We start from the raw sequence: 139,674 nt of genomic DNA, 5'->3' as shown, positions 1-139,674 counted from the left end.
TAGAAAGGTATAGGGAGCAGCTTGCTCCCATGGTAGAGACGGGTCATGACAGCTGTCACAGCCTTCACAGCTGTCTAGCAGCCATTCCTTTTGACCCTTGCAGGTGACAACTCAGAGGTGAGAGCCCGAGGATCAGAGTCAGCAGGTGACCCAGTCTGGCTTAGAAACTTCTTATCCCCAGGGGCCAGTGTACCTTCTAGCGGCCCCGCAAGTGTGCATGTTCTTAGTTGCAGGTCACTATAGAGTTTGCTGACAGTTTCTCCTGGTGCCCTTGCAGTTCTCACACAGGCCGCTGTTGCCAAGGCAGCTGGGCTGCTGTAGTACCTCATTCAGGTTGTCACCACAAGGAGGTCCCCTCCCTCCCTGTCTGCATGGCTGTAGCACAAGCTAATTGGAGACAGACACATTCTAAGAACCACGAGGGACTAGAACTCGGCTTCTGTTCACTCAGATGCTAGTGAAGCCTGGGCAGGAGGGGCAGACTTTAAGAGTGTTATTTGGAATACTTTGTATGTACAGGGGAGAGCGGCAGGGTTTAGGGACACAGAGGTGTAGAGGCAGCTTCCATAAGGAACAGGGAGAGGGGAACTGGTAGACTGAAGAGTGACCCAGTTGTATCCTCCCAGACCTCCCTGCGTTTCCGGCAGTCACATGCTGCTACCCACTGCTGGGAACACTGGGGAACAGACCAAACCAAAAGTGACCTAAGGGGAGGAAGTTGCTCACTCTGGTGCCCCTCCTCAGCCCTTGGCAGATGTGGGCAGAGATAGCTGGTGGAAGCAGGACTCGGCCGCCATTCTAACTGCTGGGCGCCGAGGATCCTGTATGTTGGTATGCGGCGTACTCTATCTGCCCGTGAAAGCAGATCCTACTCTACAGAAGAGGAGACCCAGAGCTGGGGAGGTTAGGCATTTAGCCCAGAACACATAGCAGTGACGATACCAAGGTGGGGTTCAAACCTGTGTCCTGGATGACAGAGCTCTTCAGGAGACTTTCGTCACCAGAATAGGACTATTGGAAAACTATGATGGGGTTGGGGAGAACTGGGTCCCTGGAGCAGGCCCCGGGAGACTGACATCAGATGTGAATAAAAGCGGAGGGTGAAGAGAGCTTGCAGGCCTGAGGTCACCATTTCTCAAAGTGGGCTAAGAAAGAGGAGGAGACCTTGTCCCAGAGATCACAGTCTGGGCCTTCGAGATCGGTTTCTGAGGCACTGGTCTGGGGCTTTAGGGCTGACCCTGGTGTCTGTTTGAATCTCATGCTGTCTGCCAGCAAACACCCTGTATCCTCCATGGTACATGTCAAGACTTACCTCCCCCTTGCTCCATTCAGGCCTTTTCTCTGTGTTGGTGTGGAGGTTCCATGGGTACACACCTAGAAGATAAAGCACCAGGGCTGGGCGGCCAGCACATATGGGCCCAAGAGGTGTCTGGGTTGGGAAGATGCTTGCCTAGTGAGCAGGGCCTCAGTGGGTCAGAACCCTGGCTGGTGCCTGCTGACACCCAGCTCTGGTTCTGTTTTCAGCCTTCTCTCTAAGGAGGAGTCATTGCTGCCATCCGTGTCACCCCGGTTCCAACCAGAGCCTGCAGAGATTCTGTCCACCATCCTGCCTGCCTTTCCCCAGGAGCCCCTGCAGCCTTCCTCTCCTCCTCCCTGTCTTCCCGTGGTCCCTCCGAAGCCTCCTCGCCCGCTCCCTGAGTTTGGTGAGTGTCATTGGGCAATTGGGCTCTGGGTGGTCTCCTGAGATCACCCCTGGAGAGCAGGTAGTGGGTATATTCCCCCTCTCCTGGTGGCCAGCAGTTCCATGGGGTGTCCTAGGCCTTCTCCAAGAACATGGTCTTTCTCTCTTCTCTGTCTCCTGCTTGCGAAGTGTGAACATGGCTGATCCTTGAGGTAGCGAAGTTCCCGGGTCTGAGCAACCCTCGGAGCCAGCACTCCTGGGTCGTCTGGATTCTCGTTACCTTGTGTGCCTTGTTTGGACAGTCCCCACGCCAACTCCCAAGCCTGCTGCTTGGTCAGCCTCCTTGTGGTGGCCCTTCCTTTCCTTCAGTATAAATAGCACTTCCTGTCTCCTGTGCCTTTCTTTGAAAACTCCAGCCTGGGTGTGTGTGGTAGCGGTGTGAGTTTATTCTAACCCGAAAGTGGCCTTTGTGAAACCAAGCCCTAGTGTTCCTTAGAAGAGGTCAAGCTCAAGCCACCCCCATCCCTTCTTTTACCAGACGACTCTGACTATGATGATGTTCCAGAGGAGGGGCCGGGGGCCCCAGCCAGCGTGATGACCAAGGTAGGCAGGGCAAGGGCTTGGGCTTGCATTGGCTCCCTGTATTGTGGAGGGAGAGCTGCTCACTGGCCTTAGAGACCCCAGGATCTCCTCCCCAGCAGAGTGGATTGTCACCCACTTTACTGTCTGCCTTATAGGAGTCACCCTGGGGGTCTGTAGCTCTCTGGTCTGTGGCTTCTATTCCAGGCTTGAGTGCTCTGGCTGAGTGTATGTAGTCTGTTGCTGTGTGTGTCTTGGAGTGGCTTCCCTTTCTCTGTCCTCATGTCACCTTCTCATGAATGTATATTGTGTCTCTCTAGCTCTGGGTCTTTCTCTGTTTTCCTGTCTTTCTGTCTTTCTCCCCGCCCTAGATCCATGTTTGCCAACAGTTTCTCCTGACCCCATCACCCTGGTCCCTGTGTGGTCTCAGCTGCTGGGGGAAGGGTACACAAACAGAAGTTAAAGTGCTGAGTTGTGGGTGTGGAGTACAGTGGTAGGCATGGCAGCTGGGGGTGTGGCCTGGGACTTGAGGGGAAAACATGAGACCGGGTGATCCTTGGGGGGCCAGGAGGAGCCCCTGCCAAGCCGAGTTCCACGGGCGGTGCGTGTGGCTAGTCTGCTGAGTGAGGGGGAGGAGCTGTCTGGGGAAGATGCTGAAGATGAGGATGACCATGAATATGAAGGCATCTCCAAGTGAGTATTCCCCATTCAGCTTTCTTCCTCCCCAAAGCTCAACCTAGCCTACCCTTCTATCCCAGTCCTAGCCTGAGCAAACCCTCAGCCTCCCTCCCTGCCTTTTTCCTTCTCTTGGCCTAGTGGCGGGTGGCCAACCAGTGGCCTGAATCCACCCCTACACAGCCTGATCCCCGATCTCCCACTACACCCCATGGATGAGTTGCCTGGGGGTTCCACCCCCATCACACCTGTCATTAAGGCTGGCTGGCTGGACAAGAACCCACCACAGGGGTGAGTGAGGCCGCAGCTCCTATCTGCATGAGGACAAGCCATACTCCAGAATACTGGTGTCATGGATCCAAAAATCAGAGGGTCCAAGTGTGCTTGAGTAGTTTTCCCTTCCCACACACTGTAACCATTGGTAACCACTGGACAGTCTTTAACTGTGCTAGGAAAGGGGGAGTGGGTGTAATGGTGGGACCTCCTTCCTCCGTATTCCCAGTCTTTACTGAGCCCTGCCTCTGCCCAGGTCTTACATCTATCAGAAGCGATGGGTGAAACTGGATGCTGATCACCTGCGATACTTTGACAGTAACAAGGTGAGGGCTCCAACAGTCCCTCACTTGACCCTTGCTCCTGCCCAGGCCTACACTGAACCCCAACACTGCTTTAGGCAGAGTCCTTAGCTGACCTTCAGTGGGGATCCTGGTCTATGGGCTGGCTGAAGGTAGTAATCAGAGCCAACACAAGGTGATTCCTGGCCACCTGCGGAAGATAGGCTTGCAACCATCACCGCAGTGGAGCTGGGCAAGGGCAGGGTTCCCACTCTGAAGTGCAGCTCTTCTCTCCCCCAGGATGCCTACTCTAAGCGCTTTGTTCCTGTAGCCAGCATCTGCCGAGTAGCTGCTATTGGAGATCAGAAGTTTGAAGTGATCACGAACAATCGGACCTTTGCCTTCCGGGCAGAGAGTGATGGTGGGGGAGTTTAGAAGTGTGTGTGTGTGTGTGTGTGTGTGTGTGTGTATGTAAGTGTATGTATGTGTGTGTGTGTAAGTGTATGTTGTGTAAGTTTGTGTATGGGTGTGTAAATGTATGCATGTGTGAGTGTGTAAGTATAAATGTATGTGTGTGTATGAATGTAAGTGTATGTGTGAATGTGTGTGAATGTGTGGGGTGTGTGTATGTATGTGTGTGTATGTAAGTGTATGTATGTGTGTGAGTGTGTGTAAGTGTATGTTGTGTAAGTGTGTGTATGGATGTGTAAATGTATGTATGTGTGAGTGTGTAAGTATAAATGTATGTGTGAGAGAAGGTGTCTGGAAGTTGGGCCACATTGGGAAGAGTGGGAAGGGAACTGTGTGTGTCTGCTCCCCTAACACGTCATACCCAGGGAGGCATTGCCCCTGTGTGGTGTCAGGGAGGAGAAGTGCTCTTTTCCAGATATTCCCCAGTTTCACAGAGGCACACATCAGTGTGCACAAGGGGTACAGTCTCCAACAGTTGGGGTGGCTTCTCCAGTGTAAGCTGCTCTACGTGGCGTTGTGGCCTAGGTTGTTCAAGTCAGAGAAGTCTACGATGGGACAGGCCACACCAGTAGGGTTCCTAGCAGAGAGACTTCTGAGCAGCCTAGATCCAGGAGGCCCAGGGCCTGGATTCAGGTGTCACCTTCACCCTTTGCAGTGGAGCGGAATGAGTGGATGCAGGCCCTGCAGCAGGCCGTGGTTGGGCACCGAGCCCATATTCGGCTCTCTAGTGCTTCCATGTCGGGAGTTCGAGGCACCGAGCAGCCTGACCATGCTGGCAGCCTGGAGCTACGAGGCTTCAAGAATAAACTTTATGTGGCTGTGGCTGGGGACAAAGTACAGCTCTACAAGAATCTGGAGGTATGAAGGGGCTCTACCAGACCACTGAGCTCTCCCTGTCCCATACTCGTCCCTATCCAGCTCCAGTCTACCTGGTCTCTCCCTAGTCCTGCCTAGGACCTAAGCCCAGTGCTTTCCCCTCCAGCCTTTCCTGTACTGGCCAGCATTTCCCCTCTTCCCTCCTGTCTGCCTGTGCCTCATCTCCATCCTATCCCTGAACAGCATCCTCCTGTCCTGTCCCACTTAGCTGCGTCCTTCCTCCTTCCTAGGCTCTTTCTACTCCCTAGGGACCACCTTCCCCATTCCTTCTCCTGCACCTTAAGCCCTGCTGTCAGCCTTGCCTTCCTCCCTTTCCACCCACCCATCAGGAGTTCCATCTGGGCATTGGGATCACCTTCATCGACATGAGCGTGGGCAACGTCAAGGAAGTGGACCGGCGCAGCTTTGACCTCACTACCCCCTACCGCATCTTCAGGTGAGCCCCTGCTGCACCTTGGGCTCACGGGCTTCCTCTTGGTATTTTTTTTTTCTCCCTTCCAGCCCTACCCGCCTGCCTCAGTCTGTCAGATGTCTTCCTCCCTTTTCCTCCGGCCAGCTCTGTTCTCTTTGTCCACCATGCGGTTTATGAGGTGTCCCACCATCACCTGCAACCCTCAGTGGCCTGGACCCAGGGAACTTCTGTAGTACCGCCCTGCCATCCCCAACCCTGAGCCTGTGGGTTCTCCAGCAGAACCTGCTTATGCTCAAAGCTGTGTGCCTTTTGTCTCTCATCCACAGCCCTTCTCTGCCTCATGTAGCCTGTCACTGTCTACCTCCTTTGCAGTCTACCTTGGCTGTCTCCTCTCTGTGTCTGTCACCATCCAGACCCTCTGGTCTCTGTCTCAGTACTCCGTTATTGTCAGTCTAAGGGACTTCGCTGTGTCCATACAACAGCGTAGTGACCTTCGACCTCAAGAACTAAGTGAATGTTTGCCCATTCCCACATTTGAAATATCCTATGATATTGGCCCTATAAAATTCTTTGCCATAATCCTCAGTGACCACAAAAGCTGCACCAGCCACTTTGGGGTTTGTTTCCCTTTCTGTCAGCTGCAAAAGTCACTGTGCTTCCTGGTTACTGTCATTGTCACCAACTTTAAGGAGGCGGATAGATGTTTGGCAGAAAGGACCGCCTGGGCCTACATGGCTTACCGCAGTGGGGTGTGCATGCTTGCTGCTTGTCTGAGGCCCTGGCAGCTTTCGAGTTCCTCAACTGGCTGTCCTGGCAGAGGCCTAGTCAGGCTTGGATACTCCTATGTGACTTGCAAGTGGTGGTGACAGCAGCGGGGGAGTTTTTTAGGAAGGAAGACAATAGATAGAGCTTCCCACCTTGAAGAGCAGGGGGCTGTGGCTTTTTTTTTTTTTTTTCCTGCCTTTGCTGCCTGAGTTCTGCTAAAGGCATGTGTCACTACACCGGGTGTCTAATGGACTTTCTTCTGGGATGGAGTAGGAGCTGGGACCGGGGCGGGAAGGATTTTGAGGGTGGAGATGGCACACACCTTATAGTCTCTCTTCCATCCATATAAACACTTAACTGGTGCTCTGAGGTCCTAAGGGTGCCCTGTGGCTGCCCTGCCTCTCAGGACAGCTGTACTGCTGTCCCTACCTATCTCTCATCTCTCCTCTGCCGGTCCGTCCTCCTGTCCTCTCTGCTGCCTGCTCTGTCCTAAACACTGCCCCACTTCATCACCTGCTTCAGCTGTCCTTTCTGTGGCCGTTTTCTAACTCCCCGCTTTTCTACTTACAATGCCTCCTTCGTTCATAGCTTCCCAACAGTCAGTCCTCAGATGACACCTCCTCCTGACCCTCCAGTCCCTCCAAACCCTTTCCCACCATTTCTCCCACTTATGTGTCCCCAGCTTCTCAGCTGAGTCAGAGTCAGAGAAGGAACAATGGCTGGAGGCCATGCAAGGAGCCATTGCAGAGGCCCTGTCTACCTCAGAGGTGGCTGAGCGCATCTGGGCTGCAGCCCCCAACAGGTTCTGTGCCGACTGTGGGGCCGCCCAGCCTGACTGGGCCTCCATCAATCTCTGCGTTGTTATCTGCAAACGCTGTGCAGGTAGGCATGTGTGTGCAGCAGGCTGGCCATCGGACAGCAGGTGGTCTGCTGGGCAGATCCTGCCGCCCTTATACCTAATGATATTCCAGCATTGCTGGCTGTTCTCCTGGGAGTGACCTTTAGTCCTCAGTTCATGGTTATACTCTCTCCACAGGGATGGGGACACACAAAGAGGGGGAAAGAATTTTTTTAGATCAGAGCCCTGGCTGTTGGACTCTGATGTCCCTATCACATCAGAACCACGAAGGAGGCCACGCCCACCAGGGCTCTTCCTGCTGAGAGAGGAGCCAGTGTTTTGCCCAGAGGGGATGTAAGACAAAGAACCCAGGGGGACACGGTCATCTCTGTGGGTCAGACTCTGGCTTATGGGCAGAAACTGAGATTGGATACCCCCATCTAGGAGTGGGAGAGGAAGCACTGAGCCTTCTAGGGTAGTCTGAAAGTTACATATGAAAGCCTCCTTGATAACATGGCTGAGGAGGGTGGGAATGGGAAAAACATGGGGCCCCAGGTATATTCATCTGTCGACTCAAGCAGTAAGGGCCCAGCACGTGCCATCTGCTTACTGCGTGCTAGGCATTGGCTTATCCGAGAGCTGACAGTGCTCAGGTGGTGGTTTTGCTGCTGGGAAGAGGTGGAATTTGATGTGGGAATCCAGGAGAAAGGACAGATCTGAGCGAGTCACTGAGCGTCAGGCCGTGAGGTCTGTATGCAGACAAATGGCGGCCTTGCTAGTGAGAGCTGACTTAGGGTGACCGTGCTTCTCTGTGGAAGATGGATACAGAGATGCAGGACCAGGGCTTGAGCCAGGCAATGGCAGGCCTTCCTTGTGTCCCTAGCTCCCTTCTCTTTCCCCGGGATCCCTCCTGGAACCTGTGGCTGAGCAAGCTTCATCCTCTTACCTTAGCCTTTCCTTTCATCCCACTGACCTTTGTTAAATGCCTGTAAGTGTATTATTTGTTCTGGGCCCTGAGGACGAAACCTAAAGCCAGGTGGTCAGGATCCTATTCGTAGGCTTTCATTGCAACGGGTACAGCGGGAAAACCACAGGAGCCAATCAAAAAGGAATGACTGGAGGTGGGAGGAGAAGGTTCTATTTGTTCTGGACTACTCTCTGAGGAGGTGACACATCAGCCTGAATGACAAGAAGGCGTGGCCATGGAGGGGGGAGGTCTGGAAGAGTTGAGGCAGGAAGTTGAAGATGACAGGGGAGGAGAGATAAGGAATTTCTATCTACACTGGAGCAGCTGACGCTGTGGAGCAGGGACTGGCACGTCAACGCAGTCTCTTGGTAGGGAAGGTGGCCGAGAGGGTCTATCTCCTGCGGCTGGTGAATAGTGAGCGGTGTGACCCGATTCCGGAGCTATGCCAAAATGGAGCTGCAGGCTAGCTCCAACCCTGCCTGAGGAGCACTGGGGGTGAGCACGTGCTCACAAGGAGGGTCGTACCTGAGTAACTGTATCTGCCTCGTCTCAGGGGAGCACCGTGGCCTGGGTGCAGGAGTGTCCAAGGTGCGGAGTCTGAAGATGGACAGGAAGGTGTGGACAGAAACACTCATCCAGGTGGGCACGCCCTGTTGATCATCCATACTTGGGGTTTCCTCTCTCAACGGCCCGTCCCTGCCCCCATCTCACTGGCCTCAGAACCCTGGGGCTGGGGGGAACTCTGATAATCTAGTGTGTGGGGATTTGGGGAAAGCCTGTTTCTAGCACCATCAGCAGACTAGCCAGTGTACTGAGAACATTTTTACAGTTTTAAAGGGTTGTTAAAAAAAAAATGGAAAAGGTTTGACAGATTGTATGTGTTCCATAAAACCTAAAGTACTTTTTATTTGGCCTCTTAGAGAATTGCTGGCCCCTGATGTAGTTCAGCTGTTGTCCTGATGTGGGAACTGAAGGCCTGGATTGGGCTGTAATGTGCCTGAGGTTACCCAGCCTGTTCCTTTCCACCTCATGTCCTGGCTGGGCTGGGGGTTCTCCACCGTGCACACCACTCAGAGCCCCTGAGCTTTCACCGCGCCTGAACTCATGTGCATAGTGTGTGTGTGTAATGCATGACTTGAGGCACACATACGTACACAGATTTATACCTGTGCTTTAAACTTCTCTGGTGCCCAGTGTGATTGTTGTGGTGGGGAATCTGCAGCAGGAGGCTAGGCCAAGGGCCCTGCCACCCAGGGCCCTGCTGCTGAGTCGGAAACTTCATAGCATGTCCATTTCATATGCCCACACTGTGTTCAGTATACCACTGCCCAGAACATTGCTTTTGTGAATGAACTGTGGTTTAGAATAATCCTGAGTTAGGATTAGAGTACCCAGGATATGGTTGAGAACTCTGGGCTGAGGCTCAGGAAGGAAACAAAGCAAAACAAAACCAACTCTGATTGGGTCCACAGCGGCTGGGAATGTTTCTGCTTTGTCCTCTGTTGAGCGTCCAGCGAGCTCTAAATGAGTGGGTGGGGAGCCCAGGAAATGCCTGAGGTATCATGAGTGTGTGAAAAGTGAGCGTGCCCTTAATTCTGCCCCACCCCCACCCCATCTCATAGAAACTGCTACCCCTCTCTCATCCAAAGAGGAATGTTAGGAACAGATACACCCAAAAAATCCCTGTCTCGCCTATTGGCTGACAGGTTAAACCCCACCCCTTACTGGGGCAGCCTCAGGAATGCAGAGTTCCAGATGTGGGGCTGGGTGAAGGCCCCAGAGACCAGGCCTCAAACGTTCACCTATTAGACTGTCAGAGACAATCTGGGCCCGGAGCCCAGGCCTTAAGCAAGAGTACCTTGGCCACCAGCAGACCCAGCTGCTTCTGCTCTCTCTTTGGGGGAAAGGGGTGTGTGGCCTGTCTGTCTCAGGACGTCTTATTGTCAGCTGCCCTCTCACCTCTTGCCCATACCCACAGCTTTTCTTACAGCTGGGCAATGGCCCCGGGAACCACTTCTGGGCTGCCAACGTGCCCCCTAGTGAGGCCCTGGAGCCCAGCAGCAGTCCCAGTGCCAGGCGTTATCACCTGGAGGCCAAGTACAGAGAGGGCAAGTACCGCCGCTACCACCCACTCTTTGGCAACCAAGAGGAGTTGGACAAGGTCGGTCAGCACACGAAGCCCTCCGGGATTCTTGAGCCTTCTTGTCCCTTTGTTGTCCCTTGAACCACCCTTCCTTCCTGTGGCCCCATTCCTTTCTCTCAACCCATCTCTTCCATCAGCTTAGAGGGCTGTGAACATGTGGGGAGACTGAGACCCAAAGGGCAGCAGGACCTGCCTAAAAAGAGCTAGAACAATGTAGGGAGGAGCCAGGCTTGGTTCTTGGTCCAGTGCCATGTCTTCAGCATCTGGCCGCCGCCTCCTCCTGATTCCTCTGTCTCCCGCACCCTGTCCTGTTCTTTCAGAACCCTGCCAAAGGAGTGAACTTGGTGGGGATGCTATTTCCTGTCAGGCTCATGAAAAACAGCTGGACTGCTCCGACCCACCCCATCCACACCATTCTAGATGAGGCCCCATATGGGCCCCAGGCCTCAGAAGATTGGGAACCAAGTCTTAGACCCTGACCTGGCTCAAATAGCTTGCTTAGAGGCAGCAGGGTAGCGTTTGTAACCTGTGGGCGGCCCTCAGCTCTTCCTCCAAGCAGCCCTATTCAGGCAGGCCGAGTCTAGCCCCAGAGTTCTGTAGAAACCCAGCGGCTTCCACCTCCCAGGACCCAGGCGTCCAGCCCCCAATTCAGCCAAGCCCAGTCTGGCCTAAAAGCCAGAAGGGTGGTGGCTCCCATTGGTCGGGAAGGCTGGGCCAGCAGTGAGGAATTCAAATGTGGGAGGAATTAGTTACAACCCCTCAGCCCCTCCCTCTGCCCTTGCTACAGGCAGAGGGAGGCTGAGATCTTCCAGGGGCTCCTGTGCCCTGACCAGCAGCCCTGCCTCAGGACCCACAGGGTGAGGGCTTATGGCTAGGACCCCAACCTCAGCTGGGTAGCCTCTGTCCAGCCTCTCTGGCTTGCCTTCCCCTCTTCTTTTTTTCTGACTGGCATGCCTTTCTTTTCTTCTCTTCTGGCTTCTCTAAGCCCTGGTCTCTTTCAGTCTGAGGATGGTCCACCCAGATTTGGGTGACTCCTTCCCCTTCCCTTCTCCCATCCCTAGTCTCCCCTCCTCCCACTCTTGCTTGGATTGATCCCCCACTCCTCTCCTCTAGGCCCTGTGTGCTGCAGTTACTACCACTGACCTGGCTGAGACCCAGGCACTCCTGGGCTGTGGGGCTGGGGTCAGCTGCTTCTCAGGGGACCCAGCAGCTCCCACACCCCTGGCTCTTGCTGAGCAAGCCGGACAGACTTTGCAGATGGAGTTTCTACGGAATAACCAGAGCATAGGTAAGCGACCGGTGGCTCTGTCCTCCTTTGCAGCTGGAGGTCTCTGCTGCCAGGGTCTGGTCTTTTGGAGAGTTTTAAGAGGGTGTCAACAGGAACCATGAATCAGCTGAGAACCTGTATTTATAGGTCACTCCCAAGCTGTGATTGAAGTTCCTTGGTGGTCCCTGGGGTAGCAGCATGGTACTTTAGCTTGTGGGTTGGGGCTTTGTGTGAGTGGCCTTTTGGTCTGTATCACTGTGACTGTTGTGTGCTCTCTCCTGACTTACAAAGTGGGTTCCTAGTGGAGCTATTTGTTCCAGGAAGAACCTCGGAGCTGCCCAAGTTCTCTTTCCTCATATTGGCGATGTTAAGGCTTTGGGGTTTCTGTATGTACAGCAGGTCTGTGTTGCTGTGGAGGAGGGTGTTGCCATGTGTCTGTGTGTGAACTACACAGCAGCCTTGTCGTCTGTTTGCTCAGTCTGGGTGGAGTTTCATCATAGCCCTGGGTTGGGTCCCATTTGAATCCTATTCTTGGGGGGAGTGAGGAGGGGGTTGCTAGGGTGAATACATTGGTTATGGCTCAGGCCAGGTCTCCTGAGGCCACATCCTAAGACTGAGGGTGGGGCTCAGCGGCTGGGGCTCTGGGCTCTGGGCCATGGGTGGGTGGGGTGTGCTGGGCTGGAGAGAACCCAGGTATCTAGGGAGATGCAGAAGACCACCCAGCTGGCTTGGACTATGGGGCAGGACCCCTGAGTGCTGAGTACTAAATCCAGCCTACTTCACTGGGCTCATGCTGTCTGGGACAAACCTCTCTCTAGGGACTGTTATTGGCCCAGAGCTTCCCTCATTCTAGCATGCTTGGCTCTATGCCTCCAACAAGGAGTGTAGGGTGGGCTTAGGAGTCAAGGAGCCTTCCTGAGATGGGTAGGGCTGGATGGACCCTTAGAATGGAGAGGCCGAGTTGTGGCTTTTCAAAACTCCGAAGGCAGCAGTAGGAGCCTGAGGGTGCTATTAGGGAGCCAAGGAAACAGGGCTGTGACCATGAACTTTACCTCAGAGGGCACCTCCTGGGCACCCAGCATCACTACTACCATTCTTTCTTCCACTCCAAAGAGGTCCCTCGGTTGGACTCAGTGAAGCCCTTGGAAAAGCACTACTCCGTTACCCTGCCAACTGTGAGCCACAGCGGCTTCCTGTACAAAACTGCTTCTGCCAGCAAACCTCTGCAGGACCGCCGTGCCCGGGAAGGTGGGTGCAGCATCCTACCGGTCCAGGCCTATGACGTGTGTCAGCCTGGCTTCAGGGCCAGCAGACTAGGGCTGGTCCTGCTAGGGGACCCGAGTGTGCCAAGTGGACTCTGGCAGAGCCACCTGAAAAGTCTTGGATATGGCATCTCGTATAGACTGAGTGCTCAAGGTATGGGCTGGTTGGGGTGGAGGGTGGGTACGGCACCACAGGGAAAGCCCGCAGTCTGTATTGGGTGTGGTCTTGTGCAGGGCATCTGGCATATTCCAGATGTGGATGGAAGGCAATTTGACGACTTGAACTTGAGTGCCATCTCTCTTGGATCTCAGCTACCTTCCATTTATTCCCTGACTCCAAGTTCAACCCACAGTCCTTACACATCACCCAAGAACTACCTACCTACCCTCCGATGGCACAGACACCCCTCCCCAGATTCACCCCCACCAGGAATATGCGTTTGCCACTCTCTGCCCAAATATCCCTTAAAAACGTCAGGTCTTCAGGGATACCATGTCTTTCCCAGCCACTGAGACTGTGCACCATGTCAACCCCAGTACTGTTTTTTCTCTTACTGTTCCATCTGATTTCTTTAGTCTTATTTTTTTTTCCTCCAAGACAAAGCCCTTTTGCTACCCAGAGCCTGGCACTGAACTCTTGGCTCAAGTTTCCATCTTGTCTCAGCCTTCCAAGTAGCTGAAATGACAGGTAGTGCCACCATACCTGGCCCAGTCCTTCACTGTGTATGTCTGCATACGTGGTACCTGTTGTAGCCCTAGAACCTGGGGAACACTGGTACCCACTGGTAACTTAACCTCAGCAGGCTGGTGTGCTTCTGAGCGCACATTCTTGAGGACAGGCTGGGAGTCACGTTGTTCTCAGAAGGCAGGTGTCGGGCTACACAGACAGGATGAGGAACAGCGTGCTGGGGGGAGCATAGTGCCTGTTGCTTATAGCCTCTCTCAGAACCCAGATAAAGACCTCTGGCTCCCAGACAGTGTAACCCTCTGCTGCTCCTGGTCCAGTTCCCTCTGCCTGGTGATGTCGTTTATGTAACCCCCCTGAGTCATCCATTTTACTCTGAGTGCCAGGAAGCTCAGAGCCACTGAGGCTGAAGGTACAGAAGCCTGTCTGGTGCTCTGCTCTCTTACCTTTCATGGTCCGGATTCCCATTTTCTACCTTGTGCATCTTCAGAGTCATTGTAGGAGGAGGCAGACTATAGAATGAGGAATGTATCTGGCGAAGAAGACAGGACACAGGGTGGGTCCATGTCTTAGGGTTTTACTGCTGTGAACAGACACCATGATCAAGGCATCTCTTATAAGGACAACATTTAATTGGAGGATGGCTTATAGGTTCAGAGGTTCAGTCTGTTATCATCAAGGTGGAAACATGGCAGCGTCCAGGCAGGCATGGGACAGAAAGGAGCTGAGAGTTCTACATCTTCATCTGAAGGCTGCTAGCAGAATACTGACTACTAGGCAGCTAGGATGAGGGTCTCAAAGCCCACACCCACAGTGACACACCTACTCCAAGGTTACACCTCCTAATAGTGCCACTCCCTGGGCCGAGCTTATACAAACCATCACAGCCCCCAAGGCTTCCTATGCAGCTGGAACTGTAGGTAGAAGGATCGGCAAGGGCAGAAGCTAGGAGTAGCTGAAGAAAGAGAGGCTGAGAGACACAGATTGCCCTGAGGATCGGGGACAGCATGGGATCTGACATCTGAAGAGAAGTGGGATCAAGACTCCATCACTCTTAGCCTCCAAGTTCATAGAGGCTATAGGGGGGAGTTGGGGGACTAGGTACAGAGGGCTACCGCTGGGTGAATACTCAGGCAAGTGGTGGGTTAAAATGAAGAGCTTATAGGTTGGGTAGGAACAGAAACCCAGGGAAAAGGCAGGAGAGCTTTTCAGCCAGCCTGGGGCTTTCTCCATGGTTCCTCTGTCTAACTTGTCCACAGAGTTCAGCCGGCGCTGGTGTGTCCTGAGTGATGGGGTCCTGAGCTACTATGAGAACGAACGGGCCGTGACCCCCAATGGGGAGATCCGGGCCAGTGAGATAGTATGCCTAGCAGTTTCTCCTCTGGACACCCATGGGTGAGTACCCCAGCCATAGCTACAAACTACCAGTGCTAGCAAGTTTAACGTCTGATTAGGGAGACAGGGACATAGGCCCAGAGAAGGACTGGACCCTCCCAGGTCCACACAACAAAAAGACTATAAACATTGACCTTCTCTGGTGAGGCTGTAGCCCAAGGCTGTTTGTCCACCTTTTAGGGGGTCAGGGGAAGGATTGTTCTGGAAGAGTGAACCCTGGTTTGTGTGTTTGCAGCTTCGAGCACACCTTTGAGGTGTACACAGAGGGAGAACGGCTGTACCTGTTTGGGCTGGAGAATGCAGAACTGGCTCATGAGTGGGTCAAGTGTATTGCCAAGGTGAGCCTGGGTTAGCAGGGCAGATGTGTGATAGAGGTAGGGTGGGGCCCTCTGGCCCCATGAACCCCACCTCTTCCATCTCTGATGGAGTGGGAGCTGGGTGTGGGTATGACAGACTCAGGATAGACCCCCCCCAGGTCAAGGGCCACATAGATTGCAGCCCTCTGGTACCTAATGGATAATTGCTAGGAGGAGCATGTTTTGGGGTTATCATTTGCTGATGTGCAATTGGATTAGAGAGAAAGGCAAGGAGGCTACAGAGGAGAAGTCTGCCTTAGAGATGAGAGCCAAGTGCCCTCTCGTGCCTTGAGAGCCCGGGTGCTTCATTCCTCATGAGCTCAGTTGATGAGCTCTCTATGCCTTCTGAGGATCGGTGCCCGGGCCTGGAAGACCGGGTGTACCAGTTCTTTGTTGTTCCTGTGGGAGTGGGGCAGACAGATTGAGCCTGGCGCTATGGTACATCCGATGTGGTAGCAGATGGTTAAGTATGTGGACGCTGGGAAAACAGAGAAGGGATATCCAAAAAGAAGGGGGACGTCCAAAGAGAAGGACATATCCAAATGGGTACAGAGGACATGATCCCAAAGTTCTGTAACTGTGCTATGTTCTGCCTTGGGGAGGAGGCAAGAAGCTTGTGTGTCTCTTGCAGGCTATTTCGTGTTTACATTCTCTCTCCACTATTTCCCCAACTAGGCGTTTGTGCCTCCCCTGGCTGAGGACCTGCTAGCCCGGGACTTTGAGCGTCTTGGGCGTCTACCCTGTAAAGCTGGCCTGAGCCTTCAGCAGGCCCAGGAAGGCTGGTTTGCCTTAACTGGCTCTGAGCTCCGGGCTGTCTTCCCAGAGGGGCCCTGGGAAGAGCCGCTGCAGCTCCGGAGACTGCAAGAGCTTTGTATGTGGACCCTTGCTTGGCTCCCCAATCTCAGATCCCTTGTCCCAGCTTCCCCAGCCCCTAGCCCTGGTCTGGAAGTCTGAATTCTATTATGGCCTGACCAGACGATCCAGCCTTCCCTCCATATCCTCTCCTGTCCTTGGAGTAACATCTCAGCAGCCCGTTAGGTTGGTGGGTGGAATCCAAGGGTGAGACCCAGAGGGCCTCAGGAGGGAGCAGTTTATGGGTCATGAGTAAAGCCTGGACCTCACCTTGACTGGCCCCTCCATAGCTATCCAAGGAGACAGCGAGAACCAAGTGCTGGTGCTGGTAGAACGGAGAAGGTGAGCCTTGGCTTCCCGGAGGATCCTGGAGAAGCCTGAGGGCAGGTGGGATACAGGGACAGACAGGTGGGATAGTGACTGTCTCTGGTCCAGGACACTGTACATCCAGGGTGAACGGCGGCTGGACTTCATGGCTTGGCTAGGGGCCATCCAGAAAGCAGCAGCCAGCTTGGGAGACACACTATCAGAACAACAGCTTGGGGACTCGGACATCCCAGTGATTGTGTACCGCTGCGTGGACTACATCACGCAGTGTGGTGAGCACAGCCTCCAAGGCCCAGCCTCTTCCCTTCCCTCATGGTACCCAGCCCCCAGCGCCCAGGGTCCCTCTAAGAAGTGATATCACTCCGTCCCCAGGCTTGACCTCAGAGGGTATCTATCGAAAGTGTGGTCAGACCTCTAAGACTCAGAGACTGCTAGACAGCCTGCGGCAGGACGCGCGCTCTGTGCACCTAAAAGAGGGCGAACAGCACGTGGACGATGTCTCCTCTGCTCTCAAACGCTTCCTCAGGGATCTGCCTGATGGGCTTTTCACTCGTGCGCAGCGCCTGGCTTGGCTGGAGGCCTCTGGTGGGTCCTGCTGCCTGCATCCAGCCTTGTCCACCCTACCTACCTCAGGATGTCCCCATCATACTGTGGACAAGGCTTGCCTCAGTTTCCCCGCCTACTCTGCTTTTGGGTCCTCTGGTCACTCTACGGAGATGAACTTGCTTAGAGGTGGAGAATGGCGCCTCCCTCTTCCTGTCTCCATCGTGAGGGGCAATGCTGCTGGAAGGGGGGCTTGGTGGCCAGTTTCTAACCCAGTCCATCTCCCCCCACCCAGAGATCGAGGATGAGGAGGGAAAAATCTCCAGGTACCGAGAGCTCTTGGTGCATCTGCCCCCTGTCAACCGGGCCACTGTGAAGGCCCTTATCAGCCATCTGTACTGGTGAGGGCCATGTCAGTCTGAGGCTCTGGGGAGATGGGTGGGAAAGGTTCTTCTCCTTCCAACCTGGCTCACTGCCCTCTCCTAGGAAGCAGGTGGGCCTGGGGACCACCCAATGACTGTCCTGATTGTGGGCATTGTATCTTAGCTTACGTCCTCCAGGATAAGGGGGAGAGGATGCGGTATTTGTCAGTTTTGGGCCAGGTTTTTGAGGCCAAATCTTACTCCCCAGCCTTATACCTTGCTGGGACATGAAATGTGTTCCTTACACTCCTTAAGTGCGGTCTGCCTTGTCCTCTTTGACTTCAGTCCCTTGGCCAGTCTTGCATCTGATGGGAATTAGGAAGGTGACTGGGAAGATCGGGGTCAGGCTATTTAATTCTCAGTTACTCGTCTTTCCAGTGTACAGTGTTTCTCAGACACAAACCAAATGAACACACACAACCTGGCTATTGTGTTTGGGCCTACACTCTTCCAGACGGATGGGCAGGACTACAAGGCGGGCAAGGTGGTGGAAGACCTCATCAATCACTACGTGGTGGTGTTCAGTGTGCGTCCCAGCTGGGATAGGGGGCTATGGAAGGGACAGTGAGGGGAGGGGTGGGCAAGGCTAAGCCTCTCAGATGGCAGTGACCATCTGACTCTCCCCAGGTGGATGAAGAGGAGCTGAGGAAGCAGAGGGAGGAAGTCACAGCCATTGTAAAGATGCGAGTGGCCGGCACCGCCAGTGGAACTCAGGTACAGGGAGGGGTTTGGGGAGGCTTGGGCTGGTTGCCAGCTCCGCTCCCCAGACCTCTGGCTGAGCCCCGTCTCTCCTGCAGCATGCTGGTGACTTCATCTGCACTGTGTACCTGGAGGAGAAGAAGGTGGAAACTGAACAGCATGTTAAGGTGGGGGCCATTGAGCCAGGCTGGGCCAGTCACTTAGAGATATTTGAGGACCCCCAAAGACACCCCTCTTTGCATCTCGGGGCTCAGAGGACCCAATGAGGAATGGGTTTGGGGACCAAATTATAGGAGATTGTGGCTAAACAGAAGCTGGCGATATGTTTGGGACTGGCTGATCTTTTGGGTCTGTGCAGATCCCAGCATCCATGACAGCAGAGGAACTTACTCTGGAGATCCTAGACCGTCGCAATGTGAGCATCAGGGAGAAGGACTACTGGACTTGCTTTGAGGTCAACGAGAAAGAGGAGGCAGGTGAGTGGCCATGACTGCCTTCAGCCCAACCTTCATTTCTCCCGCTCCCTGCAGTTTGGGGATCAGAGGCTTTTTAGATGATACTTTTTGGTGGCACACGGATGAGAATTGTGGTCTCCATGCTGGTGATGCCCGGGTGACAGTGCCAGCCATGATGATGCTTTCCCAGGTGTCAGAATGGTGTTGTTTGCAGAAGGGGCAACTCAAAGACAGGGCTGTAGGGTGACACTGTTGGGGTGAAGAGGATGGTGGGTAGTGATCATACAAGCAGGTGACTGAGATGGGAGAGCCTGACTGTGGTGGAGAGTGGCCAATCGGAGCCTTTTATGGAGAAGGGAGCGATGTTGAGATGAGAGGTGGGGGTGTTGTTGATGCAATTGTGTTTGTTGATTGGCAGTTGCTAGGCTGAGGACTCAGGCAGTGGTTAGTTTAGTAAAGGACAGAAATGTTAATACCATGATTACTCCCAGAAATAGACAACTGCCACGGTGTTAGCTAACTGCTTTCAAGGGAAGGCCCAGGCTATGATGTGGTCCTGGGTTCTGCCTCTTCTCTCGGAATGTCCAGATACCAACCGTACACCAGCTTGGAGAAGACAGGGTGAAGCCCAGAATGGTTGGGGTCTGCAGTCCACCTCTTCCCTTTGGGCTACCAGACTCAGAGTATGGGAAGAATGGGATCTTGGCCTGGTTGGGAGCGAGTAGGGCGGGGAGCTGCTTCGAAGATCTTAGTGTTAAGGCCCTTGTAGAAGAAGGCCTTCTTCAGCCATCTTTAACAAAGCAGCTCTCAGATGATTTTAGCTTGTTCGTTTTTCTTTAATGGGAGCGGATTTGAACTTAATTTGGGGTAATCCAAGGGTTATACAGTTTTGGGGGTAAGAATATTAAGGCTGAGAAGAAGTCACTGGCTGAAAGCTAAAGTACTGAGATGCCTCGTTAACATGGGGAGGTGGTCCAGGGTTAGCCTGGGTCTGACCGACTGACTGTCTGTGACCACCTGATTGAGGGTGGCTTGGTTACATGCTCTAAGGCAGGCATGGAAACAGGGAAGGAGTTAGCCGGTCTCAGGGTGAGAGTCTAATTTTAGTTTTGGAGATTTCTGGGGTTTGGACATGCTCAGGCTCATCCAGTCCACACCAGTTCCTCTGGTGGCATCATCCATGTGCCCTACACTGTGACAGGGCTGATGGCTTTGGAGAGCCTTAGCCTTCTGTGAGGAACAGGAAGGGCTACTGGGACAAGTGCTCCCAGAAACAAGACCAGATCCAGCACCAGGCTGGGCCGTCCAAGACATGAAAAAGCCCAGGATGGGATTGGAGGTGGAGTCAGTACCCCGGGCCTGGTGGGGCTGCAGGGCAAAGGGAGGGCTAGTGACAGGGACAAAGAGTGGAGCAGAGATTGAAGGAAAGGCCATCCAGAGACCACCACACCTGGAGATCCATCCCATATGTAAACACCAAATCCAGACTCTATTGTGGATGCCAAGAAGTACTTGGTTACAGGAGCCTGGTATAGCTGTCTCCCGAGAGGCTCTGCTAAAGCCTGACAAATACTGATGAGGATGCTTGCAATTATAGGACTGAGCACGGGGACCCCAATGGAGGAGTTAGGGGAAGGACTAATGGGGCTGAAGTTTGCAACCCCATAGGAAGAACAACAGTATCAACCAACCAGACCCCCCAGAGCTCCCAGGGACTAAACCACCAACCAAAGAGCACACATGGAAGGACCCATGGCTCTAGCTGCTTATGTAGCAGAGGATGGCCTTATCTGGCATCAGTGGGAGGGGAGGCCTTGGCCCTGTGATGGCTCAATGCCCCAGGGTAGGAGAATGCTAGGGCAGGGAGGCAAGAGTGGGTGGGTGGGTGGGGGAGCATCCTCATAGAAGTAGGGAGGAGGGGGATGGGGTAGGGTGTTTGTGGAGGAGAAACCAGGAATGGGAATAACATGTGAAATATAAGTAAATAACCAATTATAAAAGAAGATGGTGTTTGCTACTAGATTGGAAGAGCTTGACAGGAAGTTAGAGAACATGCTAGAGGCCATCTGAAGGTCAGACCATGCGGGGCAAGTACGGAGGGACATATTAGATTTGACCCACAAGGGCGGAAGGAGCTGGGCTATTTTTGATCTGAGCAAGGGCCCTGCTTATTGGGAACACACGAGTGACACTGTAGACCTGATTTTGGCTATAAGTAGGGGTGACAAGTCAGAAGCTAGCTTATAGGGAGGGCGATCACGATGGTGGTGTGTCACGATGTTAGTGGATGCTGAGCTGCTTGCTTGCCCTTGGTGGTACCAAGGAGTGTGGACCCAGTGACAGTGGTGTGGCCTCTCTACAGAGCGCCCGCTGCACTTCGCGGAGAAGGTGCTGCCCATCGTACACGGGCTGGGCATAGACAGCCATCTGGTGGTGAAGAAGTACCAGTCCATGGAGGCCATGCTGCTCTACTTGGGTAAGTGGTGTCGGGTAGGGCGTGTGGGGTGGACGGGTACCTCCATCTCGAAGCAGAGTGTGGGACCAGGGCAGATGGAGGAGACTGGCGGGCTCCCATGGGGAGGCTGGGGCGTGAGGTGGAACACTGCGGTCGGTAGGCGGGCGGTGTATCCTGTGCCCACTCTAGTCCTCCCCTAGCCAGCCGTGTGGGCGACACAAAGCATGGCATGATGAAGTTCCGCGAAGACCGCAGCCTCCTGGGTCTGGGGCTGCCTTCGGGTGGCTTCCATGATCGGTACTTCATCCTCAACAGCAGCTGCCTCCGGCTCTACAAGGAGGTTCGGGTAAGCCCTGTGATGGACCTTTGGGTCCCCACGTGATTAGACACTCATACACAAGCATCACCCCTGGTCTGCAGGGCAAGGTCCCTGTCTGAGTATCTGGGCAGCACAGTGGCTGGTGATAACTGTATATTCTCCCGCTGTGGCCCTTGAGTAGCTACTCAAAGCCTCTATCCACGTGAGGCCTTACTGTGAATATGATGGCCGGGGCATCATACACATGGTCTCATGTTTCCCTGTGCCTGTGGCTTGTCACACTCTCACAAGAATGTGTCTTTTCCATGGCAGCAGCAATGCCCATACCTGCTCTGCCCCTTCTTAGGACACAGCCTTCCTGACCTACTGTGACACATGATGAGCGGTCTCCTAGACCAGACCCCATGGCACCCCATTCTGTGCACACACATGCCCTGCCATTCCACCTCCCTTGCCCCTCACACCACTGCACAATCTGTCCTGGCTCTAGACTGGGACGGTGCCCTCCATAACCCTGCTCCTCTATCAAACAGAGCCAGAGGCCGTGGAGCGGGGCCCCTGAGACCGTGAGTAGCTGTGGGCGAGCTGCCAGCTGCCTTGCCTTACACTACCTGGGGCCAGGCGAGCAGGGTAGGGCTTGAGGGGTCCCAGTCAGGGCTCCCAGTCTTCTCCAGGCATGGTTCCCTGTCTTCTTACCAAGTCACTGGCCCCTACCCTAACCCCAAACCAAGATCTTTTCCTCAAGAGAGGGCCCTCGTTGGTGTGACGCTAGAATTGTTCGTAGTACCCAGGGAAGTCTTGGAGCCAGTATTGGAGACCCAAGTGTGGGTTAGGACTGTTTCATCTCCCCTCGATAGCAGAACTCCCCACCTTCCAAACATAAATAGTGCTGTGGCTGTCCTTGACCTTGTTGGCCCTGAGGCTGTGAGACATTCTCTATCAGGAATGGCTGTGCTTTCCCAGCCTCCCTAGCTGGTGGCCCAGCTTTCCTTTGCCACCCAGGAGAGCCCCTCCATGTTCCTCTTAGGTCTGTCTCTTCTGCCTGGAGGTTGTCTCTGGCTCAGGTTCTGCTGAGAATCACCCTCTGTGGTACCCTGTGGGCACCACCTTTGCTATGGGACACACAGAGTGTAGGTGGTTCTGCAGAGGAGCGGTAGAGGTGTGATGCCAAGCACTGCATTCTAGCCTGAGGCCCTTCAGTAATCCCATCATGGTCCCCAGCCCTTTCTTGCCCCATGCATCTCCTGAGCGCATCCGAACAGATCTGGCTGCCATGGAAGATCAGATGACGCAGCATCCTCATCTCCATTTCTTTGTACATTGTGCCTCTGTTAGTGCTGCCTGGACTCCTGGCTAGCACCCCCATTTATCTTCCCTCCTGTGGATCTCTCATTTCTGAGCCTGGTTCTAGAATGTCATCCCCCCTGGTCCTCCTCCTGGAGGTGCTCCCTCAGACTCGTGGAGCAGAGTGAGATCATCTGTGTGGGCAGAAGGGAAGGAGGGCACCTGAGGCACCCCGAAAGGCAGGTGCCGACCTCCAGGCATGGAGAGAAGTTCTGATGGTTACGGAGCAGGGATTAGCAATTCCTACTCTCCTCAGAGCAGGAAGTTACCCTTTTCCAAGGTGAGAAAGGGCCAATGGACTTTCCCAAGGCTACTTTGCTCATGGCAGACTAGGAAGAAGGCCAGTGTGTTAGGGTTTGCACGCTGGCTAGTGTCACTGGCCGTTAAGAGCCCCAAGGTACTGCAGGGAAGCTGTCAGATGTTAACAGGCAAAGCTGTCATATCCAGGCCACTGAAGTGTTGATGATTCTGACAGCAGTCGGCTTATGGGACCATAGGAAAAATCATTTGAAATTAGAATAGTCTCATACCAAGGATGCGCTGTGGCCTCTCAGTACCCATCCCAAGACCTTTTGCTGTTTAAGACTCTGGAGCATGTGAGAAAGGCATATTGTAGAAAAATGGAACCAGCATGAGGTACCATGAGCACTGAACATAGACTGTGTTCCTTGCCCATGACCTTGGACTTCATAGTGCCAGAGCCCTAAGCTGCTTGAAAGTATAGTTCCTATAAGAGTCAGTCTCTGAAGGGAGAATCTTCTCTGTGTTTCTGCCTCCATTCCCTCCCACTGTCCACCGGTCTCCTGCCCTGACAGGAAGTGCCAGTGCCTTCTGCCCCTTTCCCCATCCCATTGTCCTTGCAGGGGCCTCTGTTCTCCCAGCCTGCATCCTGTCTTCACCTCCCATCCCTTCTCCTGTGTCCTAGAGTGTAGGCTGACTTTTTCAGTGTTTCAGTTTTGCCTCTGCCTGGGGTATGTGTATGTGTGTGTGTGTGTGTGTGTGTGTGTGTGTGTGTGTGTGTGTGGTGTGGTGTGTGTGTGGTATGTGTATGTGGTGTGTGTGTGTGGCATATGTGTGGTGTGTGTGTGTGGTATATGTGTGGTGTGTATGTGGTGTGTGTGTGGTGTGTGTATGTGTGTGTGTGGTGTGTGTGTGTGTGTCTGTGTGTGTGTGGTGTGTGTGTGTGGTATATGTGTGGTGTGTATGTGGTGTGTGTGTGGTATGTGTATGTGTGTGTGTGGTGTGTGTATATGTGTGTGTGGTATGTGTATGTGTGTGTGTGGTGTGTGTGTGTCTGTCTGTCTGTGTGTGTGTGGTGTATGTGTATGTATGTGAGGGGTCTTCCTCCATTCCCATGTTGCAGGCTGTGTGGAACCTGTTGTGACTGTTGGGTGAGGTGCTCTCTATAGAGGAGCAGGGGCCCCTTCATCCATCGGACCTTAGATCTTTACACGTTCTCTGCCCTACATCCCTGAGGTGACACAGAAGGATCCTCTGGTTCTGAAACAGGGTGTCCTTTCTTCTCCTGCTCAGGAGCCATGCCTGGGTGGCTGGGAGCAATGGTGGGGATGGCTCAGTTTTAGAGCCTCAGTTATAGTTGTGAGTACATCTTCCCTCCTGCCACCTTTTCTGGTACCTCTGATGGGTCCAGGGTTGCCTGGTAAGGGGAGGAAGTTCATTAACCTTCCAGTATCTCTTCCTTGAGGGTCATTGCTCTGCCTTTGAGCCAGCCTGCTCCCTCCAAGCCCAGACCCATATATGCAGAGGTGAGGCCAGGCAAACAAGGCAATAATCTGGCTCCCCATCCTGGTATATGGGTCTCTTGCTTCATGTCTTAGACCACTGGGAATCTCTCCCTCTGGCCTATCATGCAGAACATCCGTGTAAGCTTTAGCTTTAGTCTTTGGGGCCATCATACTAGTGATTGCTGGTCCCCAAGCTTCTGTTCACACAGTCAACCCTGGAGCCTCCATGGGCAGGGGAACGGAGAGCAAGGGGTGACTGAGACAAACACAGACCCCAGTGGACAACCTCCAAGGCTCTCTCACAGCCTGGGCCTGCTCCCATGGCATCCAGAGGCTTCCCGTCAGCTCCAGTCAGACCTATGCCGCAAGCTGAGCCTCCATTTTGACAAGCAGCAGGGGCTGGGAATCATTGCCCTGGACCTCCCAGCCTAAGCATTATCTTTGGGGACTGAGGGTTGACTGTCTGATGCTACGGCAGAGAGCATCTTCGGCTGGACAATGAACAGGGAGGGCTTTGGGAAGCAGGCTTCCTGGAGGAGGAGCCCTGTTCCAGAATGCCTAGGTGTCGGGGACGGGGGAGGGCAGTATGCCAACGGAAGAGCTACTTCCAACTGCACCCACCTGACTGATGAAAGTGTCCCCCTCAGAGTCACCGGCCCGAGAAGGAGTGGCCTGTCAAGAGCCTCAAAGTCTACCTGGGTGTAAAAAAGAAACTGCGGCCACCTACTTGGTAAGTTGGGACTAAGGTAGCTAGGCCTATGGCCAGGACCTGTGGCATCAAGAACGGATAGGAAGGCACAGCCGGGTATAGGGAATTGTGTAGTGGTTTGTAGTAGGGTCAGTTTGCCCAGTAGCATCACCGAGACATAACATAGAAGTACAGTTGACCCTTGAGCCTCCTGAGTTTGGGGTTCTGTAGTAGGGTTCAGGGCTCAGTGTCTCCTCAGGCTCCAGGAAACAGTGAGCATGAGTTTGAGATTGGGGGTAGGGGAGGGTGTGCTTTATTGTGTGTGTGGCGCATGCCAGTGAGCGTCTGGGCGCATATACCTGTGTATGCTCATGTGGAAGCCAGAGCAGGAGTCGGGATATCTCCCTCTATCACTTCCTGCCTTATTCTCTTGACACACGGTGTCACTGAAGCTCACTGTTCCGGCTAAGATGTCTGGTCAGTGTGCTTTTGGGGGTCCACCTGCCTGTCTCTGCTCCCCAAGGCTGGGCTCACAGGCACCCACAGTCATGCCCTGCTTTTTATGTGGTAGCTAGGGACTTGAACTCAGATCCGAGTGCTTGCTCCACACTGCTTATCAAGCAGTGCCTTCAACCCTGAGTATCTGTTTTAGCAAGTCGAAAAGCAAGGCATGCCACTGTGGCTGTTAGGCACCGCAGTCACGTGACTTAATCTTCCAACTCTCATCTGCTGGCCGTGCCAGGCATCAACACATTTGGATGGCTTTTCAGTGGTGAGGACAGAACTCAATATCTCAGGCATGCTAGACACACATACCTCCCCCAACTCAGGCCCAGCATTGGGGGCGGGGAGAGGAACACTGGCCTTAGTGTGTTGCACTGGGGGAAGCTTTGGCTCTGCTCTGCCCAGGCTTCTGGGCTCTGTGACACAAGTCTTGGCAAGTACCGAGTGACACCTTCTCTGGCTCTTCCTGCAGCTGGGGCTTCACGGTGGTGCATGAGACAGAAAAGCATGAGAAGCAGCAATGGTAAGCCAGGGACCCATTCTAAGGCCCAGGCTGAGGGAGACGGGCAGGAGCAGGGATCCCCTCTCTGCCTAGTTCTATGGCCTGGGAGGAGACAGGGAGGCAGAACACTCACTCCTCAAGGTCCTCAGCAGCAACCCACCCCGTGCCTTCTGCAGGTACCTCTGCTGTGACACTCAGATGGAACTTCGAGAGTGGTTTGCCACCTTCCTCTCTGTTCAGGTACCAGCTTCAGGGGGGCTTCTCCAGAGGTTTCACCATGGAGAGTGACACAGCAGCAGAGAAATGGTGTCATAGGGATTAATTAGGTCTCTGGGCACAGGGATGTTCACCTGGAGAGGAGTGGCTTCCAGGCAGAGGAAATAGCATATCCAGAGACCTCTGTGAAAAAGAAAAGGAAGGCTGCTTATGAAAGAAGGCATTTAGTTTGGGGTTCATGGTTCCCACAAGGTTAGAGTCCATGATTGTTGTAATGGGGACCATGGCAGCAGTCAGACAGCCATGGTGCTGGAGGAGTAGCTGAGACCTTATATAAGTGGGAAAGAGGGAGGGGGAAGAAGGGAGGGAGGGAGAGAGAGAGAGAGAGAGAGAGAGAGAGAAACAGAGAATGTTAACTGGAAATGACAAAGGCTTTTGAAACTTAAAAGCCTCATCCCCTAGTGGCATGCCTTCTTCAACAAGGTCGTACCTCCTAGTCCTTCCTAATCCTTCCCAAAAAGTTCCACCAGGTAGGGACCAAGTATTCAAATATATGAGCCTATATGTGTCATTCAAACCACCACATTCACCACTTGCAAGGGAAGAAACCAGCAGTGCCGGAGGTTGGCCCTACAATGGGTCAGGAGCAGGACTGTAAGAACCTTGAGACCACGGTCAAAAAGCTGAACTAGACTTTGAGTTTCAAGTGAGTTTGTGCTGTGTGTCGGATTGAGCCAAAAGGAGACCTCTCAGCTCCCTAAGCACCTGTGTACAGGGAATAGAGCCTGAAGGGCCACACCCATGGAGCAGTCGCACTGTGGTGGCTGGGTGACTGCCCTGGAGCCAGAGCAAGGCCAGAGGCTGGTTAGACATGAAACCGATGAGTTAGAACAGATGTTCAACAGTTCGGAACTGTGTGGGGAGAAGGGAGTCAGAACTGCCAGGGCTCTGGGCTGAGTTCCTGCTGTTATATTCTTTGTACTCTGAGCTTCCTAGTGGTCAAGGCCTAGATGGAAACAGGGTGGATTCTGTAGTTCTTGGTTGCCGGGAAAAGGAGGCACCGTCTCTCTAATTTTATTGATGCTGAATTCTTAGGGAGGTTTGCGGATCTTGAGTAATCTAGTTGGCTGGGTTGTGCTGGGATATGGTCATCTGCAAGCAGCTGCTTCTCACATCAGCCGGGATCAAAGCTGAAGGCGTCAGCTCAGATCCTAGCTGGAGGCTTTCCCCGAGAAGGGGTGGGTGGGACTTGAGCCTGCAAGCCGAGGTGCGGCCCAGACCCTTGCACTCCTCTCATGGTTGTTCCCTAGCACGATGGCCTGCTGTGGCCGTCAGAGCCCTCTCGAGTATCCCGGGCAGTGCCTGAGGTCCGGATGGGCAGTGTATCGCTGATCCCTCTACGCGGCAGTGAAAACGAAATGCGCCGGAGCGTGGCAGCCTTCACTGCTGATCCCCTTTCCGTAAGTGGCTCTGGTCCCTATGGGCAAGGCCGGGTGGGACCTGGCTGTATGCCTGCCTGCACTTAACTCATTTCTCTCAGAGCTTGTCTAGTCCCTTCCCTCCGTTTCTGGGGACCCCTCTGTCTGGCCCTGAGAACCCCAGCTGCTGATATTTCTGCATCGACTCCATTGCTGGCTGTCCCCTTTCCTTATCACAAAACACATATAGGACCTGGGCTTTTGTGCTCCCCGCAGCTCCTCCGTCATGTCTGAGCATAGGAGTCGTTCTGACTCTGGGACACCATCCCTGCCGCCAGGAAGCTTTCCTGTTCAGACACCCTCGTGCTCTGCGTGTTTGGCGTGAGCCAGTCGAACACACGGGGAAGCGTACCCCACATGTCACATCCTGACTGCAGCACAGGCGCCTTGGCTGGGCAGGAATGGGCTGGCAGTGAGGATCTCCCAGGAGGGGCCCTTCCTTGTTCTCCAGGCACTCCATGCTCTTGACCCGGGCTTTCTCACCCAGGGTCCTTAAATCTGTGGGATTGGAAAGATGGATAGAAATCAGGAGCTGTGCAGGAGAGGCTCAAGGGTTTGGGGCCCCAGTAGGAGGAAGCCCACCCCCTTCCCACAGACTCCCAGAACAGGAAAAGGTGATGCTCTGGAAGAACTCCTCGGGTCTACAAGGGAGCTCATGGGGAGCTTCTACAAGATGAAATCTGGACTTGGGGATGTCAGCCCTCTTCTGGTGTGAGCTGGCAGGGAGGCCCAGACTGTGGCTGTCGGCTATCCCTTCCCCATTTTGGATACTTTTTGATAATATAAATATATCTGTATATTTTACCCAATGGTACTGAGGCCTGCGTTTGTTTGGGGGGAATTAGTGTCCTAGGCTAAGGATACAGTTGACTGTGAAGCTCAGAGGTGAGTGCTGGTGCTATAGAAGCCTGAGTCCTACCCTCTGCATGTTTACTGAGCTATTTGCCCTCCACTGTCCTGGCAGAGGCCTGACCTGGCCCTGTACCTATTGTGCCACTGTACCGTGGGATTCCTGACTCAGGACAAGGCAGACCCCGGCTAGTCTGAGTCCTGGTCCCTGCAACCATCTGAGCCAGGGCCTATATCTGTGTTAGTGACATGACACAGCTACTCACAGCCACTGCTGCAGACACAAAGCCACAAACCACACCACAAGCTTTGGTGGACTGTGAAGGGGGCCTTTACCCTGGGCACCATGCACCTGGTTCCGGAGTGGAGCCTGCCTCTCACGTCATAGCTTTCAGAGGGGAGGGCTGACCTGCAGAGGTCGCCAGCTATTCAAAGACAGACTTCTGGGACAGTGCCAGGTATTCTGCCTTCCCCAGAGTCTCATCACCACCCTATCTCAAAGGCCTGTTGAACAGACTTGCTGGTGTTCTGTCCCTAGCTTCGGAAAGGACTGAGCAGAGTTGGACAAGGCTGGGCCACCTGTGCTTCTGTGATCCCCTCAATAGGAACCTGGATGATGGGGGGCCCTGTACACCGGGATGTGTGTCCCTTGCCTCATTTCTCAGGAAGGGGTGGGGTGTTTGCCAGGAGGCAGCACACGATCCTTGATCTCTGCTAACCTGTTGGCACAGGCTGGCCTAAGGTCCCCATCACTTCGTCCTATCTTCAGGAGCCGCTCCAAACCAAATTATCATGTCCTCCAGGCGGGACATGGCTAGAGGGCTTTTGTGCCCAAGATCTGCTTGGAACTCCTCCCTGAGGAAGAGGGTGCAACTAGAGGTGCCCTCTGCTGGGCTGGCACTGTCATTACCCTGGTTTAGGGACTAGCTAGCGAAGGCTGCATTTGGCCACTAGGGGGCAGTCATGGACCACTCATAGTTGCTAATTTTGAGCAGGGTCTGTGTAACACCCCTTAACCCTCCCTCTCCTCCCACCTATCCTCCACCCCCCACCCCCGCCCCTGGCCCAGTGATGTTCCTGGCTCTGGCTTTGTTTTATTGCCAGCTGGACCACTCAGCCCTGTCTCTGGCCAGCGACTGTGTTGTAAGATAGCACAGCAGAAGTACTTTGCTTTGGTCTCCTGGGCTGTAGGACATGAGAGGAGCCCTTCACCAAATACCTACTGAATGCACACCTAAGCCTCCTCTGCTCTCTGCTTTCACTGCCTGACATTAGAGTCCCCTCAGCTTTCCTTATGATCTCAGCACTGTTCTCTCCTCCCCGAGAAGAGGACAGTAGCCAGCACTGTCTGCGACACTGTAGAATGCTTTCCGTTAGGGTAAGGTCACATACCTGCAGGATTAAGATTCAAGCTTCATGAAAAATACCTGTGACTGGTGTTGGGAGACCCAGGCAGAAAGCTCTGTTGTCTCAAGGATTCCTAAAACTGGAGCCAGTACCAGAAGGGAAGGATACACTTGGTGGTACTTTAGGTTGCTCGGGGCAGGGAGCCTGGAGGAGGAAGGACTTCCTGGAGGAGTGTGGTTGGGGGTAGGATTGGATGTTGGGGAGGAGAACCGGGAGGGAACTCTGAGAGAGAAGGCTGTAGTAGAACACAGCCTGGGCGCTGAGGGCTTTGCAGGTGGATTGGGGAAAACGCAGGCAAGAAAGAATATGGGGCAGAAGAGGGCTGGGGTATCTGCCTTTCCCTCTTCCGGCCCCTTCAGTTCAACCCTCCTGCTCTGCATGTTATCCAGCAATGAGAACCAAGGAACCCTTGGCTCCAGAGAGCCCCTGGGCGCACAGGAAGTAGTGAGGCAGGTCAGGGAAAAGCTGGGCCCTGCCACCATTGCGCTAACCCCGGGGCTGGAGGGGACAGGGAACTTCTCTGCCCCCTTGCTCTCCTTGCTGCCTGCACACAGTTCTGTTTTGGAAAGCATGGGTGTGTAGGCAGCTATCCTTTACAGTCTGCGAGGCTTTGACAGTTGTCTCTGATCTTCTGTGTTCTCCTTGGAGCTGAGCCGCCTTCTGATAGACCCCTGGGGACACTGAATGAGCAGGTAAGTGTGAAGTGCAAGCAGTGTCCCTTGCTAGTCTGCAGAGACATCTTTGTGACATCCAGGAGACTTGAGAGGTTCAGCCAGCACTTATTGAGCACTTACTGTGTTCAGTTCTCGCTCACCGAGCACTTGTTGAATACCTGCTGTGTGCAGAGCTTTGCTGAACACGTGGGGCAGATGAACAAGTGGTGTGGGGGAGGAGGAAACCCGGGAGGGGAGAGGATGCTGATCAAAGAGGGTTGACCATGAAGAGCTCAAGTCCAGAAGACAGGAGGATAGAGGCTGCTGAGGAGAGGCCTACTCAAGAGACGGAATGGCCTTGAGCCCAGACAAACGCATGTGGCCTGCAGTAAGGACCTGTTGTAGCTGGAGCCCAGCACCCATGCAACCCCAGGGCCTCACATTCCTCACACACCCTAGGCCCTCCCTTCCACACCCTGGCTGGCAGGTCTTAGCTTTCCTGGCTGCCCAGGAGACATGACCACATCCCTGTCTAATGGGCCCTTTAGGATCTCGTCCCTACCAGAAAACAGCATCTTTTCTACCACTTAGCTACTTACATGACCTGAATGACCCATATCCTACCTAATCTGGGACTGTGTGACTGTTTCTGTCTTACTGACACACATGCACATATACTCATACATGTACACACACACACACACACACACACACACAGAGAGAGAGAGAGAGAGAGCTGGTCAGAATCTCCCTCTCTGTCAGGAAATGTCTTTGTATTTTTGTACCCAGCGAGCCAGCCAGGGGCTGGGCCCATGAAGAGCTCACTGGCCCTGACATTCTTCTCTTCCATGCTACTTTCAGCCTATGGAAATTTCCACACTTTCTCTGCCCTGGTTACAGCTCCTACTGCTGTATTTATCACCCTGGAGACACAGTGACACAGGCGCACATAGGCTACATGCACACACTCATGCTCCACACACACGTGCCTGCACACCTCAGCTTGCACAGTGCGGAACACACACACACACACACACACACACACACACACACACACACACACACAGCACGTGGAGGAGGAACACCCACACACAAAGAGCTCTCTAGGAAAATTGTTCTCTCTCCTGCTGCTACTCCTCCCCCACCTCCTCCTCTGTTCTGTCCGCCCACCACCACCCACAGACCAAAGAGCTGGGCTAAGGACTGAACCTCCCACCCCTTATCAGCTGGGAGGCTCTCTGCCTGGTGACTTGAGTGTGCCCTCCCTCTTGCCACCCTGCCCTCCCTTCCCCCTCTGCCACTCCCGAGCAATCTTGTCTGTCTTCTCTGCATAAGTCCCCTCTTTGTCACTCTTTTGACTCCGAAGTGGAAACTGTCATTCTTCTCTGCTTTGTCTCCCGGAGGTTCAAGTTGAGGAACTCCAAGGATCCAGGCAGAGGGATAGACTAGGAGGGGGTGCCAGGAACCCGCATCTCCTCAGCTCCTGTCACCTTCAGCCCTCCTCTTGATGAGGGGAGGGCTGTGTGCCTGGCACCATGGAGACCAGCAAGCGTCATGGCAACACAGTCTGGGTGGGCACAGCCTTCCTCCTCCGGGGTTTGTGGGGGGTGCATAGGAGGAGCCCCATAGGCCTGGTGGGCGGGTGCCCAGTGCTGGTCACACGTCTGCCTGCAACCTGTTCTAGTCCTGCCCCTTCTTGGCTCCCCGCACTGCAGGCTGCAGGGCTAGAGGCTCGGATGTTCCCTGGATACTGCAGGAAGCAGACTGCAAATGCCAACACTGTTCAGGGGCTGGCCCAGGGTCCCTCAGCACCTCCTATCGTCACTCTTAACTTTGTGGTCGGCCACTCATGACAGTTTACTCGGGGCAGAGAAGTTAGTCTAATGTGAGTTTGGGCTCCCTGAGAAACCCCCAACCAGCCCTTTGCCTTGGCAGCAAGAATACGGAACACCTGCTCTGCCAGGCTTCCTGCTCTCTCACCTCACCCTTGGGAAACCCACAGGGCCCAGGAAGCAGACTAGCAAGAATAGACTTGGGACAAGGTACCTGTCCCGGCAGGTGCACCTTTCTCATTTGGGTCTTTCTTGTCAAGAGGGGCCTCTGACAAGCTCTGCAACCTCATCAGGATCTGGTCTTGGGGTGTCTAGTTTTGGGGGATAGGATGGGGTAGACCCATAGGGAAGACTGTACAGCCCCACAATGATTGGTTTCTGGTCCTGTAAAGAGTTGTCTCCGGCACAGGTTAGAGCACGCAGAGTCCAGGGGGAGACCCCGGCCTCCCAACCTGACCTGACTTGTCTCCTGGCCTCTGTGCAATCACGTTGCAGCTGCCTTCCTCCTGGGTTATGTAATCATTCAAATATAACAGCTGCCTTTATTCCACCGAGTCACACCCCCTCCCTCCCTCCTCAGGTGTGGGGGGGGTTGCACAGAAGAGGTAGAGCAGGGCTGAGTAGGAGGCTGGGGGACTCCAGGAAAGGAGGGTCCTGGTGTGCTGGGCTGAAGGGAGAAGAGGAACTCATAGGGGTGTCCTCTGCTCTGACCCATTCCAGCAAATTGCTACATTCTTGTCGGGGCAGGGGTCCAAGTGTTAGGTAGGCTCTGTCCACAACCTCCTTTGCTGAGCCTCTGTCCTTACTAGAGGAGAGGCAGAGAGTGTGAAGAAGAGAAAGTAATTTGGGACACAATGGCCAGGAGCCTCTGATCACAGAGGTCCAGCTCCACATCCTTTGGTCCTGGACATATCCCTGGCCTGTTCGCTCATCTGTGAAATGAGGGGTTGAACTTGCTGGCCTTGACCTCTTATGCTCCATGATATCAGCCTCTAGTAGAGGCACCCAGAGGTCAGGTGTACTTCAGGTCGGCCTCTCTCATCTGCTTTTTTCCCTGCTCAGCCTCAGTCTTTCCCTGAGCCACATCTGCCTAGCTCTACCCATGGCACTGGGTAGGAAGCAGGGCCGCTGGATTCTGGGTTGAAGGACACAGTAGCTTTTGGATCTCCTCTGACTCAATGCCTGTCCCATTGCTTCCTTCCCAATGGCAACTGGAGATTACTACCCCCACCTGAGGTCACCGGCCTCACCCCTCATAGGAAGCTGACTGTTCTTCAAACTTGAAACTGACCCACGTCCCGTCCTCATATGTGGATTCTGGACCGACAAAGCCACCTTCCTGAGATGCTGAAGGAATTACCCCACCCTAAAGTTGTTCTAGAAACCATGGTGGCTTTCCATGTTCTTGTCAAAGCAAAGGCTTTGTCCCTAGTGGTGCAATGAGGTCCCTCTCAGTATGACCTATGTCTGGCACCCACGGTACATGCCGGGCCTTTCGCAGTGGCATAGTTCTGGGCATCAGACCTACAAGAGGCAGCCTCCTGGCCACAAGGAGAAAGGCACTGCATGTTGACTCTTTGAGCTGCCAATTCATCTCTTCGCTGTCCTCATGGGTGCTTGTTACCAAGACGCAGGGTGGACCCCCACTCTATATCCCTCGCCCTAGACAGAGTCATCCAGGGTATCCTATTCCCCCATGAAGTCCATGGCCTGATAATGACTCTCCATCCCCAGTGGAAGACATTGTACTTTGCAGCATCAGCTTGACCCAGGGACTAGGGGACAGCACCCTGCCCAGCTCCCCTAGACACTGCAACATGATCCTGGACTGAACTTGGCTCTGATTAGCACTATCTTTTCCCATCTTCTCTCTCTCTCTCTCTCTCTCTCTCTCTCTCTCTCTCTCTCTCTCTCTCTCTCTCTCCCTCCCTCCCTGCCTCCCTCCCCCCCTTCTCCCTTGTACCCTTGGGCTGGGCTAGGAGTCCAGGCCTATCCCCCAGGAAAGCAGGGTTCAGCAGATGAAATGAGAAGAACCCAGACAGGCAGAAGGAGGAAGTGGGGCAAATGCAAGTTGTGGAGAAAAAAAAAAAAAAAAAACAAAAAAAACAAAATCAGATTAGCTCCATGCCCAGAATCCCAAGGGTGCTTGTTGGGTGTGCTGAGACAGCACAGGAAGGGTGGGCCAGGATTTGGGATGGTCACTAAAAAAAAAAAAAAGAAGAAGGGAAGGGAAATCAGTATCCTGGGGGATAAGCGCTGTATGTACAAAGGAGCAGAAGGGGGCTGGAAAGTGATAGAGATTCCCCCGGCCCCCACCCAACACACACCTACCTGTATCAGAAGAGGATAAAGAGAGATCGGTCAGGACCAGACTGAGGACCATGCTTTTGACACTGAGCCAGGGGTGGAGGATGGTTCTGAGTGGGCCACAACCTGACCATGCAAGTCAGGAATCTGCCACTAGGTGCAGCATGAATGTGGAATATGGGGGGTGGGGGTAGGAGTGGACTGGGATTGGGGACTGGGGAGAGGCCAGAATAAAAGGGAGGAATCAGAGGCTTATGAATGAGTATTGATGGATGTGAGGATCCACTGACTTCTGGGGAGCAGAGGGGAGGAGAGACCAAGCTATGAAGCTCGGTCTAGGGATTGGAAATTGCACTGGTACCTCACACACACGAAACAGTCAAGTTGGTTCTTCACTATTTGGGTTTCGGGCCAATGGGGTGTTCCTGGAGGAGATGCTCAGAGACATTATACTGGCCTTTGACACCCCAGAAGAGGGCCGGATGAGTTTGGGGGAAGGATCTCTGCCCGTGGGATAGAGAATGGGGAATTTTGTTAGAGGCATCCACATTGTGGAGGCAAAGATGGGATGTACCCTGGAGGGAGACAGAGGAGGGTCCATCTGGAAGGTAGGAGGGAAACAGCAGCACAGGAGGAGGCGCAGGCTGGCGCTGAGAAGTTGTGGTCTTGGGAGAAGAGAAGAAAGCTGGAACCCGGCATCCTGCATTCCTCCGGAGGCAAGGGGTGGCAGTGTGGAGGCCGATCCCAGAAAGACACATCACTTTCGGCAGCCACCCTCATTTCCATGAGCATCCTTCCTCCTCCCACTTGCTTCTGCCGCGACCCAGTTAGGAAAAAACAAAAAACAAAAACAAACGATGACTGCTGACCCTCCTGTGGAGGGTAGGGGCCTTAGAACTCGGCCGGCTTGGCTAAGTACCCTGGAGAGCATCCTTGGGCGGGGTCTTGGTTTGGGCGGAGTCTACAGCCCGGAGGAAGATCTAAGCAACTGAGGGGCAGTGGGTAATGAGGAGAGTCTTGGAGTATTGCAATCCCTAACCTCTTTCTGCACCTCCCTCATCCAGATACTGTCATGGGGGAGCCCCCGCCCCACACATGGGACTATAACATCTTGGGTTCCATCCATTCAACTGCTTCTTCCATGAGATAGGCAACTGTTTACTGGGAAATTTAGAGTTGTTCCCCCCAGTTTTGCAACTCTTTGTGTTTTGAGTTTATGACCTTGTCTTTCATGTGAGAACGTGGAATTGTAGTTCAAAGAGGTGAAATGACTTCCTTAGGCGTGAGGCAGAGCCAGAATTCAAATCCACTTCATCTTCATTGTTCTGGACCTTGACCTTGTTCCTGCAGATCTTGCTTCGGGGAAACTGTAAGGTGTGGGCTGGCGTTTGGATAACTCAGTTCCTACCTCGTTCCCAGGAGATTTCTGAGCATGAAGCCACCACTACCATTTCCAAATGGGAGAGCAGAAAGGGGGCCAGTCAAGGCTTTGAGCACCCACACTCAGGAGGCACCCTCATTTGAACTCTTCTGGCCCAGGTCCACCGACCAGCTTCTCAGGTCTGTGAGCAGACTCTGGGTCCAAGGAGGAGCTGTGAGAGACAGCCATGGTCCAGGACTTTGGAGAACATCTCAGCTCATGGGCCTGAAGCAGGGAGGTCCCAGACAGAGGTGCCAGGCTAAGTAAAAGGACACCAGTTCCTGAACTGACTCAGTTGGCTTTGAACAAGCCCAGCCCTTGTTCCCTCTGAGTGAGAAGCATTTTCCCGAGAGATTTATGTGGTTTTTCAGGTCTATCTTTGAGAGTTCCAAAGGGGAAGCTAAAGCTTCTACAAAACCTGACACGTCTACTCTATAGTACTCTGCTTGGATAGGCTGCCTGAACACACTGGTTCATTCCTGTTCATCATGCCCTTCAGCTTGTGTCGGGTTTCCATTATGTCTCAGGGGCTTCTCTGCCTGGAGCCGTGTGTGTGTGTGTGTGTGTGTGTGTGTGTGTGTGTGTGTGTGTGTGTGTGTGTAGGGGGTGGGAATGATGGCATCTTTCCATGACTTGGAGAGATGAGGTCACCTGTGAGACTCACCGTAGCATCTCCTTGGATTAGTTCTCCCTTACTGCCTTTAAAGACACTGTTTAGAACCTCCTCTAGAAATATTGCCAACTTCCTACTTGGGTCAGGGTGGGCACAGGGGTCAAGAGACAGTTTGAGTCATAGCTGACAGGGCTGGCCAATGGTAGGTGTTTGCAAACGTAATGGATAAATCAATGTTGGAGTCAGAACTCTATTTCCTTACCCTAACTGTCTCCCACCCACTACCACGCCTGTTTCACGGTGTGGCACTTTCTCTCCCACACACAATAATTGTCTACTGAGACAACTGCCTACCTGTTCCTTTGCTAAGCACTCCCGTTCTGTTAGGTTAAAGTGTTGTCCTGAAGAGGCCTCCTCGAGGACAGGATATCAATGTATTAGGACTCCCTCATCCTAGAACCTGCGGCCACTGAAGGCGGGGAAGGGACAGGCTGTAGCCTGGGTACCTGAAACTCATAGTAGTTCAGGCATCAGCTCCCACAGTGGCCCTAGGAAACAGTCACCAAAGGTAGGCTCTGTGACAAGGCTGAATCTGCTATGTGACAGACAGTTCACACTGGTATGCGCCCTAGGACATGACACAAAGACAGCCAGAGAGCCTAGAAGGGATGACAGCTAGTTCTGCATGAGGCTTTGCCGTCCCAGATTCAGAGGACTATGTTGTGTTCCCACCCAGAGGGACTCTGTGGTGGGGCCTCAGAGAGTCTGGGTTATGTTCTCCTGTCCCTGGGGGCCCCGGCTTCATTCCTGTTCCCATAGCTGTGTTTCTGCAGTCCTTTCTGGTCTCTGTATTTTCATCTTTATCTCTCTGAGGTGCAGCTCTCTCTCTTCCTGTGGGTCTTTCTCTCTATGTCTGTGTATCTCTCAGTCTCTCCCTCTGTGTGTCTTTTCCCTCCTCCCTCTTCTCCCTCTCTGTCTGGGCCTCTCTCTGTTCCTCCTCCTCCACGCTCCCTCCCCCTTCTGCATTATCAGACTTGCTTGAGCCTCCTCCCAGAGCCAGCCTAGCAGCACAGGCAGTAGCAGCCGGAGAGGCAGGCGGAGCAGCCCAGGCAGCAGAGCTGGATCGGGTGTTGAGTACAGGCAGAGTCAAGAACCAGCCATTGCTCTTGGTTCCTATGCCTGCTGGGAGTGCCCCAGCCAGAAGTCCGGGCAGTGGGGGCAGGGGGGACAGGGCGAGGTGCCACCTTAGTTTGGCTGGGGAGGCAGATGAGGAGCGATGGGGCAGGCATGCGGCCACTCCATCCTCTGCAGGAGCCAGCAGTACCCGGCAGCGCGACCGGCTGAGCCGTGAGTACTAGCAAGGGGGTCTGGGGGCTGGATAAGCAGCAGTGAGATCAGGGGCGTCCCTCTAGGGGTTGGGGTTGACACGGATCTCAGCCACACGGCAGGTTCAATCCTGCTGGAAATGGCTGCAGGACGGCAACCCAGTTAGGGGTCTCTGTGTAGGGGAGGGATGCCTGACATCCATCCAGGAGGTGATGAAGTCGGCGTCCTGAAGAGGGGCTCCTGGCTGGGGGATGGGTGGTGAGAAGCCTGAACTATCCATAGGGTGGGGTGAGGAGTTTGGCCAAGGAGTTTCTAGGAGGTCTGGTGGCTGGGGGGTGGTTCAGCACCCTGGAGAAGGGCAATCTTTGCCAGGAGTGTGTGTACAAGGGTATAGGGTGTATGTATAAGAGAGAATATGGATACATGTAAGTAAGAGTGATCCTGGAACAAGAGAGTATCAGGGGCAATACATTCCACAGAATCAGGAACTAAGGGTTCCGGACATTACTTTATGCAACTTTTACTTCAAAGCACCCGTCCCAGGATAGTGTAGTGAGAGCCGAGGAGCTCCGGGAGCTGCAAGTGTGGGTGAAGGAGCCACTGTGAGAAGTTCCAAGGTAGCAAGCAGGTGGTGATGGTGGTGGTGGTGGTGGTGGTGGTGGTGTGTGTGTGTGTGTGTGTGCATTCGAGCAGACACACGCATGCACACACCTGTAGAATATAAGGTTCGTCATGGGTGAGTTCTAGGGTACCTGGGGTTGGGTGTGAAGCAGCCTGTGTGGATTTGTGAAAATCAGTGTGTGGTTGTGGGAGGGTGTTGCCCGTGTCTGAGTGAGTTCAGGCTGCCCTGTATAGAGGAGGTATGCATGTCAGGTCATTTGCACATCACCCTGAATGCTAATGTGTGTGCTCTGTCACAGACACTCAGTATGCATGTTGTTTGCTTGCTTGGGTGTGCATTCAGTTGTGTGCTATTAGTGCTTGAATAACCGCTTTTATGTATGTGTAGGTGGATCTGTGTGTTCGCCTAAGTGTTCTGGTGTGGGTGTGTGATCACAGGGCTGGTGTGAGAATATGTGTACATCTTGGTCTTTGTGTAACTGATGTACATGTGTGTGCCTATTGGTACCCATTTGTGTGTGAGGGTTTCTTTTCTTTCATGGTTGAATACACAGTTGGGACACTTTGCTCTGCCCAGGGAGGGAGGAGGTGGCTGAATGTGTGACCACCTCTGTGAGCCCAGGACAATTCATTCTATACCCTGTGGAGAGATGCAGAAAAGAAATAGGCAATAATGGCCCTGCCCTCTGGGCCCCCTAAGCTGCACAGACACAAAATAGCCCGAGAATAACGAAGCAATAAAGAGCATCATAAGCTAACAGGTGGTGCATCCTGGGAATGGTTTAAGCAAAAGCTGCGAGGTGGGATTAGGTGGAAGAACTGGGGGGGTGGGGTGGGGCTGCAGAGACGTGTGGTGGGAAGTAGCTGCAGGCTGGGCAGGAGCCACATCTTGCAGAACTCTGGACTCCAGATCCCTTGGGCTTTGTACAGAGGTCCCAAGAGAACCTTGAGGGGTTCTCTTGGGCAGAGAAAGGATGGGATTATTTTTGTGTTAGAAACCTGCTTCAGTGACACTGTCAAGGTTGTTCAGAGAGCTGGGCCTGGAAAAGCAGAGCAGGGGCCAGGATAGTTCAAAGAGTAATGAGGTCTGGGGCCAAGCTGGACAAGCCAGCTTAGGGGCAGATAGAGTAGAACTTTCTGCAGTGTATCTTGAGGCATAGAGAGGGAGGGAGGGAGGGAGGGAGGGAGGGAGGGAGGGAGAGAGAGAGAGAGAGAGAGAGAGAGAGAGAGAGAGAGAGAGAGAGAGAGAGATTCTAGCTGAGGTGCACAGGGGCAGAGTTACCTTTTGCTAGCCTCCCCTGACTGCCAGAGCAGAGCTGGGTCTTATCCTCAGCCTGGTCCTCAGCAGCAGAGCAGTCTTCTCCTTTGGGCTCCTGGGCTGCTCTGGGTCCACTCACTGGGCGTTAACTGCCCATGTTCTCTGCAGCTTTAATCCCAGCTCCCCCTACCCACCGAGCAGCTCCTGCCACTTTTCCTGCTTCCCACTCCAGCTCTTGTCCCCAGAGAGTACTGATGGCTTGTCTGGGATCTAGCCAAATGGTGATGGTGGCGGGAGGGGGGGGTGTGCTCCCACCAGGGCCTCTCTCCATCTTAATGGACTGGAGTCTCGTTCTCAGCTACACTTCTGCCAGCCCTGCATTTCCCTGCCTTCTGCTGTCTGGGCCTTTAAAATACAACCCCTCAGCCTGGCTCCTTTACTCGCTCATTCATTACTTCATTCATTTGTTCATCAACAGGGCCTCCCTGGAGCCTGCTTGGTACCCACAACTTGGTCACTAGCGACACTAACCTAGTCTTTACACTCAGAGCATGCTCAGTATGGAAGAGACAGGGATGGAAGCTGATACTACACAGCGTCACAGGGCTGAGTGGAAACGATTCTGAAGAAGGGATGTTTGGCTGGGCTCTGAAGGATGCTCCCAGGCAAGGAGCAGAAGAAACATGTAAAGACAGGAGGGTATGGACATTTCAGTGTAGTCTAGGTAAAGAAAGAACCCAGGCTAGGAGCCAGAAAGGAAGTGAAAAGAGGCAGACAGGGCCGAAGGGGTCAGCATTTGTAGGGTCTCCAGTGTCACCCCTCGGAGTGTGGTCCTTTTGTCAGGAAGTAGAGACAAGGTTTTTGGATAGATTGTCTCTACTAGGAAGCTCTCATGGACTGTCTCTTCCCTCTAACCCCATAACCCACCCTGCAGTTTTGATGCCTCATGGGAAGGGTTGATAATGTGGCTCAAATGCGGCCCTGTGATGTCTCCTGTATTTGAGTTGATTTCTTTACCTACACAGCCAAGGAGTTCCTCAATGGCTGCTTTATCTTCCCAATCTACTCTACAAGGTTTCTTCTCCAAATCTTGGATGTCAGAGCCATTCCGTGGCCGTTGCTTCCTTTCTCTAAGGTATGCTGGCTGCTCTGTCCTGCTTCTGACTTGCACACTCCAAAGACACTCACTCCGTTCTGCTTGGGTAGCCCATTCCTTAAAGCAACCCAGGGCTGCTTACTCCAAGTACCTGGCTTGGCTTTATGTCCTTGCTCCGTGATAGGTCATTGTCCTTATCCTAAGCTGTTGCATTCAAAGGTATAAATAGTGTAAGAAGGGACAGCATCCCAGGCAGCGTGAGGGAAATAACAGCTCCTAGTGAAAATACATAGAGAGGTGAGTGGAGGTGGAGCTGACTCTTCTTTAGAAACCATGATACGGAAGCAAGCATTGCCTGAAGGGGAAATGAAGATACATGATAAGAACTTTAATCCACCACAGAAGGGTTGTGGATTCTGATGGCGGGGTGACTGGGCTGATAGAGGAGAGAGTGTCCCGGGATGGCAAAGAGTTGGAGGTAAGTCTTTATTCGTCCTTGATCCTCCTACAGGTGGCCAGCATCGGCCAGGAATAGGGAGATGGGATTTAGTGATGGAGGGTCATTCATTCATTCAGCAGCCTTTCCCAGTGCTGCTGCCCGGCCCAGTATTGCATTCCTAAAGGACATGGATGGAGCCAGTGACAGTGGTGGAGGAAGGAGCCACCTTCCTTTCTTGTGCCTGGGCCACTGGTGCAACCTTCGAAGGAAGAGTCGCTTCTAGCCAAATTGAGAGCACACAGTGTACAAAGGCCAGGCAAGGTTACCATGGCATTGCTTATGCCAGGACTAGCAGAATTCAGAGTGACTTAAGTGTGAAGTGTATGCTGAGAGGGAAGCACTGGAAAAGGAGCAAGGAATTAAGGCTGGACTATAGGTAGTGCTTCCAGCTGAGAAGGTGTTCCCGACAGCTCGGACATGTAAACAGCCTTGTAAATGTGCGACATTTTTCGTTGCTTCTAGCGCCCCTCTTCAGGTCCTGCCAAAGGATGCCATACTGGCTGAGAATGGTTCAGTGAAATAAGCAGAGACCCTGGAAATGAGGGCAAGGAAGTATCTGAAGAGCCGGAGCCCTTCCAGAAAGTAGAATGTAAATGAATGCAAAACAGTATTCAAATCAGTGTTGAGCTTGGCAGGTTAGGCGCCTAGGACCAGACATCCCCTACTTCTGTGCTGGCCTCCTGCTCCTCCTGACCCAGGCCCAGGCAGCCAGGAGGGACTTGTCGGACCCACAGACTATGGCCTCCAGGGTGGGAACCACGAACTCCCTGTCAGTACCTCAATCCTCTTGGGATATATTTAGTAACAGGGATCTTTTTGCACGTTTATCTCTCATTGTTCAGCTGCCCGCTCCCTGGGAAAGGCCAGTTCCCTAGTGATGTGACCCACTTCTTGAAGTCCCTGAAGTGATGCATAGTCTCACTGCCCTCTCTGAGGCAGCTGGAGCTTGGTGCAACGGAAGGAGTCGGTGTCCGACATCTGGGAGGACCTCCCACTAGTGTTGTTGAGATGAATGAACCTTGAAACTTATGGGGTGTTCCTCCTGGTTCAGAGAAAGCTTTGAAGATGGGGAGTGTGTGGCAAACAGACATAGGTTCTCCCCAGAACCACGTGGTCCTGGGAAAGTTGTTCCACTTCTGAACCTTGAACAAGAAGTGTGCAGTGGCGAGAAGCCTTCTGTCCTCACAGAAAGGTTGTGAAGAATCTGGAAGCACAGAACGCAGCGCTAGGAATTCAGTGTTGCTCATATAGAGGCTAGCTGCTGTCATGTAGAACACCCACACTCACCTACACTTTTAGACCACGGCTAGAAGCCCAGAGAGCGTCAGTGTGTGGCAAAGACAGGAGGCGGTGGGTGGAGAGAAGCACAGATGCTCTGTGGGCAAAAGGAGGTGTCTGATGGACACATGACCACCTTTCTAGGTTGCACCTGCCTGGCCTGAGACTAGCCCCCAGAGGGTGCGATGGAAGAAAAAGCTCATTGAGGAAGGGGTTAAAGTCGTGGCCACACCCACGTCTGCTTGAGTCATTCTGGGAATTGTAGTTTGGTGTGAGTTTGCAGTAAGTACACTTGGTCTAGCCTCTTTCTAACCAAATCTACACCCTGATGCTGAGGCTGGTAATGGGCGGGCCTTAGTAGGGTAGGGACTGGGGCCTGGGGGCTGGGGGCTGGGGGCTGGGGGCTGGGGCGCTCATAGATGAAGCAGCCTTGACTCTTTCTCTGCTCCCTGCCAGCTTGCTGTGTGCTTGAGTTTGGAGGTAGGAACAGGGATCAAAGGATTAAGTCATAATGAGAACCCTTGCACATGCACGGGGAAGTTTACAGCCGCCTGAGCCCAATCTCCAGAGCTATGATCTTCTTTAATCTCCTGCACAACCCCAAGAGGCTGCTGTTTTCTGGTTGAGGGAGCAGAGGATTGAAGGAAGGTGTAATTTGCCCACTGGGATGAGTGGGGCCAGGCTTGGAGCACAGGGTGCTCTGGCCTCCAGAGCTCCTGCTCTTTTCATGAATTATTGGCCCAGATGGCCAAGCACTAGCCTTGAAGAACAGGAAAGATATGGATGATTCAAGTTGGGGATAAGGCATCTCATTAGAGGAGCAAGAGCTGCATTCTGTGGGATATAAGGCCAAGGGGAGGGGGAGAGCTAGCCCAGGTCTAAAGGCCTGATCTCAAGCTGAGTTGGGACGTGTGGCTGTGATCTACCAGAACTCCCATCCCAAGGAATGGAGTGAGGGTCAGACATGCTCACCATGGGACTTTGGGAAGGTTAACTTTGAAGTCTGGGGAACACTGACTGACTTGGGAAGACCAAAGGCTGTCTAAAGCTCAACTCCATCTTTGGAGCACCCAGCACCCAGCACTTGGCTTCTCTTCCTCTTCTTCCCTTTTGCTGCCCAGGCTGGAGATTGGTACTGTACAATGGAGCTGTGCTGCAAGGTCACATAAACCCAGCAGGGGTCGCTACGTACTCCATTCCAGCCCCAGTCTTGGATGTTGGAAGGACCAGGAGGGAAGAGTGAGCAAGGAGCTTAGATGAAGCTAACACAGTGCTCTGCACTTCCTTTGAGCCCCATTGCAAAGACATACATAGTGGGGAGTGAGGATGGAGAACTGCCGGGAACCTCAAATAGCAGGGACAGACGTACTGGGGCAGCTCGGAGATAAGAGATTTCCACAGTTTCCTCACAGTCCAGGAACTGACTAACTGGAAAATAGACTTAGGATCACTTGCACTTAGGTTTAGTTTTTTATTTTATTTTATTTTATCTTATTTATGTTGTTTGAAAGTTGTCTGATGCTGAAATGCAGAATGCTATTAGGTTGGTGTGGGGTGTGTGTGTGTGTGTGTGTGTGTGTGTGTGTGTGTTTGTGTTTGCACCTGAGTGTGATCTTCCAGTCTGGTCAGAGAGGGGGAGAAAGTGTGGACTTGTGTTCATGAAAAAGTGTACATATATTCTCGTGTGTGTGCTTGTGTGTTCATTTTTATAGCCCAATCTTGGTAGGTAGTTGTGTGTGCAAGTGTGGTTTTGTGTTCATATGTAGAGTGTTATTTGCATGTGCTCTAGTGGTACTGTGGGTATCTGTGTTTGCAAGTGCATGCGTGTGCAGGGACTCCGGCCTGTAGGAGTGACTCAGTAAGGCCTCACTGAGGTCTGGCCCCTATCACCCTCCCTCTTGGGTCCTGCCTGCCTGAGAGTAGAGAGGGCCATGAGAAGTTTCAGTGGTGATGGGTCTGCTCAGGCACATGGGGTCTGCTGCCCCTAGGGGACTCTAGCATCCTCTGCAGTCCATGAAGACCCTAACCAACAGCCTCATTGCCATCCTGTTTAGGTAGGGTGGCTGGAGTCTTTAGCCTTTGCTTGAGAGGCTAGATGTGGCTGGGGAGGGGAAGTTGCATTCCCCCCAGGATGACCACACCTTCACTATGCTCACAGGGCTGTAGGGCTCTGAGCCCAGTCCTCTTATACAGAAGCAACTTTCAAAGCCCAGGGAGGAACAGTGAAAGCACGCAATGAGATCAGGGAGAGAGATAGGGCTTGGAGTGGAGAGAAGGGTGTGTCTGGCTTGGAAGGCTTCTCCCTCAGCCCCTGAGGCAGTTGGGGCACCCTGAGGAGATCTAAGGCTGTGCTTGTGCCCCACCCCACCTGGGTGTCTCCAGTCCTCTTGGCCTCTGGCTTTGAAGTTTCTACCAGAGCTTCTGCATACAGCCGAGATGCCTTCCTTCCTGGGGCTTGTGAAGTCTGTCACCCCACAGAACACCAGGACTCCATGAGAGTTGAGTGATTGTGTGTGGGGGGTGGGGTTGGGGAGAGGGATGCTCCATTTAGAGCCTCAATTGTGTCATTTTAAGCAGAGACTTTATTTTAGGCTTCTCCTGTTCTGACATTGAAGGGTTCCCTACAATCTCTCCATGAGCTCTAGGTGCTAAGATAGTGCTGGGCTGTGTATGAGGAGATCCAGAAAGTCAGCCCGGTGCCAGGGCAGGATGCAGGGCAGAGTGGGGCTACATAAGGGGCTCCCCGCCTAGAGTTTTGTTGCAAACTAAAGCGAACTTCCAGCAGTAGTTGTATGGAGGGGCCACAGGAGGCTGTGTGGGAGGTGGGGCCCTACTGGGCTCCGTGGCAGTTGTGTTAGTTAGTGTAAGGATGGGTGGTTACTTGGTCTGACTAAAGGCTGAAACAGAGAAAACCATCCCTGGCACTAGAGAGAACTCTGTCCTCCTGAGCTTTGGAACCAGAAGCCCCAGTGTCTGCTCGCCACCTGTGCTCATTCGACCCCCATAATTCAAGGGGGAGTCTTGGAACTGAGATGCTGGGGGTGACATAGGTTCTGGTTCGAAAGAACTGGGTTAGGAGAGGTGAGGAGCAGGCAGAAGTAGCAATGCCCTTATCGTGTCTGAGAATTCAGAATTGCTTCAAAGTTCTCAGTGGCGGCCCAAGTCAAGAGAAGAAATGCTTTTGAACTCTTTTTCTCTGTGTACTTTAAACACTTCGTTTATATGTATTTTATTTTAATTTCGCCTTTTGAGACGGGGTCTCTCTGTAGCTCAGGGCATCCTGGAACTTACTGTATCGTCAGAATAGCCTTGAGCTCTGGGTCCCTTTGCCCCTCCCCCCGGAGTGCTGGGACTTTCAGCGTCCAACACCACAGCCTGAAGAAGGAAAGGATGTCTCCAGAGTGTCCTTTATAAAAATCTTAGAAATTGCTTGTTTAATCACCTCAACAAGTCTTCCAGGAGCCCGTACCATTGTGTAGAGAACAGCCCAACTGTGTCTCTAACAGTTTCTCAGGAGGCCATGCTGAGGCGGGGCTTCCTGTTGAAGTGCCTAGACAGGCGGACTAAGGCCTAGGGGCAATAGGACACTGGACAGGAGAGACAGAGTCTAGGCCTGGAGAAGGGGCTGCCAGTGACAGTGTGACCACCACCGCTTGACAATAGAGGGGGGTGCTGAGGGGCAAACACCCAAGCTTTCTACTCTCTGCTCTTCTGCAGCACAGCACCTGTATTAGCATCTGGCATGTGTGTGTGGTGTGCATATGTGTGTGGTGTGTGTGTATGTGTGTGTGTGTGGTGTGCATGTGTGTATGGTGTGTGTGTGTGGTGTGCATGTGTGTATATGGTGTGTGTGTGGTAAGTATGTGTGTGGTGTGCATATGTGTGTGGTGTGCATGTGTGTATGGTGTGTGTGTGGTGTGCATGTGTGTATGGTGTATGTGTGGTGTGCATGTGTGTATTGTGTGTGTGTTTGTGTGGTAAGTATGTGTGTGGTGTGCATATGTGTGTGGTGTGTGTGTATGGTGTGTGTGTGGTGTGCATGTGTGTATGGTATGTGTATATGTGTGTGTGTGGTGTGCATATGTGTGTGGTGTATGTGTGTGTGTGGTGTGCATGTGTGTATGGTGTGTGTATATGTGTGTGTGTGGTGTGCATATGTGTGTGGTATATGTGTGTGTGATGTGCATATATGTATGGTGTGTGTGTGGTGTGCATGTGTGTATGGTATGTGTGGTGTGTGCGTGTGTGTGTGTGTGTTGTGGTAAGTGTGTGGTGTATGTGTCTGTGTTGTATGCATGTATGTGTGTGGTGCTGTGGTATGTGTGTGTGTGTGGTATGTGATGTGTGTGTGTAGTGTGTACTTGTGTTGTGTGGTGTGATGTGTGTGTGGTGTGTGATGTGCATGTGTGTGTGTGATGTGCATATGGTGTGTGTGGCATGGTCTGTGGTGTATGTGTGTGTGTGTGTGTGTGTGTGTGTGTGTGTGTGTGTGATAAGCTGAGATGAAGCAACCGGTAGAGGCCAGCCTCCCAGCAGGAAATCTTGAATCTGAAAGGACAAATAGATGATGGGAAGAAGTCTAGAGAGGGAAGAGGCTAGCCCACAGTCACACACCTGGTTGATCCTCAGAGCTAATACTAAGCCAGGTCTAGCCTTTAAACACCGGCTCACACACTGACTTTGGTCTGGTGGGTGCTTCCTGAGGGCACCCATATGCTTATATGTGGTTGCTGTCAGTAGGGGAGTGTCTTCCAGGTCTGCCCGTGGCTCCTCCTATCTGTGCATCATCGGGTAGGGGGTGCTCCGCCATTGGACCACTCACAGGCTCTGTACTCTAGTATGGCCCTTCCTTGGGCATTTCAGCTGTCTTCGATGATGCCCAGTGTGTTCTACCTGCGCTCACCACCCAGTCGATGGAGATAAGGGCTTTAGTGGGGTCAGGTTACAGTTACTCTGGGCTTAGGGAGATTATGCAGTCCGAGAGGATGCTGTGTTGACCTAGATGAGAAGTCAGAAATCCCCCTGAGGGGTGGCTGGAGACTAAGCTACCCTGATAGGTCAGAGGGGTCACGGCAGCTCTGTCCTGGCTCACTGACCTGAGTTGTGGTCATTTTTCTTTGATGCTCCTATACCTCTTCAGGGACAGCCCTCCCTTACCCAGGCTGTCTGTCTGCAGGGACAGTCCCTCTCTGCCTCCTGCTGCCTGTGCTTCCCACTCTTGGAGCACACACCAATTTTACCCATAGGCCACCCGCCAACTCTTTCTCCCGGAGAGCAAAGTTGGGCCACTGTTCCTCATCTCCTGGTTATGTTTGTGACCTCAGCAATACCAAATCCACACCAAGTTCTCTCTTGAAGAGCTTCCTCCTGGCTGAGGCATTCATCCTTATTGCTGTCCTGAGCCCTGGCTCCAGGCCTTCTTGGGAGATGAGTCAGTGAAGGTGGCTCCCCCGTGATGCTGAAGGGTTAGGGACTCTCTGGCTCAGCTACCTCATCACTGCCACACACCAGCAGGGACTTTTTCAGCTTCCAGTGGGCCTTGAGCCTTGATTCATTGTCAGGGATAATTAGCTACCTTCAGCCCCACTCAGTGTGCGGTGATCATTAGGTGCTACTGTGGGCAGCTTCTGCTCAGCCTGTTTCTCTGGCTCCAGCTGCCTGACCTGATGAGTTAGGTGTCATGACCACCACTATTCAAGGCACCAAGAATCAAGACTTAGGGACACAAACACCAACACAGGTTCTCAGAGAGAAAAAGACTCAAAAGATTCATATATCCTATATGAAGAGACTCACAGCACATGAAGAGGCTCACATGCATTGAACATCAGACACAGGCTCATCTAAGACTGACTACAAACAGGAGGAAGAACGACTAGGCACATCCAACTTGTGCCTGCTGCACCCAGGAAATCACTTGTGATTGGCCTGGACACAGCACTACCAAAGTCAGACCCAAGCTCTGTTTGGGTCTGTTTCCATTTTAGGGGAAAATCCTTCCTTCATGATCCCCGCCTTATACTCTGATCTCAGTATCTCCTCTTCCAGGAAATTTCCCAGATCCCAACACACTATATGTATATAGACGATATATACATATGTATTGATATCAATATACATTGATATAAATTTAGGGCTGATCGATTATAACACTTATTTTTGGTACTCTGACTACTTATGTGTCCGAATTAACAGCTTCCCACTGCAAAAGAATCTTCTCTGACTAAGGTTGAGAGCAGCATAAATCTACAGGTATAGATTATTTAGAAGTCACTTAGACGATATCCCCATTCAACAAAACAACCCTAGTGGGTTGTCCCCTATGGCCTACGGCCTCCACAACCATGGGGTTCTGGATAAGTTTATATATGGTGCTAGGCATGAATGCATTACTGTAGGGCAGGTCTCAAATCCAATCAGAAAACAGTTGGTTACCCCGTAATACTCATGTGGTTATGCACCAGAGGCACATCTTGCCTGGTAGGTTAGTGTTGTAGCATGTGGGGTCCAGGGTGTAGTTAAGGATAGATGTCTTCTCTCCCTCACTAGAATGACACACTGACCTGTCTAATGATATAGTAGTCTGTCTGGTGGAGACATTCTGGTGCTTTAAGAGCTAGCCAGCAGGGAGAAAGTTTCCCAGCCTGTTCGAGGTTAATGTCTCCATGTCCTGCAACTAAAATGTGTGGTGTCCTTGACACCTAGTTAGTATAGGCAAACAAGAGCAATGGCAATAGACTGTGATGTTCTGGGGGCTGATGGGGACTTCCTGACCAATAAACAAAGCTGAGTACCCTATGCCTAGTACTGCGATTTTAGCTTAATTATTACTGTCTCCAGGGGACAGCACTGTTTGCTGATTCGGGTACCTTCTTTCAAAGGCCCCCTCCTTCTGAGACAGGCTCCTACTATAATAGCCATGACCAGTCTGGAACTAGCTATGTAGGTTAGGCTGACCTTGTACTCACAGAGATCTGCCTGCTTCTGCCTCCTGGGTGCTGGGATTAAAGGCAGGCACCATCATGATTGATTTCAAATTTCAGGAGATCTGTGACTCTCTTTTGGCCTCTGTGGGCATCAGGTAGGCACATAGTACAAATTCATACATGCAAGCAAACAGGCACATGCACATAAAATAAAAAATGTTGCAAAATTATATATTTTAATTAACTTAGACAGTACTGGGTTTCTGTAATGCCTTTTCAAAATATGTTTTTAGGTTTAGTTACCCCAACCCCACCTCCTCCTCCCCCCCATTACCCCACTACATGGCCATTTAAACCCAGTCCCCAGTATTCCCCTCTTCAGTGTGAAGTGTGTTCTTTTAATACCCACTCCATAAAGGCCTATTTCCTACTCATGGTCCCTGACCTGATAGGACCCTTTCTGTGCCCCCAGCAACCTTGAAGGTATCATTAACTATTTCTCACACGGCTTTTGTCAGATCTGGGGTGAGGATTTTGTTTTCTGTTCTCCTATATCCAGTGAGACTGTGACAGTGGGTGTGAAAGGGCCATTAAACCAAGAAACTGGACAGAGGCTAATGTGATAAGGATGAGTCACCAGCAGTATGGAGGGACCCCTGCTGCTCAGGGCCCAGAAGGCACTGAACTCACTGCTGCCTCTTTCTCTCAGACACTGTGGTTTCTTTCATGTTTTTCCAAGGCTCGCCAGCTAACCCAGTTCCCTCCTTCCCCAAGCTGGCTTTGCCTCTCACCAACTCTTTTATACAGGATTATTAATGTGGAGTGTGTCTGGGCTCTCCTCCCCACACTCTCCTCTCCTTCCCTTCCCTCTCCTCTCCTCTCCCCTCCCCTTTCTCCTCCTCCTCTCCTCTCCTTTCCTCTCCTTTCCTCTTTTCCTCTCCTCCCCTTCCCTCTCCTCTCCTCTCCTCTCCTCTTCCCTCCCCTCCTTCTCCTCTCCTATCCTCTCCTCTCCCCTCCCCTCCTCTCCCCTCCTCTCTTCTCCTCTCTGTCCTCCTCCTCTCCTCTCCCCTCCCCTCCTTTTCCCTCCCCTCTCCTCTCCTCTCCCCTCCCCTCCCCCCTCCTCCCCTCCTCTCCTCTCCTTTCCTCTCCTCCTCTCCCCTTCCTTCCCCTCCCCTCCTCTTCCCTCCTCTCCTCCCCTTCCCTCTCCTCTCCTCTCCCCTCCCCCCTCTCCTCCTCCTTTCCTCTTCTTTCCTCTCCTCACCTCCCCTTCCCTCTCCTCTCCTCTTCCCTCCCCTCCCCTCCTCTTCCCTCCTCTCCTCCCCCCTCCTCCTCTCTTCCTCTCCTCCCCTTCCCTCTCCTCTCCCCTCCCCTCCCCCCTCCTCTCCTCTCCTCTCCCCTCCCCTTCCTTCCCCTTCCCTCCCCTCCTCTCTCCTTCTCTCCTTCCCTTCCCTTTCCTCTCCTCTCCTCTCCCCTCCCCTCCCCTTCTCCCTCCTCCCCTCCTCTCCTCTCCTTTCCTCTCCTTTTCTCCTCCCCTTCCCTCTCCTCTCCTCTCCTCTCCTCTTCCCTCCCCCCCTCTCCTCTCCCCTCCCCTCCTTTTCTCCTCCCCTTCCCTCTCCTCTCCCCTCCCCTCCTCTTCCCTCCCCCCCTCTCCTCTCCCCTCCCCTCCTCTTCTCTCCCCTCCCCTCCTCTTCCCTCCTCTCCTCCCCTTCCCTCTCCTCTCCTCTCCCCTCCCCTCCCCTTCCCTCTCCTCTCCTCTCCCCTCCCCTCCCCTTCCCCCTCCTCCCCTCCTCTCCTCTCCTTTCCTCTCCTCTCCCCTCCCCTTCCCTTCCCTTCCCTCCCCTCCTCTCTCCTCTTCTCCTCCCCTTCCCTCTCCTCTCCTCTCCCCTCCCCTCCTCTCCTCTCTTCTCCTCTCCTCCCTGTCCTCCTCCTCTTCTCTCCTCTCCTTTTCTCCCTGCCCCTCACTATTTACGCACGCTTTTCCTTCTTTTGTTTTATTTGTGTTTTGGATCAGAATCTTTCATTAGAGCCCATGCTGGCCTTGAACTCTCAACCCTTTCTCTGCCTCCTTCAGTTCTGGGGTTACAGGTAGTTGCCACCACATTCAGTGTCTGCTTCTACATCTAAACACTCTTCAGTCAAGCCATGGGCTCAGACGGCATGGCCTCCACATACAGCTTCCTAAGCAGTGTAATTTAGAGCCATCAGGGGAAGCAGTGGGAGGTGCTTATGAACGAAAGCCTGCCACATCCCAGTGGCAGGACCTGCGAGCCCTGCCACCTGTGTTCTTGCATCTGTGGGTGGGCTTGATCTTGGCTCCCACCTCATTAGGGCTGCTGAGCGGATGCACTGAGACCACGGTGCCGTGCTCCTGGCGTGCGCTGGGGCTCTCTCATGGGCAGCAGAGAGTGGGAAACGAGCTAATGAGACTAAGGGTGTGCAGGTGCACACCGGAGCTGCCTATTGACACCTTGCTAATTGGCCCTGAGCAAACCAAACATCTGCACCGAGAGCACCTACTAAGTACACACTGTTGCTGCTCGACTCCTCCTGAGTCTCAGCACAGCTGTTCCTGCTGTGAGGGCCTGGAGGGTGGGCATGAGACGACTCTTCTTAAATGTTTAAAGGGATGTTTTATAGAGGTATAACTTACATATAGTAAAACCTCTAATTAAAGAGTATAATTAATCTTAATAAATCTGTAGTCATGCAATCACCATTGAAATTAAGAAAGGCATTTTTTAAAAATTATTTTTATTTTACGTGTATTTATAAGTGCACCACATATGTGTCTGGTGCCTGCAGAGGTCAAAAGACAGTTGTGCGTCCCCTGGAACTGGAGTTATAGGTGGTTGTGAGCTACTATGTAGGAAAAGGGAACCAAACTCAGGTCCTTTGCAAGGGCAGTAAACACTTTTACTTACAGAGCCATCTTCTCATCCTATCATCCTCTCCAGAATGCTCTCTGTGCCCTTTGTAGCAAATCGAGTGTGTGTGTGTGTGTGTGTGTGTGTGTGTATGCATACCTCTCTGTGAGTATCTCTCTTTGTGTGTCTGTCTGTGTGTATGTGCATGTGAATATATGTCTGTGTGTATGCCTACATATGTATTGTGTTGCTGTATCTCTCTCTCTCTGTGTGTGTGTGTGTGTGTGTGTGTGTGTCTGTGTGTGTGTCTGTGTGTGTGTCTGTGTGTCTGTGTAGACTGGGGTAGGACTGTGAGAGCTACTGTGTTTTCCTTGCACTAACAACTTGGTCACATATAGTAAGACCGCCTTGTATGTGCTGGACGGTGCTAGGGAACTAGTCACCTTTCTGGGCCTTCTGCTGCCGCCAAGGTGACAAGGACAGCCGGTATGAAGGATACTTAAGATGTGGCTTATGATGACAAACGCTGGACATGAAACTGAAGTTGTGTCCTCAGAAAGACATAGATTGGGGGACAGGGAGTAGAGGGTCTGTACTTCCACAAATCTGCTTCTCCAGGTGTTCCCCAGGGGCCCTGATGGCCATATATGGACCCTGATTAGAACAGAGACCTGACCAAGATGAGTCCGCTCTCCTGCCACCAGGGGCCACCAACCCCATTCTTTGGATTACCAATTCCCTGAAAAGAAAGGGGGCCACTCTTGTTCCCCAGTTCTAGAACCAAATATTAAAGCAATTATGTAACTAGCAATAAATTACTTAAAGTAGTGACTCACTCAGCTTAATTAGAACGAGAGCAGGGAGGGATTAAGGTATTTTTAGAGTGCACACCTCACTCCCTCATGCTGGGTAGGGGGAGGCCTCTGTGAAAGGTGGGGGTAGATTAAGAGCTAGGAAGCATGGAAGCACCCCAGCTGGTGAAAGCTGATCTTCCATCCTGCTGAGTCCCTAACAAAGTCAGAGCATCAGCAGGAGCCATTCTGGTCAAATTGGAGCATCCTTTGCTATGGGCTTGTTGACTACAGGGCAGGGACAGTAGATTATAAACTTTGATGGACCGGGACTATGTCTGTGGTCCCCTCTCTACTTAAGAGGCAAATATATTTTGAGTTTAAGACCTTCCCTTAATGGTCAGTAGCTCTGTGACCTTGGGCTAGCTCCATCATCATCCCTCTGTTTTCCATTTCCCACTGTAAAAATGGACATTCATTTGCTACTTGGTTTTAGTGCACATCGTAAGGCCAGTATTGTCAGTGAGGGTGTGTGTGTGTGTGTGTGTGTGTGTGTGTGTGTGTGTGTGTGTATGGTGAGAGAGAGAGAGAGAGAAGCAGACCCCGGTGCTGACTCCATCAGATCCAAGATCCCAAGGGTGGAATCAGATCTGTTTTGTTACTACTGTATACTGAGTTTCATTATAGGATTGCACATCCTAGGTGCTCAATAAAAGTCTTGTGTGACTGCATTTGTACCCATTCTTCTGTTCCAAATAGATTCTTTCTTCTGAGGCTTATTTTATTGATTTACGTTATTATTGCATGCATGTTGGGGTGGGGAAAGCAGGTGTACCGTTTAAAGACACATGTAGAGGTTAGATGGTAAATTTGTAACATTGGTTCTGTCTTCACCTTTTAAGGAGGTCCCAAGGATCAAACTCAGGTCATCAGGCTTGAGCAGCAAATACCTTTACCTACTAAGCCATCTCTCTGGCCCCTGGTAGAAGTTTTGTGAATGCAAGAAATGGAGGGCATTTGAGGTACCTGATGTGTGAGGCGAGTCTGGCCTTTCCTCTCTGTGCTGAGGAGCTGATGGGCTCCTAAGAAAAAGGTGGGCTTTCTGTGAGGACATGCTAGGAGTGTTCAGAACCACGGACAGCTCCCGTCCCAGGGCCGACCTTGTTCTTCTGGTGGGAGTGTCTGTGATGGCTGATCTTCCTACTGTGATTGCCATCATTCAGGGTAGAAGAAAGAACCTCCAGTCCAGTACCCCGCAATAGGGTATTACACTTTCTCAAACTTAGAGATGTGAGAGTAGAGTAGGTAGGCCATATACCATAGGCCTGGGAGTTGGGTGGGGTATGGATAAGAATTGGCCAGGAGGATTCAGGCAGAGGGGATATTCAGGCTTCTGTAATGGGTAAAAATTCTGCCCTTGCATGTTCTCTGAACTAAGTGAATAATCTTTAGAGGTCATTCATTGGTAGCTAGGCATGACATATGGCCTTCTGTCTCTTCCCTTCCTCAGCCTCAGTGGCATACTGAGAATATCTCCTTGGCCTTATTATTGTCTAGGTTTGCAATCACAGAGGCTGGGGCAGCAATATTTTCCACCACCAGTTCTGCTGAATTAAGTTAGACTGAGTTGGAAACACAGTGGATGCTGCAGTAGGCTGGAGCATCTCACTCGGATTTCGGAGGGTGAGACTAGATTGGGTGGAGTTTAGTTCACGCCCTCCCCAAAGCCCAGTATTTCTGATCAGTTCTGACTAGGACTCCTCACACCTTTCTGGCCTTGCAGAGCTTAGGTGATGAATTTGGAATGACAGCAACCAGCTTCACTATGACAACTGTATAATGATCTAAGTCTCCACTGGTGTAGGGGCAGGTGTCAAAGACCCCGTTGCCTCCCCCAGGCCTTTGTACTTTTGTGCTTGACAGGGGTTAGAGCCCAAGGTATAGCAGAGGAGGGATATAGAGTCAGCCAGGGCATGGGGCTTTACGGGAGTAGATGAAGGCCATGAGAACCAGAGGGACCTTTGCCACAGTTACGTCTCTCAGCTCTTTTTTTCATTTCTTCCTCGCCTACCTTTTTTCTCTTCCTTCTACTTTCTTTGAGCCCCTGCAGTACATGCCATGATATTTTCTGCATCCTGGGGAGCAGAGTAAGATAGAGGGACAGGCACATCCTGTCTGAGAGCTCTGGTGTGCAGCAGGCCAGAGGAGGGTCTAGTTTAACTGTGCTAGCAGCCTTGCTGGGGAAGGGGCACTTCTGGTCCCCCTTGAGTGAGAATGAATTCCAGGAGTGGGGGGACCAAGATCCAGAGGTGAAACATGGAGGGATGTAGAGCAGCCTGAAGGCAGGGTGTATAGTAGAGAGCATGGGGGAGCTGACGTCTGCAGGTGGGAGGTAATGGGGATATCCAGTTTATAACACAGAGAGGGGGTGTGGAGGATTTCATTGTAGCTTGCTTGACTTTTAAATAGGAGGGCTTGTTTTAGAGATGGAAAAACAACTCCTAGAGGCAGAAATCAACTTGTCCAAACTTGCTCAGATTACTAGCGGTAGACAGAAAACCTTTAGACTCTGTTAGGTTCCAGCTAGAAGCTCTTCCCTGGTCTTGCTGGCCAGCATCTTCCCAGGTAACTGTTGCTTCCTCATGCATAGCAGGGGCCATAGGTCATTTTGCTCTTGGCTTGAATGAAACTTGCATGGGCTATGTCTGTGCTGAGGACTTTCCTGCCTGTGTCAGCCCACTGGCTAGTTGTAGGGTGTCCAGGGCAAGGTCTGGGAATCAGAGCATCTGACAATGGTCAGGAAGGGATGAGGGCCAGAAATGGATTCAAATTGGGTATTTGGAGCCTAGTGTGGTGGTACATGTTTTGTCCCAGCATTTGAGAGGCAGAATAAGAAGGATCTCCATGAATTTGAGGCTAGCCTGGTCCATACAGGGGGTTCTAAAATAGCCAGGGCTACACAGAGAAACCTCATCTTAAAACAAGAACACCCCAAACTGTTTGGATCTTTGGGTTCCTTGCTCGGACCTATGCACTCTCTTCTTTCTCCCCTACCCCCAGGAACCTTTGACTAAACTAGGAGATAAAGGTGTCTCTGTACCCCTTACAATCTCCTTAGGGCTCTTTCTGGACCCTAGCCTGGTTGTGCCTGAGAAATTAAAGATTCCTTTAGCCCCATTGTCCTGATGAAAAAAACTGAGGTCTCAAGGCAACAGTGACTCTTTAGGGTCACAGCATGGCAGGGTCGAGGCTGGGCTTGGTTGCCTTTACCTAGCTTATCCACACCCCCCCCCATCTTAAAGATCTTCTTCCTCCTTCCCATCCCGCTGTGCGGCATTACTGGGCCTGCCAGATTTGATGGATGGCCACACAACTCAGTCTCCCTCCCATGCCTCTCCGGATGCTGGGCTGTGAGCCTCCTAATCACCAGTCCTGCCCTGGAAGCTGCCAAGCCATTCATCTCCTATAGCCTTGCTTAGCACAGGTATTTTCTTTTGCAGGGGAGGCACAGCAAGTTCTTATTTGTAGCTGAGCCCCAGTTGAGGGGGCCTGGTAGTTAAGGAGCATTTCCTACACCTTTGCTAGTGTGTTAGAAGTCTTTCCTGGGCCTCTCAAAGACACCTACACATGTATACCAGCCCACAGATACAGTTACACTAATAACAGCTTTTTGTGTATCAAAAGTGTTCTATGGAAAACATTGTGGCTGAACTTCCCATGTGCCCTCTTATTCATCCAACTGTTTGATATTATTAATCTTTCCATATAGATAAGGAAACCGAGGCTCAGACAAGGGTAGATGGTACGGATGGCACACATATGTAGGGAATGGAGGAGGTGGGATTTGAACCTAGACCTGCGCTGCTCATATCTTGTGTTCACAATTCCTTCTCTATCAACTTGCGTGTGTACGCATGTACGTGTGCGTATGTGAACTTGATGCACCACATTGGCTCTCGCGGCATCCGTCCACCTAGTCCAGATGCAGGGGCAATGGCAGTGTTAGGCTGTAGAGGAGAATGAAGGTCATTGCTCATTATTCCCAGGCTGACCCTAGGCTCTCACCCTCCCTGTGACACTGTCTGGAGGGGAGGGCGGGGCCTTCATGGAAGAGGCCATCTTCAAGGCAGCAGAAGAGGAGGCTGGGAGACAGATCAATCATCCCTTCAGCATCGCCTTCCAGGAACTGGGGCCCAGGGGAGGATGGCGCCATGGGTCGATTTTCTGGATTGTGGCCCAGACCCAGTGTATAGTGTGTTGGGTAAAGCTAGTGTGTAACTGTCCACCTCCCACTACTAGCCCACACCTCCTCCTGCTCCCTCATGCGCCCTCACTACAGAAGGGAGAAATAACCTCTCGGTTCCCAGGTACCCTTGGCACCTGCTGCTCCACAGCTCACCCTACCTCAAAGGCAGTTTTGGGGACCGTAGTTAGGCGGGATGCCAGGAAGCCTGCCTGAATGTGCTAACTATGGGAGTGGGAGCCGTAGGGAGATGGGCCAGCGCAGACGGTGGCCTCCAGAAACCTCTGTGGGTAACTTAATGAAATGATAAATGTCAAGTGTTCCACACCACAGGGCACATAGTAGGCACTTAATTAGTCTTTATCTTGGTCCTCCTCCAAGAGCCTGCAAAGAGAGAGGCAGATGAGGCATATGGGCACCTCTGAGGGCACTGTGCTCCCAGAACTGGCCATCAGTGCTCCACTGTGCTAATTAGAGAAACAATTACCACTGGTCCCGGGAAAGGCAAGCAGCTGATAGGGTCTAGCTAATTACTGTCACATCCTGACATGGGGAGATGGGACACTCTCCATGGAGGAGCAGTGGCCCCAAGCAGGGCTTGAGTTCCCAGGCTACTCCACATCTTTCCTGGGAGGCACCGTGTGCAGATATGGGTCACCCCCTCCCTAGATTTGTCCCCACCTCCCATGACTTTGCCCAGTCTTCCACTCGCACTGTCTTTAGAAGACTAGGGTGTAAGACCTGGCTCAGTGCCTGCTGGCTACTGAGAAGGTTAAGGCAAATGGCTTCCCCCCCAGGGGGTCAGTCTCCTGTACCTATACTCCAGGCACAAGGAGGATTAAATGAGATGCTGCCTGCCAGGCACCTGCCATTTCCCTGATCCCTGGAGGCCAAGCCTGAGATGAGCAGCTGGGTTTGTTTCCCTACTTGCCGCCTGCCTTGTCCTCAAACTCCAGCGAGTCCCTAGTTCCCTGAAGAAGTCTGTTGTAGAGGGAGACGGCAGAGAATCTCCTGGGCAGTAGGTCTGCCTCCATCTTAGGCTATGTCATCTTGTTCCGTCTGTAGGGAGACAAATATGGTTTGTATGAAAAGCCTCCAGAGCTTTCATGGGCAGCCAGAGTGGGCTGACAGGGTGAGGAGTTTTGCTTTCCGTTCCAAACAGCCTGCTTATCCGCTGTTTCTAACACTGCTTTGCTTTGTCCCAACAGGAATAGGATGAACAAAGGCCCCTGACCAGTCTCTTTACTGAGGGTTTGTGTCAAAATGATTCTGTTTAGGGAGAGGTGATAGTGAAGGGGCAGAGAGAGGCTGTTGATGTCTGTGTGGTCTACAGGCAGATGGAGGAGAAAAAAGCCAGGACTGGGGCCAGCTCAGGACACAGGTGGCCTCAGTGCCCTTGTCTTCATATTTCTGCCATCTTGTCCTCAACTGCCGTCTGCTCTGCCTCCCAGTCTGATCCTCACTGGCTGGCTTACCCCCTCTGTCCCCTGTTCTCTCTTCCTTTCTTACTGTCACTATATTGCCTTCTGCCTCTGGCTTATCTTCTGTCACGAATCCATCCATCTCTGTCACTCCTCAGAGACTCTCCCTCACTCTCGGGCACCCGGGCCCAGAGCTAGGCGTAGGGTCTCTGTGAGAGCTAGTGCCTCTTCAGCACTGGCTTCTGGCTCTGCCTCTGTGTTGGCCGGCTCATCTGCCCCCACCCCCTCACACCTGTTTCCTTGATTGTACCTCTGCCTTTTAGTCCCCGGATTCCCTTTTGTCTAGCTCCACATGTTTCTCAGCTCTAATCTTTGGGTCTCGTCTCCTGGGTCCTGTGTGGACTTAACCTCTCTGCCTCCTTCCTCTTTGCACAAGCCCTGCACAATAGCAGGTCTGAGCCTCCAGCCTGAGAGTAGATGTAGTCTGCTCCCTTGCTGACTGCCTCCAAAGCCCTGACAATGCCCTCTGCCCCACATCGTGCCTTGTTGCTAGGCCTTGGGCTGGCAGCACCTGGCTTCCATAGCGACGGGTGCTTAGAAACAGAATATCACATCTCCTGATCCCAGTACGGGAGTCTGCTGATCAAGTGACTTTGGATCAATCAGGGAATGTGGTTGCTTTCAGTACAGAAAGCAAAAGAAGAGAGGATCTTTGCCTCCTAGAGCCTGGGGACCACTTGGCTAGGAAAAGGAGGCTACCAAGAGGGAGATCCCTATCTCTCCTCCTGGAATCCAGTCTGCTGTAAGGAACAAGAGCTTGGGGAACTGGAGGAAACTGGTTTATTTCACCATTCTTAGCTGTGTGGATTTAGACAGTGATCTCAATCTCACCAATTGTGAAATGGCACCAAATATCACAAGACGAATCGAGGGTGGGAATGGTGCCTGCTATTTCTTTTCTTCCCATTTAACTGGCAGAGAAGAGCAAAAGTTCCCAGGCATGGGAGATGGTGCAAAGAGGGGACTGGAGAGCCTCACATATGCAAGGTGATCAAATGGACCAAAAGCCATATCTGGAGATGGTTCTGCCTTAGGAGTACCACGAATAGGGACTTGATCTCCTGGTGGTGGGGGTGGAGGGAACTTGAACAAAATCAAAAGGGTTGCTTGAACAAAACCTCTTTTCAGCCTTCAAGGCTCCCGGAGTAGAAACCAAGTGGGGTCCTTTAGTCTGTTCTTAGCTCCTCTTTGTCACTGAACCTTGTGAATATGACAGTGGCTGGTTCTTCCTGCTAAGGTCTCTTATACAGCTCACCATGGACCACAATCCTGGCCTGTAAAATTTGAGCATGAGGCTGAGAGAGACTCCATGGGTCCTGGCCTCACTTTCTAAGGGACCACAGCACTTAGAGGGAGGAGTCAGGATGGTCCTTAGGGAACCCAAGGCCAGCAGTAACATGTCACTTGGGTGTTAGGATAAACATCTGTGCCTAAATCATGGACACTCATCCTGACAGTGACCACAAGGCTTACTGGGGGCGGAGAACAGCAAATGTCTTCTCCTGAGCTCCCGTGCATGCCTGGCTCTGTGCTGTTGCTCACGGGTTCTCTCATTTATCCACCATGACCCAAGGAAGATCCCTCAGCTAAGAAACGAGAATGAACTGTATTGTTGTTTATTAAAATGGTAACATTGGACTGAGTAACTTACACTGGCCCAGTTCCTTCCCTGTCTTCGCAGTCTGGGGCTCCCCATGAGTATTGGCACTGCTTGGGAGAGGGGTGTTAGTTCTAAAGGCCAGTTAGTTCTAGTTGCCCCCTTCCTTGGTGTTCAGAGACTCATAGACCAGCAAGTTCCAAAGACCATAGAAACCCAGATGTGAGAGTCTTGCCCATGTCAAGATGTTAGTGTAAAAGAATATTAAAAGTCATGGGCTCTTGCACTCTGAGAACTCCAGGGCTTTGAATACACAGAATGTGAGCAATACAAATTTTGAAACTTTCTTAGAACACGAAGCTGTACAAGTTCTTGGAGCCTTGAAGGCACAGACTGAGGACTCTCTGAAAGGTTTGTGAGTTGGCTGAGTATGGAGCTTTGGATCCCTGAGTCATATATTGTATTACCTCAGTTTCCCAAACAGGCCCTGCTCTGAAAATCCCAGGAAGGACAAGTTAAAGACTGGTTGTAGTCTGAGACACCCAGGAGCCTATCCAGCTCAGGACCAGCAGCTGCTTAGGTATGGTTGTGCAGGACTGTGGGCAGCCACCCCAGCTTAGGACCAGCTTTTCCATCTAGCATTTTTGCAGCTTAGACTCAGGAGGGGTGCATCTTACATGGTCCTTTCCCAGTGAAGGAGTCAGAATAGTTTCCTTCCCTGTTCTTGCAGGAGATGTCAAGAGGGGAGAAACGGCATCGGGAGGGAGGCAGGACATTATCTAAATGAATAGGGCTATGGGGGATGAGCGTGGTAGGGCTCGGTGATGTGAAGATGTGATAAAAGGGAACTCGTTGATGACTAGGTTAAGGGAGGAGGCAATGAAGTCCAGGAGAGACTGCCCAAGGACTTTTCCAGGACACCTCTATACTTGATCAGGTTCCTGAGATAATGGGTGGTGTTGGGTATCTGAACACCTTGAACTTGCTGACCTGAGACAGAGCAGAGGTGAAAGCCTCTCCTTCCCATGACTGCCCAAGGCTGTACAGAAGGTAGCCAGTACTGCTCTGAAGGGACTTGCCTCTTCTCCTGCCTGGCTACTTCCTGCTTTCTTTGGGAAGCCAGACCTCAGGAAAGCCAGGCTGACAGGATGATGCTCTAAGAGAAGAACTGTCTCTCACACAGGAGAAGGTACCAGCTGCGAAGAGGTGCACTCCTGTTCCTGGGGCTGTGCAAACAGGAATGGGGTGGCTAGGAAGAATGATGTTAGGGTTCTGATGGGAGGAGAAGGCAGCATAGAGGGCTGTTTCCTGGGCACTTGGACTTTGAGTAGTTTATTCAGGCAGTCCTGTCTTGCAGATGTGCCTGAACATCAGAGTGGTTGATACCCTGGGATTCACTGTACCCTAGGCTTTGTGCCTAGTGTGCGCTTGGGCATGAGTCTTTGTAGCTTGCTGCAGACCCAGTCTCTGCTTTAAGGGACCGTATCTGATGGGGGAAGCACATGGGGAAAATGCATCATTAAGCAAGTCCCATTAAGGAAGGCTGAACATGCTGGGGGGAAATCCTTCCCAATTCCTGGAGTGATAGTAGGTCAAGCCTTGTTCTGGAAGCTGAGGTCATTATAGTGAGCAAAGCAAAAATGTCCCATAACAGGGGCTGACAGCATAGTGGGGGTTGGGGCAGTGCCTCCAGATAGTTAAAGAAGTGTTAGAAGGCTGTGGGTACCATAGGGCAGAACTTCACTTGGGCTTAAGGGCTTGACAGGGATTCCACTCGAAAGCAGGGCATCCTGTGAGTCCTATGGGCAGCAGGATTCATGTAGGCACAAGTGAGACCAAGGGTAAGTTGTGTAGGAGAGATGATCATGGTAGTAGTGAGAATTGGGGCAAGAGTAGAGTGCAGGTGCACCCAAGTGCATTCACGAGCGTGTGTATACACATGTGCGAGTCTGCATGCATGTGTGTGTGAGCATGTGTGTGTGTGTGTGTGTGTGTGTGTGTGTGTGAAGGAGCACCAAGAATGAATATATCCCTGTGTCTGTGGAAAAGCTGTTAGTGTTTGGGGGTATAGGGTGTGAGTGTGTGGGGCTCGGGGCAACTTTGTGTACAGAAAGGATCATGTGGTCTGCGGATGATGGAGAGATGTTAAGGTTTCAGGGGTCTCCTCAGCAGCGTTGATATAAGCCAGAAGATTCTGTTGACCTCATGGGTTCCCTTCCTCCAGGAGGTTCATGGCATTGACCGCCTGCTGCATAGAAAACAAATTCGGATGCAAATGACATGGAAATGGCTGACCCACCCCCAAGCATCAAATATATGTTCCTAGCACTTGTCTGTGGTCAGATCCCTCTTTCTGCAAGGGCTGCCCCACATCTACAGCCACAACCAGTGGACACAGACTACACACAGAATAGTTGTCATGGGGAGCCATGAATTTACATATATACATGAACTTATACACATGTCTTCATTGTCCACACATATATACACAAGTGCATACATGTGGGTATATATACATACATACATACATGCATGCACACAGATATATTTTTATACACATGCACTCCTGTAGACAACACGTGCATATGTAGCTGCCTTCTGCCTGACTAGATCTGCCTGGGTCCCATCTTCACCCACCTCAACCTCTCGAACTCTCAAGAGATCTAGGCCAACTTTGTTGTTCCTAAGAAGTCTAAGACCAGAGAGGGTTAGAGCCTTGACTAGGGTTACCCAGGGAAGGCTCACATTCGAACCTGGGTCTCCATAGTCTGACCACAGTCCACTATAGGATAAATCATGCTTGGCAAACACATGGTCATGAAACAAGCCATGGTCTTGGGGGAGAGGAGCAGCTATGAAGGTCTCTAAGGATCAGTTATGGGAGATGAAGAGATGTTGGCATGAAGGCCATCTTCTGCCTTAGCTAGACTCCTCAAAGGACTCCTCAGTCCTCTCCACTGGCCTATGGAGACGTGGAGCAGGACCCAAGTTTTTGCCCTCTTGTGTGGGAGGATTGAAGAGGCTTAAGAAAAGAAGTGGGTGGTAACTACTTGGGTCATCTTGGTGGGGGCTGTTTCTCAGTGGATGGGAGTTTTTTGCCCGTGGTTTGGAAAAAACTGCCTTGTTTTGTTTTGTTCTGTTTTGTTTATCAAGGCTGGTTTTCTCTGTATAAAAGCCCTGGCTGTTCTGGAATTCATTCTACTGACCAGGCTGGCTTCAAACTCACAGAGATCTGCTTGTCTCTGCCTCCCAAGTGTTGAGAACTGCCTTTTATAAACATCGTTATCCGCAGGACCTGGCATGGAGTAAGTCCTCAACCAAAGTTTGACCATAAATAAGCAAACAGATGTCATCCTGAGAGGCAACTTGACCTTGGAAGGGTCTTGGGCACATATGGGAAGAGGTTGGGCGAAGACCAAAAGTTTGAGGAGAAGCCACAAGCTCTGAATGGGGCGAGAAGGTGTTCATGGCAGAGGAAGAACCTCAGATGCCACTTTGGATTCTGGAAGCCTCAGGAAGATGTATGTATAGAGATGGTTAGAGCAGCTACACTTGGGACCTTCTTCCACAGGGACAGATGTTCATTCAAAATGACAAAAACACAATATGGAACCCAGATAACTGCTTGGGCAACTGTTTGAACCCAGGCAAGGACTATGCATCTGGAAACTCCATTTATTTTAAACTGTATAACATGGAGCATAATCAAGAGCTTACATGTAATTCCTGGGCACACGCAGGTCCCAGGCCCCATCACTACTGCACAGGGCAGTGCAGATCCTATGCGAGACCAGAGTGACAAGGTCTCAGTGGAATCACCTTTCCTTAAATATCTTGTCTAGGACAGGGGTTTGGAAGAACACCTAGTATAGGCCAAGTGGGCCCTAAGTAGGGAGACGGGCAGAGGGCTAGAGGGGCATCAGAGGACATCTGGGGAGGGGCTTCCTGGAGTCAGAGATGAGCAGAGTGTGGAAGGACTGGGCGAATAGACCTCCAGTCAATGGATTGTTGGGGATAAAGGAGTATACAAGGTCCACCTTCTTTCCCTGCCTTTTCTTAAGCATCAGGCATGAACTTAAGCTTCAGATGATAGGTGGCCAGGGTTTGAATTCTGGGCCTATTGTTTACCATCTGTGTGAGCACGGACAATTTACTTAGTTCCTCAGCCCCTTCCTTATCTGTAAACTGGGTTGATAGAACTGGGGAGATAGCCCAGTATGTGAAATGTTAGCCTCACCACACCCGGACCCGGGCTGGTCCCAGAACATATGTGAAAATGCTAGTTGTGTGGTGTTCTTGTGATCCCAGCACCGGTGAGGCAAGCGACTGCAGGATTCTGGGGGCTTTGCTGGTCAATGAGGAATCTAGCTTAATTGAAGAGCTCTACACTAATGAGAGAGACCAATCTCCAAGGGTGGACAGCATCCTCAAGGATGGCCCTTGAGACTGCCTTCCTGTGTCTACAGGCAAGCACTCACCTGTGCACACTTGTACACACACAAACATGCTCACATGCATACACATATACATGCACACACATCAGTCCTACTTTATGATGAAGAGAGGGGGGTAGCTTGCTAGGTGTCCAGGCCTAGACGTTTGCAGCTTGAATCTCAGTGGTCAGGATCCACTCTTGCCTTCACGGAACAGGGATCAGCTAAAATCGAATTCTGGCCTTTCAGACCAGGAAGTACTTGTAAATCACTAGGGACAGCCAGACAGTGGATCACGGACTGTAGAGGTAAGGAGCCCTGGGATCTATAGGGAACTCAGGAGAACCAACTTAACCTTGGGGAGGCAACACTTTGAGAGTTTGGCAATGTCCTTCCCTGCGCAGTTTGGCAGAGCCTTGGTTGCCCCAACTGTGAGAGGACTGGTCTAGGAAATTCAAGGACTTCAGGTGAAGACAAATGCCGTAAGGGATTAGGATGTTTATTTATTGATCTAGACTTGTTAACATTTCACAGATGTGGCAGTGGAGGCTCAGATAGGTCCATTGGCTACACTCATGCAACAGTCCTATAATCAAGTGGGGACTCACACAGTCCCCTCTGATGAATAATTGACTCAGAACAAATAATGCACAAAGACCTCAAGGAGACAGAATGTGCATCTGGGACTATAGTCACCAAAGCAGGAGAGACTCAAGTAGGATTTTAAAATGTCTTCTCAGGAGGCAAATTCTGTGGAGGTCCTACCTAAGGATGAGATCTGTGTCAGGTCGGGGCTGGGTCTCGACTGCAGAGCTAAGATGAGGTCCGGTGAAGATCCAGTATCTAGGGCCGGTAACCATGCCAACGCCTCCTGGTACCTGCATCCTACCTAGTGTATCTGAAAGCCCAGGACCAAGCCAATGACAGGTGACCAGGATGACCTAGAGGTCTGTGTACTGGACCTGGGAACAGTCATCATTTATTGGCCACCCTCACTTTTTTTTTTTTTTTTACACAGAAGGAAACTGAAGCCAGAAAAGAGAACAGAGTCCCATTAAAGGTGTAGGTGTAGCCTTTACACATCTTAGCCCATGTTCTACAGTGTTAACATCGAGGACAAACGGCTTTATTATGAGAATGCAATAAAAACCCATTGACTTGGCCTAGATCCTGTCCTCAGCTTCTCAGACCTGACTCCCAGGAAAGATACAAAAGGGTCCCCCAGAACCACTGGGGTGGCATCCCGAGAGGGGCTCCTGGAGCAGATGACCCCTGAGTTGCTCCTGGATGGTTAGCAGGGAACAGGCTGGCACCAGGACAGACCAGGAGGCAAGAATGAGGCAGTTGCAGAAAAGGGCTGTATAAAAACAAGGGATGGGGGTTGTCAGAGCCGGTTGACAAGTCAGGGTTGAACTGTAGAAGGTCTGTAATGCCAAGTGAGAGATTTCAGTTTTTTGACACCCATGGTAGGGACCCACCAAGGGTGTTTGAGCCCAGGAAGCTGTAGGCTCAGCTAGGAGGGGAAAAAATGTCCTTGTATGGAAGATCACCCCTTGAGCTATTGGGACAGCCAGGACACTTTCAAGCTTGTGCCAGGTGCTGGGATCATGTCCAGCACTGGGCTCAGTGAGTCAACACTGGGGAAATTGCTCCTCAGGGAGAAAGGACCCAAATGAATCACATCTATGAGGTGGGGAGCTGGGGGCTTACTGAGTCACCTCCCAAGGGCTGGGGGAGAAGGAAGTAAAGAAAGAGGGGCAGTAACACAAAAAGAGAACCAGGGAAGGTCACAGTGAGGGCTGTCAGAAGTCTGTCTGTCTCGCCATCATTTCCAAGTTGGAGTCTTCTGGAAGTCCTGTGGGACAACTGAAGCCCAGTGGGAAGGGGATCTGGCTAAAGTCACACTGGCCAGGAAGACCCAACTTCACCCTTCGATATAGACATGTCCTGTGTCTTAGCCCATCTTATAGCAAGCAGAGGCTAGAAAACAGGTTGGCCCAAGCAAAGAATTTGACCCAAGCTGCACAAAGGTACCCTCATCCTTCCAGCCAACAGCAACTGGGGTCGGGGTACACCTCTGCGATAGAACACCAGGGGGCGTAGAAGCGTCACGGCTGCTGCAAGCGCCTGAGCACAGAGGCCGCTCTGCGGAGCATTGCGCTCCCAGCTCTCGGGGTCCCACCGCGGAACTGCGGACTTCGTGGCCCTGGGGCTTGCACCTTCCTCAGCCTCCTGGAACGCCGGTGCAGACCTTCCTGGTAGCCTTAGGGACCTGGTGCTCTCACCCCACACTTGGGAACAGTGCGCTTGTATGTGTCAGGGCGCACGTGTCTCCTTCACAGATCTGCTACCGCTTCAGGGCTCGTCCCATTTTGGAGCGACCTCTAAATTTCTCCCTCACTTTCCTCTGCCCTCTTCACTGGAAGGAGAGAGGGAACCTCGGGGCTCCCGGACTGTGGTCGCGGCCCCTCTCCCCACACTGTACCGGACTCGGCCTCGGGGCTCTGGCCCGGCTACTGAAGTCCAAGTGATGGGGAGAGAATGTGGTGCGACAGCGCGCGGGACTCTGGGAGGGGCCCTACCAAATAGGAGGAGTGACGACGGGATAAGCGGAGGGCAGTGAAGGCTGAGAGGCGACCGAGGAGAGGGAACCCTTATAGCCGACCCGCTGAAGGAGACTTGGGAGGGTGAAGGCCTGGCAAGGGGCGAGCGGGCCGGGATCGGGTGGGGTCCGATCTTTGGAAGGTGTTGAAGTGCTGTCCCCCGTAGCAGAGACGTAGGCGGGGCCTGGAGGCCTGGGGCGGGGCGGGGGCGGGGGTGGGGCGGGACCAGGGCGGACCCTCGCGCGGACCGGCGAAGCGGTTGCGGACGCGCTGACCGATCGCAGCGGGCCGGGCTGGAGGGGCGGGCGGGCGGCTGCGAGCATGGTCCTGGTGTTGCACCACATCCTCATCGCTGTTGTCCAATTCCTCAGGCGGGGCCAGCAGGTCTTCCTCAAGCCGGACGAGCCGCCGCCGCAGCCATGCGCCGACAGCCTGCAGGTAGGAGCCCCCCCTCCTTTTTGGGTAACACGGAGAAGCGGGTGTCCGGGGAGAGCCCTGCTAGGGCCCGGTCCTCTGAAGAGCTTGTAGTCGTCTGCTCCATGGTCCACTCTCTCCTGAACCTCCCTTTAGGAGGGGACCCTTCCCTTAGTTCCGGAGCCCGTCTTGTACTGAACTAGACTGCAGCCGTACACAGGGGATCCCTGATTCTTCAGCTCACAGCTCAAACGCCACTTCAGATTCCGACTCCTGATTCACATCTGGAACTCCTCCATCCCAAGCCCTGAACTCTTAATCCTCGTTGGCCCCCTCAGCCGCATTGACAGCTCTGTATAAGCCTGGGGTTCCCTCCTCCCAGGTTAACCCAGCTCCCTTCCCGAACCTCTGGCTCTCCGCTGTCTGTATCAGATTGCAGGCACACCCATAACCCCTAAGCCCCTGGCAGCAGGGAACTTTGCCTCCTAAGTAGAACCTCACCTCCAAACCTCTAGCTTCTAGTCTATACAGTCTTGCTCCCCATTCTTACTAACCACCTAGATTCTAGTCCCTATCTTCCACCCAACCCAAGGGTCCAACCCCCCTTTAAAAATCAGCGTCTCTCTTCTCCTCCGCCAGACTGCCCCCCACCCCCAGTCCTCACGCAGCCTCCTCCTGTTGCCTCCCAGACTCTAGTTTCTCTTGAGGTGTGATGGTCCCACATAATTCTTCCATTTCCTCAAATTCCTGAGCACGTTGTCCTTTGGCCCCTCTTGTTTAGTGTATTGTCCCAGGCTGCCTATCTCTCTTGGTCTGTTCAGCCCTTCAGTTTCCGCAGGTCTCTATCTTTGGCTAGGGTCTTTCTGTGACCATGCCTTCCCTATATGTCTGCCTCTGCTTTGGGCTGTGGGGGAACAGGGCTGGAGTATCTAGAATCTCCACCTCTGCCTGTGTTCTCAGGCATGGCAAGGGATAAACTCAGGTCCAAGGGCTTAAATATGTAAAATGTTGCCCTCAGGGGTGCCCAAAATATGTGGTGGGTAGGGATCATAAGGTGGGAACTGGTATTTATAACTTATAAATTATATCCTCTTATCCCAGCTGTCCTGGTGGTGACTGGGGCAGTTGGGTTTGGGGATGGGAAGAGGGGGTAAATTGCAAGCTAATGTTCTTCACCTGTGGTGAGGGATGGGTGAGTCTGGGGTGTATGTGCTTGTCTGAGAGTTCCTGAGTGCATAGCATGTGTTCAGTGTGTCTCGTGTGTAATCATATATGTTATGCTGTGTTGAATGAGATTCTTCATAGGGAAATGACAGTATGGAGATGAGTCTGTGGTGTCACATGCTGTGTGTGACTACAGAGCAGGATTGTGGGTAGGAATTGTAGCACAACAAGTGACTCTGGTGTGTGCATGTGGTTGTGTCTGTCACGGCATTGTGATGTTGTAGGAACAGCTTGCATATTGAAGACCGAACAAGTGGCTATGCGTGCTATTTGGCTGCAGTGTGTAGGCAGGAAGAGCCCTGGTACAGTCCTGTTGGTTTTGAATGGATGTCTTGTGAGAGAGGGGTGGAGGTTTGTGTCCGGATGTGCTTTCAGCCTCCTTGGTAGCTTAGGGTCACTATGGTACGTTTGCTTAGGGGAAATATTCAGACCCCTGTGTGCTAGTGTTTATGTGTCTGTGATGACTGTTCATGCAACTATGGGGGAGAAAGAGTGCAGCCAAGACCCGGGGTCTGGTTCACTCAGCAGCTGTTTGACCAGGTTGGAGGGTGGGCAGGAGAAAGCAGTTTCCAGACTGAAGGACTTCGTGTGTCTACAAACGGATGATATTTTAGTCTGACATTTAGCATGCAAATTATGCAGAATATGTCTGCACACGTGTTTCTATGTCTGAGTGGTGTGTGTGTGTGTGTGTGTGTGTGTGTGTGTGTGTGTGTGATTTAATTGGATACATGCATCCATGGGTAGGAAGGTGAGTGTGAGGTGTATGAGGTGCATGGTGGGAGATGGAGTCTGAGCGTGGTGAGAAGTTGTGGGTGTGGGTGTGAGCTGTGTGACTTTTCAGTGTGAGGTGTGGGTTCTGTGATCTTTTCTCCGGGGGAGCCGTTTGCGTGTGATGAGGAGAGTGTGGGACATGTACAGTGAGTGAGGATGCATTAGGGATGCCTTGGGGCAAGACTGAAGTCTGGGTAATGGATGTGTGCCTAAGGTGTGTGGTGTGAGGAAAGAGGTATATTATGTTTGGCCATGTGTGAATACAGCAGGTGCCCCATAAATGTTTGTGGAATGACGTATGTGTGCAAGGCAGGCGTGGCTGCCTTCCTGTCCTTGCTTTCCTTCTAATCAAGTCCCTGGAGATGCCCCCGTCTGCCCCACCAAGCCAGGCTGCCCCTGGCCTTTGCCCTTCATCCTCCTCACTTTGACCAAAGCCTTTGTCTTGAGTTTCCTGCTGAACAGGCGCTGGACAGGCGGGCGGCGGGTGATGTTGTGGTCAGAGAACCTTTGTTCTTTTCCTCTTAGCTTGTCCCGTGTTTGGGGCCAGGTTTTAGAGGGTGGGGAGAGGATACACGTGTCAGCAAGTCTACTGTGTTTACTACAACCTCAGCAGAAGGGAGGGTCTAGCGCTGACCAAGAGGCTGGTTGGGTAGTGTCGCTGGAGGTGACCCTCTATGCCAGGGCAGACTGTGCCTGGAGTTGACCAGCCTGACAATGTCATGCTATTCAAATTAGGATGGTTCAGTTGTCTTTCTGGATCATTATTACCTCAGTGATACTATACTGAAGCCCCCCCTTCTCTATGCTTCCCTCCCCTCACTTCTCTGTGTCACCGGGCTGGGAGATAACCAGAAAGGCTTTAGTCAGTGTCTGCCTTTGTTGACCCCACTTCAAATGGAGAAACAGACACTGTTCTCACAGAAGCCATTACCAGAAAGGGTCAATCTTCGGGGGATCCTCTAGTGTGATGGCAGAGGTCCCAGGCAATAGGGATTCGCATCATACACTCCAGAGAGTGCCCTTCTGGGAACTCCCTTCTGGGCACTCTCAACCAGCGGCAGAATTGTTAACATTCAGGATCTCTAAGATCAGAGGCACAGAACCATCTCAGTTAACTAGAAAGGGGCTAGAGCTTATTCAGCATTACCTTCTAGAAGATTCTTCAAGTGAGTTGTGTGTAAGCTGGGCCTTGAAGCAATGCGAGGCGGGCATGGAATCGTGGTGGGAAAGCATACTGCTTCTGCCCAGCTACACTAGCAGCGCTTGCCTGGCTTCCGGTCGCCATCCCGGGTTTCCAGCTTTTTTCTCCCTTTCTCTATCCATTGTCTTTGGCTGAGTCACTGTCATGATTGTGGTTGTCGTCCATTAGCTAGTTCTTTCTAACTTTCCTTTGATGACATCTTGCCTAACCACGCTAATACGTACAAGCAGTGACTCTGCCACACAGGGTCAGTTTGCAGGATACTCACCTTCTGTGTGCAGCAGCCCCTTCCTCATGCCCGGGGCAGCTGGCCCCTCTCTCATCAGCTCCCCAGCCTAAACTGCACTTGGTTCTATGGAGCCTTCCATGTCCACCCCATTGGGGTCTGGCTTCCTGTGTCCCAAGTTAGGTTTGTCTCCTACTTGCCATTGGATGACCATAATTGCCCTGGAGGGTTGGCAGCCCAAGCTGCCAGCTAGAAAAACTAGAGCCCTAAGTAGGGAGTTCCTCCCCAGAACCTCATCCCTCTAACATTCCCAGAGAGAAATAGAGATGAGAAGGCTGGACCAGGGCTCACAGCATGTGGCAGGCTGACAGCACTGTCCAGCTCTCCTGGCCACCGGGCTGGGCTCTGGCCCCAGCACCATGCTGTTCCTTGGCTGGCCTCTGTGCTGCCTGTGGCGGGTAAATGATTATTAATGACCCCCCTGGCAAAGAGACAGGAAATGCTTCCCAGCCACAGCTGGGGCATTCTTGCCTGCCAGCCTACCAGCCATGCTCTCCCTGGCCATGGGGTGAGCATCATGCTATGTCCGTTCTTCCCTACATCCTTATACCTCCAACCCCTCTCACTTCTCTGACTTTGACCTCTCGGGAGTACAGAACAAGGAGAGACCGGGCTTTCTTTTCCATTCCTTGCTCATTTCTACCATCTTCCTTGTCTCAGTAACCCCCTCTTTCAGGAAGCCTTCCCTGAAGGCTTAGCCAGTTCCTCTGGTACCTGCTCTCATGGGCTTGAGTCTGTGTCTCTGCCATGGACATTCAGTCCTTACTCTCATGCTGCCGTGGTGGCTCCAGGGCTGCTGGGATGAATGCTTTCTGTAGCCTGTCTTCTCCTCCTAGAAGTCTTTAGCCCATCCTCCTAGGGTTCTCACACCCCTTGCTCTGCCGGTCCTACCTAGTCTCTGTAGACTGCCAGGCCTTCCAGGTGGATGCTGTGTCAGTAGGAAGGTGGTGAGATGAACATCCCCAAGTCTGCACAGTACTACATCACCTAGCCTGTTGCAGGTAGCTCAGACTGAGGTGCCAGGGGTGAGGTGGGAGGGAACCCAGACAGAGGCTGATGTGTGTGTGACTAAGGCAGAGCCAACTGGGGCTCTCATCCAGCCCAGAGTCAGAGGAAGAGTGAGCTGGGAAGCTTTCAGAAAGAAACAAATCTGAGAGCTGAGGAGAACACTGGAGAAAGGAAGATGGTAATTGCTGGTGGCAGACAGAGGGAAGGAGACTGGCTCTCTCAAGTCCTATGCTTCTGCTTAAGGGCCTGGACCCTGGACTGCCAAGGTGGGTAAGCTGAATGGTCACAAGGCACGGGGAGGGACATTAAGAGGAAGGAGACATGTCTGGTGAGGCTGGCAGGATCCAAAGTCTTCAGGGCTTACAAACCATGTTGAAGATTCTGGATGTTTTCCAGGGAATCAGCATGACGGGGAGGAGTTGAAAGGAGGGATAGGGATGTCAGGCCTGTGTATTGTGTGCAGCTTCCCTGGAGTGGAAACTGAGACTTAGGCTGCTGTGATCCGTGCTGGGGATGATGGGCCTGGTCAGGGAAACGGAAGGGAAAGGACTCCATGCCGGGAGAGGGAGCCCAGCAGCAGAGGTGGAAGGGCAAGAGAAGGGGCTGCTTGAGGTGACTGGGTGGGCTCTGTGTGGCCTCTGCAACCTCAACAGAGGAGAGGATGGTGCGGGGATGAAAGCCTTAGGCTTTCAAGGAGCACCTTGGTTCCTCCAAGAAGCACCCCGCAGGTAGTCCTCAGCCACGAGGCTAACAGGGGACTTGGATCCTACACAGGGCTGCTGTGCTGTCACCAACTTGGATGTGGGCAACTGGTGTTCTTCCCTGGGCAGTGTGTTCCGACCTGAAACAAAACAAAACAGAAAACTAAGCCGAGCTTTAAACCTTAAATCCAGAAATTAGGAAACTTTAAATCCAGAAATGTACGAGAAGATATGTAAATGTATGAAAATGAGCAATGTACCTGATCCTTCTCATGTAAATCATAAACTGCCGCCACCCTGGACTTTAGCTCAGGCTCCTGTGAACTGTCTCTGATATGCACCCCCACCCCCAGGGCCCGGCCTTCCTGTTTTGAGGAGCCTGCCCTTCCTTTCCAGCTGGTGCCTGGGGTGAAGGAAGACATTTTGCTTTTCCTGTCCCTTGCCCTGAGGGAATTAGCCCTTTGCACCCCCCCAGGCATGGTTAGTACACCAGGGCGGACACTGGGGGAGACAGGCTGAGGGTACTGAAAGTAAAAGAGAGAAAAGAAACTGAAAGGAGAAGTAAGGGGCTAGAAGGCGGGCAGCAGCTGACCCAGAATAAACATGGGATCTTCAGAATTTGAAAGTTGTCCTGTTGCCAGTAACACCAACCTGTGTAGGTCCAACCGTGCAATCTCGAGGCTGGGCGCTGCTGGGTTCCTTGCTTTTGTGGTACACCCTTACAACATTTTCTGAGCTGGATTTTCTCACTTGTAAAACAAGGAAGTTGGAGGTCTGTAGCTCCGAGGGTTGTATAAGTACCAGCTCCTAAGGGACTGTCAATTATGTGAGTACCAGCTCCTAAGGGACCGTCAGCTTGGGGTTCTCACTGGGAGGATGAGAGCCTTCCACAACGCTCAGCTCTCAGCCCAGGGCTGGGTGGGCATGTGGCTGTGTGATTCCAACATTCTGTGACTTTAAGATGCTGAGACTCTGGGAGCCCAAGACGCGGACATTCTGTGCATGCAGGATTCTAGAATTTGATGATTTGATGATTCAATGATGCTAAATGGGGCTGCTGGGAAGAGCCGCAGCCACCTGCCTTGTTAATGTCAATGTTCAGTTATTAAAAACATAACAAGACACAATGGAGACAGATAGCTTGGGATGGGATGGCAGCTCCACCCCCAAGAGAAGGAGGGGAGGAGGGGGTACCTTGACCTCAGAGGAGATGGGAGACCCTTTTAGCCTGGTCACATGGGCTGTCCCCTGCCACAGCAGACTTGGAGTATGTTCGTGTGAGGGACCTGACACTTTCTAAGCTTGTAAGGCATGGCAGTCACCCATGCATCTTCCGGCCATCTTACACCATAACCAAAGAGCACCGTACTTCCCAGCACTCAAGGTGTCTGCAGAGCCGTGGATGGATGTAGACGTAGAAGGAGGGGCCCGCTCTCCCTTTCCCAACGGCTGCCCGAGGGGAAAAACAGGACATGAGTACTTCCTGGACACGGGTGTGGAGAGGCAGGAACTGTCACCAGTGAGGGTTCGGGACCCAGAAACTAACCAGAGGACAATCTCTGTTCTCCCTACATACTCGGCTCCAATCCTGAGGCACATGAGCTGATAGAGCCTGACCCGAGGCTCAGGCACACCGTGCAGTTTGTCACAAAGCCAGCCCTGTTGTCTAGTTACCTCACTGCCTCTTGAGTCCCTGCTTGAACCTCCTTACCCAGGGCAGAGTTGGAAAGGAACTCTGCCTCAAAGAGAAGATCTTGCCTTTTAGAGACTCACCTTGGTGGCCCCTCAGAAGCCTGTCAAGGCTGCACGTCCAGAATTCCCCAACCCAGTGGGCTGCCAGATCAAAACTTATCTAGGTCTCATTACCCAGCAGGTCTGAAATAGAGCTCCCTGATTCCCTGGGTGCACCTCATGGCCGCCCAGCCTTTCCCTTTGCCAGGGATCCCTGTGAGGCAGGAATGGGAGGTAAGACTCAAGTTCAAGGGCAGAGTTCCTGTCTGCCGACCTCCAGCTTTCTGCTCCTACACACTAGAAAGCAGGTGGGAACAGCTGTTCTCGTCACCCACAAGGCTCCATTGTATACTCCCTCCTGTCTCAGTCAAGAGTAGGGTCCCCTGCAGGGAACCCTCTGCAGATGACTGGCTCTCAAAGAGCCTTCCTGTGCTCCCTCCAGCAGGGTTTTCCTTTCTGCTCTTCCACCCCTGTTCCCTCATACTCTCTCTCTCTCTTGGCCACCAGCCCCAGGCTCTCTCCCATCCCATAGGTCTCCATTTCTGGTTGTACAGGTGTGACTCAGAAGCCAGCCTAGGACATGTCCCAGAAGATCAAGTTGAACCCTTTTCTTCTGATGAAGACAGTGCCTCAGAGAGGAGAAGGTCCTAACTAAAGTTATACAGGAGGCTGCGGTAGAGCTCTGTGCTGTGCCCCTTCTTCCCTGGGTCATGGGCACACCCTGCCCTTGGCCTCAGGTGTCCAGGGTTTGAGAACTGACCGTGATAGACACGGCACAGAATGTGCAGGGACCTCCTGAAGTTCAGCTAGCTAGCTTCTCTTAGCCTTACCCCACAGCCCCAACTGCTGTCTCTCTTCTTTGCTCAGGCTCCTGTCTTCTCCACTGTCTCTGACGTCTAGATGGTCATTCCGTTTGGCAAACCCTGACCTTGGGACTCAATGTGGGACTCCATCTGGGATAGGCGCCCATGCTTAGAGCCACACAGACATGTGCAAAGATACCACACGCAGAAACGAATCCCATCTCAGATTAAAATTGGACCAGACTTAGGAGAGATCACTCTGGTTGCTACTGTTTTCTCTTTGCTGTAAACCCCCATGTATGTCGTGTGAAGCCCTTCCAGGTCCTGCAGATGGGCTCCACCTCAGTTCCTTAGTGACAGCATGGGTCTCTATTCAGCAGTGAGATCCCTCCCTCCTGTCTCCAGGAGCAACTCAGCTTCCTGGGACTGGGTGGGAAAGCCAATAGGTTCCCCAGAGGACAGTGGAACAATGAGGAGGAGCTAACAGATAAGACCACATCTTCTCAAAGCAGGCCCCACCCTACCCTGACCACCCTACCTGGCAACTTTGGCATAGCCCTGTCCTGTTGTCTTTAGTACTAAAGGTTTCATGTGCCCTTTGGCACATAGGTCAGAGAATCGAGATCCTTGATAACCTGTGGTTTTAACTGAATCCCGAGAGGTCAGGTTCTTAGGTTACTGGCCACACACTGGCAGGTAAATTCCCAGGCAGGTGAATTTGCAGGCGTGGGGGGCAGGGAAGTGTGTGATGTGGCTTCGTTGGACAAGTAGGAAAGTGATCAGTATTCCAACTGGGGAAGGCCTGTGGATGCCCGGCTGAGATTCTCCTCCCATTTGGTTTGCCATGGTTGGGGTTGAGTAGGGGAGATCAGAGGGAGAGAGAGATGGGGTGTCCAAACAGGAGCAGCCCTCTCTAGGAATCTCCTAGGAGAGGAAGGCATTCGGGGCTGTGGGGAAAAGAAGGCAAGGGATGTCCTCTGGGGTCAGACCCTTATCTCAGCCTTCGTCATTTCCTCTGCAGGACAAGGCAGGGTTAGCGGGGTGACTGCACACAGGGAAGGGACAGACTGGAGCCAACAAATCCCAGTCCCTATAGCAGCCAACATAGGTGACCTTGTCATGTCCTGGGTTATAATCGGTCCCCTGTAGAGGTCTAGCCACTAGCCACACTTGTCTAGGGAGCTGACCATTCTTAGTCACTCTACACACAGGCGCCTGAGTGACCCTCGGGACTAGCTGAGTATGTAGCAAAGCAGGGAACCCCACCAGACATAGGGGACATGTGAGACAGACACCTGACAGTCACTCCGCAAGTATCCACACACCAGGTGCAGCTATGGTCACCTCCCCCATTACCCACGTGAGGGCCAGAGACTCCTGTAGCCATGTACAGGTGCCCAGTGCCTGAGTGGGGAGAGAGAGATGCCAGGCAGGGAACTTAGCTCTTCCCGGTGCCAGACTGTGTCTCCCCCATCCTGCGGAGCGCGCCTGAGGCTGTTTATTTCCTTTCGGGGATGGCGTTTTTTTTGTCCCCCTCCCCCTCTCCCCACCCTGTCCCCACCACACGCTTCCAAAGCTGCCAAATCAAATCAGTCCCTGCACCCTAGCCAGGCTGGCATGGAGGCCAGCAGCTGACGGGAACGAAGCCAGGCTCAGAATATCCCCACCGCCTGTCCGACTCGGGGGACAAGCTTGGGGGTGGGGGTGGGGAGGGGCAAGAGCCTGCAGCTGGTCCAGGACAGTGCTTGTCGGAGAAGCTGGGGCTCCTCCAAGTTGCCTGGGTGGTGGACCCCTGAGAACAAGTGAGCAGGTCCCTGACGTGTCTGTCAGACCTGCAGCGGCACCTTAGCAGCACTCTGGGAGAGGTGGAGGTAGCGCTGGGAAAATTGGGTGGAGGCCCAGAGGTCTCAGTGCCAGATTGGTCGTAGCTGCTTACACACAAGACATAAGCTCTTGGGATTTTTGCTATCTCTGGGCTTTGAACGGCAAGGCCCAGCCCACTCTGGAAAGTCACTGACTACTTCAGATGAGTGTTCTGATCCCATTTTACAGATAAGGAAACTGAGGTCTAGGAAGGGCTGAGAAGGTTTCCCGGAGAGAAGTAGGAGTGGAGGGACCTCATGATGAGTAGAACTGTTCGTTTCCATGCCTTGGGGGACACTAGGCAAAAAGGCAAAATGTGTCTCTGTTCTCAGAGTTGAGAAAAAACAGAGACGGAGGTGCCCAGGAATCAAGAAAGGTGTTGCAGAAAGAGCTGGGCACAAGCAGGCAGGGCTGCCCAGAGGAGACAGCTACCTGTAGGCTTACTGGAGTCCTATGGGAGGGCAGGCTGGGGAGAATGGGAGAAGGCCTGGTAGGCCTTAGCCCTTGGCCTTCTTGTCTCTGCAGCCAGCCAGGAACCCCTTGCACAGAAGCCAGAACCCCCAGGGAGTAGAGACAACCGCCTGGAGGTGAGAGCTCAGTGGAGGGAAGAGTGGGTGGGCTTTGGGGGAGGGGTGCAGGATTTGGAGGCTGGAGCTGCATCCCCTCCCACCCTCTCCAGCCTAAGGGCACGCACACACCTCTTTTTACTCTGGGTTCAGCCTTGAGGCTGAACTCACCTGGAAACCATTTCTGACTCCTCTCTAGGTCTTTACATCCCTTGGATTCCCTTTCCCATTGCTCAGTTCCTTCCATCCCTGCACTGGCCAGCCCCCTCATACTCTTAAGCTGCTTGCTCTCAACTGTCCCCCATCTTCCCTGTGGTTGCCAAAAGGATCTTTTTAACACCCAAATGTGAACTTGTCTACTCACACACATCCTCAATGGTCTCCGACCTCTTGACCTTCCGAAGCTCTGGCCTTCCAAATCTCCCTCTTTTCGTTCTTGCTTCACCAAACACCTGCCGCTGACATCCTGAACTGTTCTGGGCTCTACAGAAGCCCTCCTCCTCCAGGATGGCCTCCATCCACTCTCCATCCATCCAGCCCCAGCCGGCTCATGCCTCCTCTGAGCTCTCCCACCTGGAAGGTGGGTGCTAGGGCATTCTGTTGCCCCTTGCCCACCATGTGCCATAAGAACCTGCTTTCTTCATTCTGTGACTCTCTATGTATGCCTGGCTTGCCCCCTGCACCGTAAGCTTCCTAAGCCTGGGGACTGTGTTTCATTCCCTACCTCCACTGATGGAAGGGCCACAGTTCTGACTGTGCTTTTGGGGGTACCTTGAATTAATCTTCCACGTTCAGTGGGTAACAAAAATGGGGGTAAACTGTGGGTATTGAAGACTGAAATGAAACAGAGTGGTGTGTGTGTGTGTGTGTGTGTGTGTGTGTGTGTGTGTGTGCATGCACATGCACGTATGCATGTGTACTGGCTCCTGTGTCTGCCAGTGTGCCCAAGAGAACTGAGAGGAAGAAGTTGTTGCCAGTGTCAGCCCCCGTGGTGACAAGCCTTTTCAACACATACCCTGTAGAACTCTTAGCATAAGCTAAGGACAGCTGTGTTTGGGGGAAGTCAAGACTCAGAGCAGGTGCTGGGGTGGGTCAGGGTAGAGTTGAGGCTGGCTGCCTTCCTGTCCATTCATTAAGTTGAGAAAGAGATGTCCACCAGGTTTGGGGCAGGGGTTCAACATGGCTTTCCTACTGTAGCATGAGGCCAGGGGCTGAGAATGTCTCTCGATGTGGGACTGGGTCCTGATGTGTGGAGCTGGCCAAGGGGAGGGGGAGGGGCTGGAGAGTCATTATTAATTTATTTATTGCCATGGCATTCCCCATGGGTGGGAGCTCCCCCCACAGAGCTGGGACAGATGGTGTTCCTGGGAGCCAGCAGTGTCTCAGCAGCCTCGGCCACCCGCCAGGAAAGACTGCATTTGTCACCAACCCAGGAAGCCACAAGGGGAGGGATTTGGAGAAGCTGAGACCCTCTAGGGTTGTGGGGGCTGAAAGAGCCTGGCTCTGGGTTCTGTGTCTCTGTGCACAGACTCTGTTCCTCACCCATTAGCCCTCCTGCCTGCACTTCACATCCGGTCCCTTCCCCATTCCACCAGCCCCATCCTCTGCTTGAGGCCTCCCTGGGAGGAGGCTTTGTTCTCATGGCTACAGTCTCTCTCTTCCCTGTTGGGTCCTCTTACCTTCTGATTAAGGATGTCAGGCTGGGATGTCTCAGCTCTGTTCTCCTAACCCTTTACTCATCTCAAAGCCATCATCCGCTTTGCTTTTTTGGGAGAAGCTGCTCTGGTCTAGGCCTGTTACGTAGCTATCAGGAACCCATCTTCTTCACCTGTAAGCCCAGATGAGATCTCCCAGTGGATATAGTTCAGGTTGGCAGGGGGCTTGGTAGAACAAAGGCCCTGGGTTCTGTCCTGAGCACTGGATAAGTCAGGCACAGTGGTCAGCGTGGGATACAAAGCACTTTGTCTGAAAAACCCAAAATAACATAAAACAAGCAGGCAACGACAACATGTCCAAACAAACAGAAAAGCTCTCCCACCATCACTGGGACAGAAATGCACTGCTATTAGCATTCGTGTCCTGAGAAGCTGGGAGAAGCTTCAGGGTCTATGTGAGGCCCACAACAGCAGGTTGTGGGAAGAGCTTTCTTGCTCAATGAGCCTTATAGTCAGGACTAAATTACCCCCCCACCCCCACCCCCACCCTGGCACACACACAAGGCAGTGCACACAGTAGGGTTTGTGAAGTTCTGGAGGCACTGGCTTGGCAGCAGCAATGTGAACCGTGCCGTCAGCACCCCTCCCTACCCAGCAGGCACCAGTTCAGCAAGCTCTTTAGGGATGGCTCCCTGGCCTCTGCCGGGCTGGAGGAGGGGGGCATTTCTGGCTAATTCTGGGATCCAGGTCCTGGTGACAATGTCATTCTCAGTAGGGACAGTTCAGGTTGCTGAATTGAGTACACCAAGCTAATACCTCCGAGCTGAGACCAGGGACCAGGGACCAAGGACCAGGAACCAGGTGGGGTCCTGGGAGTTCCAGCTGGGCTGAAGGCTGGAACAAAGGCACAGGTGCCTGTGTCAAGCTCCCCAGTGCATGGTCCGGCCATTGCACCTCCATGGCCGCCTTTGGAGAAAATAAAGAGTATATCCCTGGGCATGGCAGCTACCCCCAGGGCCTCTGGGCTCTCTCTTGTCTACTTGTTCTTGAACAGTCAATGCTTCCGTCTGGTGGCTTTGCTCCATCTTCAGCACACACTAGTTCTTTTGGCCCCAGCCCCCATGCTGCACTTCCTCACACTGACCCCTCCAGGTTAAATGTGTGAACTTTCCCATCTCAGATGGAGTCAGTCTCCTCCCCTCCCTGGACACTCACAGCTCTGAGTCTCTCCGCATCGACCATTGGGCCGCTTGTTACGCCACACAGGACTGGGTTGTATATCTCCTCTCAAGTTACTGAAAGCACCTGACTCTCTTGGGTTCTGTTGGGCCTGGTATACAGTAGGTGCTTAGCAAAGACTTCTGTCATGAATGAGCATAGCTGTCCACAGTGCTGGAGTAGGTAAGAAGCAGGCTCAGTTGGTGGATTAGAGCAGTCGTGGAGACTTCACCAAGACAGCCTTGGAACTATAAAGGATGGAGAAAGTCAAGGCCAGAGGTCAGCTGGGCTGTCAGAACCCCTGGGGTCAGCTCCTGACAGAACCAACGAAGGGTGTCAAGGACCAGGAGCACCCAGATAGAAGTGTCTGAAACTCAGCCTAGGGAGTGGAGTAGAGGATCCAGCACGGGGGGGGGGGGGAGCCCCTCCACCGGTTCCCTGGTTCACAGCGGGCAGATCTGGAAGCCATGCAAAGCAAAGGAGAAAGACTCGAGTAATGTTAACACGGTTGAGCAACAGGCCGGGGCCACAGGTCAGTGGAACACAGGTCCTGGGCACTGGGGTGAGCTGGAAGGGCCACAGCGGAGGCCATTTGCCAGGCCTGGTTGAACATTCCTGATCAAGCACCCTCCTGCCAGCTGTTCCTGCTTCGTCCCGAATTCTCACACCAGTAGCAAGTGGCCTCAGTGCTGTGGCCCCTGAGGGAGCTACTGCCAACAAGTCGGCCGGAGCATCTGGCGTCCGCAGGGGCCCCGAGGCCCTGCCATCTGTCTGTGCCCACCTGTCAGGCTGCACAAGGCCTGGGGCATGTAGAGTCTTGGGACCGGAGACGAGGTTTCAGCTGTCACCCTAGCCTGTCTCTCTGTCTGCCCATCCATCTGTCCACACCCCGACTGATGAGAAAACAGAGGGAACGGCCCCATAGGCAGGTCCTTCCGTCAGAAAAGCACAGCCAGAAGGGAGAGGTGTCAGGGATGAAGGCAGAGAAAAAGCCAGGTTGTGGGCAAGCTCTGTGAGAACCGAGACTCAGCTCAGAGAAACAACAGGGACTGGCTGAGGGAGGCACAGCAGGTCCACAGGGGTGACGGGCAGATGCCGGGAGCCCGGGAATGAGCATGGGAGCATAGCACCCTCCCCTCCCCCGCCTTGTCCTGCTTGGCCCTTGGCTGTAAACACTCAGAGAACAAGTTCCGTTTCCCGGGAAATATTTATCTCAGGCCGTGTGGGGAGCGTGTGCGTTGGCCTCCACGTGTCCTTCCTGCAGGTTGGACAGGGCAAGAGGTGAGGGGCCTTGGCAGCCAGGAGGGACAATCTGTAGGGCCACAGGAAAAGCCAGGAAGGATGGGGGTGTACCCTCAGTTCCCTGACCGGAGCCTCAATCAGAACCGTGCTGGCCTGGGAGGGAGGAACCTGTTTGCTCTAAATTCCACAGACCAACCTCTGCTCTCTCTTCCTGTCTTCATCCTTGTCAGCCCTGGCTCTGCCAGGTTCCTGTCTCTAAGACGTTTTGATCCTGTCTGGTTCCTCAGCTTTAAGCCTTTTCTTTCTCTTCCTCTCTATTTCCCAGCTCTAGGGGGCCTTCCTTAGGGGTGGCTTCCTCTGGGCTAGCTTCTCTAACTCTCTGACCTTCTGACCTTTAGCCATCTGCCCTCCTTCTCCTTCCTTTGTCAGGCTTCCAGACTGAGGCCTGCTGGTCTTGTCCAAAGTCGATCAGACAGTGTTTGTTGTCGCCTCCCAGGAGTCTCACTAAGAAGCACAGGCCTAGGCATTCCATCAATGGCGCCTGTGCGGAACCTAGTGGATATCTCCTGTGCCCATCTCCTGGGACCAGCCCAAGGCCAGGCACTTGGACAATTTGAATATGTTGAGGGGAGACCAAGAGAAGCCTCCATGAACCCACATAGGATGAGCAGGAGCCCAAAGTGTTTGCTGACTGGCTACGGGCTTTATGTCCCAGACAGAGCCCAGCCCAACTGGACCCTGACAACAGGAAACCTCTGAAGGAACATGCCTCAGCTGAGGTCTCTGAGCACAACAACAGGAAACAGTGTTGACACGAGGCAGCAGCTCTGTGACTGTGCCCCCTCTAAGGGGTGGGTGTAGATGCTGCTCCGGCGACACTGAGACATGGGTGGTGGGACAATGGGTATTCTAAGGGGTGTGGACATTGGACCTGTGACATGTTATACTATTAAGAATATGACCATGATTATGGGATTCTATGTAGAGAGCGAATAGGTTACTGTATACTGGTTGTGAGACACTCTGAGATAAGTGTATGAGACAGTAGGGGCCTCATGTGTGACTCTGAGGATAGTGATGGACACATAACAGGTGTGCCGTCATGAGAATCAGACGCATAAGCATGAGGAAATGACACTGTGTGGTAATAGGTGTGGTCCCGAGCTTGAGTGTCTTTGACACTGACTTGTGAGGCCCAGTGTGTGGCCCAAGAATATAATATGGTAAAGCCGGATGTGTGAACAAGGATGTGACAGGAGGTGACATCGAGTGTGTGAAAATGGTTATGAGGCACATGTGATGTGTAACGGCCATGACAAAATGAAATGTGAACCCACAATGCTGTGTGTGCCTGTGTTGTGGGAGGAGGCGGGCAAGTAGCACAGTTGGAAAGCTGCCTCTGAGGGCTGCATTCTGCGAGGTGAGTGGCACGGCAGGGAGCTGGGCAGGCCCGAAGAGGCTCCTGAGAGCTGAACAGGCCTTTTGAGAGGGTTGGAAGCTGAAAAGGTTGCACTTGTTGGTGACTTCGAAGGTGAGAGAGGAGGCGGAGATGAACGTGGGCATGAGAGGCTAATAAGCCCTGAAGTGGACTGGCAAGATGGCTTAGCTGGTGAAGTGCTTGCCCAGTGTGAGGATCTACATTTGATCCTTCCACACCGGGGTTGTGTGTGTGTGTGGGGGCGAGATGTACGGCAGCCTGCACCTGGGATGCTAGTCCTAGGGAGGCGGAGACTGGAGAAACGCTGGGGCTTGCTCACCAGACAGCCAGGCTGAGGGAGGACCACGGTCAGTGAGAGACTCCATTGAAAGAACTAGTGTGGAGCGTGGTTAATGAAGACACCTGAGGCTAACCTCTGCCTTCCGTGCGGATTCTGCATGCAGGCATGAACACTGACACTCAGCCATGCAGAGGAGGGATAGGGTCACTAGGCAAAGGGCGGGGTCAAGGAAGATGAGACATCTTTATTTCGGAACTTTTATTCTTTTTTTGAGACAGGATCTCATTGTGTAGACCAGGCTGACTTGAAACTCCCTGTGTAGACCAGGCTGGCCTCAAACTTACATGGATTCGCCTGCTTCTGCCTCTCCTCCCTGAGTGCTGGGGTTAAGTGTATTCACCGCTATACCTGCTCCCAAGTAAAAACGCTTTAAGCACAACACCATAAAGAAGAATACAGTGTGCTGCCCAGTCATCAGGCTTGACACCGGTCACAACTCAGTCGTGCGCGGCTCACACTGACTCTCATTAACTTTGTAGCCCCCTCTTGATTTTTGTTTTCAATTTTCTCTGGTTAAATTGAAAAAGGGAAACTATTTAATTGCGGTAAAATATAAACAAAGGAGTTTTCGGTCCTTAAATACATTCACAATGGGGAGGCAAAGGTAGGTGGATTTCTGCATTTGAGGCCAGCTTGGTGTGCAGAGCAAGTTTCAGGGCAGTCAGGGGTAGACAGAGAAACCCTGTCTCAAAAGACAAGCACACAAAACAAACAGACACAACCAACCGCACAAACAAACCAACAGGATTGTTGGCATTGTTTCTGAAACAAGCTCCAAACTCCTTTCATCTCCCAAACAAAATCTACATCTACCTTTGAAAAAGCCTTCGGCCTGCCCCGGCCCGACAAACTCCCTCTCGCTTTCTAGTCTCTAGGGGCCCCATCTCATCGGAATCATGCAGTGTTTGTCTTTTGAGGACTGGCTTTCTGTCACTGAACATACTGTCCTAGAGGTCCATCCGTGTAGGGACACGTGACAGGACTTTCCTTCTCTTATGGAAAGCAGATTACAGTGCACACATTCTTGTTCATCCATTTGCCCACTAATGGCTCCTCGTGGCATTTCCACTGTTTAGCTGAACACGGTGTATGAAGATGCCTTCGATATTCTGCCCTCAATGATCTTGGGTATCTATCAATAACCACTCTTGCTGGACCATATGGTAATAATCTACATTTGGTTTTTATGATTTTTTTTAGTTCCTTAAAAAATTAATTATCTTTTATTTAGTGTGTGTGCATGTGTACATGTGACTGTGTGTGTGCATATGCACCATGACATGCGTGTGGCGGTCAGAAGACAGCTTGCCCCACTTTGTCCTGGAGCTGCAGGTGTGCGCTAGCTCACTTGGCTGTGTTTTTGTTGTTTTTGGTTTTAGAAGTGGCCATACTGTGTCCCACAGCATCTGCCTCGTTTTCTAGTCCCTCCCACGGTGCGTAAGGGTTTCTGTATCCCACACCTTAGCCAGCCCGTGCTGTTTTTTAGATTTGGTTGTTTTAATATTCTAAACGATTAGAGATGTTGCGCATCCTTCCACTATGGCCATCCGCTCTGCGTATCTTGTGTGTATCTTCTCTAGGGAAAGGTCTACTCAAGCCCTTTGTCCATGCTTTAGGTTGGATTGTTTGCTTTCTGGGCGTGTTGGGTCACAGGATTTCCTTATGTGTTAACCCTTTATTAGATGCAAGATTTGCAAGTATTTTCCTCTCTCTCTGTGGGTCATTTTACTGAAACATTTTTATTTCATTTAACTGAGATGCTGTCTTCCCTTCTTCAACCTTCCTACCCAGCGTTCCACCTGCTACTTTCAAATCACGTTTATTCCTTTATTTATTTGTTTGTTTTTGGGGCTGAGAGGCCCTGAGGTAGCACTGAAATGAAACAATATGACCAGAGCCAGTGTGGAAGCCTTACCTAGCGCTGTGGCAGGGTGCGAACACTGGCCCGATGTGATGTGTGATACAGAGAATGTGTGACATCCCGAGTGGAGGTGACGGGAATGAATCACTGTGTGACAGTCAAGGTGGGGCACTGTGGACACTGGAGCGACCCCGTGTCATCGACTGTTTGGGACCTGCTGTGAGAAGGTCACAGTGATTGTGTCTATGTGTGATGTCTTGGGGTGATGTGTGTGGGGCAGGGCGTAACTCTGTGTGGGAGTGAGAGAGACTGGAGGTGCTTTGTGAGTGACCGTGTCTGGGGTCAGTCACAGTCTTACTTGCTGACACAGGAGAGGGGGGATGGACATTGTAGCATGGACAAGAGACATTCTCAACTTGGATAGACATAGTGCCTGTGGCCAGGTGTAAGGAGCCCTCCCTGCTCCAGATACCTGGGAAGGATTTTCAGGGAAGGCTGCCTCACCCTGGTGGAAGGTTTCAGACACTGACCAAGCCAACCAGGGGCAGCGCTGTAGGTTCTGACTGAGGCTCATCGTTTTAGTTGTTGAGCCGCAGTTTCCCCAAGCACCACGCAAAGCTGGTGGGGGGAATCCTAGGAAGCAGTCTCCCATACTGGGTGAGGTTTCTGCCTCTTGGGGTGCTTCCCCCTCAACTCTGGAACTGCAAGCATTTAGCTCACGGGAGCACTCACGGGAGCACTTGCGAGAGATGTGCTCCCATGCCCTCAGCCCTTTTGTCTTTCTCTGTTCACTTCCCCCTGTCCCTGGGTCAGTGTAGTCGCCTCTATTTGTCCCCACATCCCTTTCTCCCAGACTCCTGCTGTACTCACCAGCCCATGAGCCTCCAGCACAGGTTCCCGAGGCCTCATTCAATTAAGACCGATGCAATTTGCTCATGGAGGGAAAAAAAAAAAAACATAATTTGGTTAATCACACCAGTAGGGGATCTGGTCCTGCTGGGGAAAGTGGGGAAGGGTAGGAGGCTCATGCAAGCAGCTGAGGACATTAAGTGTTCACTGCCTATCCCAAGACCTAACCATCCCTCGGGTTCTTTCAGGAGTCAGCAGAATCCAAAGCTTGGGTCACCCAAAACCCAGCCTGAGACTGTGATGCGGGAGTTCCCTCAACCTACATCTCTGGTTTAGTTTCTACCTGACTCTGGGTCTATTTCCTAGTACAACCATGGGAGATGGGGGGGGGGAGTCTTAGAGCCCCCAGGCTAGGTTAACTGGGTCCAGTATCTCAGCGCAGTTTGTGCCCCTCATAGCTCCTGTAGGACATTCTTTCTGGGCCATGGGGATGGAGGGCTCAATGGCAGGTCAAGGAAAAAGAGTCCTAGAAGATAGGAAATGGGCGGAGGAGGGGTTGTCTGCAAGTCTCATCTGAAACGTGACATGCTAATTCCAGAGTCAGAGTCCCAGGCTGTCCTGGAGGTGGGACAGGAGGTGGGACCTGCAATTTGTTGGTAATCTCCAAGGCCAGTCCATCTTAGCCATACATACTATCTCTTAGACAAGAACTGCAGAGGAGCTGAGGCTGGGACTGGGCCCTCTCTCCTCGTTCAGACTTGCCTTTCTCAACTTGCCTAAAGGTGGTCCCAGGTACCCACAGTCCACTGAGACAAAACTTGGTTGATTCTACCTCTGCTGGAAGGTATTATTTGCTGATTGACCACTGAAGCCAGGGAGGGAGTTTGTTTGTTTGTTTGTTTGGTTGGTTGGTTTGTTGTTGTTTAAGATGCATGTGTAGCATGTGAGAGAGCAGATGGGTGGGTCCTGATCTCAGGAAGGTGGTGGGGGAGGTGAGCAGAGCATGTCGAGGAGAATCTCACTCTGGAGATGCCAGTGCTCAGCTACAGACTCATTGGCTCATTTAGACACAAGACCAGCCTCCAAGCCATTCATGATCTCCTAGACAGCCACACACTCACCATCACACCAGACTCAGTGAGCCTTAATGACCCTATTTATACCTGCCTGAACACTCAGAAATACGTATGGCCACATGGATGCAGGAGGCACAGAGATACATGAACTTTGCTCTTCAACAGTCTTCCACGGAAGCACAGACCACATACTTTCACACCATGGATATTTCTCTCATGACCCAAGGGACGTATTCAGCTATGGTCATGTGATGGTCCCTAGGGACACACCATTATAGATGGCATGTGCTTAGGTCACCAGTAAAGTAAGAGCTCCCAGCTCCCCAAAGAGTGAGGGGGGAAAAGCCAGTTCTGATGAATATACCCAGAATTCTGCAACAAAAAGGGGGGTCTCAAATGCTGTTAAGAGTCTCCTTTGCAAAATAAAATTTGTTTTGCACCACCCAGAGGGTCTGAGGCTCTGGGAGGAGGGCATTGTCCTTCAGAGATCCCTGGCTCACAATTCCCTAGCCCTGTTGTGCGTGGAACTGTATTCGTGTGTGCATGTGTGTGTACGTGCACACTCACACGGGCACACATGTATGTACTGGCTCCAGCTCCCAGGCCCTGAGGATATGATGAAAGTGGGAGAATTTCTGCAGAATCCGGATGTTTGTTCTCTAGCTTCTGGGCCCTCCAAAGGCAAATAAATAGCTTTGGATGCCAGCCTGCTGCTGGGTGGGGCTGGGTGAGTGCAAGAAGAGCCTGCTTTTGTCCCTGGAACCCCACCAGCTGGGATCCTGTGCATCAATGCACAGTGACGAAGGTCCTGGCCAGTTTCTGCTGCGCTTCTCTCTGGGGATTAGTTCTCTCAGCTGAAAAAATGGAGGTAGGGAGGAGGTGGGTCCCTTGGAGATTGAGACAAACAGAGACACCTGGGACCTAGAACAAATGAGAATAGGCTGTGGGGGGGAACCTGGGGGGGCAATGAGAGTACAGACTCAAGACATGGGGCCCCAGAGCATACAAGGTCTCCCCAGTAACTCTCTGGTTCCCTGGTGGATGTGCTAGGTCTCTGAGGCCTCGCCCCTGCCCTGCCATATGTAAGGAGCAGAGAGAGAGGAGAACCAGGGAACCGGATTGGGTCTCATGGAAGACCAGACCAAGGCTGGGCCTGAAGGGTCAGAAGAGAAGAGTAGATGCAGGGGCTGGAGAGATGGCTCAGTGGTTAAAAGCACTGAATGCTCTTCCGGAGGTCCAGAGTTCAAATCCCAGCAACCACATGGTGGCTCACAGCCATCTGTAATAAGCTCTGATGCCCTCTTCTGTATGTATGAAGACAGTTGTAGTGTACTTATATACAATAAATAAATAAATATTAAGAAGAGTAGATGCTGGAGTGTAGGAAATGGGGTGGACAAGGGTGCCAATCTGAGAGGGATAAAGAGGGTCAGAGGTGAAAGGCCTGAGTTTGAAGAGACTGGGTAGAAAAGAAACTCAAATGTCAGGGTCCTGGGCTCAATGCCCCTCTGGAGCTGCCATGGGAACTTTGCCAACAGCTCTTCCCAGCACAGGAGCCCAGACTCCAAAGGGATCTGAGGGAACAGGGCCACCCCACAAGGGGGTGGGAACTCAATGGGACACATTTATGTTTCAGCAAAGTGCCACATAGGATGAGGGAACCCAGAGAGAAACACAAGGACAGAGGGGCATGCCTGAGATGAGCCCTGTCCAGAAGATTCCTCACACCAGCCCCCAGTAAAGAAGGGCTATTTTTAGGAACAATAAAAGTGCTCACACATTCCAACAGGAGCAGGGAGAGTGAAAGGAAGGACAGGAGTCAGTGTAGAGGAAAACCTCTCCTCCCTGGGTTCTATGGCTGTCATAAAGGGTTTCTTTGTATGTTGGGGTCTTCCCTTGCCTCTCTCGTCCCGTCTCCAGGGTCGCCTTTTGGCTCTCACGTGTTTTCCTGTTTCCAAATTGGTCTCTGTCCATGTATTTCTCATACTCCCATTCTCCTGGGATTTAGGAAACAGTTGGGATGAGCCCAAGTTGTGAGGATGAAGCCAAATACAGTCAGAGGAGGAAGCAGTGTGGGGCTGTGGGATTGACATACACAAAAGAGACAGACCATGGTGAGCAGATACAGAGGTCCCTGGGGAGGTACTGGAAGGGCCAGAGACAAAGTCAGGGCCAACCACTAGGCAGGTACCATAGGGCAGCCAGTTCTCTGCCCTGCACCCCTGATCAGACCTTCCTTCCTGTCCTTCTGCAAGTGCCATTTAACATTTATCATCCATTGTGGGCACAGCAGGGAAGGGGACTCTGGAAGAGTGGGAGACAAGAGACTCCACCCAGGCCTAGAGAGAGACACCCAGGCCCATTGCAACAGTGGAGAGGTGACAAGACTATCCCTTGGCCAATGCAGGACTTGAGAAGTGCGAAGCTACAGGAGATAGGGCCTTGCCTGTGCCTCTAGGGGATTACCTGGTTAGTCTTTTTAATCCTTTGGCCTTCCACATACCTTGTACCAAACTGGACATCCAATGCCATGACACCTGAGGCCTAAAGACTCTGGTCCCATAGGCATTCCCTAGGAGAACTGGGGTGGAGACAAGTGTCCCCTGTAAGATGACTTCCTTGAATAGGAGATGCTGTTTACCTGCCCTTCCTGGAGCCCAAGGCTTTTTCCCACTGGGAGATGATCCTGAAGAGCAGACGGTCTCCTGGCTTGCCAAGATATCTTGAAAATGCTGTCAAAAGGTCTCAGGGTAAAGCACCCTCTCATTCCATAAGTTCTTAGTCTAAGGCTCTCATCATGACAGACTTGGGACACAGAGGCCACCATTGTCTCCCCATCTGGGGCCTCCAGGAGCTCCACTTCTCTGCTCAGGAGTTCACAGGACTCCAACACCTCTAGGCTCTTGTAGGAGAATAAATAATGCTAAGAGCCAGAAGAGCTATGGGACAAACAGGATGCAGCCCTCTTCCCCCAAAAGCTCCCGGTCTAATAGGAGAACCAGAGAGGCCAGAGTGGCAAGGTGATGTCACACAGCGCTGGGAAGGAGCACCCATCATGTTGTGAGGGTCCGAGGTGAGCAGACCATCACTGGCTCTCACACCCACTCACTCTTGTCTGGCCATTTCCTTGGCCGTCATTTCCTTTGACACATGTCCCTTTCTGGCGCTGGTTCAGCTAGTCACTCGGCGTTCCTTTCTCCTGAGTGGGCCATTATGTTTGACTTTTGGAGGCTTCTGGGCTTTCTGGGTCAAGCTCTGGTCCTTGCCTTTCAGGCCACATGAGGGGCAGGGCCACGGATATTCGGGCTATAGAACCCGGTGGGGTGCCAGTCCCAGTTCACTGAGACCCTTTCTCAGGGCACTGATTCCCTTGGGTCTCTTCTTTCTCGTACACCCCGGGGGGACAGTGTGCTCAGTTTCCTTGCTGCCTAGACATCTCCCCAGGCACAACTCTGAGTCACTGCTGCTTACCCCGGTCTCCAGTGACCATCCCACTGTGCTCAGTTCAACTCTCATGGTCACAGGGACAGGAAGACTAGAGACCACAGGAAACCAAGGCGACTGAGTGATTGTGAGGGGACTATGGTGATGTGCTTTGGAGCTAGGCTTTGCTGGTGAGAAACCTGAGGGCTATGGGGACAGAGTGGACCTACTGTGTGGATGAGGTAACTGAAGGTGGAGGAGGTGAGAAGTCAAAGCCTGACCTAGCTCATCGTGATCATACATCTTGCAGGCAAAGACATCACCTTCTCCTGATACTCAGCTCTTGTGTCTCTCCTTCTCCCATTTCCCTAATCCTTCCCTTCTGGACTGGAGAGTAGGTCAGACTAACAGCCCCTGCCTTCCTGCCCTAGTGGTTTCTTCCTGCTCTCTGTCACCACACTTGGCCCTGGATGGCTCTAAAGGGGGTCAGTATAGTGGGAAGACCTAGGTGGGAAAGAAGTTCAGCTTGGTCGGGATGGAGTGGGAAGTCCAGGAGGAACTGGCTATGGGATGGGATGAGAGAAACCAACAGTAGGCCCAAGGGCCCCCCTCAGGGAGTGGAGGTTCCCCCGGGGAGGCGCCAGGACAGGCGCAGGTGTATTCTACAGTGCACGTGTCTCCAGTGTGGCTCGGAGGCTGGAGACGCGGCCCTGTTGGAGTAACAACTGAAGCCAGAGTCTTCGAAGGGTGGTGGGCTAAGGGAGAAGATGGTATGGTGGGCAAAAGAGGGTGGTGGGGGAGACAGGAGGAGGGCATGGGAGACCCTTCCAGTAGTGCTTGGCTCTTGAGATTTAGGTGGCTCCTTCCACTTGCCCCTTTGTCACCAACTCAACTATAACCACAGCTTCTCGCCTTCCTCACTCTATGTCTCTTCTCCTTGGGGATCTTTCTTGTAGAGTCTCTCCACGTGGGAGGTAGCACCTAGTTGTCTCCAGGGCTGCCCTCACTGAAGCAGGGTCTACCTCCTCTACACCCTGGTCTTTACCCACCCCTGCACCTCTAAAGTGGGGTGAGTAAAAGGCACCTCTCAGGCCAGCAGCAGCAGCAGCTAGAAGTTGAGGGGGTTAGTGGTACAAATTCATCGACCTCTTCCAAGACCAGCTGATTTAGAAATTCTGGGAGTAGGGACAGCACATTGTATTTCAGCAGCCCTCCAGGTGACTCTGGGGTATGTCAAAGTTTGAGAAACACTCAGGGACATCTACAACCACAACCAGTGCCGGAGAAAGGTACCTTCCCTTCCCTACAGCCAGAGTCACTCAGGGCATTGACATTTGAGGTGACTCGATTTGCATCCGAGTTGCCCAATGTCACCTAGCCTCTTCCCTTTCCTTTTGCCTCTGGCTTAGCTCAACCTTGCTATGGGGAGGTCTGTGGCTGCAAGTGTTAGCACACACAGGCAGCTCTTGTAATATTTTCAGGTGACAGGTCTGCTAGAGGCAGCTCTCTGGGCAGGTGGCAGGCGTGGGCGGTGGGGAGGGAAAGGAGCCTTCATCTGCTTCCTCTGTTTTCTGACTTGGTGTCTGGTCAGCTGTGAGGCGCCAGAGAGGAAACTTGGGGTTCTGGGTTTGGGCTTGGGATGGGGACTTTCCTATTCTGAGTCTCAAGGAGTCCCCTTAAATAGTTATACTAAGTGCTCTAACTGAGCCTTGGCTCTGCCTAGGGAAGGCATGCTCTGGGCATAGAGGTAGATGCACTCCCCCATTCTCCAGGATGGAGACACAAAAGGGGCAGGTGGCATCTGCTCCAGACTCCTGGTTTTCCCGACCTTGGTCACTTTCTGGAGCCTCTATTCATGGGTGCACTCCCTTTGTAGGTGTTCTCTTCCCATGTTCGAAGGATGATTCTTGGAGATATGGGGGAGGAGTGGGCAGGGGAGACAGGAGTGGTGGGGGCAGGGAACATGCAGGAAAGAGAAGGAGGGTGGGTGGAGAAGCCTTCTCGGAGAAAGAGCCAGGATGTGGAGGTGGAGAGGACATGGTAAGACAGGAGAGCAGTATGTGACAGATGGACGTAGACTAGGGCATGATGGGGAGAGGCAAACAGGCACTCAGAGGCACCAGAAGAGCCTGGCCCAGGATGAAAAGAAGCAGACAGGCAGAGGAGCTCCAGGGGAGTCTCCCTTTGGAGAAGGATATCAGATTCCATTCTGTGAGGACAGCCTCTAACCTCAGGCCAGGAGGAGACTCAGAGCCAGCAAGATGGATCCGGGAAGATGGTTCCAGGGTACAGTTTGGGTCTTACTCTGGAGTTCGATGTTATTACTTTCTTGTAGGGAGTCCAGGTGCCAGCAGCAGGGAGAGCAGATGGCGGGGTTGTGAGGTAGGAAAGATATGGAGGGTTATAGACTTGAATCCTCTGTCAGTGACCCCTGACTCAAGGCCATCTGTTCCTAATGGTGGTCCCAAAGGGGAGAAGACCAAAGTTTCTGGTCTTCATATGATCTTAGGCTTTTATGAAGGAGTTAGAAGCAATTCAGTCTGGACCCTCTGTTCTCCCCAGTCGAACGCACAAATGCTGATTTAGGCCCAGGCTTCAGAAAACTGGCAACCTCCCAGGTTGCTTAGAAAACCTGGTTCCCCTGGGGAGAAAGACCAGCACAGGGCAATGGCGCTGTCTGCGGTGCTGATGGCGATCACAGCCTGTATCAGCAGGTACAGAACCGCAGGTAAGGGACAGAGAGCAAAAGGTCTCTGTCTGTCCTTCTGCCTACGTCCAAAACCCACCACTGACCCTCCTCCCATCTTCCTGCCCATCCACTCACCCACCCATCTACCTTCCTTCATGTTCCTATCTCTTCACCCATTTCCCTGTCTACCCACCTATCATCCATCCATCTACTGATCTTTCTCATCTGCTCATCTGTTTGCATACCCACCATCGCCCAGTTCCCCACATCATCATCTACCTATTTTTCCACCCACTTGCCCATCTACCCATACATGCATACATACATACATACATACATACATTCATCCATCTATCCTTCTACCCATCCATTAATTCAAGCATACACCCATCCATTCACTTACCCATTCACCCATACATTTATTCACTTGTCCATCCATCCATCCATCCATCCATCCATCCATCCATTCATCCATCCATCCATCCATCCATCCATCCATCCATCCATCCATCCATCCACTCATCTTTCCATCCATCCATTCACCTATCTACCCATCTACTCACTCACTCACCCATCCACCCGCCCACTCATTTATCCATCCATCCATTTATCCACCATTTGCCTGCTTTTTCAACCTACCAGCTCATCCTCATCAAATCCCCCCCCACAAAAAAACCCCCACAGAACTAGAGATGTAGCAGAGTGGAAAGACCCTTTTACATTAAGGAGGAAACCAAGGTCCAGAAGAGGAAAGGGGTGTATTCAAGGCCACATGGAGCCTCTGTTGTCAGTCTGGAACAGGACTGGAAGTCATTGTTCTTGTCTATACACCACAGGCTCTCCCCTGGGGTCTGGGAAATTGCCTGCTTGTTATGCCGATATTTGGTGTTTGTTCACAAAAGCTGTAAGGACAGGAAACACGACTGCCTCTGTGTCTGTGCACACGTGCTATGCCCCACCCCCGTGTGTGTGTGTGTGTGTGTGTGTGTGTGTGTGTGTGTGTGTGTGTGTGTTTGCATACTCCTAAGTATTAGTTCTGACTATACTCATTAAATGTTTGGCTGAATTTCTCTGTGTGTGCATATATGAGCCATTTACATGGAGGTGTGAGCTAAGGTGTACACTTGACAGCCTGTATATGTGGCACACGGTGGGGTGTGTGAGGGGGGGAACAGACAGACTTGTGGGTAGAAATGGCTATGCTTTTTTTCTCCCTTGTCTTTTGAGAGTCCTGGGGTGCTAACCCTGTTTGAGGCTGGCTCCCTACTGTGCCTCCATTTCAGGAATTGCCCCATTTCCTATTCACAGCTGCTCCTTCCCCCAAGGCTGCAGCTCTGCCCAGTGCCCAGGCTGGGTTCTAACGTAACTCCCCTCCCCCAGCTGACGGAGGTTAAGTTACACTCAGGCCTGAGTGGAGGAATGGGAGGGAGGGTGGAAGTGGCATTTGAGCGAGCCGTGCAGGTTTCTCTGAGTGCCAAGCCGGAAGCGGCCTGTCTTCCTCAGTGGTTCCTGCAGCTAACACCTCATTCTTGGGCAGGTCAGACTCCAAAGCAGACGGAGAGATGGCTGCCAGGCCTGGGGCCTCCACTCCACTAGTCTGTATCCTACTTACTTGGCCAAGGATGGAGAACCCCTCCTTGCTGGTGCCCCGACTCTCCCCAAGTCATCTTTTCTCATCCCCACCCCACGCTCACCCCCACCGCCATTTTCCCGCCCTTGGCCTAAAATTCCACAGAAAAATGATCAATCAGAACAAAGGCCAGACAACTAGCAACCAAATGGAGTAAAGGACAGCTCACAGCATCCACCAATCAAAGCAAAGGGCAGGTTGAGGAGCTGGCCAATCAGAACAAAGGACACACTGATCTCTCTAAGCCCTTGGGGTGGGAGATAGGAGTTGGGTGCTGAATATGCTCAGATAGGGTGGGAGATCTGGAGGTTTGGGTAATTTCTGGTCCACCACAGATGGGTCATTGTTTCTCTTTAAGCCTCAGTTTCTCCATCTCTCAAATGGGGAGATACCTACTGTAGCCCGTGGCTTCAGAAACTTCTCTTGCATGTAAGGATTGCTCCATTGCATTGGCTGACACTCCTGTTTCCCTAGCACACACATGGCAGATGTCATAAAAGCCAGACCCTTCCCAGGTCCCTTTTTTGCCCATTCTCCTGCCTCTAGGAGGTCTACATGGACACCAAGACCTGGAGCCTTGTCCTTAAAGCTCCATTCGAGACTGTGGGTCAAGAAAAAAAAATTTTTTAAGATTTTCAGGGTATGGGCTCTTCCCTCTGTGGTCTTCAGCCTTAGCCTTGGGAGCACATAGTAGTCTAGACAGTACTGTGTGAGCAGGCATTGGAGGGAGGGGTGTCTCTGGTCTGTGCTCCATGAGGAAGTAACTGTTGCCATGAGAACCTAGAAAGGACTGATGACATGCTGGGTGTCTTCAAGGATAGGCTCTGATGTAAGGGCGGCTCTGACGCTGTGCAAGCTGCACCTGAGAGCTGCGAGCAAGCAGATTTAGGGACCGTGTTGTCTGGAACCAACTGCTTCCAGTGTCCAGAGTGGATAGACATCAGCCATGACCTACATGTGGTACACCCCTGACAGTGGGAGAGACCAAAGCAAGGCCTGGGCGGGGAAGGCAACACTTAACTATTGCCCTTCCCACTGGGAAAACCGAGCGTGTGTGTGTGTGTGTGTGTGTGTGTGTGTGTGTGTATGTGTGTGTGTGGCCGCAACCAAGGAGCCTTGACTGTGGCATTTGGAGCTGACTCCAGGCTTCACGCAGACCCCAGTACAGGACTGTCCTCGGCAGCCTTTCTGTCAGGTAGCATTTGGCTCATTCTTGACCACCCTTAGGGAAGGGAAGCCAGTACCCCAGCCCCTTTATGTAGTGGCCTCAGCCTTCGCAGTGTGGCTGTGCTGGAAAAAGGCCCCCTAATATTCCATTGGATTGTGCTGACTTCTGTAAAATCCTTTGGGCCCCTTCAGTGGCCACAGAGTTTAATCTTCCATTTTAGGGTGTCTGAGGACGGTGTCTGACAACAGAGAAGTGTTAATCTGGGCCTCCATGCGCCATCCAGTCTTAGCTATATGCTGAATTTGGTTTCCTAACTCCTACCTTGAAAGGGTCATATTGAGAAATGGATCAGTGGTTAAGAGCACTGATTGTTCTTCCAGGGGTCCTGAGTTCAAATCCCAGCAACCACATGGTGGCTCACAACCATCTGTGATGAGACCTAGTGCCCTTTTCTGGTATGTCTGAAGACAGCTACAGTGTATTTATGTATAATAAATAAATAAATCTTTTTTAAAAAAGAGTCATATCATTTGGATAAATCTCATCTTGTTCTTATCTGGGACAAAAGGAATGAGGATGGTCTAGCCACATTTAAAATGTGAGGAATTTGCACACCCCCTATTTGGGCTAACAACTTTCCATGAATATAACTCTGCTGTTTCAGCGTTTTTGTCTTTACCAGCTACATGCATTCTATGGGGTCCTCCAAGAACCTCAGCTCAACATTGTTTTCCTAGGAATGGGGCCCAGACAAGCCATGCCTCCTCCGTCCCGTAGTTACTAGATTTGTTTTCTGAACACAGGCCCACAGGGAAGACATCAGGAAGGGCTTCCAAGGGTTGGGGAGAAGGCACAGCTGAGTGGATACGGTGTGAGTCACCATTCTGCCTTGGCCTTGCTCCCCTGTTCCGTTACCTTTCTCTTTGATCCCCAGTGGCTCTGGCCAAGTTAATAGAGCAAGAAGAAGAGACCTTTGTTGTCTCAGTTCCGGCTCTCCAAGGACGAGGCCTATTCCTGGGAGGGGAAGGCTAGGAGGCAGTCAAGGCTGACTTTGCCTTCCCTGCCTGCAGTGGCTTAAGTCTGTTGTGCCTTTTGTGCTCAGCTGCCCCCAGCTCCCATGCTGGCTGCTTTCCACCCAGCCCTAACTCAGCTGAAACTGGGGTATAGCCACAGTTCCCCCAACATAGAGATACCAGACTTGCTGCTTTCCTACAGACAGGAAGCCTATGTTGACTCTTGGCTTGACTTCATAACTCACTGTGAGGCCTTCACTATGCATCTGGCCCATCTCGAAGCCTCGGTTTCCCCATATGCAAGGCAAGGGAACATGGGCAGTCTTTGGCCTTAATACTTAATGGAGTCTGATGCTCTAAGCTCAAGCGTCTAAATCTTGGGCTCACCTCATAGTCCTGGACCCAGGACTCTGCCTGGGCCACCAGGCAGAAAGAACCATTTCTACTCTTTCCTCTCTTACAGGATGCTTTGCTGAGCCTGGGCGCCGTCATCGACTTTGCTGGCCTGCGACAGGCTGCCAAGGATGCCCTCTCAGCCGTGCTCCCCAAAGTGGTAGGTGTCCTCCCTTCCTGCCCTCCTCTCTCAGCCTTTGTCCAGCTCTGGGCTTACCGTGACAGACCTTCATTCGGGTTTGGGAACATATATAGCTGGGGAGATTGAGGATAGACATGAAGGAGAACTTCCTGGATATCAGATCTTGGAGGCCCTAGAGGACTCACTCTTAATATGTGAATCTAGTATTGAATTAAAGCAGGAGGCTGGAAAGATGGCTCAACAGTTAAGACAAATGACTGTTCTCCCATAATTTGTGAGCTCAGTTCCCAGCAATCACATGGTAGCTTACAACCATCTATGTGATCCAATGCCTTCTTCTGTCTGGCAAGCAGGCATACATTGCAGAGAACTCATACATAAAATAAATAAATCTTTTTAAAAAAAAATGTAGAGGGCTGGAGAGTTAGCAGTCTTTAAGCCTCTCTCTGTCCCATCACAACACTATGAGGGGTACGATAGGTCAAGGGGTCACCTGAACTCTGAGCGCTTTGTTGGGGGCACTATATACCGTCCTTGCCCTTAGGACTGCTGGCTCCAATAGCCATTGCTCATTCTTTAAGCAGGAGGCTGATGAACCAGCGCCTCAGAGTCAGAGCAGCAGGCCACAACGGTGCCAGCTGGAGGGATACAGGGAGCTTTGAAGAATAGACTTTGTATCAACTTAAGGAGCATGGAAGACTTCCTGGAGGAGGAAAGGTCTAAACTAAGTCCCTTTGAACATCCTCTCCCGACTCTACACACCAGCAAAGGCAGCTTTGGTTTCAGGAAACATCCCTGGTGATGGATGAGCCTTCAGAGGCCCAGAGAGGGAGGGTATTTCACCAAGGACACACAGCATGACAAGGACAAATGGGGCTTGGCATGTATGCACCCCTATTCCCTGTCCTCAGCTCTGTCTTCCCCAAACCTCCTAGAAGTTCAGCGCCTCAGAGGAGGGCTAATGACTGAGCTTTATTGAGCGTGAAATTGGTAGGAAGTGGGTGGTGTGTTGGCGCCCAAAAATAAATCCTTTGGGAGAGGGCTGTGACTGAGACAACATCTGCCCTGGGGTGGAGGAACATCTGGAGGGTGAGGGTGAAGGAGGCTGGCAGGTCAGAGTCTGTGGGCCTGCCCTGCAAGTCTTGAGTGGTGTGTGTGTGTGTGTGTGTGTGTTAGAGGGAGGTTGTGTGTGATTGGCCTGGTGCCCAGCTAACTACAACCTAAAGCTGAGGCTGAGATGACAGCTGAAGTCTAAGAGGCAGTGAGATGCTACTCTAGGGGCCAGTGGTGGGCTGGGGGAGCCCAAGCCCGGGGGAGCCGCTGCTTGGCTGTAGGGAGGGCTGGGCCCCGGGAGGTGGGGGCTGGGAGAGGAGGAGAGCTGCAGCACCTGGCTTCCTCATCAGCACCCATTGTGGCAGGCAGCCCCAGTGCAGATGGTGCTGATGTGTACGAAACGCAAAGCAACCCTCCTACCCAGTAAACTCGGCTAAATTTAACCAGGATGGCTGAGCGTGAGGGTGGAAGGCGCGGACATGTGGAAGTGAAGGGCTCCTGCCCCCGCCACCCAAGGCTGCTCACCTTTCTTTGTGGAGAGGATGGACCCGTGGACACTGAGTGTCCTGCTAGGTTCTCAACTTGTTTCAGCCAAAAGTAAAAAATAAAAACAAACAAACAAACAAAAAAATTCCAAAACCAAACCAAAACACCCAAAAACAAAACAGAAAACTCTCCAGAGCTCCTGATCGGTTAATGGAGAGGGGGCAGGGTAGAGATGAGGGGTAACAGCTCTCTCAAAGTGGCCTTAGCAAGACTGCCACAAGTCCTCAGCCAGCTTTAGCTACACAGTGAGTCTGAGGCCATCCTGAGCAACATGAGAAAGCTTGTCTCAAAAACAAAAATACCTCAAACAAAACCCAATTCGAGCTTAGAGACCTTTCACCGGGGCCAAAGGGGCTCTGGACCTGGCCAGAGGCTGCTCCTACCCTCCTTGGTCCTGTGATCCCTACCTCATGTTAGGACAACTGAGCCCAGTTCAGTGTCACGGGAGGTCATGGTAGGGAATCCCCTGTAGAATATACAACGGCCACAAAAGCAACTGGCAGGGCTGTGGCTTCTCAGTCTGCTGAGGATCCCACACTTCCTGAGGGAGAGCCTTCAACAGCTCCCCCTGAAGCCTTCCCTGCCACCCTCAGCAGAAAGGATTCCTCAGCTTCCAGGGAGAGTGTAGCCGACACTCATGGGGATTGGCCAGGACCTCTAAGGGTCCCCATGTAGGGAAGTAGATCTTTGTCTGTGCGACGCCAGCTTCTGCCAGGACAAGGCTTGCAGTTGAGACTGGTCTGTCCTAGGGAGGGAGGATCTTGGAACCAAAGACCCGACAAACTTCCAGCCAGTGCTTCCAGCTCACTGTGAGCAATGGTTGATCTAAAACGTGAATTTACTGTGTCTGCCCCCAGCGTTCTAAGGCCCTCCAACCTCAGCCCTCCATACCCCACTCCCCTTCACCTCACTGTATGTTCTGAAATGCTCCTTGCTCCCTGTACCACTTGGCCTTCCTGTGCTGGTCAGTTCCGAGACTCATCCACATCCCAACTGTGGCCAGTCATAGCTAAAAGACTGCCTCTTCTAGGAAGCCCTCCAGAGTCCCACAGATTACAAGCACGGTGCCCTGGCTATATTTTCTTGGCTTGGATCACCGGGTTATTGGAAGCAGGGAGCATCCTAAGCCAGTGTAGCCTGAATGCCATACCAAGTATGGCTTACCAAATGCCTGAGCCTGGAGTTCAAGGTTTGGGTGTGATTGGCTCACACTGTGGACTGAGTTGCAGACCCATGGATCTCTGCCAGCTCAGAGCCCCTTCCCAAACTACCAAGTTCTGGCTCCCAGGCCCCCATGGCCTTGCCATGGGCAGATTAGGGCTGAGCAACCTCTCTGGAGAGTCTCACAAGTGCCTTTGGTTCTAGGAAACCGTCTACACCTACCTGCTAGACGGGGAGTCCAGGCTGGTGTGTGAGGACCCTCCTCATGAATTGCCACAGGAAGGAAAAATCCGGTAAGTCAGTTTCTGCCCATCCTTTGCCCTCTGGCACTGCCGAGAGATCTCAGGGTTGAGGCATCTTCTAAGATCATCTGGTCGACCCCCAACTTCAGTCTACCTGCCTGGTGGGTCCCCTCAGAAGTAATATGTCCTCCTGTGTTGGGGCTGTATTGAGTGGGATGGGTTCTCTCTTCATAGAGTCTTTGTCACAGAATTTCTTTTCTTTTAATACAAAGTTTCACAGTGTAGCCCAGGCTAATTCTGAACTTACAGTCATCCTCCTGCTTCAGCCTCCCAAGTGCTGTCATTATAGATGGGATCCACCATGTCCAGCTCCCGTAGAGCTCTTCTAGGTCCCCGTGGCTTCTTAGAGTGGAGTGGAGGGGGTGGGTGGAAGGGGGCTGCAGGAGGGGTGGGTGGAAGGGGGCTGCAGGAGGGGGTGGGTGGAAGGGGGCTGCAGGAGGGGTGGGTGGAAGGGGGCTACAGGAGGGGGTGGGTGGAAGGTGGCTGCAGGAGGGGTGAGTGGAAGGGGGCTGCAGGAGGGGGTGGGTGGAAGGGGGCTGCAGGAGGGGGTGGGTGGAAGGGGGCTACAGGAGGGGGTGGGTGGAAGGTGGCTGCAGGAGGGGTGGGTGGAAGGGGGCTGAAGAATCTCAGTGCCAACCCCAAGAGGCCATGATCATTACCCATGAGGCTTGGGCTTAGGATCCCAGTACACCTGGGCTGCAGGAACACACAGTGGCAGCTTCCTGTACCTAAGATTAGAAGTTTCTGGACCTCTACTACCTAAGTTCAAATCCCACCTCCCTGTGTACCAACTGCGTAACCTTATGAAGACCAGACGTCCTCTGTCGTGTGGTTCCACTTTGCTTTGCTCTTTGGAGACATGGTGGTGGCAGTAGTGTTTATGGGGATGTTAGGAGAATTAAGTGATTGTGTGTCATCTGCTATGGCTATCAGAGCCCAGAGCTCAGCACCTGTTGGTCCCTGATACCTCTGAGCCCAGTGAGTTCACCTGCCTCATCTTCCCAGTAAAGATGCATCGAGAGACATGTTGAAGATCACAAGCCAGTCGTGAGACCAAGCTGGGCCCAAGACACAGGTCTCCATGGGGGTGGGGAGGTGACAGGTCTGGGTGACCCATCCTTGTTATCTAAAGACTGTGGGAGCAATGAGTGAGGAGCAGAGGGGCGTCGTGGTTGCAATGCAGTGAAGCTGATTTCAGAAAGCTGTGCTGTTTCGGTTCAGCCTGCAGCTCTTTCGACAGTGCCAGAGTTGCTACCCTGCCAACTCTTAGTCATGGAAGTCCTGGGAGAAGTCTGTCTGGAGATGCCAGCCTCATGGTCCTGGATCTTTTTTGGTCCCTGATACCCTGGGTTCTAGGACGGTGGCCCCGCCACCAGCCCTGAGCCTGTCCTCTCCCTTGTTCTGCCACAGATCTTTGAGGTGGGGGAGGGCTGACACTTTCCCTTTCAGTTTCTGCTCACAACTTCTCCCTTAGAGGGCTACAGGGAACAAAGCCACAGCCCCTTGTAGCCTGTGTCCTATCTGGGGGTTTTTGCATGGTGACAACAGTGGTACTTCCGTCATCATTTGGAGGTGCAACCACTTTTAAGCAGTACTGGTAATTGAACCCTAACCCCATGCATGCTGGGCTCTACTGAGTTCATCCTCCAGTGCACATGCTTGGACGTTTATTTTGTGACAGGGTCTCAGTAATTGGCCCAGGCTACTGGCCTAGAATTCACTCTGTGGCCTGAGCTAGTCTCACTGGTTTTCATCTCCTGCCTCAGCCTCCTGAGTAGCTATACCACAACTAGGCCAGATTTTTTGAATCTTTTAAAAGATAAGAAAGCTGGGCTGGGCTGTGGGGGCACATGCCTTTAATCCCAGTACTCGGGAGGCAGAAGTAAGCAATTTCTGTGAGTTTGAGGCCTGGTCTACAGAGTGAGTGAGTCCTAGGACAGCCAGAGCTACACAGAGAAACCATGTTTCAAAAACCAACCAACCCAAAAAAGCTGCTATGTGTGTTTCTTTTCTCCCTGAGCCAGTCCCTCTCACCCCCTGCCTGTTCCAGGAAGTCTCCCAGCAGTCAGGGAAGGCATTCCTGGGGGCTTGAGAAGAGATGTGCAGAATGGCAGGCTCAAGGGACAGGTTGGAGCCTCCCGTGGAGCTTGCTCTTTCTGATGCTCCTGGCCCTGCTCCTGTCGGGGGTTGGTGGTATCTGCAGTGCGGCCGGTTAGCAGCCTCGTCAGCATCCTCTGCATATCAAGTAAAGCCAGCCGTTGGGAAAGACAATTAAAAGTAACCGTTCAAATGCAATTATTTCCAAATACATCGAGACGGGAGGATAATGCCTACTGGGATAGAAAAAAAAAAAAAAAAAAAAAAAAAAACCTAGGGATTCCAGAAGTCAGAAAGAGCAAATGGGTAGAGGACTGGCATCTCAGAGCACAGAATTTAGGGCACACTCAGGCCAGTAAGCACTAGGAGTAAGGTCTCGAGCTAGCACCCTCTTCCCTTATCTGTTCTGCCTTACCCGTACTTGTGTCTGGTGTATGGGACCTCAGTGAGCTCAGGGCCACCACTAGGGCTGATGGGCCCAGGGGTGGTATGAGCCCTATTCTCGAGTTTTCCCAGCAGAGTGAAGAGTGAGATCCAGGCATGTGGAAGGCAGATGAGCCTGGATTCTAGCCTAGCCGTATGCCTGCCCAAACGAAGACCGACCTTGGTTGATCTTGAGGAAATGAGTTTCCCTTTGACCTCAGTCTCTTTTTCTTTGAAGTGGGTGGGACTGGGGGGACAGGCTTCTCTCAAGTATGACCATCAAGACACAGTGGAGGCAGCTGCCTGTGTGCGGCTACGTGGGCGGCGGTGGGGGAGGGGTGATCCGGCAGGAAACAGAGCTTTTGGTGGCAAACAGCAGCAGGTGTGACTGGAGGCTGGGTCGGAAAGGAGCTATGGTGGTGTTAGGGAGAGGCAGGGTGGAGCTCTGTCCACTCCGAGGGCGCTCACAGCACGCCAGTCAAGGAGCTCAAGTATGGTTCGCCTTTCTGTCTTCCCAGGCTTGTTCTCTTTGCTCCCACATTAATCCTTCCCTGCTCATCTTCCGAGGGTCAGCAGCACCCATTTCATGAGACGCGCACAAGGGATTCCCTGCCGATGAGGAAGAGCCAAGCTTCACAATAAGGGGCTGGTCACCATAGCATTCCCAGGGAGAGTCTGTCCACAGTGGGGTTTGGGACTGGCAAGCAGGACGCTTGGGCTTCAGGGCGTTGTTGCTGTGATGACAATCCTATTGCTTTCTCCCTGGCCTCTGTAAAATGATGAGGTTGGTCCGGCCCCGAATTCTACTGGCTTTACCAGGAATTCTGGTTTGGAGAGGAGAGAAACCCTGAGGCTCTCCACCCTGGTCTCCTGGCCTGTCTGAGACCCTGACCAGGCAATTATCTTGGCATCCCAAAACCTCAGCTTCCCCACTGCCTTCCAGCTGTCACTTGGGCATAGCCTTGGCTACCATTGGCAGGGCACTTCCTCATGGCAAACCTGGTCTTTTCTCATGGCAGAATCCGGGTGTCCATCTGGTTTGTCTTGGAGAACACTGACTGTCCGTTCCCATTTCTGGAGTCTCATTGTGGCGGAGGAGAGCCAGGTGCTGGCCTAGATCTTAATTTGTCTTCAAGAGAGAGATGAAAGGTCATAGAAATTAGCGCAAGGCTCAGGGAGGGATGGAGGGATAGTGGAGAGAAGATCAGTGAGAAGGTGGAGTTTAGTAAGGGGTTCAGTGAGAAGAGGGGGTTCAGTAAGGGGGTTCAGTGAGAAGAGGGGGCTCAGTAAGGGGGTTCAGTGAGAAGAGGGGCTTCAGTAAAGGGGTTCAGTGAGAAGGCAGGGTTCAGTAAGGGGGTTCAGTAAGAAGATGGGGTCCAGTAAGGGGGTTCAGTGAGATGAGGGAGTTCAGTAAAGGGGTTCAGTAAGAAGGCGGGGTTCAGTAAGGGGGTTCAGTGAGAAGAGGGGGTTCAGTAAGGGGGTTCAGTGAGAAGATGGGGTTTAGTAAAGGGGTTCAGTGAGAAGGCAGGGTTCAGTAAGGGGGTTCAGTAAGAAGATGGGGTTCAGTAAGGGGGTTCAGTGAGATGAGGGAGTTCAGTAAGGGGGTTCAGTGAGATGAGGAAGTTCAATAAGGGGGTTCAGTGAGAAGAGGGGGGCTCAATGAGAAGTCAGGGTTCAGTAAGGGGTTCAGTGAGATGATGGGGTTTAGTGAAGGCATTAGGTTCAGTGGGAAGGTGAGGTTCAGTAAAGGGGTTCGGTGAGAAGGTGGGGTTCAGTAAGGGGGTTCAATGAGATGATGGGGTTCAGTGAGATGATGGGGTTCAGTGAGATGGTCTAGGGGATAGTCTATCATGGCAGAGAAGGCATGGCAGCAGGAACAGGAGGCAGCGGGCCACACCGTATCCACCGTCAGTAAGCAGAGAAGAGGGGATACATGAACCCAGCCAGCTTTCTTTTTTTATTCAGCATGAGATCCCAGCCCACGGAATGTGCTACCCACATTTAGAATGAGTCTTCCTATATTAATTAACCTAATCCAGAAAATGCCTCACACGCATGCCCAGAGACTTGTCTCCAAGGTGATTCCAGACCCTGTCAAGCTGACAGTCAATATATACCACCACAGAGGCTGAGTGAGGGGGCAGGGATCAGCAAGGGACAAAAACTGAGTGATGGCATGCAGAACAAGTAAAGTGGGGTGGGTTGGGGTGACAGAGGCTCAGTGAGGACCACAGCGAGGGGGGCGGGGCCCAGTGGGGATGAAGGGTCAGTAAGAAGAAGGGATCAGAGTTGAATGAGTCAGGGAGAAGTTGGAATTTGTAGAAAAGGGCTAAGAGTGAGCTCAGTATGAGACTGGGGTGCTTGGTTAGAGCTGGGGCTTAGTGGGGCTTGGAAAAGGAGGGCTTTCAGTGTAAGAGCAGGTATGGGCAGATCTCAAAAGGAGGAGACCAGAGAAGGATGCAGGAGCTCCAGGAGGTGGAAAGGACCTGGACACGTGGCTCTTCCAGGCTGTTGACCTTACCCACACACAGCTTCCCCCTCAATTCTCTCTCCATTAAACAAATAGTTGTTAAAGGAACGGAACTGTCATAAACTCCACGCCCGTTCCTCTCTGCGCTCTGTGCCCATCTGTCTTTTTCTTCAGTGGGACAGGCCATGACCACCCTGGCACCAAGACTGTGTGCATCACTGGCGTTCAGTTTGGGCAGCTGGGTTTGCGGTGGTTGAGTCCCTTGCCCCCTGTCCCCAGCACCAGCCTGGGAGATAGCAGGGAGGAAGTAGGAGGAGCTCGGAGATCTAGCCACAGGCAAGCCTCTCCCAGGGTGGGGGAGCCCCCATCTCAGCACCCTTATTTATAGTCTGTGGGCATTTGTGGATCATTCAAGCAGTGCATATTCTGGGAAGGATGTGATCAAGAAAGCAGGCACCATTGGAGTGTGTGTAACATCCCCGCATCTGAGCTGTATGCTGTGACAGGACCAGGGGAAGACAACTCTGAGCAAGGTGCCAAAACTTCCTTAGAGTTCTGGATTTGAGGAGGCCATGGTGTTTGCTGAGGGCATGGTTCTAGTCAGGGCTGCACTGTACTGTCATGGCCTGGCTCTCCCCTTTGGTCCCAAGGCCACTGAGACTAGATTTCCGGTGTCAGATATTCTTTCTCTAGTGAGAAGTCCACCCAGGTAGACAGCTTGAAGGATCTGAAACAAAATTCAGTCGTGTCTTTTCCTGCTCAAATTTCTGTCTGGGTTTCCTCTGTCTCCGAATCAAACCCAGCCCCCCAGGGCCCTGGCTCCCTTTGGCTTTGCCTTCCACCGTCCGGCCAAACCTGCTTTCTTGTGATTGTACTCTCTAGCAGACATATGTCACCCTTCCCTTTGAGCCTTCATATATTCTGTCCCCTCTGCCTGCTCATCTAGCCCATCTGTCTGGATGACCTCTGTGTGTCCTTCAGGACCCAGGAAACCTTTTCTACCCCACTTCCAGTCCATATGAGGATGGATTGGGCATGCTCTTCATCTTTTTGTCATGGCTCTGGTACCTAACTCCACTGTGGCTCTGTATGTCCTTCTCTACATGATGCTAGTGTCCCTGAGTCAGGCATGAGTCCCACCCTTCATGTCAGCTCCCTCTGCTGAAGCTGACCCAGAAGGGCCATATAGGAGACTGCGGTGTGTATCCATGAGACCTCTTGTCTGGGAAGTACATTCTCGTTCTGTTAAGGAGGACAGTTAGAAACCCAGGTAGGAGGCCAGTGACTGGGTTAGAGTATCTCCACTGAGGCTGGGCAGTAGCTTGGAATAGAGAGTGGGGTACAGCTGTGAGTGACACATAGGGAACAACTCATCAATTACTGAAGGGAGCTAAGGAAAGACAGCTAGGGCAGTCTACAGATGAGTCACAGGAGTTTTGACAGGGAAGAAGCTAGAGGAGACACACCCAGGCTAAAATATCTTTTTGCACTTCAGGGACATCCAGGGTGTCCCTGGTACCTCCAAGTAGCCTTGGGGTTTCTGGAGTCTGGAGCTGTGAACCAGATCCAGAGACGTGTGAGGCCACGTGCACAGGATCCTGGGGGCAAGTGGCTCTGGAGGTAGAAAGTGGGATAGTGTGGGCTGGTGGGTGAGCTTCCGGAGTTTACTGACCATCAATGTGGGGAGCATCACCCCATTGTCGCTTCCTACTTGTCTGGGGCCAACTAGCATGGTGGGGTTTGAGACTCCCAAATTCCCCAGCCTTCATTGATTTGGTCAAGAGGAAAGATAGCTCCCGATGCGCTTCTGCCATCCTGGTTTCAAGCAGTTGGAACAGCCCAGGCTCTGGATGTGAAGGGCAAGAGATGACCTGCTGACTTGGTGACTTGCAGGCCACCCCTCCCTTTTCCTCATCTAATCTGTGGTGTATTCCTTTAATGACCCAATTGCACGCTCCAGAGTCCCAGCTTGTCTCTGTCCAGTTCTTATGAACACAATACGTGGAAGTTTCGTGAGAGATGAGGAACCCAGGGCAATTAATCATCAGGGAGTGACATTTGGTGAAAAATCAGGTGCTTAATTAAGCAGGAAGAGCCAAAGGCCTGGGGGAAAGATGGTGTTTGTGGAGGGCAGAGAAAAATCTTCTTCATACAACCAACCTCTCTAGCCTCAGTTTCTAGCCTCCACATGTGCCCTGCTTGAGGCTCACATACCACATGCCTCTGGTATTGTCCAAGCATAGTGATTAAAGCCAAATCTGGTACCTGCTGCTCGGGTTCAAAGCTTCCCTCTACCACTTATTAGCTATGTGATCACAGATAGGTTGCTTAACCTGTCTGGACTTTAGCTTCTACTTCAAAATGAAGATGGCAATAGTTTTTAACCCCTAGAGATGTTAAGGATTCTGAGTCAATATGTGATGGTTAACCTTCACTGCCAAATTGTTTGGAGTTTGGAATCACCTAGGAGACACTGGTCAATGTCTATGTGCAGGTGTTTCCAGAGAGCATTAGCAGGAAACAAAAATCTACTCTGCCTGTGTGTGCTCGACCCTAGCATCTGTCTTTCTCTGCTCCCTGACTGTGGATACAATGTGACCAGTTAACTCACGATCCTGCTGTAACAAATGGAGCTGCTTTCACCACCACACCTACCTCAGCCATGATAGCACAACACCACCCTGTGTGCTCAGACAAGCCCTTCCTTCTTTAAGTTATTTTTAATGTGTATTTTGTCACAGAAAGAAAAAAGTCTAATTGGTACCAGAAGTGGGGTCACTGCTGTAATAAACCTGACCGTATGGTTTGTAGGTCTTTAGAACTAGGTGCCTTGTGGGAAGGATTGGGATATTTTGGGGGCTGGAGGCTAGAGAAGCTCTAGAGGGTTATAAAAGGAGCTTAACAGACAATTCTTGTGTTTGTTTGGAAGACCGGAATTCCAGTGTAAATGTTATCAGTACAGTTATGTCTCACAAGGTTTTTCAATAGGGATGAGGAATCTATTGGGAACAGGACAAGAAGGCATTTGTTTTATATATGATCTGAAAACACTCAGGTTGTGTCCTAGGTATTGCTCATTGCACCTATAGAGATTTATAATGAAAATTCAAAGAAGAGAGATGTGAAAATGTGCAACTTATCAAGGGAAGGGATGTGAATGCAGTTGTAGACATAGTGAATGTCGAAGGTGTCTACAAGTCCAAGAGATTTGTACCATTAAACAGAAACATTGTGCTTTGCACTGAACCAATAGAAAATGTGGTCTGAGGGCTCTTGAAAGCTCTAGCTTTTAAAAATGTGGATTTGTTGAAGGAAAAGACTGAATAGAGGATGTCACCAGAGGTTCTCAGCTCAAAACAACCGACTAGGGAAACTTTTTTTTTCTAGTGGAGTCACCAAAGTGCACAGAGGTTAGAGGTTAGTTACCACTGCTGTGGTAGCAGTGGGCCAGACTAATGTCATCAGCTGATATCAGAGCTCCAAAATGTCATCCGTCATGTATCAGTTTGGCACATGTAAAATATAAGAGTCATAGGACCATGTAGGCTTGAACCAAGGTTCCATAAAGCCTCTGGGCACAGGAAATGCTTTCCAGGGTCAGATTCCCTGCAAGGAGGTCCTGGGAGGCCATTGCATGACATTTGAAAATGAAGCCCATGTTTTAAGGAGACCTTATAATGTTGAAGATGTGAGGATTATCCACCAAGAAAAGCATCAGGCATGAAGCTGAACCAGTGCAAGGAAAGGATATGTTTGCTAAGGGTGGCTGAGCTGGAGGGGTGGATAGATGCTAGAGCTTTGAGATCTGTGGCTTGCTTTGCAAGTACCCAGTCTCGTTTTGATCTGACCTTTCTTTGCTAGGTGTCCTTTGTCCTTCCTTTTGGAACGGGAAGGCTTATTCTATGCCACTGTATATTGGACATATGTGAGTTGCTTTTTTGATTTTACAGTGGCGTACAGTTCAGAGGTTGCCTTGAACTTCAGGTAAGATCTCAGAGTTTGGGCTTTTGAACAGTGTTAGGATTTTTGAGAACTTTTACATATAAAGTGCATACATTTTCCATTGTAAGGTGGCCTTTGAGGACCAAAGGAAGAATGATTTAAAGTGATGTGTTTAGGTAGCAGGTGGGCTTGTGATGGTTAATCTTCATTGTCAGCTCAACTGGATTTGGCATCACCTAGGAGACACACCTCTGATGTGTCTGTGGGATGTTTAACTAGAGGGAAGGCCCGCCCAGAACAGGGACCATGCCACCCCATGGTCGAGGATGCAAAGTCAGTTTAAAGAGAAGCCAATGAGAAGCCAAGATGACCACTAATTTTCCCCCCTGCATCCTGACAATGGACGCCTCACACTCCCATGGCCACGCCTAGAGCTGCCCTCACTGCCTTCCCTCAAACCGTGAACCAAAAGAAGCCCTTCCTTCCTTGAGTTGTTTTTGTCGAGGGTTTCATTACAGCATCAAGAAAAGTAACTGGTACACCATCTATGTAAGTGCATGGTCTGATATGACTGTGCTGGTGCAGGGAATGCCCAGTGACTGTAACTAGGCTGGTTCCTGCCGTGTCTCCCTCTCGTGCTTAGCACTAAAGCTTGTTGAACAAACGGGAGACTTGTACTCTCCTCAATTTCAGTTCCTCCTGGGATGCTCAAGTAGATCTCTCACCTAAGGTCAAGGATTTGACTTGACACCCCTAACCGTGAGCCCTGGTGTTCTCCTGCTTTCTATTACCTGTGGATCTGCACTGGGCTGTATGCATACATCTTTCCCACATCCACCAGCCAGAGACATGGAAGGCTAGGCCGTGGCTTCCTGACTTTTTACACGGGACATGGGTGGGGCAGGCGAGGATCAGGGTCCTGCTCTCATTTTGACCTTCCTAGTGTCATCTTGAGGCAAAGCATCCAGAAAGGTGGTTCTTTACCTTCCTAGTGTTGCAGCCCTTTAACACAGTCCCTCATGTTGCAGTGACCCTAAACCATAAAATTATTTTCACTGCTACTTGGTAAATGTAATTTCGCTACTGTTATGAATTGTAAATGTCTGTGTTTTCTGATGATCTAAGGTAACCCCTGTGAGAAGATCATTTGAGCTCTAAAAGGGGTCTCAACCCACAGGTTAAGAACTTCTAATCTAGACTCTGGCTTGTGTGCAGGGTTCAACTGTTTGTATCTCTGGGTTGATGGGAGTGGCCCCAACCCCCTCTTTGATCCAGGACCTGAGAGGTGAGACCATGTCTTATTTTCAGAGAGGCTGTGATCTCTCGGAAGCGGCTGAGTTGCAGTGGGCTGGGACCTTCGGACCTACTAGGAAAGCCCTTGACCAGGCTGGTGGCTCCGCTGGCTCCCGACACACAAGGTAAGGACTAGAGGCTAGACAGGAACAGGGAGGCTGTGGTTCTGTTTCCAGTGCGTTCTACCCATCCTCATCTGTCTCCTCCTTGTTCTCTGTTTCCAGCTCTCTCGTCTCTCATTTTCTAACATGCTACTAATCGCCGCAAGCCTAATTAATTCCCTGACTGTAAAATGGGACAGCAGCATCTTTCTTGAGGGGGTGTTCTTGAGGCAAAGACGAGATGGCTTGTGTGAGGGTCTCAGTGACTGCTGGCTGCTGTAGCCGTGGGCCTGTGCCCGTTGTCGGAGGGGCTGGAGTTGTTGTCTGTCATTGTCTGTGTCTCTTTCTTGTCCTCTTCATGCCCCCTGTCCGCCATGTCTCTCTCTGCCTCGTGTCTCAGTCTCTCTAGGTCTCTGTCCTCTGTCTCGATGTGGAAAGTGCACAAGACTGGGAGTCAGGAGACCTGACTTGCTGAGTGATCTTGGGCAAGTCACTACACCTTTCTGGACCTCAGCTTCCTACCTGTAGAGCCAGGATGCTCAGCCTTCCCTGCCTCCCTCCCTCCTTCCTTCTTCCCTCCTTTCCTCCCTCCCTCCTTTCCTCTCTCCCTCCCTCCCAGGGTTTCCGGGAGAATCACAAGAAGGTTGTCAAGTGAGGGGGCTTCCTTCTGTCTAGGGGTTGTCGCTATGGTTGTTTCTGTCACTGACTCAGGTCTGCTCTCTGTCTCGCCGGGGCCTCTGGGTCTCTCAGTCTTTGTCCTGGCCTCTCTGTCTGCATCTTTGTCTCCTTCCCTGGGTCCTCACTGGGCCTGCAGGACCACCTCATTGCCCTCTCCTCCCCTCAGTGCTGGTCATACCCCTGCTGGACAAGGAGGCTGAAACTGTGGCAGCTGTCATTTTGGTAAGAGCCTGTTCAAGTGGCTGGGTTGTGGGTAGGTTGGGGGAGAGAAAATGGGGAGGGGGCTGTGGTTGGAGTCTGTGTGTGTGTGTGTGTGTGTGTGTGTGTGTGTGTGTGTGTGTGTGTTTATTGGGGGAATGTAAAGGTGCACTACCACTGGGATAAATTAGAGGCAAATGAGGGCTTGACCAGAGCCTGGGCCACCTTCATAGTCCAATGGTAGACCTCATCACAGCAGGAAGAAGCCACTGGTCCATTGGGTAACCCAAGCTATGCCCTCATGAGTTTCTTCTTCTGGATGGGTTATGCGACAGGGACACACTGAGATGATTGTGATCAACAGACACCGAAAGGGCACTGAAAGGGATGTGAGAGTGTCCCCACAAGAGACACTTAGACAGTTTAGGTATCAGAGCTGCTGGGGATAGGGACTTAAGGAAAGATGGGTGACAGGCAGCAACCAAGATGCTTCTCAAAGCTGCAAACCAGAGGGAAAAGAAGTGGAGACACATGGGAAGTCAAGTGGTTGTTTTCCTTGGGTTCCTGGATGCTCTCAGCTGCCCCTCAAAGGGTCCCCCCGGCTTCTGCTTCACAGCTCTGTAGAGAGGTGGGCTGAACCTTGTCAGCAAAGGTTCTATTACTCTTCCCGTATGGAGATGAAAGCCAACATTTTTGTCTTGTCCCAGGAAAGGGTTTGCACCCCAAGCCAAAGTAACCGGTAAGCTGCCAGCATCAGGGTGGTGGTTCCCCAGACAAATAAATTAGGCTCCAAGGAACTCCTCCTGATCTTATTAAAAGGGAATTAGAGGTTTCTGAGGCGCCTGACCTTCCCTGAGCTGCAGGGCAGGCAGTGGGATTGGAGGGGGCAGACACTCACTGGGGTGAGGTGCTTGGTTTGACTCCCTGACACCAGGTCCCATCTGCCTGATGGAGGAAGCCCAGAATCATCCTTACTGATCCCCAGTCTCAGTTTGTGTTTCCCGGGTGAGGCTCCTGCTGGGGACAGAACTCTCATACCCTACTTCTTGCCCAGTTTCTTGGTAAGCTGGGGTGGGGAGACAGTGGTTTCAGCCCACCTTCTCTGTAGTCAGAACAGGTTCCGGGGGTGCCAGGCTCCTTGCAAGCCCTGTCCTCACTTTGATACAGCGAGGACTTGGGTGGGAAGGAGAGCATTTCCCCAAGGTGAAGACCTTCGGAAAGTTGTTCATCTTGACAACAGAGGGATGGTTACCATGCTCGCCTTGGCTACTGTCAAGCCGGGGCTCTGGGCTTCAGCTTCCTAGAGAGAGGAAGTGCCGGTGTAGTCAGCCAGCCACCATCTGGGTGCTGAAAACAGCCATTTCTACTTCATGGAGCTTTCAGCCTGGGGACAGGCAGGGACACCCTCAGGCCCCCAGGAGCCAAACAAAAAAATTGCTGTCAGCAGGTGCTAAGGTGGTACAACTGGAGCAGCAAGGGGTGCCCCATACCCCCCAATGGAGGGAGCATTTGAGTGAGGCTTTGGGGTGTAGGTAGGAGGTGGGAAGGCTGGGGAGGGAAAGGACAATGGGAACAGCATGAGCCAAGTCAGGGGGAGAGGAGAGGAGAGGGTGGGGTGCAGGGGGAGGAGTGTGATCCAGCCAGGCTGAAGTGTAAGATGTGTACTACTGAGGAAGATGTTACCTGGGGCCCAGAAGTTTCTGACAGACATCCTCTCATCTGTCTCCTCAAAGATCCTGACAGCGAAGAGCTCTTGAAAAGATTTTAAAGCATCTCACCGTCCAGTTCTCTAAGCCCGAATCTTCCCAGTCAGGTAGAAACACACTTCTTCGGATGCCTGCTCCCCACGGCACACGCATCTGACAGCTGCTCCCTGGGTCACAGGATCTTTCATTCTCCCAGAGGCAGCACAGGCAGCCACGGGGTACCCAGCTGCTACCCAGTCCTGAAGGTAGAGGGGGCAGAGGAAGAGGGAGGACCATGATAACTCTGACTTTTTCCAGGGTCTTTGCTAGTGGTGTCTATAATCTACACATGCACATGCATCTCCACGCACGCACACACGCATGCACGTACACACGCATCCATCCAAGAACTCTTCCTATTAGGTATCGAGCACTGTGTGCTATGCCCTGGGAACACAGAAGTGACCAAAATAGGTCATCTGCTCCTGCCTTCAGATGGTTAGTCTGGAGGGCACGAAACAGGTGGCGGAAGTAAGGGAGGATTGCAGACACGCACCCTCCCCAGCAGACCAGGGGGTCCTGTGAGGAAGCATTGGGTTTGATGGAGCTGCAGTCAGCAGAGGACCTGCTAAGACGCGTGCAGTTCAGGTGCACAGCTGTGTGCTTGAGTTCTGAGCTCTCCCTGCTCAGTTCAAGGCGCCTTGATTGCAGATTCTTTGTGTGGAGAGTCTCTTACTCTGTTTTTCAGTTCTGGGATAATAAGTGTCTTTGAGGCGTGGGCGGCTCTTGGTCTCTGGCACATGAGGCATGATTTGTGCCTGCTTCTCATCTCCTTGCACGAGAATAGGGCGTTCGTGCCGTTCGTCACGTTGAACTTGATGAGGCTGGGCCGGGTAGCCTGACCAAGTTTTTAATTCTCTCTAAACACTGGGGCCCACTGATTAGCATTTCCCACTGAACCCCAGACACCCACCTGAACATTAACCTTTATAAGGGTAAATGTTAACCACGTGAGTGTGTTGGGGAGATGAACTGGTTGTGTTATGGATTGTTGGAAGTATGGGTGTGGCTCTTGGGTGTATAAACTAATTTCTTGAGTATGTACTTATATAGATGGTGTGGACACTGGAGGAGTGTGTGTGTGTGTGTGTGTGTGTGTGTTTGTGTGTGTGTGTGTTTCAGTGGAGGAGTGAATACAAGTGTGTGCATGTGAAGGAGCCTGAGGTTCTTCCAGTGAGTACCTGTGTGTGTCTGAGCACATGCTAAGTGGGTGGACTGAGGCAGCCCAGCAGTGCATGCTGGGACGAGGGAACACCACAGTTTACCCTCAGCATTTTCAGCCTCACAGCTCTGCACCTGGGTCCAGGCCTTTGGAAAACCAAGGAGTTGGTTCCTCCCTACTCCCAGCTCTAAAGGGGTCCCAACTGCCCCTTGTCCTGAGAAATAGGTCCAGGTGTAGAAGGAGCCAGGAGGGACTCTCTTCTACATACTAATCATGAAAGGCCAGCATAATTATGTAAACAGCATGCAGCTGCCTCAGATGCCCTCAGACACCCATTTCCAGCTTAAGCTTCAACTCAGTCCTTAGCCCCACCCCCCAAGTTTCCTCCAGGTCTTCCTGGCATTTACCCTCCATCCCACAGATAACCGCTGTCAAATGCTAAAGTTTACCATAGCATCTTAAATCCCAAATTCTAAGCCCTTCCCTCTATGGCTCCATGGGCTTTAGTCCCTCCCCCAGGGACTTCATCTTCCCATATACCTCCCACTTGGCACCAAACCAGGACAGCCTCCCAGATCCCATTCCCTCTAAGGTTCACAGTTCAGGTTGTCTGTGCACCCAACCCCCACAGGTAGAAGGTCCCACACCCCCTCCCAAGTACACCCTGACTCATCCTGCTCCTGGTCAGACTGTGAACTTCCTGAGAACCTGCTGGTCTCCTCCATCTGTGCCTGGCAGGGGACCCAGCTCAGGGAGGAAGGCCGGGGCTGCTGGGATGAGGGGAACAGGATGAAGCCCACACCCCCTGCAAGCACTGTGGGAGCCCCACAGCTGGTGGACCGCTTTGAGTAAGCGCAGGAAGCTGAGCCAGCAGGTGGGGGGTAGGGCTTGCTGGTTATCTCTACTTCTTTCCAACCCCATCTCTCCACATTTTCCTCTTCAACACCCAAAGATGCTGGAGGAGAGAGATTCCCAGAGCATGAAAGACAGCTGAAGGAGCCCTGGTGGCTAACTAGCACAGGGGCACAGGACAGGAGAGGATAAGCAGGTGGTAAGAATGAATCTAGAGAGTCAGCGTGTAGTCAAGAAGGGGAGGAGTTTTTAGGGATGCTACTTTCTGCTTGGTGACTTTGGGCAAGTCTCTCACCCTTCCTGGCCCCCCTGGCTCATCTGTAAGGGGAAGACTGCATCTCACCTTGGTGAGAGCCACGTGTGAGGCAAAAGGCATTCCTCCCTCAATCCATCCATCTCTTCTGCCCAGCTTCCTGGCAGGTATCAGTCATGCTGAGCTCCCTTCTTTACCTCACCTAGACGGATGGAGTTGGAGGCAACAGGCAATTTCACAAATCCTCATGGTGGAGAATGGTCTAAGGTCTCCTTCCTGGCAGTGTTCTCCTGGACTGTGCTATCTGTGGCACAGTTTGCTCCAGGAATGGGACAGAGACAGAAAAGTTCCACCCTTTTCACCTGCCCTGGATATCTTCCTTGGGAAAGTTACCCCAAAGCTAGCTGGCTGCCTGAAGGATGGACTTCCATGGAAGTCATGGACCGTGTTGGTGGCAACTGGTGTGTACCGACCATGGGAGGACATGCTAGTGAAGACAGGCTGGGGAAGGTCACAGCTGGTCCCTTCTCCCTTCTGTCCAGGTGCACTGTGGCCAACTGAATGACAGTGAGGAACAGAGCCTGCAGGTGGTGGAGAAGCATGTGAGTCGGGAAGGACCATGGTAGCACAGGGGCTGCCGAGGACCCTTACCAGAGCTTGTAGGAAAGACGATCTGGCTAGAGAGCTGGACAGGCCTGGCTTCGGGTTTCAGCTTGACCACCTTGAGCAAGTCAGTATCATGTCTGAAGATGGGGTAACGATAGCACGGACTTAGCTGGGTCGTGATGTGCATAACCCAGACTCTTTTCTGCCTAAGATCTCAGGAGTGTGTGCTCTTAATCAGGATAGTGTTAGAGTCTGTGATCAGGGGCTGGCGACAGCCATACTTGGCCATGGAAGGAGCGAGGCTCCAAGGGCAGTGGAAACTCCTAAGAAGTGGAGGAACCAGCGGTTTGAATCATTTGGGACCAGAACAGGGGTGGACAATGGGCACTACGTGGCCCAAAGAGGATTCCGTTTGAGCTAAGGAGGGGAGTCAGGTAGTGGCACTGGTACAGCGACCATGGGATGCTCACCACTCTGCCTGCCCTAGGCTCTGGTGGCCCTGCAGAGGGTACAGGCCCTGCAGCAGCGCAGGCCTGAAGCTGTTCAGAACACCTCAGTGGATGCCTCTGAAGATCAAAGGGATGAGAAGGAGTACACCGCCCATGACCGAAAAATCCTGCAACTGTGTGGTGAGGGCCAAACTTGGGCAGGTCTCTAGGACCTGACAGGGTGGATCCTGGAGGGGCAGGGCCAGTAGGTGGGACCTGAGAGGTGAGGTGTACCAGAAGGCAGGAGAACCCAGATAACACTTGGAAAGCTTGTGGGTCTGCTGGGTGGTCTGTGGAGACTGAGGGGAGGCAGGGGTGAAGCCTGGAAACAGCCCCCAGGCAAGGCAGAGCCCTCTCTGATTTGAGCCTCACCCCTGCAGGAGACCTCTATGATTTGGATGCCACTTCTCTGCAGCTCAAAGTCCTTCAATATGTGAGTCCCTGAGCACCGTCTCTTCCACCTACCTCCCTCCAAAGACCAACAGACCCTTGATGCTGTCTCTTCAGTTCAGATTGGGACATCCTATCCTCTCTCCTACAATCCTGAAAATCTCAGAGAGGCTGGAGGGTGGTCCAGCCACACGCTCAGCCTGGCTCTCTCTGTCTGTCCCCTTGCAGCTTCAGCAGGAGACACGGGCCACTCACTGCTGCCTCCTGCTAGTGTCAGAGGACAATCTTCAGCTCTCCTGCAAGGTGAGGGTCCAAGTCCACTGTGAGGAGGGGGCAACCTGTGTGTGCCTTTCCTCCCATAAACCTGTCTTCATTACCGGGTCCCACAGGTCATTGGAGACAAAGTGCTGGCAGAAGAGATCAGTTTTCCAGTGAGTTCCACCTCCATCCTCTGCACTGGAGCCTGCAGGAACCAGGCAGTCCTAGCGGGACTGGGGCCACCTAGAATGTCTTGGTGGGAGCAGTCCAGGCCGTGAGGTCTACTTAGAAGTATTACAGAGGAGCGCAGTCTCCCATGATCAATCTCTTAGAAGCCTTCTATGAGACCAGCTCTCCTCCTCTTGAGTATGTCTAGACATGAGCCTGTTAGAATCTCTTGAGACCAGTGAGATGCTCTGGAGTCTTCTTATCACTCTCTAGTTAGGGAAAGCCGCCAAGTCCACTGTCGGTTACCCATCCCTCCCCGCGCCTCTGTCTTCTGCTCCTCAGTATCAGCTCCATCCATTCCTTGAACCGTTCAAAGCGTTTATTGAAACTCCCAGACTCAGAAGGTAAGGATGGGTTGGCACAGGGAGAGCTGGGCCAACTGGTCTCTTTTCACTTTCCAGTTGACCATGGGACGCCTGGGCCAGGTGGTAGAAGACAAGCAGTGTATCCAGTTGAAGGACTTGACCTCGGTAAGCCATGAACGGCCATACTGAGCCAAGGAAGAGGGAGGGGGACGTTCTTTGCTCAGGCCCCAGTGTCTTTGGAATGGGGTAGCCTGGAAATGGGGAGACAAGATCTGGAGACTTTGCGGCATCCTGTGCTCATGCCGTACGGGTTGCAGTGTGGTGAGAACTTGGGAACGAGGCGCACTGCGCCCCCTTACTGTCCCTTCACCTCTGCAGGATGACATGCAGCAGCTACAAAACATGCTGGGCTGTGAGCTTCAGGCTATGCTATGTGTCCCTGTCATCAGCCGAGCCACCGACCAGGTGGTGGCCCTGGCTTGCGCCTTCAACAAGCTTGGAGGAGACCCGTGAGTTTGGGGGTGGGGGTGTCGATAAGGAATTGGAGCTGGAAGGTGGGGCGGGGTCATAGGGTGAGAAGCCTCCCTCCCACCCCCACGCCCTCGCAGTGGTAGGCCTCCATTAATGCAAGATTGCTGATGCTCCATCATCTGTTGTTCTGTTGGTGATTTTTTTTTTTGCTACTGTGGCTCCATGAGCATCAGGGAAGAGCAGGAGGACAGCCCACTCTCCACAGATCTCTAGTCTGAGGGAGGAGGCTAGCCTTGATCTGAGAAGGGAGTGTGAAGAGAGTCCCATCAGCTGGTGGACACGAGCTTCCTAGTAGCATGCAGGAAAGAAAATAAAAGTGGGGTGGAGCCCGTCTTCCCTGTCCTCTCCCGTGACCCCCAACCCTTCTTCCAGCTTCACAGATGAGGATGAGCACGTGATCCAGCACTGCTTCCACTACACGGGCACGGTGCTCACCAGCACCTTGGCCTTTCAGAAGGAGCAGAAGCTCAAGTGTGAGTGTCAGGTGAGTCCCCTGAGCTTTCCCTGGGAACCAGCTCCAGCCCAGAAGGCTGTCTGTCCGGTTGGCCCGTCCATCTGTCCGTCCCTCCGCGAGGGTGATGCTGCCTGCCTTATCTAGGCCAGTGGCAGCACTGCAGCTAGGTAACCTAATGACCTGGAAGTCGCTTAAAGCGGGAGGTCAGTAGTTCCCCGGGCTCTAGGCATTGTCTGCGGTTGCCCTCTAGTGTCTGACAGGGGCACTACCACAACATCTGGGCAGCAAGAGGCAAAGGTAGCAGCCGTCTGAGACCCAAGGGCTTCCTGTTCTTCACTGGGCCACTCCCCAGCTCCTTCACTTAAAGGGTTTCATCAGGCACTTCAGTTTCCAGCCTACTCTGGGAGCTCTTGGGAAGGGGTGAGAACATCCTGGACCACCTTTGTGATCCTCACTCCCTCCTTCTCAGGCTCTTCTCCAAGTGGCAAAGAACCTCTTCACCCACCTAGGTGAGTGACTGTCTTCCACACAGGCACTTTGGGGAGGAGATTTGGAGGGTTTGTCTGGCATTCCTCAGGTCTCACGTGCTTCTCCTTCCCCCTCCCCCAGATGATGTCTCTGTCCTGCTACAGGAGATCATCACAGAGGCCAGAAACCTCAGCAATGCGGAGATGTGAGCAAAAGTGGGGTGGTGTGCGGGGGGGGGGGGGGATGTGATGGGAGGAGGGGAGACTGAAACCTCAGCCCTCACCACCCCTGCCCCTCCCTGCCTTCTTGTCTGGCATTTCCTTCTGCTGGGGCCCTTGTTTCAGCCAGGACAGCACTAGCTGGGCTTTACTGGGCTTCTATGACACACAGTAGAAACTAAAAACAATTCAATACAAAGCAAATAAAAAGCAAAGGGAGGAATGCTTGGAAATGGCCAGCCCGAGAATAGTGTCTCACCTTAGGACACTTTCCAGGGTCTCAGAAATCGCTACTCTAGTAATAGATGGTTGGAGAGGCTGCAGGACCCCACGAACCAACCACTTCTCTCCACAGCTGCTCCGTGTTCCTGCTGGATCAGAACGAGCTGGTTGCCAAGGTGTTCGATGGCGGCGTAGTGGATGACGAGGTGAGGGAGTATGGACGGTGTCGGGAGTAAGCAAGGAGACCTGGGGAAAAGGCCACATTTGAAAGTTGTCTATACGCAGGTTAATTAACTTCTTGCTTTCTATCCCATCCCTGTCTGGACAGAGTTATGAGATCCGCATCCCGGCGGACCAGGGCATCGCGGGCCACGTGGCGACCACGGGCCAGATCTTGAACATCCCAGATGCATACGCCCATCCGCTTTTCTATCGCGGCGTAGACGACAGCACTGGCTTCCGCACACGCAACATTCTCTGCTTCCCTATCAAGAACGAGAATCAGGGTGCAGACTCGCGGCCGCCAGGGGCGGGGCCTGAAGGGGCTGGACGTGGGCGGGGCCGGGGCGGGGCCTGGGGGAAGCTGGTCTTAGTTTTTGCTAGGGTCGGGAGCTGAAGAGTTTGGGATTGTCTGGTTTTGAGCCATTACTTCTAGAGGAGTTTGGGGAAAGCAGGTCTCACTGGACTCCTTCACCAATGATTCCTGTTTTCTCTTTTTTTCCCAGAGGTCATCGGTGTGGCTGAGCTAGTAAACAAGATCAATGGGCCATGGTTCAGCAAGTTTGATGAGGACCTGGCCACAGCCTTCTCCATCTACTGTGGCATCAGCATCGCCCACGTGAGGGAACTACCCCACGTGGGGCGGGGGGGTGTCCTTCTACTCCCCACATCTGTCTATGCCCAGGGCTCAGATCCCAGTGAAGCCAGGTGCTTTGCAGCCTGCTATACATGCTGGCTGCCTCTAGTCGGTCAGCATTAAACTATGGGGATACTATTTCCAGTCCTGCTTACCCAGCTTCCGGGATCATAGAAAAAAAAGGAAATGAAATTAATAAAAAAAAAATCCCCCAAACCCCACCTAGTCCTTCTGGGCTGGTGGTATGGGCCTATAATCTCAGAATTTGAGAGGCAGAAGGATGGAGTTCAAAACTCTGGAGGCCAGCCTGAGCTACATGAGACACTGTCTCAACAAACAAAAACCCCAACACACACATACAAAACCCTGTTGGTAAGATTCCACTACTGTGCCAGCAACTCCAAGCCAACCTACTAGTTAGTTAGTATCTTTTTGGCAAAGGTTAGGTCTTTCTGCGCATGCCTTGGCAGCTGTAGCCTGCACATCCAACCTAGGTTCCCAAGTTAATCCTTCTTTCTGATCTTCTCCAAAGATTACCAGGTTCAGGGGACAAAGTGCCTCAGATGTTAAGAAAATAGGGAGGGCCAGTAAGAGATCTGGGATTGGAGTCGGGGTGGGACTATTGCTAGTGCCTTATACTGGGCCCCCAACAGGACAGGAACGAGAACTAATGCTGTCTGACCCATTTGTACCTGTTCCGGGCATTCTGAGGAAGTCACAGCCTTAAACTCCAGCCCCATCTTTTCCATTTTCTCCCCTCAGTCTCTCCTGTACAAAAAGGTGAATGAAGCCCAGTACCGCAGCCACCTGGCCAATGAGATGATGATGTATCACATGAAGGTGAGGCTTGCTCGGAGCTTCAGTACATCTTAGGGTTTGGGGCCACCAGCCCCACGTGACTTTTCTGACTCCCAGAATCCTCTGCAACCCAGGTCCAGGCTGAGCTTGGCTATTGCTAGCTCTTGAGAATGAGAAAACAGACCCACACCAACACCTGGTCTCTCCTCTGCCTAGGGAGTTTCCCCAACTTCCCCGTACTCCTCTCCCAAGCTTTTTTCTTAGCCTGATCTGAAGGCAGCCAGCAGGCTTTCACCCAGGAGAAAATTTGGTTCGGACAGCTGCCCCCACCCCATGTCCAGAGAGTATGCCCCACTTGGGGAATCCCTGAAGACTGCTCAGGGCTTTCCCCTGCCACTCTGAAGGCAGTGGCAATGATCCCAACTGATGACACTCCAGTCCCATTACCAGGCCGGTTTCAGAAGAGCTACTTCGAGCTCTAGCGTCGTGTATATGGCAGTTGTTGTGCATTGGGCCACAGCAGTACCTGGAACTTAGATTAGATACTAGAAGGTTCTCCTCGAGAGACAAACTCTCCCTGAGAGACTCGGAGTCTCTGAAAGGCTGCCAGGAGCTGGAGTATCACAAACGGGCATTCTTTATCTCTGTCATGGATGTGGTTATCTGGGCATAGGCAGGGGCACAGGCATGTGGGCTGCAGTGCTGTGGTGCTCTCTCCACTGACATATTAAGAGTTGACAACTTTGTGTGTGCTGGACAAGAGATCCCGCACCAGCATGGGAATCTGATGGGAAGGACACTGGAGAGGGAGGGGGCCATCTTCTCATGCCTGGCTTGTCTGCTCTAGGTCTCTGACGATGAGTACACCAAACTGCTCCATGATGGCATTCAACCTGTGGCTGCCATTGACTCCAACTTTGCCAACTTTACCTACACTCCTCGGTCTCTGCCTGAGGATGACACTTCTATGGTGAGCTGGCCCTTCTCAGTCGAGCTGGGACATTGGGGCGGAGGGTGGGAAGCATAGATGTCAGTTAGATGTGCATAAGAACTTCCACTGAGGGGCTGGAGAGATGGCTCAGTGGTTGAGAGCACCGATTGCTTTTCCAGAGGTACTGAGTTCAAATCCCAGCAACCACATGGTGGCTCACAACCATCTGTGATGGGATCTGATGCCCTCTTCTGGTGTGTCTGAAGACACCGACAGTGTACTTATATATAATTAATAAATAAATCTTAAAAAAAAAGAAAAAAAAACTTCCACTGAGGCAGGAACTCCAAGGGAGGCTGTGGAATCCCCTTCAGAGATAAGCTAAGTATGCCCTTTGCCATTATGGGGCCACACAGTGACTTAGGGGGTAACAGTGGGCTGGATGGTGCCCCAAAGCTGTCCTTGGTGTGTGGTCCAAGGCTTGCCGCACTGCCTGTTCCTCTAAGATTATATGTGAGCTTGCTTCCCAGAAGTCTTAGCTCCTGGGCCTCTTAAATTTTGGATAGTTCACAGTTTGATGCATGCCCGTTCATCTATTTACTTTCCCTTTAGTTTAGATTTAGAATATTTCTAAAGATTGATTTATTTATTTTATGTATATGAGTACACGGTAGCTGTCTTCAGACACACCAGAAGAGGGCATCAGATCCCGTTACAGATGGCTATGGGCCACCATGTGGTTGCTGGGAATTGGACTCAGGACCTCTGGAAGAGCAGTCAGTGCTCTTAACCACTGAGCCATCTCTCCAGCCCTAGGTTTAGAATTTTAAGACTCTAAATTTTTGAGTATGAAGCTTTAAGAGAGGTGGAGACAGAAACCACATCTTGATAGTGACAATCCCTCTGACATACCCCACCCCCGCCATTTTACAGGCCATCCTGAGCATGCTGCAAGATATGAACTTCATCAATAATTACAAAATTGACTGCCCAACTCTGGCCCGGTATGTGCCCCAGCTTCCCCTCCAACCTCAAGTCCACTGCCCCAAGCATTCTTAGGAGGGGGAGGACTGGATTTGAGGGGATGGGTAGGGCTCTGTGAATAAGGATCCATTCTCAGACCCTAAATCATGAATAAAGAAAGGCGAGAAAATGCAATGGGCAGTCTGGAGGGCTTCCCGAAGGAGGAGAGAGAGAGAGAGGCTGAGGCTCCTTCTGTTCTGGTTTCTCCCACAGATTCTGCCTGATGGTGAAGAAAGGCTACAGGGACCCACCCTACCATAACTGGATGCATGCCTTCTCTGTCTCTCACTTCTGCTACTTGCTCTACAAGAATCTGGAGCTCTCCAACTACCTCGAGTAGGTGGCTGTCCTCCCCACATCTTCCAGTACTGAGGCCCCGCTTGTGTGGCAGGTTTTTTACCTGGCCACTCATCCTGTCCTTTTTGCTGGGGGGATGCTGTACAGCCCCCCACCTTCCTCAAGGGATCTGCTCAGTCAAAGCGATGAACCCAATTCTCCCAGGGCTGCCACACTCCAAAGGAGAGCCGCTTTCCGGAACCTTTTGACTGGGTGGCCCCTGGGCATCTCATCCAGCTGTCTGCCCTTTGACGCACTCAGGGAGGAGGACCCGGGTGACATTTCTCTTTTCTGCTTCCCTACCTAGGGACATCGAGATCTTTGCGTTGTTTATTTCCTGCATGTGTCACGACCTCGACCACAGAGGCACAAACAACTCCTTCCAGGTGGCCTCGGTGAGAGAGCCTGCCCTTCTCATAGTGGGGACCCTCTGCCCTGCCCTTCTCAGCCTGAGATGGGGTGGCAGTGAGTTCAGTACCTGGGGCAAGAGAAGGGAGCAATGTCCTCAGTGGGAGGCTCTCCCTCTGATCCAGACAGGAGGGGTAACCAGGGCTTTTATGGACTTTTCCAGAAATCCGTGCTGGCTGCGCTCTACAGCTCAGAAGGCTCTGTCATGGAGGTAAACTGCCATCCTGCTCAGCTCTTGCTCTGAATCCCCAAAGCCAGCAATGTGCAAGCTAGAATGTTCTCAAACCAAGCTCTCCAGCCAGGCTGCGGGACTTGTGGCTAGTAGGCTTCACTTTCCTGAAGCAGGCACAGGTTGGGGTAAGACTAGGCCTACTAGGTCAGCCTGAGTCAGGATTGCACCAGTGGGAACAGGGCAGGCCAGGGCCAATTCTAATCCCCTCAGCTTGTCCTTAGATTGTGGGATGGGGGGCGGGTTGGGGTTGAGGGGCACTGGTCTCCTCTCTAACAGCCTCTTGGGTCAGGAACAAGATCCGAGACATCTGAATTTCCTGTGCCTTGTGCAGGTCTTGATTCAGGGTGGGAACCACATCTTCAAGGTCACCTTGCCCCAGGCTGTCTCCCACAGCACCCCCTCCAGAGGTTGCCCCTAACAGCATACTCCTAGAGAGATGCTTGTTCTCACCGTCTCCCAGGAGGACTGGTGGCAGCCCAGGCCTGCCCTTTGTCTCTTGGGGAGGAGCTTGCCCCTCCTCCGAATGACAGCCCTTCACTATCAGGAGACAAGGCCCTGCCCCTGCCTCCTCACTGCCTTCTCCTGTCAGCAAACAAATATCTTCTGCATGAATTAGTGTCCGGGACATCAGGGGATCGTTTCAGAATTTTCTTCCAGCTAGTGAGGCCCTCTGAGCATACCTTATCGGGTCCCTTCGTGTGACAGCTAAGGGCCCTGAGTCATGAGCTTGGGGGCTAGTCCCTGCCTGTCTCTCCTGCCTCTCTGGGAGCCTCTGGTGAGGGGACCCTTCGACCCACTGACACCCATCTCTCATCTCCCTACAGAGGCACCACTTTGCCCAGGCCATAGCCATCCTCAACACCCACGGCTGCAATATCTTCGACCACTTCTCTCGGAAGGTGACGGGGCCATGCGGGGGTGCGGTGTGCTTGGTGGGAGCCGGAACCGGCTAGAGAGAGGGGGTCGAAATGCCCCCTGGAGTGGATCAGATGTTTGTAACAGAGGCCATGATGGTCCTCCCCTGACGCTCTCCAGGACTATCAGCGCATGCTGGACCTGATGAGGGACATCATCTTGGCTACGGACCTGGCACACCACCTCCGCATCTTCAAGGACCTGCAGAAGATGGCCGAAGGTGCCTCACCTCACCGCTGGGGAGGGATGGGTGGTTTAGCAAGGAGATCTGCCCATCTGAACATCTGAAGAGGTTCTGTCCTGTCCTTAGCCCATTCCTGGTTATGGTGTCCCGCCGGGCAGACCCAGTACTGGTCACCTTCCATTAGCTCTGCTTTGTTCCCCATGGTATGATGTAGACTCACTTCCGGACAGGTTGTGGGGCCCTTGTTCTCAGAAGGGACGAGGAGCCTGGATCCTCCTTCTTGACTCCATTGTCCCCAAACAGTGGGCTATGACCGGACCAACAAGCAGCATCACAGGCTTCTTCTATGCCTCCTTATGACCTCCTGTGACCTCTCTGACCAGACAAAGGGCTGGAAGACCACCAGAAAGATTGCGGTAAGAGCCAGCCCTCTAACCCGAGCAAGCACAAGCTATACCCTCTGCCCAGCTCAGTGTACCCCCCACAGTGGCCTGAACGCCTTTCTGTGCTGATTTTAGCCTGGTTGTCTTTCGGGGAGTCTGAAACACGGAGCACCTCAGAGCAACAGACCAAATGACCCAGAAATCAAATGACCCAGATGTGCACTGAACTTACCCAGGGTCACATGACAAGCCAGTGGCTACTGGGAAGAGGGCAGAATGCAGGCACTGCACTGTCCCATCTTCTGTTAAGCTAGCGAGGGGAGGCCCTGGGTGGGACCGAGACATCAGGCCTCAGTTTGCCACGGTGGGAATGGGCTTTGGTGGACAGATGCCAACCGCAGGGGGTGATGACACTGTTGCCTTCTAGGAGCTGATCTACAAAGAGTTCTTCTCCCAAGGAGACTTGGTATGTGTCAGGCGACCTCAGGGTGCCCAGGGTAGTGGTGTGTACAGAAGGAGGGGTGTGCCTGGTACGAGTCTTGGAGAGGTTGGGTTAGCTGGCTCTGCCTGATACCTGATGGAAGAGCAGGAGGGGCGGGCCTGATGATCTGGTGTCTGTAGGAGAAGGCCATGGGTAACCGACCAATGGAGATGATGGACAGGGAGAAGGCCTACATTCCGGAGCTGCAGATCAGCTTTATGGAGCACATCGCCATGCCTATCTACAAGTGAGCTTGTGGGGCACAGCTGGGGCCCCGTACAGAGAGGCTTGCGTCTGCTTCTGCACTCTCAGACCCCGGTGGAAAGGGGTCTTCATACTGCGCTGTTTCCCAGCTTCACACTCTTACGGAAGTGCTGTCTGGGGGTGGGGGGGAGGTGTCGTCTTTCTTGCTGTCTGTGGTCTGTTTTCTGACCCCATCCCTCATACCCTCAGGCTGTTACAAGACCTGTTCCCCAAGGCCGCAGAGCTGTACGAACGTGTGGCCTCCAACCGTGAGCACTGGACCAAGGTGTCCCACAAGTTCACCATCCGAGGCCTCCCCAGTAACAACTCGCTGGATTTCCTGGATGAGGAATATGAAGTCTCTGATTTGGACGGCACCAGGGCTCCCGTCAATGGCTGCTGCAGCCTCGAGGGCTGAGTGGTCCCCTCTAGGGGCCCTCCCTGCCCAGCCCTCCTTTCACAACTCTCTACCAGTCTGTCTGATGCATTGGGAACCAGAGCCATGGGTCCTGGGTTCTAGGACATGCCACCCCTCCTGGGCTTCATCTTTCTCATCTGCAGGAGGAAAGCAAGATTCCCCAGTCTCACACAGACTTGGCCATTTGTTCTTCAAGAGCACTGCAGTGACCACTGGCTGTGGGCTCTCTTCTGCACCCCTTGACTATACCGTGCTCAGTCCTGCCCAAGCCACTTCACCTCTGAGCAGCATCACAGAACCTTCTGTGACCCCATTAGAGCCCTCCTAGGTCAGTACCCTTGTTTTCTGGCGGGATCTCTGGAGGTCTCTGGAGACTCCAAGATCTGCATGGAAGAAAAGACTGCTGAGAGAGCAGAGGGTATAAAACAGTCACCAGCTAGAAGTAGCCATAGGGTGAAGGTACCCCAGGGAGCCTCCATGTTTCTGGTAGGATTGGGACCCTTGGAGGAAGCTGACAGCCAGGTTTCTCAGTGCTCTGCGGGGGGAAATGATCTGGCAGAGAGGACAGGAACGATGGGCAGGGAGGGTCCTCAAGCTGGGAGACAGACCCATATGCACCCATGCCCTTTAGGTGGTGTGACCTGAAGCAAGTTCCTTTCCCTAGCTAGGCAAGACAAGATCATTAGACAAGCCTAGTCTCTCTTTAGATCAATGTCTCCATCGTTCTGTGGAGCCCATGAGTGGCTGTGGCAGGCTCTGCCACCCTAAGGCACAGAGAGCCTAACCTTCTTTCCTCTGAGTGTATCCCCTTGGTCTGAGCCCCCTCTCCCATTCCTGCCACCAGAGAGGGGCCTGGCCTCTCCCCACAGGGCTTCTCTCCTCTTCAAGGCCATATTCACACGTGTCCCCCAGAGGCTCAGGAGACTCTCCCAGGGCTGGGCCTCTTGGGTGAGTGGCCACTAACTTCTCTTCTGTTGCGTTCTCTATGTGTCGTGGGTGGGGGAGGGGGCCACCTGCCTTACGTACTCTGAGTTGCCTTTAGAGAGATGCGTTTTTCTAGGACTCTGTGCACCTGTTGTATGTGGTCCTGTGGGCTGAGTGCTTTGTACATGAGAATAAATCTATTTCTTTCTACCAACCCTCCTGCAGGAGGTTGTCTGTGGACTCTGTCTGTATGTAGGTGGAGGAGAGGCAGTTGGCACAGGCAAGTATCCCTAGAATCTCTGACGACCAAAACCTCTACCCCTAGCCTAACACTCCTATTCTGGGGGCCAGGGTGTGTCATAGACCTGTTGAGAAGATTCCTGGGCCATCTATGGGGGCCAGGGGTTGTAGGCTCACAGGAGGCTCAGGTATGAAACAGTAAGAAAGTATATCAGGTGGCAGATTTCGAAATGGAGAGAAAGACCGGAAAGCCAGAAGCAACCAGGGAAGCTGTGGCTTCTCTACACCTCTACATGCTGCTCTGCCATGGTCATGATACCTGGATGACCAGCCCTTGGACTTCAGAGCCTCTTTAGCTATGGGGTTGTCTGGGTAACCATCAATCCCGCATCCTTGTTTCTCCGAGTGCTGTGGAAGGGGTCCCCGTGTGTGTGAATCTCCATGGCAGATTTGACGCTGGTGTGTGTCTGCGGATGAAGAGTAGACCGGAGAGATGCTGGCTTGCAGGACAGTGGCCTGTGGTTGCACAGAGCACTGGGAGATGGTGTCATGGTTTCCCTACCCTACCCCTAGTGTGGGGGAAGGAGCTCTGGCTTGACTGTCGGGGTGGTCAGGGCAGCTACCTGAGGATGTCAGGGATGAAGAGTGGGACCTGAAGACCAGGACCAGGGACGAGGAATGTGGGGAAAGGCTATCTCTGCATGGAGTCTGCAGGCACCCCTCATAAGGTCATGCAACACAAAGCCAGCCCCATTGTCCTCTTGTAACTACCCTGTATTCCAGCGTTAATGGTTCCAATTGGCATTTTCTCACAAGATTCTGTGGCATTATGTAGCCAAGTGGTCCGAGGTTTGGAGAAGTACTTTGCCAAGGCTAGGCTGTGAGCCAGTTCAGCATGTCTGGCTCCTCTCCAAAGCCACTTCTTCTACAGACTTTCCTGGAGGACAGAAGCACCATCTGCAGTTTGGGCAGTACTGTCATGATGCAAAAGGGTGACAAGCAAGTGGGTTGGGCCCCAAAGAAGGAGCTGGGGTCAGAGGGGTGTGTGCGTGCATCCTGTGAATGAATGAGTTTATTCTGCAGTAAGTCTCCAAGGCCACAATTACACCTGGTGAATTAAAGCTGCTTTTAGAGCTGACCCCCTTCAGGGTTCAGCCTTTTTCAAAAGGAGATTGGGATGAGTGTGGTGTCTTGGGTGAGTGACCCAAAGGTGATGCGAGGTGCTCAAGTGGAATGAAGGTAATAAGGGGCACAAAGAGGCTGTTTTACAGCCCTGTTGCAATCTTCTGGGGGTGGCAAGGGGTTAGGTGTCATGGGACTTCCAGCTCTAGAAAGGCAAAGGAGTGAGAGGAACTGGGTCCCCAGGGAGATCAGGGCTGCCATTGCTCTGGAGGCCAGGCTCTGGCAGGGCCAGGAAGATGGGAAGGCAGAGTGGATATGGGGAGCAGGAGGGGATATTAATGGGTCAGATCGTGCTAAATAGAAATTCACACGGGTGGGTTCTCTCCTGAAGCACAAAACCAAGAGCTGTCACCACATAGAGGCACCTGGCTCCTTGTAGTCCCCACAAGCTCCTGCCCTCCCCCTCAGGGCTTTGCCTTCCTTCAGGGCAGGATAAGCATTGGGATTCCTCCCTGGGGTCAGTTAGAAAGGAGGACCCTTGCTGGGATGGGAGGGAACTGGAAAGGAGGCTGTCCCACATCCCAGGGGGACCCATGTGTGAGTGCAATCTCAAGAGTTCAGGAGGGAAACATCAGGGTGAGTCCTTGTAGGAAGCGGAGGGCATCATTGTTTGGAGATTGGTGGGTCAGGTGTGACAACCGATGGATCGGTGGCTCTTGCCAATATGGCTGCCCTTCTCCATCCCTAAGTCACCTATAGAGAAAACTACAGAAACAAGAGAGAAGTGTGGGACTCTAAGACCCAAGGACAGTAGCCAGGATGCACAGGGCATGGAAAGAGAGCAAAGGGTAGAGGACAGCAATTCCCATTCAAGGTCACCTGCACCATCACTCCCTGCCCTGACAGCTGTGCTCATCCCAGGAGAGACCTCATGGTGCTGCTTGGAGAGCCCCAGTCTGGAAATCCACAGCATATTAACTGTGGCTATGGGGAGGAGCTTAGAGCTCAGCTCTACCCCCTGCCTTAAAGTCAAGACCCCAACACACACAGAGTATATAGCTCACCCTCCAAGGCTCTTCATTTCCACGGGTGCCCCTCAAGGCAAACATCGGCTCACAGGTCAAAAGAGTACACCGGTTCAAAGAAAGATGGAAAACCAGACACGCGAAGAAATGGGAGGCAGACTTGCTGGAACAGATGGGCTCTGCTCTAAAATAAATGCTTTAAATTTACTTGAGGAGATAAGGGAGGATAATAGCAACATGAAGTTAGAGCAAGAAATCATTATAAACGAGCCAAGAAGTGTCAGGCATGAGGGAAGAAAACGTTTGGATCAGGGAGAGCTATGGGTGAGAAGGCTGTGGCGGAGAGAACAGAGAAGTTTGCCATTAGCTGGACCAGCAGGAGCTAGTGTGATAGGTGACAAGCAGTTCAGATGGGGGGAGGGGACTATCTGTAGAAAGTTGGTAATGGAACTAGGCTTTGGGGCTCATGCCTGCGATCCCAGAGGCCAAGGCAAGAGGACTGTGAGTTCAAGGCAAACCTAGGATACAAAGTAAGTTTCAGGCCACTTTGGATGATATACAAGAGCTTGTCTAAAAACATAAAAATTAAAAAAAGGAGCGGCTGCAAATATATTAAAAAAAAAAAAAAAATCTAAGGGAAGAGAAGACCCAAGATTAAAGGGGTCTGAGTGTATCCACCAGGGGCCATGGAGAGAAAAACTGGACCACCAGATACATCGGTTCAGGATTCTCGGACCACTAATATAGAGAAAATCGGGAAAATGTTTAGAAGCAAGACTAGATCAGGTTGTCAGAATTCTCAACACTGCTTGTCGGAATGCAAGATGGCACAGGCAAAGAGCGGCTGCGCGCATCCTGCAGTCTCTGGGGAAACGCCAGCTTCGTGTGCACACAGAGTATCTGACAGAGACTAGGCTGCCACACAGTACCAAAGACGATCCACGGGCCACAATGTTTTCTGATCGCAAAATAACAAATGTAAACATTATTATGCATAATAATAAGAATGAATAATTCATTTCTGTAGGTTTGGGAGCTGAATGGCATGTTATTAAATTTCTTGTCAGTTTTTTTAAAAAAGCATTCTTTATTTTTATTCTTTAGACTGTAAGGTTGTTAGATGATTGGACGGTAAGAACCCTTCACCACATCGCAATATGGCTGAAGCAGTACTTAGTGAAATTTACATCTTTAAGGTCGTGTATTAGAAAAGAGAAATAATTTGAAAAATGAGTGAAATAAATGAACTAAGCCTTCAACTCAAGAGGCCGAACCTAAAGGGGATACGTAAGTACTGGGCAGAAAACATCAACAATGACAGAGAAGACTGGCTTGATCATCAGTTTGGACCTTTGAAAATACTAGTAAGACTGATATCTGGTAAGAACAATAAAAAAGAAAGGGGCTGGAGAGACGGCTTCGCAGGGAAGGAGAGCAGTTGCTCCTGCATAGGACCCACGTCACTCAAGACTCCAGTTCCAAGGAGACATAGTGCCCTCCTCTGGCCTCTGTGGGTACTGCATGCGTGTGGTGCATAGACACATGCAGGTGAAACACCCCTACATATAAGACAGAAATAATTAAATCTTAGAAGACAAAAGGACCAAAATATACTAAGTATAGGACAAAACCCAAAAAATATTTACAGACACAAAAGAATTAAACAAAAACCATAATAAAGGATGGTAACAAATGACCATAACTTTAGAGCCTGGGCGAGACAGAACTGTGTTTTGCTATATTCTTGACTTTACAGGTACATTTATTTACTGTTGGCCTTACTCCTGGTGGACTGAAATACTATTCATGAGGTTCGCATTTATGCCACTATCACGAACTCTTCCTTCTAACTATTTTTTTTGTTTTGTTCTTTCTTTTTGGGGCAGTGTTGTACTATCTAGCCCTGGCTAGCCTTGAACTCACTCTGTAGACCAGTGGTCTTAAACTCCTAGAAATCGGCCTGCCTCTTTGTCCTGAGTGCTGGGACTAACGGCATGTGTTACCACAAAGCTTCATGTTTCCAGTTGGGTTCTCTGGTCCACTTGATGCTGGTTTGGTGAAGGCAAGAGAAGAGGACCTAGATTTGCATGTGTAGAAGTGTCCTTTCACTTCTAGGATCAAGGCAACTTGATTGTGGATTAATACAAAACCTAGGTGGAGGGAATGCACTTCTAGAAGACTATACAACTCATCGAATAGATGATTGAACTATATAAATATGTATTAAAGGGATGAGATTATAACGTATAACATCCTCTGGAAACCTCCTCTAAAGAAGGGCTCATGGGGCTCCACATTTTCATGAGGAGCTTTTGGTCATTTATGTTGCTGGGGGAGGGGGAGTCACTTTCTTTATTGCTGTAGTCATTGGTAGTTTATCCACGCTCTGGTGAATAGCCTCATACACATTCTAATACAGATGACCTTAGTTAGACTCGGTGAGTCTCCTCTCTCTCTCTCTCTCTCTCTCTCTCTCTCTCTCTCTCTCTCTCTCTCTCTCCCTCCCTCCCTCCCTCCCTCCCTCTCTCTCTCTCCCTCTCTCTCTCTCTCTTCCTCTCTCTCTCTCCCTCTCTCTCTCTCTCTCTCTCCCCTCTCTCTCCCCCCCCTCTCCCTCTCTCTCTTTCTGTCATTCTCTCTGTCTTTCTCTCTGTGTGTCTATGTCTCTGCTTCTTACACACACACACACAGAGAGAGAGAGAGAGAGAGAGAGAGAGAGAGGGAGGGAGGGAGGGAGGGAGGGAGGGAGAGAGAGAGAGAGAGAGAGAGAGAGAGAGAGAGAGAGAACTAGGAAGGGGGAAGACAGACAGGGAAGACTGGGGAGTCAGCAGGAGTATGAGGGCAGGAAAGAAGTGAGTACAACCAGAATATACTGTACATTATGAAACCGGCAAAGCAACAGTAACAACAGCAAGTCCAAAACACTCCCACCCCATTATAGATGAATTCGTTAGTGTTTAAAAGAATAGTTAGTTTCCAATTCATAAAAACCATTCCTGAGCCAGGTGTCAGTGGCACACGCCTTTGATCCCAGCACTTGGGAGGCAGAGGCAGGCAGATCTCTGTGAGTTCCAGGCTAGCCTGGTCTACAGAGTGAATTCTAGGACAGCCAGAGCTGTTATACAGAGAAGCCCTGTCTCGAAAAACAAAAACAAGACGAACAAACAAAGATAAATCTTGAAAGAAGGTACAGGCCAATTATGAAACTGGCCTGGTTTTTGATTTCCAAGTGAGATAGTCCTGATGCAAGAGATAACAGATAAAACCAGGGAGAAACAGCTCAGAGAGTACCAACAGTGACACGTGGCGGTCACCTCAGTTTTGTCTACGAACTGCCAATGTTCTATGTCAAATGTAGATGCAAAGGAATATTTTTAAATGCATCATAACCAGATGGAAAATTTTTTCCTACGGAATGAAAGGATGTTTTCACCTCAGAAAACCCAGAAATGTGACTCACCATATCAATAGGACTTATTGAGAAAAACCACGATTACTTCAATCAGTACAGAAAGAAGTGTTTGATAAAGATGATGCCTATTTGTGATTGAAATGGCTTCAACATTGTGGGATGCAATGGGAAACCGACTTGGAAAATATTTCAAAAGTCTTCAGCAAGCACTTGAGTCATTTTCAGGACCAACACATTCTGTTTATGAAAAAACATAAGATAGAGATGCCTTCCATCACTGCCATGGCTGGTCTTGGTTGTCGACTTGACAAACATCCAGAGAGAGAGAACCCAAATGTCATCATTCTGGCCTGTGGTCATGTCTGTTTTCATTAATGATTGATGTGGAAAGGCCAGTCCACTGCCGGTGGTGCTACCCCTGGGTGGGTGATTCTGGGTGTATAAGAAAGCCCAAAGAATCCTGGAGGAAGCAAGCCAGGAAACAGTCTTCTTCCCTGGCTTCCAGTTCAAGTTCCTGCCTTGAGCACCCTGGCTGTCATGCCTGCCCTGGCTCTATTATTGCTGTGTTAAGAGACCATGATCACTATAACTCAGAGAAGGAAGTGTTTAACGGGAGCTCACGGTTTTGGAGAGTGAGTTCATCATGGCAAGGAGCATGGTAGCAGGCAGGCACGGTGCTGGAGCAATGGCGTGGAGCTTGCATCTGGTCCACAAGCAGGCAGAGACAGAGAGACACACACAGAGAGGGGAAGGAGAGACAGAGAGAGAGAGAGAGAGAGAGAGAGAGACAGACAGACAGACAGACAGAGAGAGAGAGAGAGAGCGCTAACTGACATTGGTGTGGACTATTGAAACCTCAAAGCCCACACTTAGTCATAAACTCCTCCAAGAAGGACACACCTCCTAATCCTTTCCAAGCAGGTCCACCAACTGACAGCCAAACATTCAGACATCTGACCTTGTAGGGGCCATTCTCATTCAAACCACCACGGCTTCTCTTAATAATGGACTGTAACCCATAGGCTAAATAAACTTTTGCTTCCTCCAGGTTGATTTTTGGTCACGGTGTTTAATCACAGCCACAGAAATGCAAAATAGAACAGTTAGCAATACTGTGTAACTCGGAAATCCTGGCTAATGCTGCAATGAAAAGAAAAGATATAAGATGTGTACGTGTGGACTATGAAGGGAGACTTGTTCTTCAAAGGTGATGCTACTGTTTCACTAGATGAGAGGTAGAGCTAAAAAAGCTCATCGGTGTTTCTGAAATGCAAGCTTCGATAGCAACATTAGTGTTGTGAGAGCCCAGCATGGTAGAGCACACTTGTAAACTCAGCACAAGGATCATGAGTTCAAGGCTACCCTGGACAGTACAGTGAGATCCAATCCAAAATGTTCTCTTTCTCCCTCCCTCCCTCTTTCCCTCCCTCTCTCCTCCTCCTTTTTCTTCCTCTCTCTCTCCATCTCTCTCTCTCTCTATCTCTGCCGTGTGTGTGGGGGGGGTACCTGGAATGCTAAGGAAGATATAAATAAATAAATACTAGAGAAGAAACTTAGCCATAGAATGCCTGTCTACTACACATAGGACCTGGGTTTTATGCTGTGAGCTGTAAAAGAAATGGCCGATATGTCTAGAGGGTCATAGGCCCGCGTGGGGAAGCAGCCGCTGTTGTTTTGCTAAATGGGCATGGTGCGGCCATCAAACTGCCTTCTGGATAAGTTTTATGCCCACGGGTGAGTGCTGCTGTTGGCTTTGGTCAGAGAGGCTTTGTTTTGCAGTGGGCAGCTGTAACTGCAGAAGCTCATAACTGGTCGAAGCAATGAGAATAAATGATGCAGTAAATGGGACATCTATATCATCTCTGATGCCCAAAGAACATTGCAGGAGAGGGAGACAAAGTGTATTCCAGCCAGAGGAAGCCAGGGGACCTGGGAATGCAGACTTCTGCACGGCTTAGCTGTCACACTCCTGAGTCTGTAGCAGCTGCTGTCACCTGCAGTAACCTTCTGTCACCAAGGCGGGGGCTCTTCAGGCCCTACCCTACCCTGAGGAGTTATAAGAAGTTCCTGGTTGCTTGATGAAGAGGCATTTTCTGCATGGGGTAGCCTGGGGAGAAGCCCATGTACCTGTGAACAGCTCCTTCTCATGTCCCTAGTGAAACTCACTGGTCGTTTAAGAAAGAGAGAAGAGAAAGAAAGAGAAAAGAGGGAGGGAAGGAAGCAGAGAGGGAGGGAAGGATGGAGGAAAGGAGAGAGGTAGTGAGGGAGAGAGAGAGAGAACAGAGACCAATGGGTGTTGAGCATGATTGGTATACATCATTTACATGTATGCAAATGTCTCCATGCAGTCCATGATGCATAATTAATGAATATCCATAAAATGATGAAAAACAAAAGAAGCAAAATCCATGAATGTAAAAGTAGGCTTGAAAGATGAAAGTAAAGAGGGGCATCGTCTTAAATGCTGTCGATGTAAGAAAGGCTACTGGGCCAACAGAACAGGAATAGGGTGCTCAGAGGAGAGCATAGGGCAATTAGGAAAGCCGCAGTGCTACCCAACAAAGTTGGAAGCAGCGCCTAGGGGAAAGTGTGATTGTCAGTAAACTCACCTGTGATACAGAGGAAGAGAATGCTGAAACCCAATGTGCCATCGTCATATGCACAGGAGGATGCTGTGTGAGTTAGGCTAAAGGTAAAAGGTGAAAACAGAACTGGAGAGGAGGTAGCCAGGCTCGGTGGTGCATGCTTGTAATCCCAGCACTTGGGAAATGGAAACCGGAAGATTAGGCAATCAAGGTCAGCCTTGGCTACAGAGTAAGCTCCTGTCTAGCCTGGGATATGTGAGGATCAGTCTGAAAAGAAGCAAGTCAAAAATAAACAGAAGAAAATGCAGAGGAATCCTGTGTGCATAGAGAACAAGCCATAGCAAAACCATTGGAAATCCAATTACTCAGGAACTGTAGATTTCAGATGTCTTATCAGTGACATGTGTCCCAGACAAAGACAAAGAGCTGGTGGAATGGGGAAAGCTATTTGCAATGTTTAAGATTGACAAGGTGTTAACATCTGGGATACATAAGTTCTTGCAGGAAAACATCAACCTCAATAGAAAAAAAATTAAAAAAGAAAGGAGAAATCCCTGGAACAAGATATTTATGGAAAAAGCAGCTCAAGAGCATTTAGAAAAATCTGCTCAAGCTTGTTGGTTACCAGAGCAACAGAAAGGGCAACCACAAACTATTATATACCTGGTAGACTGGTAAAAACCAGACAGCTAGGTGGTGACGCCACTTGCAGGTGGGAAGTAGGAAGGTGGAATTTGAGACTGTCCACAGGAATGTGGGCTAATGTTTTTTCTGGACACCAACCTGGCAACCGTTATTCAAATGGGACACATCATATGCACAGAGGTATATGCCTGCCCTATGACCTTCAGGGCCCAGTCTGGATGTGCATATAATCCTGAACTGTTGGAACAAGGATGTTGATGTGTATGGTGCATTGATGGGGAAGCATTGTTGGATGCTATTTATCAGGTAAGGATAATCTATACATGTACCTAGCACCATGAATCCTGAGATGAAGGGGGGAGGGTGGAGATTAAGATCTATTCTATGGTTCAGTTACAGAAATTTAAACCCAAGCATTCACAGTTGCAGAATGCATCTAATAAAAATTCTATAAACCAGAAGCTAGACATTAGACCTGTGATTGCTCTTGAAGGAAAGGGAAGAATGGAGTTAAAAGAAAATACCTAGGACTGGAGAGATGGCTCAGTGGTTAAGAGCACTGACTGTTCTTCCAGAGGTCCTGAGTTCAATTCCCAGCAACCACAAGGTAGCTCACAACCATCTGTAATGGGATCCGACACCCTCTTCTGGTGTATCTGAAAACAGCTACAGTGCACTCATATAAAATAAAAATCAAAGAAGAAGGAAGAGGAGGAGGAGAAACTTAAATAAAAGCAGGGCTTTGAGGGTGGCAGGAAGCTTAGTCGGTAAATATACTAACTGCCAAGGTTTGAGTTTGATTCCCAGGTCCCACTGGGTGGAAGGAGAGAACCAACTTTGAAAGCTGTCCTCTGACCTCCATACATGTGCCGCACACGTGCACTCCACCTCCCCCAAATAGATCAACACGGATAAGTGAGTTTAAAAAGAACAAGGCCTTTTGATGGTCATCCATGTGTTAATGTTGTGTACTAAGCATGTGATTAGCTCCATCCTCTGCACCTGAGGTCCGAAGCAACAACAACAGAGTAGGTACCTCCCCAGCCCGTCTCCCCGAGTTTCTTAGCTGCTCTTGTTTGAGGTCTTGGCTGTTTCAGAGAGGAAGAGCCCCAGATTCCTGGCCTGCAGAAGGTCTCCAGATATTCTGGAGATGTGGGCAGATGAATAACACTTGAAGGAGAAATCAGCAAAGCGATTGAAGTAGTAAATTCATGGGTGAATGAATCAGTGGGCTCTGAATGAATGGGCACCAGAGTGAACGGATAAAGAGGTTAATGAGTGGATGGCTTGGGCGAGTCCACATGAATGGATAGATGAATAAATCTGTAGATAATGAACGAGGGAGGTGGGCCCACTTGTTCAGTCCTTGGAGAGTGATTGCCTGACAGGCATGTCTGCTCAGTACTCTAAAGAGCCTCGAGGATGCTGGCTTGCTTCCGCGTGAGCTATGCCTCCTCGCAGAAGTTTACAAGGACAGAACCCCATGGGAGAAATTAGTATGTCTTGACAAAGCTTAGTCAGAAGCTCCAAAGCCGGTCTGCAGAAAGGATAACAGCATCCCAACATAGATGACTGATTTCTGGCTCAGACGACTAGGGGTGCCCTGGTCCTGTTGGATAGAGGCCCACATCCTCCAAAACTCAACATGAAGAATGTCTACCCCTGGGAATACTAGTTGCCTAGGATCCTGCAACAGCCCCTTATCCCTACATCAGGGCCAGATAGAAATAAAGACAGCTCCTGAGGGGTCTGAAGTCAGATGAAGGGCTGGGAACCAGCCCTGGAATTGGAA

At 52.0% G+C, this 139,674-nt stretch overlaps 2 protein-coding genes across 4 annotated transcripts in view; both read left to right on the top strand.

The window, feature by feature from the left end:
- Positions 1-28,272, top strand: part of ARAP1 (ArfGAP with RhoGAP domain, ankyrin repeat and PH domain 1) — a 33,280-nt gene extending 5,008 nt beyond the window's left edge. The window contains exons 2-32 of one of the 2 annotated variants that reach the window (XM_080911481.1): positions 1,525-1,703; positions 2,220-2,284; positions 2,829-2,953; positions 3,077-3,226; positions 3,465-3,534; positions 3,790-3,910; positions 4,616-4,818; positions 5,166-5,272; positions 6,696-6,895; positions 8,372-8,457; positions 9,797-9,979; positions 11,075-11,249; positions 12,342-12,476; positions 14,435-14,570; positions 14,806-14,908; positions 15,602-15,797; positions 16,069-16,120; positions 16,214-16,377; positions 16,478-16,690; positions 16,944-17,049; positions 17,449-17,596; positions 17,698-17,784; positions 17,868-17,936; positions 18,128-18,245; positions 20,587-20,700; positions 20,880-21,025; positions 24,735-24,817; positions 25,752-25,802; positions 25,958-26,021; positions 27,308-27,457; positions 27,692-28,272. In XM_080911481.1, coding sequence (XP_080767607.1) covers positions 2,276-2,284; positions 2,829-2,953; positions 3,077-3,226; positions 3,465-3,534; positions 3,790-3,910; positions 4,616-4,818; positions 5,166-5,272; positions 6,696-6,895; positions 8,372-8,457; positions 9,797-9,979; positions 11,075-11,249; positions 12,342-12,476; positions 14,435-14,570; positions 14,806-14,908; positions 15,602-15,797; positions 16,069-16,120; positions 16,214-16,377; positions 16,478-16,690; positions 16,944-17,049; positions 17,449-17,596; positions 17,698-17,784; positions 17,868-17,936; positions 18,128-18,245; positions 20,587-20,700; positions 20,880-21,025; positions 24,735-24,817; positions 25,752-25,802; positions 25,958-26,021; positions 27,308-27,457; positions 27,692-27,709 — 3,582 coding nt within the window. In that variant the 5' untranslated portion in view covers positions 1,525-1,703; positions 2,220-2,275 and the 3' untranslated portion in view covers positions 27,710-28,272. Of the gene's footprint in view, positions 1-1,524; positions 1,704-2,219; positions 2,285-2,828; positions 2,954-3,076; positions 3,227-3,464; positions 3,535-3,789; positions 3,911-4,615; positions 4,819-5,165; positions 5,273-6,695; positions 6,896-8,371; positions 8,458-9,796; positions 9,980-10,768; positions 10,819-11,074; positions 11,250-12,341; positions 12,477-14,434; positions 14,571-14,805; positions 14,909-15,601; positions 15,798-16,068; positions 16,121-16,213; positions 16,378-16,477; positions 16,691-16,943; positions 17,050-17,448; positions 17,597-17,697; positions 17,785-17,867; positions 17,937-18,127; positions 18,246-20,586; positions 20,701-20,879; positions 21,026-24,734; positions 24,818-25,751; positions 25,803-25,957; positions 26,022-27,307; positions 27,458-27,691 lie in introns of those variants that run through there. The other variant, XM_080911482.1, reaches the window with a different exon arrangement.
- A 39,596-nt stretch (positions 28,273-67,868) lies between these two features.
- PDE2A (phosphodiesterase 2A) lies at positions 67,869-129,040 on the top strand. 2 transcript variants are annotated; one of them, XM_080913230.1, is made up of 31 exons: positions 67,869-68,010; positions 78,103-78,164; positions 98,209-98,298; positions 101,245-101,333; positions 111,583-111,692; positions 112,513-112,568; positions 117,099-117,158; positions 117,650-117,791; positions 118,031-118,083; positions 118,269-118,343; positions 118,430-118,471; positions 118,928-118,996; positions 119,210-119,340; positions 119,735-119,846; positions 120,286-120,325; positions 120,426-120,489; positions 120,858-120,930; positions 121,053-121,230; positions 121,450-121,562; positions 122,343-122,420; positions 123,226-123,348; positions 124,243-124,313; positions 124,546-124,668; positions 124,976-125,063; positions 125,240-125,287; positions 126,133-126,207; positions 126,344-126,443; positions 126,711-126,823; positions 127,218-127,256; positions 127,412-127,518; positions 127,725-129,040. In XM_080913230.1, the coding sequence occupies exons 1-31, from the start codon at positions 67,992-67,994 to the stop codon at positions 127,930-127,932; spliced, it is 2,751 nt and encodes a 916-aa protein (XP_080769356.1). In that variant the 5' UTR covers positions 67,869-67,991; the 3' UTR covers positions 127,933-129,040. The 2 variants fall into 2 exon arrangements, with proteins under 2 accessions (XP_080769356.1, XP_080769355.1); XM_080913229.1 differs by lacking the exon at positions 78,103-78,164.
- The last annotated feature ends 10,634 nt before the right edge of the window (positions 129,041-139,674 follow it).

Source organism: Micromys minutus (genome assembly GCF_963924665.1).
Source record: "Micromys minutus genome assembly, chromosome: 2".
Classification (NCBI taxonomy): Eukaryota; Metazoa; Chordata; class Mammalia; order Rodentia; family Muridae; genus Micromys; species Micromys minutus.
Note: the sequence above shows the minus strand (reverse complement) of the source record. Positions and strands in the feature narration are given on the sequence as shown.

Excerpts from the sequence above, each read along its gene's own strand:
- PDE2A (XM_080913229.1), top strand. The coding sequence starts at position 67,894 with ATGGTCCTGGTGTTGCACCACATCCTCATCGCTGTTGTCCAATTCCTC. Across the intron at positions 118,344-118,429 it reads ATCTTCAGCTCTCCTGCAAG|GTCATTGGAGACAAAGTGCT; the intron begins GTGAGGGTCCAA and ends CGGGTCCCACAG. Across the intron at positions 126,824-127,217 it reads AGACCACCAGAAAGATTGCG|GAGCTGATCTACAAAGAGTT; the intron begins GTAAGAGCCAGC and ends GTTGCCTTCTAG.